A 144,179-nucleotide genomic window follows, 5' to 3' on the forward strand; every position below is an offset into this window, starting at 1 on the left:
TAATAAAAATTGAATATTTCATTTCTAAATTGAAGTTTTACATAAATAGTTCTTTAGTCCTTTTTTCCATATGAAAGGGAAACTTTGGAATGGAAATTTTTTTTATTAGTTCTATCACATTATATTTACATAGTCAAGATCTTCTCTCCAGAGGTTATGCTTCTATCCCTCGTGATGTGTAGTGTATCCTTCATACTAAGATTTCCATAAGAAAAGGGAAATGTAAATCTGATAAAGCTCTGAAACAAATGACTTATAACTTATTTTTCAAGAGATCCACTTGTATATCAAAATTAGAGTAGCATCATTTTACTTGGTGATTATGCATCTAGAGTGAAAACATTTATAGAAATGGTTTTTGGCCAATATATGCATTATGCTAAGGAGACTTGAAGTTTTTATTATTATTATGCCCTTCTTTTTGAGAATATTGTGGATTCATACTGAGTTACAAGACTTAATACAGAGGGATCCTATTTATTCTTTATCCAATTTGGGGTAATTGGCATTTTATTTTTATTTTTTTTTATTTTTATTTTTTTTTTATGAATATTCTTAGAAGTTTCATTTGTAATTGCCAAAGACTAGAAACAAGCCAAATTTCCATAAGCAGGTGACTGGATAACCAAAATGTGGTACATACAATGAAATATTATTCAACAATAAAAAGGAATGAACCATTGATAAACTCTACAATATGAACAAATCTCAAAATAATTACACTGAGTGAAAATATCCAGGACCTCCACCCAAAAAACCCACAATGCCTACTGTACGATTCCATTTATATAAAATTCTAGAAAATACAAACTAATCCATAGTAACAGAAAGCAGATCATTGACATCCTAGAGCAGGAGAGCAAAAAGGTATGATTGGGAAAGTTTACAAAGCAGCCCAGGGAAATTTTAATGGAGGTGGCTGTGCTCATTATTTTGACTGCAGTGATGGTTTATTGATATAATCATACATCAAAACATCATACTGCACACTTTTAAAGCAGTTTGCTGTATGTCAATAATACCTAAATAAAACTTTTTTATAATTAATTAATTAAAGAAACTTCCCATGATGTCACCCTCCAATTCCCAAATGCTGCACTTAAAATCTATTATTTTGAATAAACATATTTGGTATAAATGTAGCTCAGAAACATTAGGATTTTTTGGGGTAATTGGCATTTTAAAATCAAGATAGGTTCATGTTATTTTTGTTTGTGTCTCTTCATTCATTCATTGATCTGCAAAACTATTTCCTGGTGCTTTGTGATGTTCTTTGATGGTTGAAACAGTTATACAATTAAATACTCCTATGGACTACCTCTTGCATTTTTCAGGAATACTGAAACTAATTCTAGATGATTAAAAAAACAAAACAAAAAACTGATTTAAACATTTTAATTCATTGACACACATGAAAGTAAGAATAGAACCAGCATCTGTCTTGGCTGATTTTGACAATACTTCTATCTTTTCCCATCACTCAGTCAATTTTGGGTTAATTATTAGGCAGACTCATATTTCTACATTCATTCTTTACATAGTGAAATATTAATAGATCCTTTTCTTATGATAGGGCTCTGAACTACAAAGTAGAAACTCATTTGAGTTATTTTCTCTTTTGTTTGAGTATTTTCAGGGATATAAGTCCACACTACCATACATATGTGTTAGATAACATTTGCAAATCAAATTTAATAACTAGCATTTAGTTATAGTTAAAAATGTATCCAGCACAACCTTAAGCATTTTTAACTTTCTTAATCATTACAACGACCCAACCATCCTTGTATAAAAGATTAAGATTATAGAGTTTGTAAGGAGTAAATATGGTATTGTTTACATAGAATGAGTGATAAATTTTTTATCTGTTAGAGTTTTTATTGTACCATTCCTGGAATTGTCTGTTCAAAAAATTCATGATACCAAGATAAGCCAAAATAACATTTAATGTTACATTCAATGCATGTAATTAATCTCTTGTTCTACAAAATGCAATCTATGCTTAGAGAAAAAATGCTCAAATTCTCTCTTTCCTCACTAAGTAAATATTGAGTATATTTATGTTTTTCTTTCATCCTAAATTTAAAGGAACACCATGTTATTGGTCTGCTACAAGTGCCAATTTCTTGGATCAGTAATATGACTGTATACAGACAGGCAACTCCCGATTGGATTATTGACCTTTCCCAGAGTTCTCAGTTTCTCTGCCCTCACCTTCTGTTGAAAACCATTATTTTTAAGGAGTGCAATTTTTACTATGAAATGGCCTTTCTATTTTCTCTTATTCTTTCATATTTAACTTATGCTTATCAGTTTTATTTTTATCTCTGCCCTTGTCCTTCACATATGAGGTCCAGTGTGTTTCTTATCAGAACTCCTTGCTTCTGTGTACTATCTACTCTGTTGTTCTGTTAATGCTTTAAAACCTAAACTGTTTTCATCAGCAATGCTGATAAAAATGTGAAATAAATTTATATCTTGCCATGTAAACCTCTGATCATGTCAGTTCTGGGATTTCACAGATGAGATGATCAACTCTGAATCTTTAAATGTAATGTTCTTAAGTAAACATAAATTTTGAAGTTAAAAAAAGAGGTCAACTACAGTTAAATGAGAGATTCAAATTATCATGAGTAATATCAAAAATATGGTTGAAACTGGTCCATCATCAGTTATCCTTCTTGGATCGAGGATAAACATAAGAAGACTCAACAAGTAATGAAAATAATTGTGTCTGAAGTCTCTTTTTTGGACCTGCTGTTTAGTATAAATTCTTGATTTTGGAGAATTTAACCTCAGAACCAATGACCACTGATAGAGTTGAGGAATCCACTGTGTTCCTGCCTGTGATTCTGGAGGAATCTGGAATGCCAGACTACCTGCCAGTTTGAAAATGGATCTATAACATTTTCAGCAACAACCATCCTCAGGACACTGGATTAAGAGCTAGTTCTGAAATGTAGAGGCTAAAGATTCAGAAAGAGGTAATCAGATATAAAAAAGAAAAAATATATATATGATGAGAAAAGGAAATGTAAACTCCCATCCATACTCTTTCACTTCTCCACATATATGAACTTGTGAAATATTATGCATTTATAGTATTATGTTTATGTATTATATTTTTTATAATTTATTTATTTTTAAAATTTTTTTAATAATTTAGACATTAGCTTACTATTATAAACATTAAGGTATTATAATGAAAAGCTGAAGTTTGCTGATGTTGTTTGGGAATATCATGGAGACATAATATGAGAGAAATTAAATAGATTTATGCAAAATACCTTTATCTGAACATGACTTTAGGGTCTATTTTTCATTTATTTTCTTGACGTAGAATTTGTTTATAAATAAGTTATTAAAAGCTTTGTGGATCTTGTCCTTGCCTTATTGAACCAGTATTAGCTGGAGTTTTTAATTTTCTTATTATAGTTATAGAAAATGTTTATTATATCACACATGAACATATCTTAATTCTAGACTTATTTCAATCTTTATAAAATAATGATTGAGTAAATATTCACATCAAACATAAATATTTGCACATATTTACATACATAATACTTTTTTGTGACTGACTTAATTATTTTTTATTGAAAGGTAGCTGATGTACAATATTATATTAGTTTCAAGTGTACAACATAGCGATTTGACATTTATATACATTGTGAAGTGATCATCACTTTAAATCTGGCTGCCATCTGTCATCATACAAAGTTGCTACATATATTGTTTTCATTCAATTTCACATTATAAAGTTATGAGTAATATACTGTAGACTTCTCAAATATTGGATAGAACTCAAAAATTTATTGATGATATTAGTCCAGATATATATTTGTTCAGATTTTTATTGACTTCACTTTTATGTACTTATTTTGATAACTTCCAATTGTATTTGCTCTTGTGTCTGATGAAAATAAAAATATATTGCTATCATTAGTGTGCTCTTTGAAGTAAGCTAATTTAGCACAATATGCCAAAATGTATCTTTCTATATGATTTGTCTAGAATTGTAAATGTACTGCTTTTGAAATGTATTGCAGTTAAGATAAAATAATTTTATACTGAACAATTACTTTCCCAATCCATCTATAATAACAAAAAAAAACTTTCCTTGTGTTTTAACTTGCTATTTGTTACTCTATTGTAAATTAATGCCATTCTTCATGAGATGAATTATTATTGGCACATTTCGTTTAAATAATAGTAAGATTTAATAGAAATTGCACTATTAGAATTATGCATATATAGGCACATTCACTAACACAAAGATAATTATTAAAACCAATAGCCTTCCAAGTCAGTTGGTTTCTAGGAGAATGTAGTTGACAATGCAGGGAGCTTTAAAATGCAACCCATCATTCTTGAAAAGCTATGAATAACTGACACAAAAATTTTTGCAGATTTGGCATCCAATTGTCTTATTGGCACTTCAGTCTTAATCAAAGACATCCTTAATGAACTGAAAATAATAAACATTTTCAGAGACTGCTTTACATGTGTTCCATCAAATAGCCATCATTAGTCTTGGTCTGTATAGAAACTATGAATTTTCTTATCTACCTTTCCATTTTTTTCTCTATGTGTAGTAACATCGAAGATGCTCAATGCCTCAAGAATTGAGGCTCAAGAATTTCCCATAATGTGATGCTGCCAGAACTTCTGCCCACGCCTGTATCACTGATGACTGAACTACCAGTATAACATTGGTGCTGAGGGTGCTTTCTCTTGAAGTCCTAAAAACATGGAATGTCTGATTCTACCAATGTCAGCACAAGGATGTTTCTGTGTACCTATACAATGTACCCTAAAGTCCCACTGAAATTTTCATTAAACCATTTAATAAAGTTTTTTATTGCTCATTAAGTGCAATCACATAATCCTAGGACTCAGGCACAAATTCACTTAGAGCAAAAACTTAAGGCAAAAAGAATAATAGACACCATATTTAAAAATAATCTTTCTCTAAAATGCAGCTATATTAACCTTGATCAAAATGGTAGTGCCAATCCTGTTTTCCCTAGAAATGAATTACTTCCAGGATGATCCTTTTCCTTTGTATAAACAAGGCCCAAATGAGCAAACACAATCTGTATTCTAGACTTGCCTACACATGGCTAGACCTCAGAGTAGCAAGGTTTAGGTCAAATTTGCCTTTAACTATATACAACTATATGTAATTATAATGGAGTTTATTTTGGGAGACCTCTAGAAAAATATTTTCTTCTTATTGATTTCTGAATGTGTAAATATATTTTTGACTTTTTGTTTATTTGTTTTATGCTGGGAGAGAGAATTATGATTTCCTTTATGAGTAGGTTATCAGGCAGCTGCACACATTTTTCCTCAGCTGCAGGCAGAAAGGATTTCTGACATGACAAGCATCACAAGTGAGTATTTAGTAAAGAAAAAAGATGCAAAAAAAAGGCATCTTCAAAGCTCCTACTAATTCAATAGGAATCTAAATCTGAAGAAGAAACAATTCCTTTTAATTATTCAAAGAAATTATCCTTTTTATACATCCAACTTGGCTGAAGCAAGCCAAAAACCACTCTCTTAAACAGACAAAACAAATTTGCATTCCATCAAAAATACTTTGGGAATCAAATCCACTTAAATGGGAAATATCTGTCACTGGCAGTGTTTAAAGGACATCTACAAGACCTGCAGTTCTCTGGACAACATGACCAAGCATTAAAGTTTGCAGTCTCCCACGTAAAGCATTTTCAGAGCTGCTTCATCCAAGTCAGCCCTATGTTCTTTTAGAAAAATTTAAAGAACATTTAAAAGCAACTGGCACTCTAGGTAATGTGATTATATATCAATTTTTGCACATGGAGGTATGTGCTCAAGTCCAGTTCTGGAAGGTTAACTTTGCCCTACATCAATATGATTACCAGATTATTAAATATATATTAATCTTAGAAACCTAGACAGAGTGGGACATATGACAGGATCAATAATATATATATATAAGAGAAATATATATATATATATATATATATATATATATATATATATATATTTCTCACTTATGCAGGCATGCCCCAAATATACTGTGGGCTCAGTTCCAGACCAAAAAAAAAAATGAAGACAGTCCAATTAATGTTTTGGTTTCCTAATGCATATAAATGTTTTATTTACATTACATAGTAGTCTATTAAGTGTGCAATAGTGTCATGCCCCCCAAATAAGCATACATCAGTTTAACAGTACTTCATTGCCCAAAAATTCTAACCATCACCTGAGTATTCAATGAGTCATAATATTTTTGCTAGTGGAGGCTCCTCTCTTGATGACAATGGTCACTGATTGATGAAGGGGTGCTGGCTGAAGATTGGGGTGGTTGTGGTAATTTCTTAAAATAGGAGATCAAAAAGTTGACTGCTTCAATAAACTATTCCTTTCATGAACAGTTTCTCTGTAGCATGTGATGTTGTTTGATAATATTTCACTTCCAGTAGAACTTGCAAATTGGAGTCAACCTCTCAATCCTTGCCATTGCTTTATCAACTATCTTTAGTATTCTAAATCCTTTGTTGTCTTATCAATAATCAGAGCATCTTCACCAGTAGATTCCATCTCAGAAAACCACTTTCTTTGCTCTTCCATAAGAACTAACTCTTCATCCATTCAGGTTTAATGATGAGATTGCAGCAAACCAGTCACATCTCCAGGCTCCATTTGGCTCCATTTCTAATCCTAGTTCCCTTGTTATTTCCACCATATCTATAGTTACTTCCACCACGAGTCTTAACCTTTCAAAAAGTCACCATGAGGATTAGAATCAACATCTTCTAAACTATGTTAATGATATTTAGACCCTTCAATGAACCAAAGTGTCCTTATTGGCATCTAGAATGATGAATTATTACCTTTTGGAAATAATTAGAAATAACCTGCAAAAGGTTTTCAACTTACTTTTCCCAGATCCACCAAAGGGATCACTATCTATGGTGACTATAGCCTTATGGAATTCATTTTCTAAATAATAAGACTTGAAAGTCAGAATAACTCCTTGTTCCATGGGCTGCAGAATGGATGATGTGTTAGCAGGCATAAAAACAATATTAATCTTGCTAATCTCTATCAGAGCTCTTGGCTGACCACATGCATTGTCAGTGAGCAGGAATACTTTGACAGGAATCTTTTATTCTAAGCACTAGGTCTCAACAGTGGACTTACAATATTCAATAAACCATGTAAACAGATGTGTTGTCATCCAGGCTTTGTTATTGCATGTCTAGAATATAAGTAGAGTACATTTAGCATAGTTCTTCAGGGCCTGGGGATTTTTAGAATGCTAAATGAGTGATGGCTTCAACTTAAAGTTATCAGGACCATTAGCCCCTAATAAGAGAGTCACCCCTTCTTTTGAATCTTTGAAGCCAGACATTGACTTCTGCTTAGCTATAAAAATCCTAGATCTTCTTCCATAGAATGCTGTTTCCTCTATAACAAAAATCTGTTGTTCAGTGTAGCTGTCTTCACTAATTCCCTTAGCTAGATGTTCTGAATAACTTGCTGCAGCTTCTACATCAGCACATGCCACTCACCTGGCACTTTCACTATGGAAATGGCTTCTTTCCTCAAAGCTTATACATCAAACTTTTCTAGCTTCCAAATTTCCTTCTGCAGCCTCCTCACCTTTCTCAGAGGTATGGCCTAGCTCTGGATTAGGTTTTGGCTTAAAGGAATGTTGTGGTTGGTTCAATCTTCCATTCGGACTACTAAACCTTTCTCCACATCAGCAGATCAACGTGTTAATTAGAGCTTTTGATTTCCTTCAAGAACTTTTCCTTTGCATTCACAACTCAGCTGTTTTGATTAAAAGTGAGAAACCTGTGACTCTTTTTTCACTGTAAGATTACTAATTGGCCTAATTTCAATGTCGCTTCATCTCAGGGAATGGGAAGCCCCAAGAAGAGGGAGACAGATGGGGGAACGTTCATTTACTTATTAGAGTTGCTTGATGATAAACATATGCAACAACTTAGTCTTTTTTTTTTTTAGTCTTATAAAATTTGTCTCTCTACTACTTCTTAGATACTTTCTTTTTAAAATATTTTATTCATTTATTTATAAGAGAAAGAGAGAGAGAAGCAGAGACACACGCAGAGGAAGAAGCAAGCTCCATGCAGGGATCCCAACATGGCACTCAATCCCAGGACTCCAGGATCACGCCCTAGGCTGGAGGCAGGCGCTAAACTGCTGAGCTACCCAGGGATCCCCTACTTCTTAAGAACTTAATAACATTAATAACATTAACCTTCTACAACACATGTATGCTTTATGTGCAATTTAATTACATTGGATAGATAGCTGATATTGTATAAGCAGAGCTGTCATAGAAGTGCCTGTTCATACAGTTCAGCCAATATTTTCAGTTAAAATTTTCTGCAACTCTACATATAGGATTGCTTTTGTCTTGCAAGGTGATTTTGGACTGTGAAGCATGGACACTAATATAGCTGCTTTTCCAACTGCTAATTTGTACCAATAAATTAATCAATCTCATGGGATACTTAGAAACTAGTTAGACTAGTTAGACTGTCCATCTTAATTCTTCCTCAAGTTACTGATGTGAATTTTTGACCCTGTTCTAGTTTTTAAAATTTCTTTATGACTAAAATTGCAGATATTACAATAAATAAATATGTAATAATGTTATTTTACTATCCAGTCTCTTAGAATTTTGTGATGTTATTAGGTTTCCTAAAGTCAGAAAATCTTCATAACTCAGAATAAGATATTCACTTAAATTTGCATAGAGTTTTGACTGTTTACATTTTAAAAATTACACTTCAGTTCTACAAACAAAATTAAATAATTAATTTTATTGTGTATGTAAAGATATAAATCGTTATATTTGTCTTGCATGGGCCAGCAGATGATTCCCGGTAGCAGTTGGTTCAACACCTCTGCACACAAGAGCTCACACTCCCATTGCTTTAGCACCAAAAAGAAAAGCAGTATGTAACCCTTAAATCTTAAATAATTATTCATATTTATGTGATTATATCACTTAACCTGCGGTTCATGGCATAGATCAGGCACATCACTGTTCTGTTTTGTAGAGGAAAAAGGGGGAAAGTGATAATTATCATTTAGTCTTTTTTACTACTTGATCTTTGATTGCTTGGTATAACATGAAATAGACAGAGATTTGAGTCACAAACTTTACTTTGAGGATAAAAAATCTGGATTTCTCCTGTATCTAATAAGATTCTTAAGACTGGCTAGATAAACCAAAAGAGGGATTTCATATTTCAAGATTAGAAAAGAATTTTAAACTTCATGTTTAAAAGCAGAACCTAGATTAAGCCTGATTGAAATTATTTAAATTTGGAAATCTTAAATATTTGGTGTATTCCCACCATTCACTCCTTGAATCAGAACATAGGATAAAGAAATCACATCATTAAAACAGAGGTAATTTACCTTTAACCTTAATCAAACTAAGCATCTTTATTTAATCACCCATTAATTTAACTATGTATTTCCTGCCTTTCTCATGATCAAATAGAATGTGAGATGTGATAGTTTAGGCAGTGCTTAAAATAAAAGTCAAAAATTTGTCCAATATAGACATATATCCATAGAGAAGGGGCTTTCTTTCTATGGAAAAACATTTCAAAAGCATGGATAGTTTTAAATTAGGCTCTATATTTGATGTTTATATATTCACCAAAATGTCAACATATGACTAGGAATAAAGGAAAATTTATTGAAACTTTAATAAATATTGCTCAGTCTCAGGATAAAAAGAACAATTGATAAGAAATAAACAGAGTTTTGATGACCAGAGGGAAATACTGAGGTAAACAAGGGGAATTATTTTTTCTATGAATTTATAATCAAAGAATTTCTGGCTCTAAATCCCATGCAATAGTGAAACAGGCACATATGCAAGATAAATCAGTGAGAAAAACTCTACTGCCCTTCCTCATGATATAATAAAAAGGTATTGCCCTCCCAATCCCCAGACAGAGCTGAAAAGAGTAAGAGGTGGAACTCTGTCATCTGAGTCACTCACAGAAAGGATGGAGAGCTTCAGAGACTGTATAAACTAAATTGATATTTAAAAAGCTTCCTAATTAGATTGGCTCCTGAAATGAAAGAAATTTTAAATAGAACCAAAATCTTAAAATGTAACACTCAAAATATCTAGGATGTAGTCCAAAATTTCTTTCATATAAGAAATAAGATAATCTCAATTTAAATGATTTATCAACAGAGATCTGACACATATATTGGCATTACTGAACAAGTGTTTTAAAGCAACTATCAAAACAATGCTCCAAGAAACACTTACAAATATCCCTGAAACAGGTGAAAAAAAAAAAAAAAGGAAAATCTCAATGGAAAGATCAAAGATATAAAAAATAATCAAATGATAACTTGAGAATTAAATGTTTCAATAAACTAATGGAACACGTACTGAATGGGCTCAGAGGAGTCACTGAACTTGAAAATAGAGCAAAAAAAAACAATGTAAACAACAGAGAAAATAAAAACAAAACTAAAATTGAGCTTGTGAGACTTGTGAGACAATAATAAAAGATCTAACATCTGCATCATTAGTGTTCTGAAAAGAAAGGAAGAGTGGCTGAAAATATGCTTGAAGATACAAGCAAAAATCATAGACTCGTGTATGCAAGAACCTAAGCAAATCTCAAAGAAGATAAACATAAAGAAAACTATGTACAAACAAATCATAGTCAGACTTCTGAAAACTAAAGAAAAACATTTCCTGAGAGCAGCTACAGAGAAATGAAATTTTACCTACAGAAGAATAATAATTTGAATAATTACAGATTTCTCCTTAGAAACCAAGCATGGAGTCAAGAAGGAACCTGTACATCGTTTTTCAGTGCTGAAAGTTGATTGTCAAAGGTGAGTTTTATATCCAGGAACAATATCCTTCAAAAATTAGAGTGAAATAAGGGTGGCTTGAGTGGTTCAGTTGGTTAAGCTTCTGACTTTGACTTTGTCATGATCTCAGGGTCTGAGGATTGAGCCCCAGGCATGGAGACCCTGTGCAGTTTCATGAACAATGAAGAGTCTGTTTCTCCCTCTCTCACTGCCCCTCCCCTTCCCCTGCTTGTCCTCTCTCTTGCTCAAATAAATAAATAAAATATTTAAAAAAAATTAAAGTGAAATACAAACATTCTGCCATGGAGGAGAACTTAAGAGAATTTGTTACAAACAGTTATGCTGCACTATGGTGAAAGTAATCTCTTCAGACAGAAAGGAATAATAAGGAAAGGAAATTTGGATCATAAGAATTAAAAAAAGAGGGACACCTGAGTGGCTCAGAGGTTGAATGCCTGCCTTTGGCTCAGAGCATGATCCTGTTTTCCGGGTTCGAATCCCACATCGGGCTCCTTGCATGGAGCCTGCTTCTTCCTCTGCCTATGTCTCTGTCTGTCTCTCTGTGTCTCTCATGAATAAATAAATAAAATCTTAAAAAAAAAGAATTAAAAAAAGAGCAACATTCTAAAAGGCTAAATATAGAAGTAAAGACAATACTATACTATTCTCTACTTCAGTTTCTAAAAGTGTGTTTCACTATCAAATGTAAACTTAAACATTATCTAGTGTGGTTGCCAATGTGTATAGAATTAATTTTTTATAAGATTTTTAATATTATTTTTAAAAATATTATCTCAAATATAATCATGTGGTTTCTGGAGCAAAAATCGGAAAGACTGTTACTTAAAATAGTAATCACAATAGTTCACCAGGCTCAATTCTTCCCTCTTTTGGGGCAATATAATGGGAACTACTAGATGGTTAAAACTCATGTACCAAGTGGATATCTGATACCATAGAGGAAGAGCTCTGAAATTATATATCTGTGAATTTACAGAGAAGTGACAGAGGTGACACTCTCCCAGGAAAGAATCCATTGATCTAGTCTTTTACAATTATTTCTAATGTATACAACTGACTTTGTGTCTCTAAGTTTTATTACATGATGAAATAAGAGCAAATTCTATGAAGAGGATAAACTCGGAGGCCCCTTTGCAGAAGGGCAAGTATTTGACTCCAGGGTAAATAAATTTATCACCTTTGAGTGAGAGAAGATGGCTAAAATTATAATAGCCTTGGAATTTAGGGGTGAATGAACCTAAAGAAAAGGTAACATTCCCTGGTAAGCAAATTTCCTTTGCTCAAGAAGCCACATTTTTCAGAACTGTAAAAATAATAGAAGCATTATTTTCCTGACATTATTTAAGAAATTATCTCACAATTGGAGTTGACGATTGAAAGGACCTAACTGGTAATATGTGTATTCCACTAGATTAAATGTTGAAAATAGTAGACTTTGATATACTCTAAGTATATCACATATGTTGTATTCCTTGAAACAACTAGTCAAAAAATATATATATTTTTGTATTCCTTGAAACAGCTAGTCAAAAAATATACTGAGATAACTCAAACACTATAGAACTATAAATTAAAAAAAGAATATCACAAACTTTATATAATACACAGGAAGAGGGATCCCTGGGTGGCGCAGTGGTTTAGCGCCTGCCTAAAGCCCAGGGCGCGATCCTGGAGACCCAGGATCGAATCCCACGTCAGGCTCCTGGTGCATGGAGCCTGCTTCTCCCTCTGCCTGTGTCTCTGCCTCTCTCTCTCTCTCTGTGACTATCATAAAAAAAAAAAAAAAAAAATACACAGGAAGATAGAAAAGGGGAAGCAATTAAGAGAGGAAACAGATAAAATAATACAATACCATCAGTTTTTTAAAAAATCAATAATTCCACTCAAGTGGTCCAAACTCATGAAACAAAAGAAATACGTTAGCATAGTGAATGGCAAAATGACTCAACTGTAACAATTTCTACCAGAAATTTATGTCAAATATGATTGTATATGTTAGTTAAGGATAAAACAATAAAAATAAATATGTCATTAAAATAAAAAAAGGTGTGGGTATTCCTAATATCAGGCAAAGTAGATTGAAGATTGGAAAAAAGTTGTATTCATGGTAAAGACAGATGTTACTTAATATAATAAGTAATGACAAAGGCATCAACTCATCAAGAAGATGTAGCAAAATTAAACATGTTTGGACCAACCAACAGCTGCAAAGTACGTGAAGAAAAAAATTGAACTGAAAGGAGAAATAGACAAATCCATAATTATAGTTGGAGACTTCAAAACCTCTCAGCAATTGACAAAACACTAATGGAATTTAGCAGATTATAGAAGAACTGACAATACCAACAAAGTGATCTCATTGACATTTATAGTCACTCCACTTGTCAGCAAGAACAAATACTCCCATAGGTGCATGAGATATTCAACAATACAGACTCTATCTTATGTCATAAAAAACCTTAACAGATATAAAATATTAGAAACTACTATAAAATATGCCTTCTGACCATAGTCAAAGTGTAACTAGAAATCAATAATCAAAATATATCTGGAAAATCTTTGAGCACTTAGAAGTCAATTAATACATGTCTACATAAATAATATATATATCAGAGAGGAAATCTCATGGGATCCAAATATTAATGCACTAACTAGAAATGAAAATATAATTACCAAAATTTATAGAATGCAATAAAAGCAATGCTTAGAGAGATCTTTATAGCATTGAATCAATAGTAGGAAAAAGTCCTCTAAAATCAATAAACTATGCTTCCACCATAAGAGAGGAGAAAGAACAATTTAACCTAAAATAAGTAGAGAAAGAGCAATTAATACAAAATAGGAAAGAAATCATATCATATCGAAGACAGGATAATTTAGAAAATCAACTAAACCAAAAGCTGGTTAATTAAAAATATCTATGAAATTGACACTCTAGCAAAGCTAATCAAAAAATAAGAGAAGACATAAATTACCAATATCTAAAGTAAAGAAGGGGCCATCCCTGCTTATCCCATGGATATTAAAATTAATAATTAGAAATTATTATCTAATTAGAATAATAGAATAATAATTAGAACAATTGTCTAATTATAATTAATAACTAGAAATTACTATTAATTTTATGCCTACAAACTTGATAAATTAGATGAAGTGGACAAATTTTTTGGAAAGTAAAAAAAAAAAGGAAGAAATAGATAACCTAAGGAGCCATTTGTTATTAAAAGAATCAAATAACTAATAATCATACACAAAGGAAAAAATCCCACTCTCAGGATGTCTAACTGATAGAGTCTACCAAACATCTCAGGAAAATAACTTCAATTCCCCACATTCTCTTCCAGAAATAAAAAGCATAAGAAGTGCTTTCTAACTCATTCTATGAGCCGAGCACTACTCTGATACCAAAATTAGAGGTAGGCATTACAAGAAAACGAAACTGTAGATTATATTTTTTTCACATACAAGTCTCCTGTAAACATAAACATAAACATTCTCAACAAAGGATATTACCAAGATTCCAGGCTAGGAAGTTGCTAGCCCAGATTCTCCCATGGAACATTTAAAAAATAACTAGAGATTGGCTAAAATAACTGTATGAGAAGTTATTCTGGAAGAAGTACCAAGGTCTATGGGAATCAAGCAAATAAGCAAGCCAATATAAGCCACACTCCAAATCTTAGGAAATTATGTTGTGTTTTTTTCTTACCCTTGCTCTATTCCCTCCCTACTCTGTATGGTCTTGAGGAGGTGGCAACCAATTCCTAATTCCCTGCCTTAAACTGGAGGATGCAGGGCAGATCTTATATAAAGTGTTCTAACCTGTCTGGGTGCCTGGAAAACCGATCTCTTTTTTCATCTAACTTGTGGAGCTCAGGTGGGGAGAAGCAGGATAACTGAAATCTCAGGCTGTGAAAAGCAGCTATAAGGCATCTGTCACAGGTCATCAATTCTGAACTAAGTAGGAAGTGTTTTGGACAATCTTTCAGACACTACTGTACAATAGTCATTTTAATGGGAAAGACCTATCCTACGGAAATAATCTGATATGAAATATCTATTACAGATATATTGTTATCAAAGCAATAATAAAAGAAATAATGTTTGTAGTACATTTTAGTAAGTAAAAGAGCCAATAACCATAACATAAATATAATTGATTCTGTTTAATATTTTCCTCCTGGCATCTTAAAAATTACTTATAAACTTGATCCTTGAAGTTCACCATATTTAAAAGATAATTTTATTGTTTTCCCTTGTGCATGCAAACACAAAAATTCACGTTCATTTTAGTAGTGTATGACTACAATTCTGGAAAACTTTATTTTACATTGGAATATCCAAATTGTTTACTATAGCTAGGGTGCTTGTGTTGTTTAGACAGAAAAATGTGCTCCACCAAATCAAGCATTATGGCTTCAGACAATAGGGAATAAAATATTGCAAATCTTAGTCTTGAATACCAATTCAAATGGAAAGCAAATATCATGCAAAAGTGTTTCATCTCAGTTTTATTTTCTTTGTTTTACAGATCATCTAGCCATATGGTGTTGGCATAAAAAAATGGGGCCATAATTCTCTGACTTTTAATTATTAGCATATAGTTTTAGTCAGTTCTTGAATGCAGTAAAAGAATAGCTTATTTAAGTTCCTTGAGATATTAACTACTCATTTAGAATGATTCACAGTATCAGCAATAAGCATAATTCTCCACACTCTAATCCTTCATATAATCTAAATATGCTTAGGGGCATGTATGTTTTAATAATTATCAAAGTAAAATAAATTGAGACAACTTAAATCATCATAAAATACCATTTATAAAGTATTAAAAGGTAAAAAGATAGATTTCTTGAAATATTTTGCAAAGCATTAGAAAAACATGTTTTCTGGCAGCCCAGGTGGCTCAGCGGTTTAGCACTGCCTTCTGTCCAGGGCGTGATCCTGGAGTCCCTGGATGGAGTCCCACGTGGTCGGGCTCCCTGTGTGGAGCCTGCTTCTCCCTCTGCCTGTCTCTCTTTCTGTGTCTCTCATGAATAAATAAAATCTTAAAAAAAAAAAAAAAAGAAAAGAAAAAACATATTTTCCTTTTCTATCAGAGGAACCGATATTTAGGATTTATAGTTTAGCTATCCTTTGGTGCCAGTTGCTATGATGTTAGCAGCTCTGTGAGTTATTACAGGTATAACTAGATGGATAATTGTTTATAATTTTGAATTAATTTATCCCTTACATTTCAAATAAAAAGGGCTGCATTTCTGGTTCTTAACAATTTATCTTACAATAGATAATAAAAATTGAGTTCTTGCTTTTTAAAAATATTTATTTATTTATTTATTTATTTATTTATTTATTTATTTGAGATAGAGAGAGAGATAGGGAGAGAGTTAGCATGTGCAGGGGGCAGAGGGAGAAGAGACTCCCCGCTGTGCAAGGAGCTGGTTGTGGGGCTGGATCCCAGGATCCCAGGATCCCAGGACCCTGGGATCATAACCTGAGCTGAAGGCATATGTCCAACCAACTGAGCTTTCCAGGCGCCCCAAAAGTGCAGTTCTTTCTAAAACTTTATCAATCCACAGCCAGTCCATCTCAATTAGTCTAATTTGTATAGTGGAATTTAGCCAAACTTCATGACGTATCTTGGGGTTTAACCACTGATTTTGGGAACAGGAAGATTAGTCAAGTTGAAAGGCATCTTCCCACCTCCCCAAAAGCATCTGTTTCCTTTTAGAGATTTCATTAGAATTTGTTAGGAAAAGTAAACAGATACTTTGAAATCTATGAAATTTTATTGAACTCTAATTTTGTTCTGCTACTTTAGTTCATATTTGAAATACAAAAATATAAATAGGTGTTCAAATATGATATTTTCTCATTAGATTATTGTGAAATTATTTAGCGACTTATCAAAATGACCAAGATATATATATATATATATAAATAAGAGTTCTCGAACATATAAATAAACTTTTCCTCAGTGGCTACATGATGTATTTCATGAAAGAAAGTTATCAAAGATGGATCAAAGATAAATGAACAGGCTACTGCTTGTGATGTTTCACTAAGTGTTTTCATGCTTAATATATCTTCCATGACTCATCTCTTTCAACGATAATCTGTGGTCATCATCAATATCCTTTCAATATTGATAGAGATAGATAAAGTGAAGTTAATTTTCTAGATATTTTAAGGCCCATGTGATGAAAATACTTGTGTGATATTCCCTCAGTCATAATGCAATAAATTCAATTGACCCTAAGAACCACTTGATAAATGTCTTTTATTATATAAGGTCTAACAACACTTTATATCTGCATGCAATCACCCACAAATCTGTTTGTATCAGCGTATTTTAATTTTTTTAATAACCATAGAATTGGTGATGAGGACCAGGTGATTCAGAAAAACAAACAAACAAACAAACAAACAAAAAAACCCTTTCCCCTGAGGACAACAAACATGCCAAATAAAATATAAAGGTCATCTTTTCTTACAGGTATCAAAGTTATTATATAATAAAGAGGAATTATCCAACATAAACTGGAAAAAACAATCATCTGGAGATTTAGTCCAGTCTCAAAATAGGTTTTTCCCTGAGCTCCTTTTGATCCTTAAGAGAGAGTTGCAAGTATGAGCTGCCTTTTGTGTGATCTCACAAACATAGAGAGCCTGTAAATTCAATCTCGGCACACAATAAAATAGTGAACTATGTTAAACCACCTCTCATGTAAGCTGACACTTCAAAGGGTTTCACCTTAAAAATAAGGTAAATATTACTTGAGTTTTCTTTATTTATTTATTCATGAGACACACACACACACACACACACACACAGAGTCAGAGACACAGGCAGAGGGAGAAGCAGGCTGCATTTGGGGAGCCCGAGGTGGGACTCAATCCCGGGTCTCCAGGATCATGCCCTGGGCCAAAGGCAGGTGCTAAACAGCTGAGCCACCCAGGCTGCCCCAATATTACTTCAGTTGTAATATTCAAGGGTACAGACATATAGACCTATGTTGGTTTGCACTTATGAGTTAAAATTCTACAGTATTTATTAAGGTGTTGTCATAGAATATTCAAATGGGGCTTTGCAGTGCAGGACCAATGTAACATCCAGATCTTAGTTTCTAAACATCTTTCTCCAATAAAAGGAACTAACACTTCTTTAAAAAAAAGAGTTTATTCTAGGGACGAGGTAGGGAAAATACAAGATGAACTTTGAGCATCTTGTGATTTCAGAAATCAAGAAAGTGCTCAAAAAATAGGGGGACCTCAAAGGAGCAAAGAGCCAACCTGAAAAACCTCCCAGGGGTCAAAATTGATAACATTTGAGCAGGACATGCAATAGAAATGTATTTGGTTTTAACCTATAAAGTGAAATAAACATTCACGAGCCCCAACTTACATAAGTATATATAGGAATTGTACTGTAGCCCTAAAAAGCCAGAGAGATTCCCCACTGAGAATCTGGTGTAGATGTGCACTTCATGGATACCCAGTAAGGGAACACAAGAGACTCCTGAGGACAGATAAGTGAATGCAAGTAAGTCCAGATTGGCTTGGTTAAAAGCAGAGTCAGTGGGTTTTGGTCTTTATAATAGCTATGGGTTAGATGGGGTAAAAGGTCCTACAAAGGGCAGCCCCGATGGCGCAGCAGTTTAGCTCCACCTGCAGCCCAGGGTGTGATCCTGGAGACACGGGATCCAGTCCCACGTCGGGCTTCCTGCACAGAGCCTGCTTCTCCCTCTGCCTGTGTCTCTGCCTCTCTCTCTCTCTCTCTGAATAAATGAAAAATATATATATTAAAAAATAGCTGTGTTGAGGCTTTTTTTTAACAAAAAGGTCCTACAAACAAGATTCAAATTTCCCACGAGTGCAAACTCCTTGACCTTCTTGTGCTCCTATCTATATGTGGAGCCAAAAGGGAAGAGACAATGTGGTCTAAAAAGAAGTCAGCAGTCAAACATCAAACCAGTAGTCCTGCATTTTATTTAGGAATAAAGCAATAAAATGGGGAAGAATAGGAAGCTCTTTCTTACAGAAGAGAATGGAGAAAGGGAATAAGGGGAATATAGAGTCACCATTAGACCAGGTCAATCTTCAGAAAGAATCAGACTGAAATTTTATATTCTGCAAAGGTTAATAAGCAGTGCAGACAGTAATTGTCAAGGTTTCACAAAGAAGTCTTTGCAGATAGCAGTATTTGGAGATTTCTCTGTCTCTACCTCTGTTTCTCTCTTTACACACACACACACACACACACACACACACACACACACACACAGGAGATTGACCTGGTCTTTAAAGGATGTTAGAGAGCACCTATGACTTGGGACAAAAATTCAAAGTAAACAATATTTTCTTGAGTTCTCTGAGTTTGGAAAAGGTAGGCATGTCCTCTGCTAATGAAAGTTAGAGCACATTGATATCTTCAACTGCTAGCAAAGAAAAGTACATAGCACAAAGGAGAGATATACATGAGCACTGGTACATTTGACTTGAAAAAAATAGAGCTTAAAGTAATTCCTTCTTTAAAGTACTGTAATAACATTATATAAATTTTAATATTCCTAATTTCTTTTCTTAACTTGGAGGTATAAATGATGCTGGGGTCTGTTCACTAGAAAGTTAGGAATTTGGAGTTTATGTTTTAAGTAAATTTGTAAATCAAGGATTGTGAAATATCTAGATCCTTATATCTATTAGTGGACTTTTGTAAGATAATACATTTGCATTTTAAAGGTAGAAATATTAAAAATAATAGTTAAGATCTCAGAATCGTTATACTCATCCAGAAAAACAGAAATGTTGCTACTTTATTAGAGGTCCACTCTGATCATGGCAAAATTTCTATCACTTCTTAACATGATTTGTACATAAAGACATACAGGAAAGATGTAAAAAAAATGGGTGACCTTGGAAAATATATAATTTTATTTGCAAAAAATAGCTAGATATGTCATGAGGTAATAAGTTTACAACAGACATTTGGCCACCCTTTCTATTCAATGAAGAAGACATATGAAATGAATAAATTTTTCTTAGAATTCATGTGTTTTCTTATGCTGACAGCTGTGTATTTAATGAATAGTTTCTAGTCTTGTTATTCATTTTCTTATAATAGTAATAATACAAATTAAATTTTAACTCACAGAGATGAAAACTCATGTGTTGAGAATTTTGATTAATATTTCACTTGTTCCTTATTGACAATTAAGAAGTTATTTTAATTTTTTGTAAGGCTTAATCCACAAGTAGAAAGTGCCACAGAAAAATAGCCTTTAAAAAAAAGATTTTATTTATTTGAGAGAGAGCATGTACACATTTGAGCGATGGCAGGAGTAGGGGTGAGGGGGTAGAGGGAGAGGGAGAAGCAGACTCCTTACCAAGCAGGAGCCCCATGCAGGACTTGATCCCAGTCCCAGGACTTGGGGATTGTGACCTGACCCAAAGGCAGATGCTTAACCAACTGAGCCACCCTGGTGCCCCAGAAAAAGTGATTTGATTATATATAATTTTAACAAAGCTTTGAAGTGTATTTTTGAGGTCTGGGTTATTTTGCAACTAACCCTCCAGTTACGTGTATTGGTTTTCACAGGCTCTAAGATATTCATTCACTTATGTCTGACCTTGCATGAATACTTATATTAATCCCCCCATGAACTCTGATCTCTTAACCTTTAATCTTGTTTATTTCTGACCTCTTATTTGTTTAGATTTCTTGCCAAAAGGAATGAGTAAACAAAAGGAATATGACTATGGCTCTTACCCTCTAGCAAAGATTTAAAGCTTCTGCTTAACCATAATCACTATCACGAACATGAAATGACAATTTAAGAATGTAAACATATGGGATCATTAATAAAGCTGACCCTTCCTCTTGGCAAGGGCAATAACATTCTCTTGTACAAACAGTTAGATTTGGCAACGTGATTAGAAAACAAGCCTAGTAAAACCATGCCTAGATAATTTTGCTGAAGTGCAGAATGTCCACAGGGATTTGCTAATTGAATTGTTACAGGCATGGTTGAGCAAGTTAACTACTGTGGCTTCACGTGTTCAGGGATTCACTGTGTCTCATTATGTCAGCCAAGACCGATTGCCAGAAGAGCGGTGTGTGTCACTGTTTAAAACAGTTTGTCTCCCTGGAGGTGGGCTTAATGTTGGTGTAGTGATAATTGAAGTTTACAGGTAAGGCCAGTATGTTCTTGTCTTAATGGACAAATTTAATAAGAAAGCAGGAATACTGCTATTTATTTCTCTTATTGTCTAAATAATCTTCCAAAGTAACACAAGTAATTTATTATGAATAATATGTAATGTTTTGGGTCCATATTTTTAAAGCAAATTCTGAATAATTTTCTTGGTCAAATATAGGCAATATTTAGTTACACCTGAACATATAGGAAGAATTAGAGACATTAGTTAGGCATTACTCGGATACTTGAATATAGATGAGCTCCTACACAGTCACAGCAAATATTTCTGGGAAAGAAAATATAAATTATCCAAAACACAATTTTGCAGACAATCAAACTGTTTTCATGATACTAAGATGGGGTTCTTGTCTATAATGCTCATTCTTCTGATAATAGTCAACTTTTTCCCCAGCGTTATATTATATTGGAATTAAATTTCTACAAGTTTAACAGTGTTTGGGGATGAATGCATATTTGTGTATATGTGTGAATATAATAGTTGAGAGTTATTTGCAATTTAGTTAGAATTTTTTTGTTTCTTTGTATTTTATTTTATTTTTTTTTTCTTTGTATTTTATTTTATTTTTTTTTTCTTTGTATTTTAAAAGTCATTTTTCTTGCTATTCATCCAATAGCGCTCTTAGCTTTTCCTCCAAAATGAGTTGTGAAACAAGAGTGATTAAGTAACATTTCAAATACACTTTGCATGTTATATTTTATATGATTGATTAATGGAGGAGAAATCCTATTCATGTAGAAAGTTTATTTGTTTTTAAAATCAGATCATCCTTTCCCATTATATCACCAGGTATATGCCCATGGAGGTCAGCGGATGGAGAGAATTTGTAGAAGGAGGGAAAAGAAGGGTAACATTCTCCGTAGCAGATACTACTGGGGTCCTACTTGGATTGATTTGTTCCTCACTACTTCACTGCACACTGAAAACATGAACAATATAAGCTAACTCATATGTTGGAAAGATTAAACAAGATCCAATGTGTAGAGTATTTCTTTTTCTCTAAAATATATGCTACTTGTCTAACTATAAAAATCATTTTATTTTTCTTAGAGTTACTATGTAGCTAGTTAGAGTCACTGCTCTTTGTTATATTGAAAATAAGAATGATAGACACTCCATTTGGTCCCTTCCACATATTCATTCAAAAGAACTTGCATATATAATGAGTGATTTGTCACTTAATCTTTTAAATAGTAAGTTTTGGTTTACTGAGAAGCTCTAGGACCTTTTGCAACTTCTGAGAATTCTAAAACAAAATTACTGAGCCTTTCATATGGCTTTCTGCCAAAAATAATCTTTTAGTTAAAATCCTCAATTATTTTTTTTAAGATTTTATTTATTTATTTATGAAAGACACAGACAGAGAGACGCAGAGACATAGGCAGAGGGAGAAGCAGGCTCCTGGTGAAGAGCCTGATGAGAGACTCAGTCCCAGACCCTGGGATCAGGACCTGAGCGGAAGGCAGAGGCTCAACTGCTGAGCCATCCAGGCATCCCATCCTCAGCCTATTCTAACTATATTCCTTATACAACCCAGAAAACCCTGAATTTAACAATGAAATATGTCAAAATGCAGGGAGAGTATCAGAGATCAATGAAAAGAACGAATAATGAATTTCGAAGAATGACTTTGTATTTTCCTCCACATATTTTGGACTTGATCATAGCTGAGAAAATCCCAGTAAACAGTATTTCTGTGAAATTACCTTCAGGGATGATCACACTGCGTTTTAGAACTAGTTCTTCCATTCTCCATCCACAATCACTTTGCACATACAAGGAGCAGCACAGTGTTAGAAATCAGTGTTAGAAATCTTCCAACATGGATCAACACAGAAATCACAGGTACCTGACAAATGCTAAGAACTGACTTCATAAGAAATTTTTCAGATATTTCTTCAATTTCCAAGGGTTACAAATTTCCTATTTTACTCAGAGAACAAACTTACTATCTAAACCCTCCTTCAGAGTGCACAGGTTTACTGCACATTTTAAAGGAATATAAAAATGGAATTTGAGAGCTCGAAGTATATTGAGGTGCTCTGTGGTTTCTCTAGAGATAACCTCTACCCCTCTATTTTGTCCAAAGCTCCTAGGTAAGAAAAAATAGGCACTCTAATATCTGAAGAGTGATCAGGACAAAGATATTTTCTGGTGCTTTGCACTTAGTCTAATAGCTTCTACTAAGGTGAGAAATAGATTATGAAGGTGATGGGTCAAGACTTTTGAATTCCATTGATAAAATTATTTTTACCATTTGAATGAACAAACACAGTTCCAAATCACTTTAATTAACTCTGTGTCTTTCTCCCTGTTTTCTGTTACTGTGTCTCTCCATCCATCTTTATATTTCTCAATTATTTTGTCAGTACTTAATTAAATTGCTTCCTATCTAAATCAGAAATTGAAAAATACACGTTTCACTGGAACAAAGTACAGAAGATATAAACTGATATTCATACAAAAATATTTTATATGAAGTCTAATGCCTTAACCAGCATTATTGATTTCTTGGTTTTAAAGTTTCATGTTTTATTATTACTAAAAATGATGCAGTAAATCTTTTCTAAAAGGATGAAATCATGACTTTTTCTAGAGCTTATTCTGTGATGATGTTTCTAAACAAATCATTTACTACAAAAAACAAAGTTTGTACTAATTTCTTTCAAATGTAAAGCTTTATAAAGACTCTGCTTATTTTAGTAAACAATATATGTTTTCTGAATGACATTTATAAAACTTAGAATGCAAAGAACTCTGATATTTGCTCATGAATATACATTGAGTCATTTTTGGCATAGCGTTGCTGTATAATCAAACCATAGCACAGAAAATGAACATTAGATCTGATTAGGCTAGATATGAGAAAACAAAATAATCATTATGGTTTACTGTTTTTGTTTTCACAAAGTTTCTTATTTTACTTTCTACCTTTACTTGAATAGATCTGTTATTGTCTGTATTGTTCAGTTATTATCTGATAAGGGAAAACATACTGTTTGAAAAATGATTTGTTGATACGAAAATAACATCATATGTATGCCTATTTTTTGGAAACATTTCTATTTTACTTTTTTTTAAAGATTTTCTTTATTTATTCATGATAGACACAGAAGAGAGAGGCAGAGTCAGGCAGAGAGAGAAGCAGGCTCCATGCAGGGAGCCCAATGTGGCTCGATGCAGGACTCAATGTGGGACTCGATCCCCGGACTCCAGGATCACGCCCTGAGTGGAAAGCAGATGCTCAACCGCTGAGCCACCCAGGCAGCCCATATCTATTCTACTTTGAAGGTAGGATGGTTATATGTCTTTATTAGAATTACAACTAGATTTTTTTCACCATTGGCTTTATCTTTCCTGGGAATCTTCCACTCAATGACTAACACTGCCTTACATCCTAAGAACAATTTAAACACACACACACACACACACACACACACACACACACAGAGAGAGAGAGAAAAATAGCAAATGAAAGAAACAAACAAAAATCCTCTTAACTGGTTAGTTTGCTGCCTTATTTTTATCTGGGTTAGCTGAAACTTTGTTCCTTCTGTTTGAACTTCCTATACGTTACAAACCTGGAGACCATAGCATACTTATTTTCCTCCCTTTCCTTCCTTCCTCCCTTATTCTCTCCCTCCTTTCCTCCCTCCCCTCTTTCCTCTCTCTCTCCTTTACTCCATCTTTTTTCTCTTTTGCTTTATTGCTTTCTTGCCTTTTCTATTTATTTATTTATTTAGGCTATTAATCCAATGGTAGAAAAGTAAGTTGATCTCCAAGTAAGCTTCAAGATTCCCTCTGTCATGCTCCAGAGTTCTAGCATATCTCAGAGGGAAGCTCTTACCTGCATATGGTGCCCCAGTTTTTTATGTGGGGTGCCCTGACCTTGCAGCTGCTATTCGAGGGATAACTTTTGATCAGTGGCCTGGGGGAGGGGGCTTGTATTCCTGGGTTCCACTGGCTCTGTAATAATCAGAGAGACAGGTCCCCGCAGAGCACTGCACAGACAAGACAGTAGAGTGAAACACACCTCTAGCCTTCCTGTGAAAGAATCCTACTTTTTTAACCAGGAACTTCAGTCTTAAAGGCAGCCTTCATGAAGCTGTATCTAGAAGCTGTGAAGGTACTCTCACCTCCTTCTCCTCTCAGAAAGGAGGTTATGCATTCATCTGGAGCCTTAGTTTTTCCCACTACAACCCAGGAGACATCTCCAGGTCACCTGGGTCTGTGGCCAGTGGGGTTTATGCTTGTGATTCCATAGGACTATATATATTTACTATCTCTAAAAGCTGCCACCTCCTCAGGCAGTTTCCAGTTTCCAATCAGCCTGATTTAAGTGTTAGACTCCCATTTGGGACACTAATTGGTCTTGGCATGTACCCTCAACTACTGGGAGATACTAAAAATGACATAAGCTGCTTGGACAATTTCAAAGGTTTGAGAGACAACCAAGCATGAGGTCAGGGTTGAAGGATAAGTTTTATTTCCTATACAAGGCAAATGATCTATACTCTGAAAAAATATAAGACACTTATGAAATAAATTGAAGAGGACATTAAGAAATGGAAAAGCACTCCATGCTCATGAATTGGAATAGCAAACACTGTTAAAATGTCTATACTACCTAAAGCAACCTACGTATTTAATGCAATCCCTCTCAAAATACAACCAGTATTTTTCACATAACTGGAACAATCATAAAGTTTGTATGGACCCACAAAAACCCTGAATAGCCAAAGCAATCCTGAAAAAGAAAACCCAAACTGGTGGCATCACAATTCCAGACTTCAAGCTCCCTTATAAAGCTGTAATCATCAAGAGAGTATGGTACTGGCACAAAAATAGATTAATGGAACATAATAAAGAACCCAGAAATGGACCTAAAACTTAATGGTCAATTAATCTTTGACAAAGCTGGAAAGAAAATTCAATGGAAAGAAACAGTCTCATCAACAATGGTGTTGGGAAAACTGAACAGTAAGATGCAGAAGAATGAACCTGGACCACTTTCACACACCACAGACAAAAATAATTCCAAAACGAATGAAAGACCTAAAAGTGAAACAGGAAACTATCAAAATCGTAGAGGAAAACACAGGCAGCAACCTCTTTGACCTTGACTGTAGCAACTTCTTACCTGACACCTCACCACAGGCAAGGGGGAAAAAAGCACAAATGAACTACTAGGACTTCATTAAGATAAAAGTTTCTGCCTAGCAAGGGAAACAATCAACAGAACTAAAAGCCTACAGAATGAGAGAAGATATTTACAAGTGACATGTCTAATAAAGGGTTGGTATCCAAAATCTATAAAGAACTTATCGAAATGCCTAGGTGGCTCAGTTGCTAAAGCATCTGATCCTGATTTCAGCTCAGGTCATAAGCTCAGGGTTTCAAGATTGAGCACCAAGCTGGACTCTATGCTGGGTCTCAAGCCTCCTTAAAATTCCTTGTCTCCCTCTCCCTCCACCCTTCCTCACTGCTTGCATGTGTTCTCTCTCTCTCTCTCTCTCTCTCTCTTTTCAAAGATTTTATTTATTTATTCATGAGAGACACACACACAGAGAGAGAGAGGCAGAGACACAGGCAGAGGGAGAAGCAGGCTCCATGCAGGGATCCCAACATGCGACTCGATACTGGGTCCCCAGGATCACACCCCAGGCTGAAGGCAGCGCTAAACTGCTAAGCCATCCAGGCTGCCCAATGTTTTCACTCTCTTGATCTCTCTAAAAAAACAAACAAATAAATAAAATGAACATAGCAAGTTCAACACCCAAAAAGCAAATAATCCAGTTAAGAAATGCTCAGAAGACATGAATAGACACTTTCCTAAAGAAGACATCCAGAAACACCTGAGTGGCGCAGCGGTTGAGCGCCTGCCTTTGGCTCAGGATGTGATCCTGGGATCTGGGACGGAGTCCTATATTGGGCTCCTTGCGGGAAGCCTGCTTCTCCTTCTGCCTGTGTCTTTGTCTCTTTCTCTCTCTCTCTGTCTCTCATGAATAAATAAATAAAATATTTTAAAAAAAGAGAAGACATCCAGATGGCTAACAGACACATAAAAAGATGCTCAACATCACTCATCATCAGAGTTAGATTTTTAAAAAGCTGAATTACAAAAAGATTAACCAAATAGTTCCCATAATACTATGATAAGGTATCTATAAGTTGAGACAAAGCCAAGTCTTATCGATTTTTGCCATTAATAAGTATCCATTGAACAGTTATCCTGTAATTGTCACAACTTTGGATACTGACAACAAGACAAATGATAATACAGTTCATTTCACAAATAGGCATTATGTGGCTAGCTATAAGGAGCAGATTTTGTAGGCATAAAGCCAATGAAATTCTCCTACTCTAAGAAAGGTATGCAGACATATTCAAAAATGGCTGTGGACCCAGAGGGAGATTGTAGATTTGAGCCGATTGTGAGCCGATTCAAACCAGATACATAAAGGCCTTGTATAATAGTAGCAGAGGCACAGGCTCTCAGCAACCATGTGGGACAGGTCCCATCTGAAGCAGGTGCAGAATAGAACCAAGATAAGAAGCATTTCGTGAAAAAGAAAGAACATCATACTTAATGATGAAAGACTGAAATCATTGCTCATAAATTTAAGAACAATACAATGTTGTTCCTTCTTGCCACTTCTATTCATCATTTTACTGAAGATTTTTTCAGGGCACTTAAGTAAGAAACAAATCTGAAAAAGAAAAACAAAGAAGCCACATTTCCCATTTCAGTACCTACTATAACGCTACAGTGATCAAGACAAGATGCTTTCTGAATAATGACTATATATAAGACAAAAAATAGAATTTAGAATCCAGAAATAAATCTTTATACTGATTTCCACAAGGTGTCAAGGAAATTCAATGGGGAAAAATAAATGATTATTAAATAAATAATAAATGATGCTAGGAAGACTGCATATTCACATCCAAAGAAATTAAGCTGGACCATTTGTCTACCCCACATACAAAAATTAACTAAGCAAGGATCAAAGACCTAAACATAAGGGCTAAAACTTTGATAAAAGCACAGATATGGTACATCTGGGTGGCTTAGTGGTTGAGCATCTGCTGTGGACTCAGGATGTAATCCCAGGATCCTGAGATGAATTCCCATTTCAGGCTCCTCGTAGGGAGACTGCTTTTCCCACTGCCTACATCTTTGCCTCTCTCTTTGTATCTCTCATGAATAAGTAAATAAAATCTTAAAAAATAGATAGGCATATTTACAAAAAAAAAAAAAAACTTAAATAGCAACTGAAAAAAAATATAGAAGAAAAACACCCTCAACTATCAGGCACATATTTTTTCTCACTTTTCCTTTCAAATGTTCTAGGAAAAGACTGAGCTATATAAAATCTTTCAAAATATAGCAAAGGTAATATTAATGCAATTGATCTCATAGGATAAATATTCCATCACCATTTTTTATGCAAATGCCATTCTTAATGTAGTGTGTTATACCTAATTAAAAAACCTATGGGTCAGTCTAGTTCTCAAATGTATATGAGTAAAACAAATTAAACTCACATTATCTTTATTCTCATCCTCATCATTATATGTAGGAATTCCAGTTCCCAGCAAGACACTCCCACTCCAAAATTTTGCAAAACTTGTAAAGTGTGTCTTACAGGCTCACTGTGGTGTCTGCTCTTGGGGATGGCATTTACTTTGCCACTTCTCTCAGGCTGACGAATTACAGCCATGTTCTGAGGCTGCTCCAGTGCCAAGCAATGCATACTCCTGGAAATAACTGGTGGTATCAGTGTTTTGACAAAAAGCAGGACAACTGTTGCCATGACTCAGAGGTGGAGCTATAATGGCTTATTTGTTATTGCTACAATGTGATCTGCTGACCCAGCCCATCACAGGGCTAAATCAATGTAATAGTCTGTGGCAAAGGGAAGGAAAATTGGGGTTTCCCCTTTGGTTAACATGGATAGAAATATTAAAAAAACCCACAAAACCTAGTGATGCTTTCATATCATTTTGTAATGTAAAATAATAATTAATTTGGTTTCTTGAATGTATAATCCTTCTTCCCCCGAAACCCAGATACAGGGTGAGAACATGGTGTTCTCCTACCTAGTGGCTACACGGGATTTTTTGTTTATTGTTTCTGTAAAAGCTCATCCTACCCGATCCCCTTAAGTTTTATTCTCCCCACATCTTCTAAAGCTCTGTATGCAAACAGATTTCAGCAAAGCCATCTTAGAATCCATCTGTTTCTGAAGACAAAAGTTCAAGCCACATTTCCTTCTATGGGCCTAATTAAAAATTAATTTGAATGGTGAAGAAGAGCATCGCTTGATCAAATAAATATAATTCTAGAATATGCAATTTTTCATATCATACAGTCTTACAAAGAAAAAACTGTATTCTATATTTCATTATTTGACATACAGTAAATTTTATTATTTATTTTCTATCATCCCCAACTAAAATCAAAGATCCATGATGAAAGAACTTTTCACTTTTCTTTTGCTTGTCACGTAATAAACTGACAGGCAAACATTAAATATGCATTTGAACAAATGAATGCTAACATACACTCTAAAAATGAGTAAGCTAGTTAAGCGTTAGGATTACTTGTAGATAAGTAAGGACTTGCTACTAGAATGGAGAAAGAAGGGATAGCGAATACATAGTAGTTAAAATTATGCTTAAATATGAGTGACACAAAGCGTGAAATGACATTGGGAAAATAGCATTTTTTACATGATATATTTATAAAAATCAGAAAGTGGTGGCATGTTGCTGAAAAAATACAAAAACTATAGATTTCTTCTACATTCTTGCTTGGTGCTTTGTTTCTGTTCCTAAGGCCAAATCATTATTCAAGATGTCTCCTCCACGTTCAGCAATCACAAGCTATTCCAGACAGCACAATGGAGGTAGCTGAAGAAGGGATTAGCCCTTTGTTGAAGGAGATAGTAATATCAGAAGAAATATTGTAGGAAAGATGATGATTAGCTTCACTTAGTGCATATTGAGTTCAGGGCACTGACATTACATAAGTGAAACCCTCATGAGTGAAGTAGTAAATGGACATTAATGAGCCAGTTTTATTTTGAAAAAATATTTTAGGGTTGACCATATTTAACACTAAGAAAAGATAAAATGACCAAAGAGATTCCACTAGTTTTAAAGCTTTTAGTTGAAGAAGCCAGCGTTTTATTCAACTTTATGTTACTTATGGTACACAGTGCTTTGTATTTGGTATATCCTAAAATACAAACACACACACACACACACACACATATAATGAATGGATATAGATTATTGTTCTAAGCAAAGAAATATCGATTAGTACCAAGTAACAGAGTGCATTTCACACTCATTACATGTTAAATAAACTATAGAGCATATAAAGTAACCCAAGGCCTGGATCACTTCCCAATAATCCAAAAAATTTAGGGGTGGGATATAGCCTAGTTAAAAAAAATCTATTCCCACTAATTAATAAAATAAAATAAAATAAAATAAAGCCTTTGGTGAATACTTAAAAATAGCGGAATCTGTTTTGACATTGAGAACCTTTGAGAGACACATTGTTTGACATGACACCAAAATTTACCTGATAGGAAAATGGCTGAATCATCATACTTACCAAATATGATTTCATTATTGTTTTAATGTGATTGGACTACAGAGTTTGCATTAAAATTGAAAAAAAAATTATTTACAAAATATATTAAAATGTTGAACCTTTGCAGAGATTAGTTTTCTTACAATCTTACAATTGGTTTTCTTACAAGAGAGGTAAAACTTGCTATTTTCACATGACTTTCCAAAATTTAACTTTAAAATGACCACCCAATAACATGCATCACAGCATAAATTAATTAAATTAATATTTAGCTTTAAAATTAAAATGTAAGAAATTAACTATTTGAAATTATTTTTGTAGTAAACATATCAAGGACTATTTTTTCTTTTATATCTCTTACTTTCACTGAAGTACAATATATATTCCCCTCTTTGTTAATATGATTGAGGGACTCATTATATTTTATGCATAATTTGGGTTTGGGTTTGTTTATAATTATGCTTTGAGATAGAAGAAAAATGCAATCTTTCAAATGCTAAAATATGGAACTTGAATTTATTCTTATAAATAAATAACTTAGCTTTCTAAAATTACATTATTTGGGAGACAGGAATCATCTCTATGGTTTAACATAAGTTGTCACAAACTGTTATGACACATTTTATGAGGTTCTTTTGCATTTTTTTCTCTTACTCACTTGAGGATTGGATACATCTGGCAGCTCATTTATGTCAATGACGTTTATTAATCACTTCCCATTATTTCAGTTATGATGTATGAAGGCTTTCACACTTGTGAGATTTCAAAAGTATCTAAAACTGATGATTCCCATTTCCTCATTTAAAACCTATTATGAAGTGCTCTCCTGAGAAAACAGCCACCTGTGTCCAGTTAGAGCTATGGTCATTTAGAATTCCTGGTTGTAGAGCTGAAATTTGTTTACTTCCCATCCCTACTTTTCCATGATGATGCCCTTCAACCAAATTGGACTCATTTGTTATTAATATAGCTTTTAAAGTAATTAATCACTTATCACATTAAAAATCAACTCTCTTTACATGCTATTTCTGTTAATTTTTGAATTGGCTGAAGTCAAGGAACCAAATAATATATGATATTCTACAAACAGAATATAGATATTCAAGCTTTCATAAATCAATATATCTTCAGATTTGTGTATTTATTACAGAACTAGCTTGCATAACATAAAGGTATAGCAAGAGGGAAGAGGTTAGGTCAAATAAATATCAGATCACAGAAAAACACTTTTTCAGATAGGTTATATAATTCATTTAACAAAATAAAGAAGTAAAATATAAATGGATAAAAAGATCACTTGAACATCATATATTCTCCATCTGCCCTCCAGCAATTGATAAATACATTTGAAATACTTTTCTTTCTCTCCATATTCAAGTGTATATATAATTAGAAAAGATTGATGATGGATAAAGAGAAGATAATGTTACAAAATGAGATGTATCTATGTAATTAATCTTCAAAATTTTCAACACATAATAATCAAATCCCTAGTTAATGAGAACTAGCAGCAGCACATTATAAGTTTCATGTGCATGAAGTAGGTATTTAGTGATTTTGTAGACATTATGATTTTAAATATTTATAATAATGTGAGGATAATTATTTGAAAAGTAAAGTAGAAATTAAAACATTTTTAAAAGGTCTGCACAAAAAGAAGTGCAGAGAGTGACTTAGAAGTCACTTAGAAGTGACTAAGAAGTTTTACATAAGTCCATATCACATCAAAATTAAGAATGATCAAAGCACCAATATTTCAGGATACTTATTATTAACTATTACATTTCATGTTTATCAAGCTGTGTTTGGTCAAGTAGTATAAATTTCATCTTTCACCTACACTGACATGAATTATTTACATTTATTATCTTAAGCTTATACCTTACTACTCAGATTATTCCCAGTAAAGAGTATAAACAAAAATGAGTATGCTTAAGCCTTAGAAAGATCAGAAAATCCTTATACCTAAAACAGAACTTAGAGTTCAAGATAATTTTTTTTTCAGCTCAAGATAATTTAATGTGCTTAGCCATTTGAGCTAGAAATAGTTTACAAATGAGATGGGAGTGGTTCATATATATATGTTGACAGGAATCATGATATATCTTCAGAAAGGCATCAGTAGTTATAATGAAAAGATACAAAATAGGCTGGGACCTATTCATTTGTAACAGCATGAAGTAAAGGCATTTTTGATGACAGGTGAAAACAAAAATTGAAAAGTCAAATCTTCAGCAGTAATTTTGCCATTTGTTGAAAAGTACATAAATTTTGATTTTTGAAGTGAGATTAACAAACCATTTCCCTTCCACCACTTCATTAAACAATCTCTTAAAACATCTAATCTGCGTTGTCCTGATCCTAAGCATTCTAAGTAATTTTACAGTGAATAATTTTACTTTTAAATCTATAGATTTACAACATTGGAGCTGCCTAAAGTAATTCCAGATATCAGTGATATTTCTGGGGATATTGAGTTGTAATTAGCAAATTTGAATTATGATTAATGTTGTCCCTAGAAATCTTTCCTTAAAGCTTTATACGTTTAGTAAAATAATGGTCTCATACTAGGACCCATAAATCTGATAGTCTCACTTTGTTCATATGAAACTTGTAAGTTGCTGTCAGGCAAAAATTATTTTTAAATGCCAGAGTTGAGGGAGAATTGCAACATTCAAATAATGCAAGAGTTATGAGATTTAAGAACCAGACTTCAAATAGAATGTGGCTTGAGAATTAAAAAATACAAACGACTCTAACTACACTAACTACATCATATTTGAAAAAGAAAATGTTTACTGATTCTGAAAAAAGGTTCAAAAATGAATATGTGTTTACCATGAGATCAAGTTGGGAGGACGTTCCTGGACAATGACATTCCTTTGAAGGCCTGTATTAAATCTCTTTTTTGTTGCTAGTTAGTGGTATGACATTAATCTTGGGCAAGATATGAAGTTCAGTGAACTTCAGTTTACTCAACTGTAAAACTGAAATAATCATAGTATCTCCCATATGGGTACTAACCATTATATACTATATTTAATCTGGAATACATAGTAAACACTCAATAAGTAACAGCAGTTTACTAAAATGTACAAAATTCTGTTACATGGATCTTCCAATTCCACATTATTTCTTTTTGTAATGCAACTTTAAGATACATTCAGTGAGTGATAATGGAAACCCCTGAACCTCCTTCATAGCTTTCTTCAGTTTTGTTTTAATGTGTTTTGACTATTCTGATTCTTTGATCTGTCATGGAATTTAGAATTATTAAGTTCCAAAAAATTCAATTGGCATTTTGATTGATATTGTATTAATTTGATGAGATTTGCTTTCCTTGTAACATACCTTATTGAGGACATAGTGATTTTCTCTTTACCCAAATCAAGTAATACACATACATATTTAAATTGATATTTTCAATAATATTTAATATACATTCTAAGTAATATTTTTAGTTTTTTTGTTTTGGGAAATGGAAAAACTAAGTCATACTTTTGAATTTAAATTTAAACATATATGTTTGTTTAAAATCCCAAGTATTAAAATTCCAAGTATAAAAGAGTGTAAAAAACAGAAAAGTAATTTTAATTCATTATTCTATTACTTCTTTTTCTATATTCTTTAGTCTTTCTCAATATTTCCATAAAGTCATTCATTTTTCAGGCTTTTTGTGTAACCTTTCAAAATATATTTTCTCAATTCTTCCCTTTAAGCTAATTGTTTTGTTAATATAGTTATCAAATGAATCATCTTGAATATTAGAAAACTTTATTTCATTAGAGATATCTTATATATTAGACAAGACCTCATTTTTCCTCAATTTGAGCTGTTATTCCTCTTACTACCTGTTTGTTATCTATATTATCACCATAAATGGGTGCATTTCTTAGGAAACAGAACATGATAAAAGAATACCACAGCTGCATCATCTACACTATTGAGTATAGAGAGCAAATTGTTTCTCTACCAACTGTACACTCGACGTTGTTAAAAAGACCAAATTTATTTGACCCTACAGCTGAGACTGTGATATAAAAATACTTCCAGTTTTCAAGTATTTTGGTGGGGATACAAATTGTCTCAATACATTAACATTCTATGGGGCACCTGGGTGGCTCAGGTCATATCTTATGGGTCTTGGGGGAGTTTGCTTGAAGATTCTCTCCTTTTGCCTCCCCATTCTCCATGCTGGTGTGCATACTCTAAAATAAATATATAAACATCTTTAAAAAATACATTAACATTGTAAATGTATATTATAAAATATTTCCAAAGACTGTAATATAAAATTAATATTTATAAATTGCTCTTTAGCCACAGAGGTATGCAGTTATCTCTTACATTGCTCTATTGTAAACCCAGATATAAACAAGCAGTAGCAGTATTCCCTAATCAGAGTGATAAGAAGCATATATTTTACTTATGTGTTTTTTCTTTTATAAGTAACAATCCTATAATTTGTTTTGTGTACTTTTTTCAGTTTTATTCTGGGAATGCATCTCTTCTAATAGATACTTTTCCTACCCTATGAATGTTTATAGGAACAATATTAATGATTGCAAGTTCATTAAATGGTTGAAAATCATACTGCATTTGTATGATGTACATGAATTTCAAAAATATATAAATGTTTTAAAAGTATAATCATAGTTATTTCCTTATTTGTGTTAGTTTTGCCTATCTTTTTTAGCTGTGTGTATGTGTTACACATTCTTTTATTTCCTTTGCTCTAATTCTATTGAGTCTCAAGAATATTTTCAAAGACTATACAGAAAATTCAAACTGAACAGAAAATTGATTTAAAGTTATATGTTCCCCTCCTTTAACCCATATTAATAGCATGTTCTGTGATTTTTGTTTTATTTTTTGAGGCAAATTCTCATCGTCTTTTTTTCTAGTATCTTTAATTGGCACTGTCTGTCAAAGCAGCCTACTGGGTAAAGTGCTCAAACCTGAAGAGGCTTCTTTAAAGCATTTTGCAAGAAGTTCAGTTATTATAAGCAATCTACAAAATTCAACAGGACTGTATGAGAGAATGTAATATACTTAGCTTGCTGACAAGTAGGATGTGTATGAAGGGAACACCTATATTTATTTTACTGGTTTTTCCTCTCTCGTTTTTCCTGCCTAATAATCAGTTACTTGTTTCTTTTATAATTTTCATCTGGAACACACATGACACTTAGGAAACAAGAGTGAAAACAAATCACAGATAAGAATGTGGCCAAATAATAAAAATTGTGCTCATTTTGCATTTCATTTGTGTATGTTGTCTTTAATCATGTTTATTTACTACTGACTTCTTAAATTAACTAGAGGATGTTCTTCAGTGCAACCTGTGGCTGTGAATATAAGCAGTAACTCATGCAGGGGCACCTGGGTGGCCAGTTGGTTAAGCAGCTGCCTTCTGATCAGGTATGATACAGGGGCCCTGGGATCTAGCTCCACATCAGGCTTCTTGCTCAGCAGGGAGCTGTGATCTCTTTCCTTTGTGATCTCTCCCTTTCCTTTGTGATCTCTCTCACTCTTATTCTCAAATAAATAAATAAAATATTTTAAAAAAATAGTAACCAATGTAAATAAGCTGTCTTTTCTAATCATTTTGACATGCTCAACTAACAATGTTATGATAGAAAATGGATCTAATGCAATAAACACAAGGGAAAGAAGGAAAGAAAAGAGGGGAAAAGAGAGGAAGGAAGGAAGAAGAAAGAACAGAAATAAACTTCAAAAGTAATCAGACATGTTAATAAAGTGCTTCCTGGCAATTTTACTATCAGTCACCAAAATATCTTGGGAGTGATGAAAACTTGTGGCTTCACTATGAAAATGAAGAGCTCAAAATTGCTCTTCATTCTGCTCTTTCTTATATGCCTGATTTAAAAGAAAATGAGAATACAACCTAATATCATTTGTATTGCTAGTATTGGAAGAAAATTAAAAATATTTGTGCATTATAATGTCCCTTTTGCAACATTATTTAAATGCCAAATAAAAGTAAACTAGAAGGATGTATAATATAAAAATGTAAACATAATGAAAATCCATGTATTTATCAATTTTTGTTTCTACATGTCATGGTAAATATAGTTTTATTATTTTTTAAAGTTAGATTATTTGTTTATTTATTTATTTATTTATTTATTTATTTATTTATTTATTTATAAGAGATTGAGAGAGAGAGAGGCAGGGACACAAGAGGAGAGAGAAGCAGACTCCATGAGGGGACCCCGACGTGGGACTTGATTCTGGGACTCCAGGATCGCGCCCTGGGCCAAAGGCAGGTGCTAAATCGCTGAGCCACCCAGGGATCCCCGGTAATTATAGTTTTAAATGTTAGTTGGAAATGCCATGGTATCATTACTGTTATCAAAACATCAATCATTATATTCATAACATCATAATTGTCAGATATTTCATTGATAATTTGAGGAGAGTCATTTTTATTAATATGGATACTAAAAATATATACATTTCTTCATAATGTATATATATATATATACATACATATATATATATATACATTTCTTCATAATATTCAATGTCTCTTCATTTCCTGCATGTTGCAATGGATAATATTTTAAGATGTTTGGATAACCCATATAATAATTGTTTCAAACTTCTGAAAAGTTTACTAGATTTTACATGATTTAACAATTTATATGGGGAAAGAGGTTGTTTTCTCTTATTTAAATATCACTTCATATAATATTCACAATACTACACGTAGAATATTTAAAGCTCTGTATGAAAACCTGATTCAGGAGGGATAGAAAGTTGTGGACCTTCCTACCTTCTTCCCTTGGTTTTTAGCTTTTGCTCAATTTTTGATGCTCTAATACAAATAACTCTGCTCATCATTAGAGAGTATGAGTCCCAGCAGAGGTGCTATTACATGTTCTCCCAGTTGTTCTCTCACGTTTTAAATCCTCCTTACTATAATATTGGGGATAGAAAAACTGGTTTTGCTGTATGTTAAGTTTTTTTATTCCCTAAAGTCTGTGAACTTAATGAAAATATGAGGATAAAGGTGAATGACAGCATCTACAAAAGCTTCAGGAAATATATTTCAATGCATTTGAAATCATAGTCAATATAATAAATACTTCAAATATTTCATATAAAATCATGCAGTAACTGACTGCTTTCACACTACCTCTCAAGTACTTAGTTTGGTGGTCAATGTATGATTACATTCTACACTTTATGGGAAAAGATCCTTTTGCAATCTTGAGAGTTTTAAAAATTATTCCTTTGTGTTTCTCTTTGAGAGCAGACTTGTGGTCACTGAAGCCAGAGGGTGGAAGAGGGGAAATTGGAGAAGGTGGTCAAAAGGTACAACTTCCAGTTGTAAGAAAAAGAAGTCATAGGGATGTGTAAGGTACAACATGATGACCAGAGCTACCAACACTGTCTAACATATAGGAAAGAAGGTAAGAGAGTAAATCCTAATACTCTAATCACAAATTGAAAATCATTTTATTTTTTTTTTGTCACATCTATATGAGAAAATGGATTTTAGCCAAACCCATTGTGGCAATCATTTTACAATACATGTACATTAAGCCGTCAAGGTATATGCAGTGATATATGTCAGTTATTTCTCACTAAGATTAGGAAAATATTTTTTTAATGTTTTAATTTTGGGGGCAAAGTAACAATGGATATCTGTTAAGAAATCTTATAAGGAATCTGGAGATCATTGATAATCAGTGCAAGTTCACCTGCAATCTACATGTAAAGGTAAAATTCCAGGACTGTTAAATGAACAAACAAAAATATTCAATTATAGATAAAAAATGTAGAGAATTCTTTTTGGAAGTTTGGATGAAAAGAGAAGGGGAGGAGTTTGGTAGCTAAAAGCAGATGAGAGTTTGAAGGAGATCTCTTTTATCTCTTCTGGAACTTGTTACCAGTATGACCTTCCTTTTACTACCTAATTTTTTCTCTGATTAGAGGCCTTTGAGGGAAAATAAACACTTCTACAGTTCCTCTCTGAACTCTATTATGTGCTATCCTGCAAAATACTTGTTTCATCCGCTCGCAAACTGTATTGTCAGTAGAACATATCAAAATGCTATTCAAGGTTTCCTATGGCATTGCACTGGTTTCTTATTGCTGCTGTAAAAAATACATGTGTGTGTGTGGTTTGAAGCTACTAAGTCTGATATATATATAAATCACATAGCACTGCCTGATAGAACTTTCTGCTGTGATAGAAATGACCCTTGACAACCATGTATTTAAAGTGTGACTAGGGGCACCTGGGTGGCTCAGTCAACTAAGCGTCTACCTTTGGCTCGGGTCATGATTCTGAGGTCCTGCTTGTCTCCCCCTCTCTGCCCCTTCCCCTTCTCATGTGCTCTCTCTATTTCAAATAAATAAAATCTATCTATCTATATATATATATGTATGCATGTAAATATATATTTATATATGTGTGTGTGTATATACATATATGTATATATAAGTAGCTTCAAAGTACATAAGGTTATTATCTATAGTAGTTCCTGGACATCAGAAGTTCAACGCGGGTCTCACATATTAGACTCACATAGTGAATCCTAAAGTCAAGATATTAGTAGGTTCAAGCTGCCACCAGAGTCTCAGGGTCGGATCTGTTTCCAGCTTTTAGAGGCTGCCCACAGACTTTGGCTGGGGGCCCCCTTTCTACCAGCAATCACATCCCTCTGACCTCTGCTTCTGTCTTCACATCTCCTTTTCTTTCTTTCGTTCTTTTTTGTTTTGTTTTGTTAAAGATTTTATTTATTTATTCATGAGAGAGAGAGAGAGAGAGAGAGAGGCAGAGACATAGGCAGAGGGAGAAGCAGGCTCCCAGCAGGAAGACCAATGTGGGACTCCAGGATCACGCCCTGAACCAAAAGCCGATGCTCAACCGCTGAGCCATCCAGGCGTCCTTTTCTGAATTTCCTGTTTCTCTCCTTTTCTGAATTTCCTGTTTCTCTCTTTTCCATATAAAGATCTTTAATGATTACATTGGGCTCAGTGGGATAGTCTAGACTATTCTCCTCATCTCAAGATCCTTAATCATTTTTGCAAATTATATTTGACAGACATAGGTCATAAACATCTTGGGGCATGAGGAGGGGGGCACAAGTCTCTCTACCACATGATCTACCACATGATGCTTAACTTCAGTCACTTAATGCGTGACCTCAATGTTTTTCAGTTGTTCTACTCAACAGACCCACCTGACTTTACTTACTCTCTCAGGTTAAAAATTTGAATTTCATGAACTCCGTAGACTTCCTACTAAATTCGCACTTTTCAGCTGAGGAGATGAGTTGTGTAGAATTACCTCTCAATTCAGCCATTTTTCAGGGATTAGTGAAAAAAGTGATGTTACTGATTATTAATGAAGACTTTTTGTTTTCTAACCTCAAGAAGCTAGCAATGTTTACTCACTGAGGTTACTTTATAATGATCCTTCGGTTCTGTCTTCTCTCTTTCCTAAAAATTGATGTTTACCAAAACTTGTAGATACAGAAACAATGCATATAATTAGAGTCAGTGTTGTCATAAATCTTCATAATTATATAATTCACAAAAACTCTCAATTGTGAATAAAATAAATGTTTTCAGAAAGTAATGAAATTAACCCAAATAGAGAAATCAAAGATTCAAAATACTCTGTCCCTCCTAATTGTCTGAGAATGGGAGTCACTTCTCAGCCGACTCTCTCTTCCATTCTCTTGACCTTCCAGTGTTTCTCTCCCCCACCAGCCCCTCTTCCATCATCTCAGCAACAAATCTGGGGAGAATCACAAGTAATTCTGCATCCAGTGGAGTAGATCTCATTTTAGGCAAGTTGCATTTATGTAATTCCAATTTTTTATGGTAATTCTCTGAAACTAAAAGAGTCACCTCAATGTTTCCTATCCTTTAAAGTAAGTCAGTTCAGGTCAAATCTTTTTTTTTTTTTTTTTCTTTTTTTTTAAGAGAGAAAGAATGTTTGCATGTGTGAGCTGGGGGATGGCAGTGGGAGGGGAAGGGCAGAGGGAGAGGGAGAGAGATAATTTTAAGCAGGTTCCACACCATGTATGAAGCCTGATGAGGGGCTTGACCCCACAACCCTGAGATCATGACCTGACCTGAAATCCAGAGTCAGACATTTAACCCACTGAGCCACCTGGGCACCCCTCAAGTTGTATCTCCTTGATGAAACCAACCACAAATCTAAACTACATCAATCACTTTCTTAGTTTTCTTTTGGAAACACAAGTTACTTTTACCCACTTTGTTCTATACCCTCTAATATTGTTTAGGGTTTTAGGTGTGACTCTCCCTCTGAGGTCTCTGAGGCCAAAAGTATTAACTAATGTTTCTTATCAATCATATTACTCAAAAAGTTAAGAGCATCTCATTATGCAAACCAATGATATAGAGCTCAGTAATTTGTGACATATTTAATGTTCTTTCCTCCCCAGATATTTTTGCATTGCCTTAGGTAAAACAATATAAAAAACAACTTTTGCAGAAATAATTGAGTAACCTCTAGCTGAGTAATATTTATTGAAATATATTTATTCCCATAATCTGAGCATAAAGTGTTATGAAACAATCATAATCCTATCAATATTTTTAAAAAGAAAAAATCCTTTAAATTCTACTAAAATTGCCACTTTAAAAGTCGGTATGATCATTTTACTAAATATTCTTCTATTTACATGTAAAACCAACATTTCCTTAGGTGAATGTGATGAGAAACATTATCTATGCATTAACATTCAAAAATGCTGACATTCTTTCTAAGGAAATTTAAAGTAAAAGCAATTATTTCACATGTGGTGTTGTGAGACTTGGCTGCAATTGAAGTAAAATCTTCCTACACATTTACTTTATCATTTTGTTCAGAATGTGAAATTAGATACATGTAGATCCAATGTTAATGTTAAATTATTATTCATTTAAGAAATTCCAAATTTTGTAGATTTTATCTATTTGTTGTTGTTGTCATTGTAGATTTTATTTTAAGCAGTCTTTACCTACTGCATTAACATTTATTACAGATATACAGATATATATCTATAAAATAGCACTCAGCTTAGAAAGTTCAAATTAATACTTCATCGCTCATTCCGCAATAGCTCTTCATGCTTTTCAAAAGATGATCATAATGCAGAAAACATGCCAGCCTAATCATTGAAACAATTTTGTTAAATATCCAAAGAAGGTTTAATCAGGCTTGAATTTTTCCAACAATGCAGTCGGGGCACTGAATCAACCAGAAACATTTCTGTAACCTCTGTTCTGTTGAATCAATCTCTCAGATAGAAAACACTTTTACTTGACACCTTTCCTCATGTTCTGGCAAGATTGTGGCCACAGTTTTTCAGATGCAAATCCAATAGAATATATTAAACTTTTGGATGCTTATATTTTTGTGTCAGTCATTTTCTGTGGTTTGGGAATGTTTACCTGTATCAAAATAAATTAAAAAATCATTAAATGAAAAGTATAGTATAATACATGAAAATTTAATAATAATGTACTTAAATGCTTTTCAAGCTTAAGTTCAATAGTGATTGTATTCTGGTCCTATTCCAGAAAACCACATTGTTTTATTTTATCTTATTTATTTTATTTTATTATTTTATTTAATTTTATTTAATTTTATTATTTTACTTTACTTTATTATTTATTTATTTATTTATTTATTTATTTATTTATTTATTTATATCAGTGCTTATACGGTTTCTCACCACCTACACAGCTGTTGCCCTGGTCCAGGTCACTATGACATTTCACTTAGATTGCTGCAACAGCTCTTTTATTTATTTATTTATTTATTTATTTATTTATTTTATGTGTTAGCTAACTTTATTATGGTAATCATTTCACAATATATACATGCCTCAAAGCATTACATTGTATATACCTAAAGCATGCACAAAGTTATATGTCAATTTAATCTCAATAAAAGTGGAGAAACAAAAGAATTTTTAATAATAGAGAACTGAAAGACTTAATCATCTGCACATCCCATCTTGCCTGAAATGCTGAAGGAAATTTTTCAAGAAGGAAAACAAAATCAGACAAAAAGCCCAGTCTATACAAAGGACTGAAGAGTACCAGAAATAGTAACTATGTAGGAACATACAAAAACATTTTGCATATTATTTAAATCACTTTCAAAAATGATCAACTGTCTAAGGCAGAAATAATACTATATGGAAGAGCATGAAACATATGTAGAAGTCAAATGCATGACAATAATAGCACTAAGTCCAAGGAAGGAGAAATAAAACCTTGTATAGTGTTGCAAGGTTCTTTTACTACACAAATAGTGGTATAATTACCTGACAGTAGAGTGTGTTGCATTAAGGATATCTATAATATAAATGCTGAACCGTCCACTATTACAATACAACAAAGACATAGCTAATGTGTCAACAGGGGAGATGAAATAATTTTTAAATAATCAAAAAGATGTCAGAAAGAGGAAATAGGGGAACAAAGTAAAGACAAGATCTTTAGAAAATGGATAACATGATGGTAGATTATCCCATTAAATATAAATATTCTAAACACTTGCATTAAAAATGGAAATAAACAGATTAGATATAAAAACAAGATCCAGCTATTTGCTGCCTAAAAGAAACTCACTTTATTTTTGTTTTCAATTTGAAAATAGTTATTTATTAACTTACCAGATTACAAAAGTAATCCTAGTCGATACCTTAGTTCATCCTTCTAATAAGCCTATTGACCTAGTCTTCCCTGTTGTTAACATCTCCACCTCCTACAAAATGAGTGGTCTTTTTCTTCATGCCTCCTTATGGAAAAGACCATTTGAAGGGCCCTAAAAAGTTGTTTGCTTCTTTGAAACATTTTCCAACAGTACAGACCTTATGAGTCAGATCCTCCATGCTGATGATGCCATGTTTACGAAGAGTTTGAGCAATCAATGTGCTGTCCTCTGTCAGGGCAATTTGCTTCTTGTTGATTTGGCCATAACCATGCTTGTAGATCAAGTCATTCACCAACTTCAGGTTTGGGCACCCCCATGCTATACATGGTTCCACAATCCTTAGCATGTTATCTGAAGCTTGTCGAGCTTAACAAAGGTGCCAGTGAAGATCTGGCAAAGGCAAAGAAGCTGCAACACCTTTTGAGCCTCTAGGCTCACTCCATTGATATCCTGTTAACAAATGCCAATTTGGATTCTGCAAGTACCTAGAAGTTGCCAGGTTTTCTTGTCATCCTAGCCATCTGAATCTCAGTTCTGTGCATCCCCCCTTTATTCCTTGTGGTAATGCCTAGCTTTTTCATAGATAAGCCTCCTCCTTGCTTTTCAAAGCACCTTTTGGGCAAACTTCTTTCTCAGATCCTTGATCTTCAACACACTGCAAAATTTCTTTGCTTTTTTCTTAAGGATTTCTAGCACAGCAGGAACCTTCTTTTTCTTCTTTTCTGCACCCTCTAACTTTATTTAAATCTAATTGATATATTAGATCATTAAATGATGGATTTATTGCTAGAAGATCTCCTGTATCTTGAAGTTCTGAGGCACTCAATCTTTGGGATTGGTAAGCTCCACTTGTTTGGTCCTTGTATTCTGTAGTGATTTCTAAATCTTCAAGTATAAAATCTGAGAGTTCATATCCTGATCTATCGCTGCTGCAAGTTCTGGATTGAAAGTATCATCTGTGAACCTCAAGAGCAGGCCTTTATTCTCAATGGTGGTCCCAGGTTAAACTCAGGACCTCTTGGACTACAGTGAATTGCTCCAGTAGTCAGAAGACCAAAGGGTTCTTCCACAAGCTGACTCCCAAAAACACGGGTGGTGGAGCACCCAAGTAGGCCGGGAATGTGACCTAGGGCATCGTGAAACTTCCTGCGTGGAATACTACGTATTCAGAGAAAGCCTGGACTTGCCCATGCCACTCTTGCCGATGATGAGGATCTTCAGGGTAGTCAGCACGTCCTTGTCCATCCTGACCCTGCTCCGCTCTGAGCCCAGCTGGCCACCCGGGTCCGGTTCTCAACCCTTCCCCTGCAACAGCTCTTAAAACTACTCTCTGACTCCATTCTCACCTCTCTGCAATCTATTATCAAAAAAGCAAGCAGAGTGATTCATATAAAACAAAATTTGCATCATGTCACCTCACTATTCATAAGTTCCAGTGTTCTTCTATTTTATCAAGATAGAAATCAAGAGTTCTTCAAATACCATGAAGGTACTATGCGATGTCCACCCCAAATGGCATTCCCTTAACACACACTGTATACCGGCTGCACATTCCGCTTTACTACTCTCTCCTTTTCTCTGTCTACTCTGAACTACATTAATCTGTCCTGCTGTTTCTTAACCATAATATACTTGTTCTAACTTTATTGCCATTTCACATGCAGTTTCCTTTGCTTGATGCTCCCTTCAGTAAGATAAGTGTTACCATACTCTTCCTTGATGTCTCTACAGTATATCACTTATTAGTGTGGTCCACTACTTCTACTACACTGTTACCATATGAAATGTTCCCCCTCAACATACCCTGGCATTATCTCTCTAGTGTTTGCTTCAATTGTCTTCATAATGCTTATTGCCACCTGACTTGATATATGCTCGCTCGTTCATCTGCTTATTGCTAGGCTACTACCAAGATAATATGCAATGGATACATAATAAATATTTATTGAATGACTTAATAAATAAATACAAGAAAAGAGGGAGCTTTTCTTCTCTACCAAAGACTATGTGAAATCCAGCCAGCCACCTGTTTTTTGCAAATAAAGTTTTACTAGAACATAGCCACAAATTTGTTCTTGCATTTAGGGCAACTTCTGTATGACAGCCCCAGAGCTGAGTATGTGTGACAGAGGATGTTAAGTTAGCAAAGACAAAATAGTAACTGTCTGGGTCTTCACAGATAAACTTTGCTAACCATAATTCATATAAATGGTTTTTCTTTCTCTACATATTTTTTTCAAATTAGCAGGAGTAACTATTATTATAGCATTCGATATTTTCAGCACCAGATTAAAATTAGATTTTGCTAATCTGTGGGAACGAAGATTTATACTGGGTCAGGGGATGTGGTTTCAGAATCACAAATTTCACATAAAAATTGGTGACTATGCAAAAGGAGCCTTCTCTAGGAAGGTTCCCTAAGAATCTTACAAGATTTGAAACAAAACACCACAGGCTAGTCAGAGGAATTTAATCAAAGGAATTAGACATCATTGAAAAATAAAAGGAAAGCAATTTGGATGTAGGAGATGGCATTTCACTGAGAGATTCTGTTTCATCTTTCATCTTTCAGAACTTATGTGGAGAAGAACATGTGATATTTAGTTCTATTAAGCAATTAAATATTTAATGAGAAAGACTGCTAATTGGTAGGAAATACTCTCATTGATTGTTTCTTAACCAGTTAGTAATTGCATATAAAAGTCATATATTAGGGACTTAATGAGCAATAAAAATTACTTTGCCAAAAATGGCATATCATTATCACAGAATTTATGTTGTAGCCACCCTCATTTTCCCCTCTGGTTTTGAAACCTTAGTAGAGGAAAGAATGCTAAAGTTAAGTTGATGATTTGCATTGTTATTTCTAAGTCTGTTCAAGTGTTTGATTGGTAAAATCATCTATTCCCTAAAAATTCTGTTCTCAGATATAGAATATGATCAATTGTTTTTTTCCCCTAGTTCCCTGAAAAGGAAGTAACATGATAAAACAAGGAAAGAGAGGTTTCAAAAATGGAAATGGATGAGTCAATAATTCTATATTTATTCTTAGGAAATCAGTGCCATGATTAAATGAGTTTATTTAACAAACGGAAAATGCAACAAAACCACTTTTATTTCAAACTTGACTGAAGTTTTGTGATAATTCAGTCAAATGAATTCTCTCTTTTCGGTTAGTGAATTATTATGTGTTGAACAGATGTGCACTGGTTGCATAGGTTAAGAAATATAACTTTTTTGGCCATTCCATAAGCCTTTCCTTGTTCCCCAAACCAATCACAGCTCCTTTTTTCCTTCTGGTAGTTAATTATTATCCTGATATTCATAGAAATTGGTTCTTGAAATTTTTCTAATTTATTGAGCGTGTGTTGTATCATTAGCACCAGAATTAATTTTTACCCCTTTTTAGCTTGTTGTGTCTTTTACTCTACAGTTTAGATCTCTATCCTTTTCTCTTCTACTCTTTACAATTTATCTATTTTAGACGCTGTGAAGTTTGACCTGGAAGATTTCCCTGAATCCAAATTGGGGTGATTGCAAACTCAGAAAGCAGTTTAAAATGTTTCAGACAGACTTGACAGTCTTTATCCATGACAATGGATTCTTTTAATAGGAAGCACAGAATATATGTCTTTAGCTTTGCTCTTTCTGTGTCAGCCATTTATACATAAATTCTCATTCCATTTTCCATTGGAGGTTGAAAATGATAGTAATTTAATTCTATCACTTTATTTTAATTCTTCAGGCAAAATAATTTGGTAAAGGAATGTTACCTTTCATTCACTGTTTGGCCACCCGATAGCACAGTTCATATCAGAAAGGTGGTTGGATCTTTTCTATCATTTACTCAGCTTTCAAAAAATGAATTGGTTCGCTGTTTTTCTCAGGAATTGGGCAATTATTATTTTTCACATTAATATGAACCCATGGATTTATGATGGGTTTTAATCCATCACACCTTTTATCTGTACTAAATCTCAAAGTGTCCTGTGTATGACAAATAAGTACCTCAGAATGTTGGTTCTTAAATCCTTAAGGCATGACCCTTCATAGTTTTGTTATCTGGTATGTCAAGATGGTCCATGCTCATCTCCTACATTTTCTTTCCTATACAGGAAATTATATATTTATCCAAGGAACCCATTTTTATTTTAATTGGGCTGTACCACAATTTAGGCTGATCATTTTTCTTTGGCCTTTTCAGAGAATATAGGATCAATAGTTATAGGTACAGAAATTATACAGATAAAATGCCTAGTGAGGTCATCTTAATATTCCCATTTCTGTTCCAATCCAAAATTGTGGAATTTTTATATGACCTAATTGATATTACCTTGGTGTCGCATTTCATACACATTGATAATCCTGGTTCACAAGGAGATGACAGCAAGAAATTCATTTGCTTTATTTCACATTGAATTATAGATGTCTCAGAATAACAATACTAATGCAGCCATCTCCAGTTATGGTTGCTGACAAGAGTTTTGTTGTTGTAGATTGTGGTAGTTGGTTTTGCATTTTCTTAATCTCCAGTTTTTATCATTTCTGTCTTGGTAATGTGTATCTTCTTGTTTCAGATCAGTATGACTAAAAGCTTATCATTTGTATTGATCTTTTCAACACGGTGTTTGAATTTATTTGTTTGTTTATGGGATGAGCATGGCTTTCTTTCAAGCTCTTCTGTCAACCTTGTGGACTTTCCTTTCCTGTTTTTCCCTTGGCTTTCTTATTTTCATCCTTAAGGTATCAAATTAAATATAATTTAATCTGGCAACCTACATATGTGAAAAATTAGGTCAGAAGAGATTAATGTAGGTTAAGGTGAGTATTTTATGAGTGCACAGGCTATTACACATCCCTACCCATTTTGTATCTATATCTCCTGCTTGTATCAGAATTGGCAAACTATACCTAAACATCTAAATCTACCCTGCTGCCTGCTTTCATAAATATGGTTTTATTGAAATATAGCCATGCTTTTTTGTTCACACATTGTCTAAGGTTGCTTAGGCATTACAGAATTATAGTGGCACAGCTGAGTAGTTGTGACGGAGACCTGTATGGCTTTCAAGATTAAAATACTTAAGTATGGCCTTTTACATAAAAAAGTTCCTCCATCTCTCATATATCACTTATTTAATTACCTATTTCTAACCATCTATATAATCTGTTTACATGCATGTATGCATACATACATAGATGCATATACATGTGTATATATGCATGTGTCTGAACATATACATTCTTCCAATAAATATTTTGAATATATTTATTCTTCCAGAAAATGTTTTTAATGGTCCAGAAGTAGAGAGAATAATCTCCTTTTTCTCCCAGAAATTATAGTTACTACTATTAAATAATATTAAAAAATACTTTTCTGGCTGAGTATAGTAATATGTCAAAAAGGTTTTGGTAATATACTAATTCTTAAGGGGAAAAACTAGAAAAATAGTTTACCTCTCTGCTTGAAAATTTCAGCAACTATTTCACTATTGTTTAAAATTCTATTTGGAAGGTGCCTGGTTAGCTCAGTTGACTAAGCCTCTGACTCTTGATTTAGGCTAAGGTCATGATCTCAGGGTCTTGGACCAATGCACAGGGTCTCCATACTGAGTGTGGAACCTGCTGAAGATTCTCTTTCCCCTTCCCTCTGCTCCCTCTCCCCCCACATCCTTTCTCTCTCGCAAAATAATAATAAAAATAAATAAAATAAATACAATTCTATTTGGCTAACGTGGCAGGGCAACTGCGTTCAGTATTCAACTATGATGCTGCAGGGACCTGAATGTCAGTTTTCAGAAGTGAGAAAGGGACTTCGAATGACATTTATATATTGAATAAAAAATATTTCGTCTTATAATTTCCATCAGGCTTTCATGATACCTACTACCCTTTGCTTTTTTTGGAGGGAGGGTTACTTTTCCATTTTACTCTCCTTTTTAGGGGGTTTTATATGGTCAATTCTTTTCTTGTTTGCTAACGGTCACATTCACATCTTCTATAAACACAACAAAAACAAAAGAAAACAAATAATTTGAACACATCAGATAATTATAATCTCAAGTTGACCAAGACTTTGATTTCAAACATAACCATTATTTTTTCAAAATTTTACTGAATAATGTGTCTGGGTATCAAGTGGGATAACAAATAGAAAAATATATTTTATATTATTCCATATAGAAAAGTTTGCAAGTTTTATAAATATATTATTCATTTTGACCATTAAGAAATGCATTTGTGGCACTAGTTTATTTTACTGGGGATAAAAATAATAATAATAAAGCCTATTAGATTGAAAGAAGTATGTCTCCATTTTTGTTTTTCTTTAATCAATCTTTAAGGAAACAGTAGTTAAAAGTAATGACAACAAATTAAATAATCATTGACATCACTTAATTGAGCTCTGATTCTGTACCGGACCCTAATCTAAACTCTTTACATGCATTGTTCCTGGGAAGTATTTGCTATCAATATGCCTATTTTACCAATAAAGAAACCAGGTACTTGAGAAGTTAATCGACTTGTTCAAGGCCACATCATTAAAGGCTGAGCCACACTTCTGACCTAGGTAGTCAGGTTCCGGAGAAGTTATATTGCTTCTCCCCAAAGGAAAGATCTTTTTGAAAATTAAACATTCATGTGATTGCATAATATATGAATCACACTGAAAGTCACTGGGAGTAGAGGGTAGGTTTTCATTCCTTGATTTGCCTTAATTTAAAAAAAATACTTTGCAACAGTCACCAGTTGGACATTAAAAGTATTTTTAAAGTAATCATGTCAACTAGGGAGAAAGCATGGGCTAATTTTGTCCTCTGACAAAATTATCTACTCTGTTCAGCAGATATTTACAAGTAAGATATACAAGAGCTATTGCTTATAGAATGTTTACCGTGTGTCAAGTACTTTTAAATGTCTCATCTGCATTAATTCACCAGATTCATCTGAATTATAATAGATATTCAAATTTTGGATTTGTTATATCACAATTTTTCAAATCAGTCAAATATTAAAGACAAATGACTATTATATATTTAAAATATAGTTTGATCCTCCTTTCTTAGCACACCCTGCCCTATCCAACATGTCTTAAAATGTTTAGAAATGGCCATTCAGGAGAATCTTATTCTGACAGTGACTAGCCTGGTTTCCCTGAGACAGATTTTGAGCTTATTCTGTTGATTGAAAACATAAGACTCCTCTGTTTCAGTATGCGAAAAGTGCAACAGTCTTGATTTTGTCATTGTTTTATCAAGTAGATGTAATCTTTCATAGGAGATTAAGAGCAACACATTCTGATGTATGTTTAAGCTATGAGAAAATCTTTTTGAAATATTCAAAGGGGAAAGTTTTTTTGTTATGACTGTTTGCATATTTAAAGTTGTATTCAATGCTAGCAAAAGATAATTTATGGCTTGTATGTCGCATATAATATTGTCTATGCTTTTTCCTGCCAAAATTCAGGTCATTCATAATAGCAAGTTATGCATTTTATGGGACATTAATCAGGCAATCATCTGTTGCGGGATATTAAAAATGGCCCTGCTAAAGGAAAAGAGTGAATGGAAGATTTCTTAGGAAAACTCAATTATAGATGCAACAGTTCATTTATTTCAGGTGGCTGGATATCATCAACTCTATGAACAATAGCATGTGAGAATGGCAGAACTCAAAATGGCTGGAGCCTGGATCCCTGACACCATCAAGTCACCAGCTCAGCCATATTGTTACGTGAGAGATAAACGTCACTAGTTTCACTACTATGTTTTAGAGTCTTTTTTATAGCAGCTTAATTTATGCTCAATTATTCATTACACCACATTAGCAAATGCCAAACCATCAGTAAGTGAATCTTGAAGCCTTCCATATTAAGGGGTGCATTTTATAAATTATAGTTTTTTGTGATTTCTGTTAATCATTTATATACTCCAGTTTATTATCTTCTTTCTTTCTTTCTTCTTTCTTTCTTTCTTTCTTTCTTTCTTTCTTTCTTTCTTTCTATCTTTCTCTTTCATTATCTCTCTACCTATCATGACTAAATATACATGAATACATGGATAGTGGTTTCTCATTTATCCAGTTTGTGTTTTTATATGAATTAAAGTTTTGGATGATTTGCTGATTTGCTAATTTGTAAATGATTGTACATAGAGGGAACTTTATGATTGCCATATAAATTCCATTTTTTTTATAATTTTTTTAAATTTTTATTTATTTATGATAGTCACACAGAGAGCGAGAGAGAGGCAGAGACACAGGCAGAGGGAGAAGCAGGCTCCATGCACCGGGAGCCCGATGTGGGATTCGATCCTGGGTCTCCAGGATCGCGCCCTGGGCCAAAGGCAGGCGCCAAACCGCTGCGCCACCCAGGGATCCCATAAATTCCATTTTTTTTAAGATTTTATTTAGTATTAGAGAGAGAGTGTGTGTGTGTCAGAGACACAGGCAGAGAGAGAAGCAAGCTCATTGCAGGGAGCCCAATGTAGGGCTCGATCCTGGAACTCCAGGATCACACTCTCGGCCGAAGGGAGGTACTCAACCTCTGAGCCACCCAGGCATCCCAAACTCCATTTTTAAAACTATTTCAAACCCAACTATTTAAAGAAAACTAGGATTTTCATTCAGAAGTATTTTTTTTTGCAAAGCAAATCCAAAACAACTTATACAAAAGAGGATAATATCTCTCCTCTTAAAAATCAAAGTTCTGGCATGAGGCACATAGGAATCTGTGCTTAAAATAATGAAATCCACATTGTCTACTTTTCTTGTAGCTTTGGCTTCCAATAAGCTCAGAGCTAGGTTTTGGCTTTCTGTTCTATGTCAGTAGCTTTGTAGTGGTGGGAGATAAAGTCAGAAGAGAACAAGGGGCTTGATTTTATTCTGAACAGGCTATTTCAAAAGATCCAACTTTGGTTGCTGTGCTTTGCCAGAGATAGGAGGAAACAGCAAGACCATTTAGGAGGTTCTTGCAGTAAGAGACTCCATGTGATGGAGCTGACTCCAGAATCATAGTTGTGAAGCAGTGAGAGGTGGTCACACTCTGGGTGTGACAAGTGTAATGCATAAAGGTCTTGCTGAGCTGTCATAATTCCTAGATTTGAAGGATCATACTACCTTCAAGACCTTCTCCTAAACCACTCCCTCAAGATATAATCCTCTAAGAAGTTCAAATATTCAAAGAAATGAATAAGATTTTTTTCAGGTGTATACTTTTTGGATCTTGCACCCTAAACCCTAAACCTTGGCTGACACAGGAAATATAAATATCATGCCTATTGGTTTTTTTTCTCTCTCTCTAGTTTTTTTTAAGTTCCAGTTAGTAAGCATACAATGTAATACTAGTTTCAGATTTAGAATTTAGTGATTCAGTGCTTACATACAACACTGGGTGCTCATCACAACTGGCTCCTTAATCCTCACCACCAATCTAAGTCATCTCCACCTTACTTTCCCTCTGGTAACTGTAAGTTTGTTCCCTATAGTTAAGAACCTATTTTTTGGTTTGCCTCTTTCTCCCTCTTTTTTAAGCAACATTGGAAACAATGAGTGTTGGCAAGGATGCAGACACGGGGGAACACTCATACACTATTAGTGGGAATGCAAACCAATGCAGCCACTCTGGAAAATAATAGGGAGGTTTCTTAAAAAGTTAAAAATAGAGCTACCTTATGATCTAGCAATTGCACTACTTGGTATTATAGAAATATATTATATAAAATGTTATAATATATATATATTTATATATAAATATGAATGCATATTTATATACTTATAAACATATATATTTGTATAAAGTTCTGGAGATGCATTTATTGCTTTCTGTGTTAGCTGGTGCAAAATGAGAATGGATATAGGCTGGCTTACCTTCAATTGGCAGTAGTCTGCAGAATGGGTTGTATGTATCCCAAGGAAAGTCTTTATAGTATACTCCATTGGTGTACAAGAATAATAAAATACATCTTTTATTAATGTGCATATCTATAAGCATATATATGCAAAACTGTATATATTTACATATAGAACATTTTTATATGTTGATGTTTAAAAAACATATTGAAATTAAGATTATAATCCTTAAAATATGAAATATTTATTGTGTCTTTACACATATTTTATAGATATTATGTACCAGGTTTTGTAAGTCAGATATTCTGGAGAAAATTTCTCCATATGAGTAGGAACAAAGCCAAGATAATTAATTACTCTCATGATTCCTAATCCATATCATATGCAGGCTCTAGCCAGTGTACTAAGAAAACAAAAGAAAAAAAATAAAATACTTTGAATAAAATAAAGTTGTCAGTCCTACAGAGAATATTAATATCTACTTAGAAAATCACAAAGAATCTATACACACACACACTCATAAGCAAGGTCACAGATTAAAAAATAGTTCCACTTTAATATACAAATAAATACTGAATGTTGGCAAAATTTAAATTAAAATTAAAAAAATTTTAAAAAGTATGTAATTGTACTCCAAAAAATACATGAAATAATTTTAGATGTAAATCCTCCAAAATATATGTGATGTCTATGTGCTATAAATTAAAGAATACTGATGAAATAAATCAAAGAAGATGTAAGTAAATGATGGAGATATCATGTTCTTCGGTTAGAAGATACTATATTGTTAAGATGTCATTTCTCCTCTATGATCTGGAAAATCACTGTAATTTCACATCAGAATTTTATTAGTATTGCACTAACTGATTTAAAATCCATGTAGAAACACAAATTAATTAGAATAGCCAAAATGTAAAAAAAACAACCCAAAAAACAAAAACAAAAACAAAAAACAAAAACAAAACAACAAAGGTGAATGGCTCACATTACCTGATTTCAAGATTTAATATTAGCTATACCAATTTTACTAAATGTAAAACCTAAAAACATAGAATTCTTAAACTTACAATGCTATAGAATGAAGCATACAAAAAATCTTAGTGACTTTGACAGATTAAATAATTTCTTAGGACAACAGAAGTGCATTCCTTAACAAAAATGGTAACTTGGACTTCATCAGAATTAGGAGTTACTATTCTTTGAAATGCAGTTAGGAAGAAGGGACACAGTCTGGGAGAAAATGCCTTCAAATTAGATATTTGATAAAGGATCTGCATCCAGAATACATACAGAAAACTCCATCATAGAAATAAGAAGACAAATAATCCAATTAAAAATGCATACAAGATCTGAACAGACACTTCACCAAATAGATGTACAAATGGCACACAGACATATGGAAAGATGTTCTACATCATTTGTCATTTGGGAATTGCAGATTAAAAGTCAATCTGAGGTATCAGAGGTTTACTAGAATATCTAAACAGGCAGGCACAAACTGACAGTATCAAGTGCTGATGAGAACACCAGAGTAAAGGAACTACCATGCGCAGCTGGTGGATATGCACAATGTGATACATATGGTGGAAACATGGTTTGGTAATTTTTTCACTTTGTTAAACACACACTTGCATATGACTCAGTAATCTCATTCCTATATATCTCCCCAAGTGAAATAAAAACCTGGAAAACTCTGGATCCAGGGGTGCCAGGGTGACTCAGTCATTTGAAGGTCTGACTCTTGGTTTCAGCTCGAGTCATGATCTCAGGGTCCCAGGAACTAGCCCCACATTGGGCTCTGTGTTCAGCAGGGAGTGTGCTTGGGATTTTCTCTGTTTCCCTCTGCCCTTCCCCCCATTGTTCTCATAAATAAATAATAAATAAATAAATAAATAAATAAATAAATAAATAAAATCTAAAGAAGAGAAAACTTTGTATCCATATACACACAATGGAATACTACAGAACAGCATAAATGACAAAATATGGATACAGTGAAAGGCATAAATGAATTTCCAATGTGCTTTGCTAAGTGCCACACTCATAATACTGTTTACCATATAATTTTACTTGTATAGCATTCTGGACTAGGCAAAACTATTGGTGTCTGAAATAAATTAGTGCTGGATCACTGAAAAAGGCAGAGCTACACGGACATTTAAGGGAAATGTCTCAGTTGATACAACTGTTGTGTTGATTACTGTGGTGATTAAATGACTATATTCTCATGTGCCCAAACACGGAATTACACCCTAAAAATGGTGAATTTTATTGCATGTAAATTACACCTTAATAATGATGATGGTGAAAAAATCCCACATGATGTGGTTAAAATTGCAATGTAAACGATCATCTGCTAAGTTTCCTTTTGTAATCACTTTCTTCCTCCTTCAGTAACATGCTTCAATCTGGGATCATTTTCCTTCTTCACTACTTCCTGTGGAGCATCTTTGCCAACATCATATCATCTAAGCTAATTTACTTTCTTTTTTTAAAAGATTTTTATTTATTTATTCATGAGAGACACAGAGAGAGAAGCAGAGACATAGGCAGAGGGAGAGGCAGGCTCCCTGCAGGGCGTCCAATGTGGGACTCCATCCCAGGATCGCAGGATCACGACCTCAGCCCAAGGCAGACGCTCAACCACTGAGCCACCAGGTGCTCCCACTTTCTTATTTGAAAAACATGTCTGGGGGTATAGATTTCTACATTGTATTTTTGTTACCATTCTTTTTTGTTTTTTGTTTTTTTTATAACAATTTAGGACTTCATTTCCTTATCTTCTGGCATCCATGGCTTTATTAGGAATGGGTCTAAGTATTTCATTATTTGTCTGGAAAGCAGCTTAGCTTTAAAAACAGTCACTTAACTTCTCTTAGAATAAAGCAAGAAGCAAAATAAAACCCAGGGCAATACTGCAAGTTATATAATATAGAACTGCTACAAGAACATCTTGACAGATTTTGGAGTAATTTCCTTTTTCTTCCCTTTCTTCAAGCATCTTTTGCATAAAACCAAGGGATTTGCAGTATGGTTATATTGTATATGTACCCACACACATATATATGTTCAGATAATTTGATTTCTAAGCTGAACACCATTTATATGCAGGATCCATGGTTTGTTTGGTGTTCCCATTTTCTACATCTAGTATAATCCTTCACTCACTCCTTGCACAGAACTCCTTAGAAAGGGTATATATTTTAATAAACTGAAATTATCACCTAAAAGATAATGAATATAGTAAATTTAATACGTAATAAATATATGCTACACATAATACAGAATTTAAAGTGTAACTCCAGCTATTAATATTATGTTATTTGCAAGTATATAAAGTGATCTTAAATAAAAGCAGAGTAACATTATTTTAGAACATAAAAGTTGTAATTGTATACCAGGCTTGTATTTAAAGCAATAGATGGCACTATTGGTCCACTATTATGGATGTTGTAATCAATTTAATCTTATTTACCCCTCACTCATCTAACCCTCATTATTTCCCTACAGTTTTATAGGTCACTGTATGAAGATACTTGCAAAGTTAATTTGAAGAGTTTTTTGTTTGTTTGTTTGTTTGTTTAACTAGGCAACTTTGATTTGCATTTCCTCTCTGTATAGAATGTATTAACTGAAGAATTACAAGAACAGGAAACAAAAAGCTTTAGTTCTATTATGTGTGGCTCAGGAAAGATTACTCACAAAAGTGGTTGGAAATTGTCACAGGGTGCTCTTCTGGGACCATCTATCCACTGCATCTATAGATTATCAAGGGCATTTGTTCCTAGTAAGCTTTTAGTAGTACTTTTCATAATGCCTATTTGATTTGGCCTTTGGATTAAAACATATCCTTTAATTCTGAAGCTAAATCAAATGTAATGAGAAATACTTTTTCCCCAAACCTTGTTTTCCATTGTTCTGTAATAAAAAATGTTAAATTTAAATGAACACTTGGATCTTATATGGACAACAGAGAAAATGTTTAATTTTGGACAGTGTCGGGGATATGACTAAGGGAAATGCATAAACAAATTGTGGCAATTTTAATGAAGGGAATCCTACATTGTGAAATAAAGAAACAAAAAAGACAATATTTCATGGGTCATCCAGTTAATGCTCTTTTATAAGCAATGTCTAATACTATGGGGGCAATTGCACTGATTTAAAAGCTTCTTCTGGTGGCCCCTACTGTAAGACAATTATTGGCGGTTGTTTAATTACTAAGTAGTATAGCTCATCTGCTGAGTCCATTTACTACTGTTGGCTTTTCTTTCAATAAGCGTGTTAGATTTCAAAACAAAGTAAGATTTAAAAGTTTTGCTTCCTGGTTGTTGTTTTTTATAGAGATCAAATATCAATTGAAGTTAATAGCTAGAGTAAGAAGGTATCAATTTAACATCATCAAATTTTCCTGAAGGCTTTCAACTGTAAAAATGCAATATTATGGAACCACAGTAAATTGGTATGTTATCAATGTTTTTTTCTCCACCTGTGAAATAATATGTCAGATTTTTTTGTACTACACCATAAATAGCTCTGACATGGGAGCAAGCTGAGCTGCTCTGTACAGTTTGTCACATAATCAAGGCACTGTGGTACTTCTTCTCTCTGAATTGCCCATATTTGAGCAGATAACTAAAAGTTATCAGGGTTAATAGTTTCTTTTGTGTTTGACACCCAGTTTTTACTTTACGCTATTTCAATAACCAAGCCCACCCAAATGACAATAAAAATTTCAAATTATTTAATGTATGCAGATTTTAAAGCTTTCATAACTTTTCTTTTTTATCCTGAGAAAACTCTACAAGATAATTAGGTCAGATATTTGTAATGTTCAAATGCCATTTGCCATTGAAGAAAAATGATACTCATTGTGAACAAGTAAATAGTCTGAGGTCAAATAGCAAGTAACTGACAAAGGTTTCAAATGAAGAATTCTGATCTTCTGCTCCTAAATTATTCTGATACCTTGTGCAGCTTCCAATTTGAAAATTAGGTTTAACTCTCAAATAATTCTTTTAAAGAACTAATGTTTTCTGAAAAGATGTTAAAGTAATTTTGAAAGCTATGGGATGATCTTATAGAGAGATTATTTTGTATGAATGCTATTGTACTGCGCAGTAGCCATAATATTTAACGAGTATGAATATTTACTTAATAGTGTATTTGTATCTATAAAGTTTTCTATGCATTGTGGTAAAAAATGTACCTCATGTTTATTATATATAAAAGTAGCCAAATTTTTAACCGTAAAATTATGAAACCTAATGTAAAAGTATACATCAAATTATATTACAATCTTAATTATGTCAGTAAATAAAGGAGATAATTTCTTAAAAGAGCTGTTTCAAAATTACAGCTCAGACACCAAAAGCATGAGCAACAAAGGGAAAAAAAAAAGGATAAATTAGACTTTACCAAATTAAAAGCCTTTGTGAATCTAAGGACATTACCAGACAGTAAAAAGACAACCTACTGAATTACAGATAATATTTACAAATTTTATATCTGATAAGGGTCATATCCAGCATATATAAAGAATGCTTAAAACTCAACAACACAAACAGCTCAATTCTTAAAAATGGGCAAAGAACTTGAATAGGGATTTCCCTAAGGAAGTCATACAAATGACCAAAATGCTCATGAAAAATGATTGACATTATCAGTCATTATGAAGTACAAGAATGATGTAACTCTTCACACCAATCATGATATCTTTATATGTAAAAAAAAAAAACAATAAATGGAAAAATGGCAGACACTAGCAAGGGTTGAGGAGAATATAGATAAATCATCATGCTTATGCATTACTGGTGGAAAAATAAAATGTGCAAAGCTATGGAAAACCATTTGATAGTTCCCAAAAAAAATTAAACATAGAATCAACAAATGACCAAGCAATTCTTCTTAGATATATAGTCCCCAAAATTGAAAACAGAACATATGCATGCATGCATATGTTCATAACACACTATCTACAATAACCAAAAGGTGGAATCAGCGCAAATGTCCATCCATCCATAAATAGATATTTGTTATATATCTACATACAGTTGAATTTTATTCAATCACAAAAAGCAATGACATATTAATACATGCCATGATGTGGATGAACATATCAAAAACATGCTAAGTAAAAGAAGCCAGAAACAGAAGGTCCCATATTCTATCATTCCATGTATGTGAAATATCCAGAATTCGCTAAGTCCATACCTACAGAATGCAGAATTGGAGGTTTCTAGGCAATGAGCAGGGGCTGGGAAGTAGGTATTGGGAATAAACTGTTTACTGAATATAGGATTTCTTTTAGGGTGATGAAGAGGTTTTGGAATTAGAAGTGGTGGCTGCACAGTATTGTTAATGTACTAACTGGTATTGAATTATTCATTTTAAAGTAGTTAATTTTAATATTATATTAGTTTCACTTCAACAAAAAACATGCAAAATAAAATTAGATCTTAGCATTATCTTAGTGAGGTTTTGCCTTTAGCTAAATAGTCCTATGGATATGGCCAAGCTGGATCAGAGCATTGTGTTAAAATTTAAAAATTGGCGAAAAGGATGATAAAGGCATGATTCATGTTGCAACCATTTTGGTCTAGTTTCACCAGCCAAAACACCAGTACAAAGAAGGATGTAAAGCAGAAAATAATACTTTTATGCTTAAATGGCTTTATCAGGTTCTGTATTACAACTCTCATTTCTTGTAGACAACTGCCCACACTTGAATATTGTCAGTTCAGGCAGTGAAGGGTGCTCCATCTGACATGCCTCACAGTTGCATTAGACTGCCAGAAAATCATGTTAGCACCCGACTATCCTCATACCAGGCCACCTATTACTAGCAGGTAAGGAGATTCTTGCTACATCACAGTTGCATTCTTCACATTATTTTTGAGTGGGCCTTTGATCCGAAAGTAGTCCTAATTAAGAACCATAAAACTAATAACCTAAGTTATACATTGTGTCAACAATGTTTGGTTAGCCATGCTAGGTTTTTGAAGGCATACAAAGTGTATATACAGCATTTGTGCATAAAATCATTAAATGACAACGAACAGTCAGTTTAAAATAGATTTAAAATAGTTTAAAAATAGAACATTACCAAGTTTTCGGCCATATTGTTCTTGTGTTTTCATACTCAGGTATTATTTCCTAATTTAGAAGAGAATAAGAATTAGGAGACAATTTAGGAGAATTATTTTGCTTTTTCTTATATTTCAATGCAATTATATGAATCCTAAACCAAACATTATTTAGTTTTACATGTCTTTTAATGTCAATATAATTTAATACGTTATTTAATATATAACATATTCAATATTAATTTAATCTTGATATTTAATAATTTAATAAATAAAATATATTCATATAAGAAATGCTAAATTTATATGATAAATAAAATTTAAAATATTAAATTTAATACTAAACATTACTTATTAAAATAACATTTAATATAAATAATATAATCATTTAAAACATGTTTTTATTTATAAATAATTATAGATACAAAGACATTTGAAAATATAGTATATAATTCCTTGTACCTTTCTCTGCTTCCTTCAGTAGTTTCATCTTACATAATTATATTACAATATCAAAACCAGGAAATTGGCGGGACACCTGGGTGGCTCAGCGGTTGAGCGTCTGCCTTTGGCACAAGGGTTGATCCTGGAGACCTGTGATCGAGTCCCACTTGGACTCCCTGCCTGGAGCCTGCTTCCCCCTCTGCCTGTGTCTCTGCCTCTCTCTTTATCTTTCATAAATGAATATGTAAAATCTTTAAAAAAACATAAAAAGCAAAACAAAACGGGAAATTGACACTGGTACAATGTGTACATAGTTCTGCTTCATATGATTTGCATAAACAGCTGAATCAAGCTACATAACTCTCCATCATCAAAAACATCTACATCATGCTAACCTTTCACAGTCAACCCCACCACCTTTCCACAATCTTAATCCTCGACAATTATTAATGTTTCCATTATGATAATTTTGTAATTTTGATATTGTTACAAAATGGTTCCATATGGTCTATGAGCTTCTTAGATTGTCATTTTTCACTGAACAAAATGCCCTTGGGTTGCATAAAAACTATTGACTTGTAGGGTGCCTGGGTGGCTCAGTGGGTTGAGCCTCTAACTCTTGATTTCGACTCAGATCATGATTTAGGGTTTTGGGACCCAGCTTCAGTCAGGATCCGTGTTCAGCAAGGGAGAATCTGCCTGAGATTCAATTTCACCCTCTCCCCAACCCCTCCCTCTAAAATAAATAAATAAATAAATCTTTAAGAAAAGAAGGCTGTTATTTGCATCAATGGATTATGTCTATTTATTGCTCACTTATTTCCTTTGCAAGCTGGTTGAAACATTCACCCATTGGGGAATATTATGGGTATTTCCAGTTTTAGGCTGTTATAAATAAAGCTGCTATAAACATGTGGGTAGAGATTTTTGCATAGGATTGCATTGTTAGTTATTGGGTTAAATGTCCTGCAGTGAAAAGTTGGATTATAGATCTAAGTGTCTGTTTTGTTTTTAAAAAACCTCTAAACAACTATAAAGTGTTCTATTTTACATTTCCACCAGCAGTGCATGAGATATCCAATTTCTCTGTCTCCTCATCAACATTTGGTATTGTCTCTGATATACATATACATATATAAATTATATATGCATATATATATGTATAGAAATTATATATGTATATATGTATATATAATTTTAGCTGTTTATAGTCTTCATATAGTCTTATTTGGCATTTCCCTAGTGTTTAGCAATGCTAGACATCTTTTTATCTTGTGTGCCATACAAATATTTTTGGTGAAATCCCTGTCTTTATGTCATTTTATAATTGGATTTTTACTATTGCATATTGAGAGTTCTTTACATACCTTTGCATATCTTAGATACCAGTGCTTTGCCAGTTACATGGTTTCTCTCTATCTGTAACTTGCCTTTTCACTGTCTTTGAATTTTTTCACAAAAAAAAAGGAAGTAAATTTATCATTTTTTAAAAATGTAGTGTCATGTCTAGGTGTCATGTCTAAGGAAGCTGTAGACCTTGAATATTTTTTTCTGTGTTATTTTCTAAAAGTTCTGTACTTATATTTTATGTCTAGTATTCAAACATATGATTGATTTTAGGTTAATATTTATTTAATGAGGTTTAAACAAGTTTTTTTAGCTGTTTTTTTTTTTAATTTTGCCTGTGGATATCCAATTGTTGTACTATCTGTTAAAAATACTATGCTTACTCCAGTGAATTGCTTCTTTGACTTTGTAAAAAATCCATTGGCCATACTTGTTTGAGGACCATTTCTTGTTTCTCTCTTTCTGTTCCATTTATCTTGCTGTCAGTACCATATTGTCATGATTACTGTAGCTATTTAGAAAGTCTTCATATTGGGTAGAATGATTCTGCCTATTTTATTCTACTTCAAGTGTGTTTTCATTGTTCTTATACTCTAGAGTTTTCAAATAAAAGTTTTTGAATAATCATGTCTATATCTAGAAAAATCTTATTGGGATTTTGATAGGAATTGCATTGAATATGTCTGTAAATTTGGGAAGAACTGACATCAACAGCCTTCCAATCTATAAACTTGATATGCTATCCATTTATTTAGATATTCTTTAATTTTATAGTATAAGCATGCAAATCCTATGTATATATTATTAGATTTACACCTAAGTATTTAATTTTTCAGTGATTAGAAATGGATTATTTCTAAATTTGCTTTTCACTTGCCAACTGCTAGTATATAAAACTAAAATGGATTGTTTTCTGTACATTTTGTATCCTATGCCTTGCTGCACTCTCAGTTCTAAGAGTTTTCAGGTTTTGATTTGTTTGTTTGTTTTTGTATATGAGGGAGGGGGGATTTTTTTGTGGACCATCATATCATTCTCAAATAGGGAGAATATAATTTCTTATTTTCTGATCTATGTTGACCTTTCTTTTCCCATTGTGCTGGCTAGAATTTCCAGTACTATGGTGAACAGCAGTGATGAGAATGTACATCAGTAACTTGCTCTTTATTACCAAGGAAAGAACTCAGTTTTTACCCATGAAGTGTGATGTTAGCTGTGGGTATTTTATACATTTATTTACCTAGCTGCGAAAGATCCTCTTTATTTCTAATTTGTTGAGTCTTTTTTTGGTTTGTTTTGTTTTGCTTTAATCATGGACAGATACTGAGTTTTGTCAAATGCTTTTCTGTTTTCAATGAATATGACAATGTGATTCTTTTTTCTCTTTTGCCCTCTTATTCTGGTGGATTACACTGATTGATTTTCATATTTGCACCAGCCTTGCACCTCTGAATAAACCCCATTGGTCATAATGTATAATTCTTTATATTTTGCTGAATTCCATTTCTTAATGTGTTGTTAAGAATTTTGTTGTTGGGATCCCTGGGTGGCGCAGCGGTTTGGCGCCTGCCTTTGGCCCAGGGCGCGATCCTGGAGACCCGGGATCGAATCCCACGTCGGGCTCCCGGTGCATGGAGCCTGCTTCTCCCTCTGCCTGTGTCTCTGCTTCTCTCTCTCTCACTGTGTGCCTATCATAAAAAAATAAAAAATTTAAAAAAAAAAAAAAAAAAGAATTTTGTTGTTAAAAAATAATTTTGTTTATAGTTTTGCATCTATACTGAGTGGCAATGGTTTGTAGGTTGTTTTTTATATGTATTATTTTTTGGCTTTTTTGGCTATTATTGTAATATTAACTTCAAAGATAAATAAGAAAATAGTTCTTCCTCTTCTATCTTCTGAAAAATATCTTATAGCATTGATATTAATTCTTTGTCAGAGTTTTGATATACTTCCCAAATGAATCCACCTGGACTTGGAACTTTATCAGGGGTTTTTAAATTACAGTTAAGTTTCTTTGACAGTTATATGGCAAATCGAATTGTCTATTTCATTTTGAGTGAGTTGTATAATATATACTTGTAATATATATTTTCTTTTCATAAATTTTCAAATTTATATGTGTAACGTTGTTCATAGTCTCCCTGTAATGGCCTTTGAAAGTCTTAAAGGTCAATAGCAGTACTTACTGTTTCATTGCTGATTTTAGTAATTTGTCTATTTTCTCTTTTTTATTTTTCCTAAAGTTTTTTTTTTCTTTTTGATTGATGTTTTCAATGAATTAGATTTTTTTCTTATTTATTTACTCTCTTGTCTTCCTCTTTTCAACTTCATTGATTTGTATTTTTACCTTATTATTTCTTCATTCTAGTCAATTCGAGTTTACTTCGTCTTCTTTTCCTACATCTATATCATTGAGGCATTGAGGTAGGAACTTAGGTTACTTATTTGGTTGTTTCTCTTTTCTCATATAGGAATTTAGTGCTATATATTTCCCTGTTATCAATGATTTAGCTGTATCCCATAGTTTTGATGTTACATTTTCATATTCATTCACTTTCTTTTTCTTTTTAATTTCTCTTAAGACTACTACTTTGACTAATGACATTTAGAAATAGGTTTAGTTTCCTAAAATATTTCAACTTTTTTCCGCTTTGTTATTGTTAGTTTGATTTCACTGTGATTAAAAAAATTTCTCTCTGTTTTTTAATTATTTAACATTTCTTGAAGTTTGTATTGTGGTCCTCGATATTATATGTATTGACACATGTTCCATGGACCAGGGCCCTGGAAGGATTGTAAGGAATGTATATTCTTTTGTTCCATACAGAGTTCCATGAATGTCAGTTAGTTCCTGGTGGCTGATGTTATGGTTATTGTCATATATCCTTGATGACTTTTTGTCTAGTCATTCATCAGTTGTTGGGAGAGAAGTAGAAGAGTCTACAACTTTAAATGTGGATTTCATGATTTCAACTTTCAGTTCTAAAAGTCTTTGCTTTACCTATTTTGCAGGTCTGTTGTTTGGTGCAATGTCTTCCTTCTGGAATGATTTTTTTTCCCCCTGTATTATGTAATATTCTTTCGTTTCTGGTAACTTTCATTTCTCTAAAGGGTAATTTACTCAAAATTAATATATTTACTTCTGCTTTGTCTGATTAATATTTATCTTTTTCCAATCTCACTCTTTCACATTCTGTTATCATTGTATTTACAGTAAGTTTCTTATGGGCAGCATGCAGTTGGACCATCTTTAAACCATTCTACCAGTCTCTGACTTTAATTAGTATATTTAGATTATTTATACTGAATATAAATATTGATATATTAGGAATCAAGTCTGCAAATTTTGTTTTCTAATTTTTCTCTATTTTTTGTTTTGTTTTGTTTTCTTACTGGTGTTTGGTTCTTTACATTTTTTGTATCAAACTTTTTTTTAGAATTTTATTTTTATTAACCAATAGTCTGTTTATTTAGATTTTAGTAAATCTATTTGTATAGATTTTTTAGTGGTTGCTATAGGTACTATAAAAATATAGCTTAATGCTGTTGATATTTTAACTGTTGAGTAAAGTGTAGAGAGCTTACTTCATTTTACCCCTTTATTATTTCCTTTAATATTTCCTCTACATACACTGAAAACCACACTAGACATGGTTATAACTTTTGTTCTCATCAGTGAAAAAAAATTAAGAAAATCGAAGACAAAAACTTTGGGCTGTTGTATTTACTATACTTTTGTTCCTTTTATTTACTTATTCTTTCCTGTTGGTCCAAGTTACTTTCTTTTAGCATTTCGTTTTTGTTTAGAGGAGTGTTTTTGTTGTTACTTAAGAGTATGTCATTTGGTGACAAATTCTCTTAGTTTTCACACATCTGAGAATGCTTTTTGCTCTTTCATTAGTGGAGAATATTTTAACTGGATTTAGAATACTCAGTTTGACAATCCCTTTTTTCTCGTCCTGGAAATTGTTTTATCACTTACTTGTCCTCTTTTACGTGAAACCCACTGTCATGAAAATTGTTCACCACCTATAAATTATGTGTCATTTTTCTGTGTCTGCTTTCAAGGTACTTTTGTCTTTATTTTTTCAATCTATCTTCATTTGTTTCAAGCATAATTATAATTGCTTGTTGAAACATTTAATAATAGCTGCCTTCAAATCATAGGCTGAGGCTGATAATTTTAATATCTGTGTCATCTTGGTGTTGACCTCTTCTGATTGTATCTTATTTAATCTGGGATCTTCCAGATTCTTGCTATGATAAATGATAACTGAAATTTGAACATTAACACTCAAACTTACTTAAGACTTGTATTTAGCAGTCCTCTTATAGTGCCCCCAAAGCAGAAAGGTGGCACCACCTTCCTACTGACTGGTTGGGTATTTTTATGGCAATGTTAGGAACCTGATACACACTCTACTTTGTAGATCATCTAGGAATATTTTAAATGTCTGGACCTTCTTGTATCTATCACAGGTCTATTTTGTAGGATAATGCAATAACACAATGTTTTAATTTTAGATTTTATAATAGATTGATAATTGGAAAGGCAGGTCATTTTAATTACTCTTCCCTAGGAGTTTTTGACTGAATTTGTCCCTTTTTGTTCTAACATTCAAGATCACCTTGTCTACTTCCATTAAAAGTAAACTCCTTGTGTGAATGTTTGTTATATTCAGTTGATCAATTTACAGTAAATTCATATTTTTTGCAGTAATAAGTCTTTCCAACCATGAGCATTTTACTCATCCTTTTATAATTAAATATGTTCTAATAACCTTTATTAGGAATTTAAAGTTTCCATGCATATTATTGAATCATTATATTGCACACTTGAAATGAATATAACCCTGTATGTTAACTATACTGGAATTAAAATAAAATAAATTTCCATGAATGAATTCCACATTATTGCTATATCCATATCTCAATGCCCTTACTTTTGCTAATATGGTTTATTTTAAATGTATTTTTAATTATATATTCTAATTTTAGTTATGGATAGAAATATATAATTGAAGTTTTTAACATTGGATTTATAATAAGCAAAATGTGTTAACTTCCTCTGTCTTGTTACTTTATAAAATAACTTTGGTGTTCTATACAGGAAATATGATCAGCTGTGCAAAATAAAATTTTATTTCTTCCAACAAAATCCCAATTTTTATCATCTTATGTCCCTGAACTTAAAAGGATCTTATATTTTCTTGTCATAATGCAATAGTTTGGAATTCTAAAACAATAAGTATCAGAAGTGAGGTAGCACCCATCTTCATTTCATCAGTGATCTCAAAGAATAAACATCCAATATTTTATTGAATTTATTTATCAAATGTATGGTATTTGATGTTTTTGTTTGTTTTTGCAACTGGCCCTTATCAATATAGATGGTTCCCTCTTTTGTTTGATAACATTTATATTTATGGGTGGATGATGAATTTTTATCTAGTACATTTTTATATATATCAAGATCTCATCATATGATTCTTTTTTCTCACTTTGTTCTGATCATGTTGTTGATTACATTGGGTAATAGTTAATCGAATATGGAAGTCCTGAATAAATCTTCTTAATATAGTATTTTGTTTGGATAATTTGTTGGTTTTATTTGATGTGAGATTTGATTTTCTAATATATTTGTTTAGAAGTTTTTCCTTTAGGTTCATTAGAAAGTGTGGAGTGCAACTTTACTTTTTTTAGTGGTTATGGTTAGGTTTTGATATTTAGGTAACTTAAAATGAGAGAGGGGTAATGTATTTTCTTTTTTCTATCTCCCTAATGGAGTTTGTGTAATATTTGCAACTGCTCTGAATGTTTGGTAGAATTCACAAGTAAAAGCATGAGATATCACACATACCTTCGTGGAAAAGTTTTATTTTTTAAGATTTTATTTATTTATTCATGACAGACACAGAAAGAGAGAGGCAGAGACACAGGCAGAGAGAGAAGCAGGCTCCATGCAGAGAGCCTGATGTGGGACCCCATCCTGGGACTGGATCCCAGAACTCCGGGATCACGACCTGAGCCATAGGCAGAGGCTCAACTGCTGAGCCACCCAGGCACCCCTCATGGAAAAGTTTTAAGTTACAAAATAAATTATTTTATGATAAAGGATAAAATATGCATCCTTTATTTGGGAAGTGTATAATGACATATCAGTGGTTCAGTCTCTGAGGAGCAGACCACAGTTGTAAATTCTTTGGGGAGACTTTTTTCCAACATCTTGCCCACAGACAAGGTCAGATAAATTTATTTTCTTGCTATCATATTTTAAGAAGTTTATTTTCTAGCTCTTTATTTCATTACTATGCAATTCTTTTTTTGATCAGAGTATATGTGGAGGTTTTAGCTTTTACACCTTACTAGGTGTTTATCCTAAACTGTATTTTCTTCTCAAGCCTGCCTTAAGAAGTAACAGCTTTTAGCTTCACAGGGTGTTTCTTAGTTAGCTTCAGAGATACTTAGCTTAGTTGATTTTGCCTGTTTAAGTTTTTGACTTTGAATATCCCTTTTTTATTTCCAGCAGAGATAGACATTTAAAATGATGTTAATTACTATTTAACAGCAAATCTTTAATGTTTCCTTGCAGGAAGACTTTTCAGAACATCTGGCCAACCACGTTACAGGAACTAAATCTCTACTCTTTCCGATAATCATCTTGCTTTTGACTAACTTCTTTATATATTTAGGGGATAAACTAAACATGTTTGAAGTATAAATAGATTATGAGAAAGTGACCCAAAATGAAATCACTGAGGTCCAGTTTACTAAGGCCACTTCTTTGCAAATCTATACAGAATTATTGCTGAATGATTTACAAAAGCTGCCCAGAGACAGTACTGCTGAAGTAGTTTCTAAACATCAGCTTAAATAATGCAGTGGGCTTGTTGTATGTATCTGAGATACCCATGGTTTTATAAATTATACTGCAAGTTTATCTCCTCCACGTTATTTTCTCATTATTTTCATTATCAGCCAGAATCCTTCACAGCCCAACCCCAAATATCCACACAATCCCATTGCAAGTGACAGGATAGTGCCTACCTGTCTGTAAGATTTATACAAACAGTTCCATCATCATACTCACTAGAAAACTTTCTATTGGAAAATTAATTTTAATTTAACTAATTTTTGTTTGAGGAGACCTATCATCAAATTCAAGAATGTGTTCTGCTTGACAGCTACAAGAAAAAAAAAATCAAGAAGTACTTGAGAGTATAAGCAGGTTTTGATTATTTCTTTATTAATAAATCCACATGTAGGATATCAAAATTCTAGATGTGATCAAGTTGAATATATTGCGCTTGCTTTTTAAATATTCTTATTTATTTATTCATGATAAACACACAGAGAGAGGCAGAGAGACAGGCAGAGGGAGAAGCAGACTCCATGCAGGGAGCCCAATGAAGTACTCGATCTTGGGACTTGATCCCGGGACTCCGGGACCATGCCCTGGGTCAAAGGCAGGCGCTAAACTGCTGAGCCACCCAGGGATCCCTTTGAGCTTGCTTTTATTTCCTATTTATCAATACTATTTTCTTGTGTATGTTTTTTGATATTTTTGAGAATATATATAAAATAAAAGGTGTTTTGGGGGGATTTTTTTTTGTTTTTATTTGGTTATGTTTATTTCAATTGGAATTTAACTTCAATTAATTTTGTTTAACTCTTACAATTTTGAAAATAGAAGTTCAAAAATTTCCTTCAGTTAGAAAAAGAAACAATAAAAATGTTCATTATAAGAAAAAAAAGTGGCTGTCATTTAAATTATTCATGGTATAATTTCTCTTATTGTTTCAGTTTACATATGATGTAATCAGATAAAACAGTGGAAGCATATATTATCTATTCGAAGAATCAGATGAAATATTCTAATCTGAGGTCCCTGAGAGTACATGTATCAAGGTATATACCTGATCTAGAAAAAGTGAAGATTGTGGCCATAATATAAATTCAAAATTGAGGTAGGAGAAATTTATCATTAACTTCCAGTTTCTAGAAAATTTTAATGTCATTTCAGTTTCCTGGTACTTGATTTGAAAATCACTCCAATTTGTCAGCCCGTCATAAGTCTACAGTGATTTAATAATTAAATACGTGCGAATGAATAAATAAGGATTCTACATTATTATTGCTATTGATGGCTCTTATTGTTTTTTTTTTTTTTTTACAAGTGCATAAGCAGGTACATGAAAAGAGCCAGATACTGGTATGAATAAAGATAAGCTAAGTATTCTTGTAGCTTTCCATATCATTCCTGATACATCTATAATATGATGTCACTTTTGTGGCTTGATCATCTGCATTTAAAGGCATATTTTTGTTTTAGATTAATCCAATTTTCTTGTCTGGAACCAATACACCCAATTCATTTCTATGAATCTCCTATATAAATGATGCTATATAACTCCTCTCCACCCTCAACCCCCCATTTGTAGGAAATATTACAATACGGACTCCATCTTTGGCCCTCCATCTCATTCATCCCCATGAAATATCCTCCCTCAGGGCTATGAATTTTAGGCCTCTTGGAGGTTAATGTATGTCCTGGCCAGAATGTGGGAAGGTTTGTTTTGATCTTCCCTAGTATGGTGCACAGAAGGCTCCACTTTAGATAACCAGTAAGATGATTGGTACACAGAAGACAGCACTTGAGATAATTAGTAGAAATTCTTTGGTAGATGACAGGTAACTTTAGGTAACTAACCTTTGACCTCACCATAATGATTCCTCTTACTCTAAGAAAGCTGTGGGTTAAGGTCTAGTTGATGGGCAGAGAATGGCTACATAGTATCAGATTGTTTGCCTGTCAGATTCCCCCATCAGTAAGTTACCTTAAATAAAAATCTGGGAAAAGGGTTAAGGCTTCCTTTGTTTCTTGGTCTTCAAGTACCTTCTCAGTCTGGAGGATAGTTTACTGTCCCTCCTCCATCTTCTAATGACATAACAGTAAGGAAATGAAGCAATAGATGATCTACTTCATCAATAAAACCCCTCAAAGTATTAGTTCTGAGATTGTACATATCCAGTATTGCATTTGGCTAGGGATGATAACATATGATACTGATGGAATGGATAGATTTAGAGTATTCTGTGATACTTGCAGGTGCTAATTGAAAAAGCAAATGTGGTTCTTCAGTGTGACCTCTAACAAACTCTATAGCCTATATTTCTATTAAGCCAGCAAACTGGATTCTTGAACAGATAATTCTATGTATATATTTTTATTCTCAGAGACACCAGGAGAGTGCTCAGATATTAGAATTTAGAATTGCTAACAGAAAAACAAACACTAATATATCAATTTCTGGCAGGTCTGTAGAAATCTTTGTAGTTGAAGTCTTTGTATTGTTAATTGGAAAGAGGGCTAATCTTGAAAATGATCACAGTATGAACAAAAATAAACAAAATTTTCCTTAACCATAAATCACAAATTGAATTCATTTTACATGGACTTCATAAATTTAGACTTTGAGAAAAAATGCCCCCCCCTGTTTTATTCAAACCTAATTTCTTCATATTACAATAAAGTACTTTATATTCTCAACTGTGCATCTTCAAGCATTTTTGAAGCTGATAAATCCTTTCTTTATACAATTGTTTAGCATATGTCCAATGTGTCAAATAGATAAAGGATAGATATTCTAATGAGAGTGTAGGCAGAAGGCCCAGAATATTTCATGGTTACAGCCTGTTCCTTTTCCCATAAACCACTGAGGACATTGCCTGATGGAATTACTTGGGAGTCAGGAAAGACCCAAGAATAATTACTTAAAAGTCAGTTATCACAATGACTAAGAAAGACACTGAAAAATAAAAATGGTGAAAGGACTCACCCTAATATATTTCTTTTTTCTAGTTTTTCTGAAGCATATTTAGCACACAAAAAAACTGCACATAATTAATGTATACAATTTGGTGCATTTGGACTTATGTATATACTCATGTTAACACCATCACAATCAAGGTAATAAACATTCATCATTTCCAAAAACTTCTCATGTCTTCTCTCTCTCTTTTTTTTCTTTTCTTTTCTTTTTTTTCTTTTCTTTTCTTTTTTTTTTTCTTTGTTGTTGGTGGTGTTGGCAAGAACACTTAGCATGAGATCTCTTAATAAAATTCTAATTTCTCATTGTTCCCTCTAGGCACTATATTGTAGATCAGATCTCTTACTCATTTGTATGACTGTAACTTTATAACCACTGAATACTCCTCCTCTCTTATACTTCCATCCCCTGGTAATCACCATTCTACTGTCACCTTCTGTACCTATGTTTATATTAGATGCTCCATTTATAAAAGAAGTCATTCAGTGTTTCTCTTTCTGTGACTATTCTATTTCATTAGCATAATGTCTCCCAAGTCCATTTATATTGTCACAAATCGTAGGATTTCCAACTGTTTTGTTTGAATAATACTACATTGTATGTGTATACCACATTTTCTCTATCCATTTTCTGTTGATGGACATTTGAATTATTTCCATATCTTGGTTATTGTGAATAAGGCCATATTAAATGTAGTACTGTAGATATCTCTTCAAGATCCTGATTCCAATTCTTCTAGGTATATACTCAGAGGTGGACCTCATGGATAATATGGTGTTTATATTTTTAAAATTTTTTAGGAACCGCCATGCCATTTTCCATAGTTGTGGTACGACTTTACATTTCCACCAATGATCCACAAGGGTTCTAACGCACAATTTGTCAACACTATATTTTGGGTTTGCTTTTGTTTTGTTTTGTTTTGTTTTGATAATGGAAATCTAACATGCATGAGGTAGTATCTCACTGTGTTTCTGATTTGCATTTCCCTGACAATTGGTGAAACTAAGCATCTTCTTATATACCATGGCCATTTGTATATTGGCCATGTATGTGGCCAATATATGTTGGCCATTTATATATCTTTATTGGAGAAATGTCTACTCAGTTTCTTAGGCCATTTTTAATGGGATTATTTGATTTTTGTTTTTAGGCTGCTGAAGTCCCTTATATATTTTGGAAATAATCCTCTTCACATACATATGGTGTGCAAATATTTTCTCCTACTCTGAAGGCTGCTTCTGTGCTGTTATTGTGTCCTTTGATGTGCAAAGATTTTTTTTAAGATTTTTTTTATTTATTCATGATAGAGAGAGAGAGAGAGAGAGAGGCAGAGGGAGAAGCAGACTCCATGCCAGGAGCCCGATGCGGGACTTGATCCCAGGACTCCAAGATCATGCTCTGGGCCAAAGGCAGGCGCTGAACTGTTGAGCCACCCAGGGATCCCTGTGCAAAAGATTTTTTGTTTAATGTAGTACCAGTTTGTCTACTTGTCTTTGGATACCTAGACTTTTGATGTCATATCTGAGAAATCATTAATGAGACCAATGTCAAGAATCTTTTCCATTAAGTTTTCTTCCAAGATTTCTATGGTTTCAGACTTAACATCTAAGTCTTTAATCCATTTTAATGTTTATGTGTAGTGTGTGTCCAATTTCAGTTTTTTAAACTTTTTTTTTATTTGCACATAGTTGACACACAATGTTACATTAGTTTCAAATGTGCAACTTATTGATTCAACATCTTTATATATTATGCTGTGCTCACCACAAGTATAGCTGCCATCATACAATACCTATATAATATCATTGAGTATATTCCCTATGCTGTACTTTTTCTCTCATGACTTATTCATTTCATAACTGGAAGCCTGTATTTCTCACTCCCCTTCATCCATTTTATCTTTTTAAATGTGTATTTCCAGTTTTCCCAATGCTACTTATTGAAGAGACTATCCTTTCATAAGTGTTCTTGGCATGCTGAGGAAGATCAGATAATCATAAGTGTGGATTTATTTCTGGGCTCTTTATTTTGTTCCGTTGGTCTATTGCTATGCTTATTGTTATACCAGTCTATTCCACTATGATGTTATACTGTTTGTTGTTATGCTGGTACCATACTGTTTTGATTATTGTAGCTTTTTAATATATTTTGAAATCAGGAAGTATGTTTCCTAAAACAAGGCATTCTATAGTCTTATACCCACTGGTATAAAGTACTGATAAAAATTAAAAATTAATAATGTATATTTGATGAATTTGTCTATTTTAATACATATTATACTACTTAAAGTAATATTTCTTTATAAAAACAGCTAGTTATTTGCTGGAAATTCATTGTTCTTGATAGCAGAAGTGTTTAGCAAATTTCTTTATATGTGAAATTTTTAATGTCTTGACATTAATAGTTTTTTGTATTATTGACTTTTCAAAATAGTTGAATGGGGAAGTCAAATAATTAATTTATATGTTTAAGAGAAATGAGATTATTTATATATAACCTATAAATATTTATAGACAAGGTCAAATTTATGCTTTTTTGTTTTGTTTTGTTTTTGTTTTGTTTTGTTTTTGCCACTTGGTGCTTTTGGTATCTTATCAAGTAAAAATTGCCTGGTCCAAGGTCATGTAGATATACCGCTATATTTCTTTTTAAAAATTCAGTATTTTCACTGTTCTTTTTTTTTTTAATTAATTTTTATTGGTGTTCAATTTACCAACATACAGAAAAACACCCAGTGCTCATCCCGTCAAGTGTCCACCTCAGTGCCCGTCACCCCTTCCCCTCCAACACCCACCCTCCTCCCCTTCCACCACCCCTAGTTCGTTTCCCAGAGTTAGGAGTCTTTATGTTCTGTCTCCCTTCCTGATATTTCCCAACATTTCTTTTGCTTCCTTTATATTCCCTTTCACTATTATTTATATTCCCCAAATGAATGAGAACATACACTGTTTGTCCTTCTCTGATTGACTTATTTCACTCAGCATAATACCCTCCAGTTCCACCCACGTTGAAGCAAATGGTGGGTATTTGTCGTTTCTAATTGCTGAGTAATATTCCATTGTATACATAGACCACATCTTCTTTATCCATTCATCTTTCGATGGACACCGAGGCTCCTTCCACAGTTTGGCTATTGTGGCCATTGCTGATAGAAACATCGGGGTGCAGGTGTCTCGGCGTTTCATTGCATCTGAATCTTTGGGGTAAATCCCCAACAGTGCAATTGCTGGGTCATAGGGCAGGTCTATTTTTAACTCTTTGAGGAACCTCCACACAGTTTTCACTGTTCGATTTAATTCTATGACACTTTCTGAGCTAGATCTTACATATGATTTGAGATAGGGATACAATTTTATTCTTTTTCAAGTGATATTTGAGTATAATTCACTCAAAAAATGATTGTTTCCTATTGAATTGTTTTGGCAACATTGTTGAAAAAGAACTAATATTGTAATAAAATAAAAGATATAAGAGTATGTGAACAAAACCAATAATTTGATAAGATTAATCCATATCAATGGAGTTAATAAACTAATTATGCATAGACGCTGGTCTCTTTTCTTTAATTCACATAATTAGTGGTGACATCTTGATTTCCACATAATTCTATGCTATGTCAGTCACATATAGGGTGGAAGTAACAGTAGTTCAACATCAAAACTTTATAGGCCTTACTTTTCAACAGAAGTAATTTAACATATTTCCTCAGTCTAAAACTAAGGAGCAAAGAGATATATATGATAATTATTATTACTAACCACTATTGAGAAAATAAATATTTAAGATCCAGAAATTATTCACAAATAATTTTCAAATATTGTTTTTATTTTAAAAGGCTGTACTTTTAAATCCTAAGTAAAGGACTGATAATAAATGCTGTCTGAAGCATTACATTTTGGATAAGATTTGGTCTTACACATCACATGGAGTCTGAAGGAATTCATTCATCCACTTGAATGCCTATTGTTATTAAAAGAATGAAGAATTTATGTCAGGATATTTTTTGGATTTACTAGTTCCCAGAGAAGAACAAACCATTATCTGTAGGCTACAAATGAAAACTATTTATCTTGTTCCTTGTATCCAAACTATATTTCACAGTTCATGAGACTCAGATGGGAAGCAGTTTTCATTAGAAGTGGTGCTAGGAATTCCTCATCGTTAAAAAAATATAGGTTTACAGTATATATGAGTACTATAGGAGAGAGGGGCTATAAAATCATCCATCATTTAAGTAGAGACATAAAATTAATGATTTTGAATTTTGTAACAGGCAACTATGTTAAAAACGCTGGCACTGCATCCTGAAAAAATAATAGAAAATAGAGTATCTTATCAAATGCCAGTTATTCATAATACAGTAAAAATAAATTTTGGAGCAATAGTCAGACAATCAGATTTTTAATGGAAATTACTTTTTAATAATTTCCCATTTCTTAAGTATGAAAATGTATGTTTAAAATCAAATAAACGTGTATTGCCAAGTCCATATACATAGTTATATACTGAATTATGTCACCTCAAAATTATATGTTGAAGCCCTAGCTCCTTCTCCCTCACCATTACATTTGGAACTAAGGCTTTTAAAGAGGTAGCAACTTTTAAATGAGATTATATGGGTGGGATCCTAATCCAGTATTATTGTGTCCTATAAGAAGAGGAAAGACATAAGAAATGAGTTTCAGCCCTACATTAGCTGAAGAGATTACTTAAAATAAAGATAGAAATAAACAAAAAATTCTCTAACAAGGAGTTTACTACTAATAAAATGACAAATTTGAGACGCCTGGGTGGCTCAGTGATTTAGCTCCTGCCTTGGGCCTGGAGCGTGATCCTGGGATCCTGGGATGGAGTCACGCATCAGGCTCTCTGCATGGAGCCTGCTTCTCCCTTTCTGTGTGTGTGTGTGTGTGTGTGTGTGTGTGTATGTGTCTCATGAATAAATAAATAAAATATTTTAAAAAATGACAAAGCAGGTGCATGCAATTTTATTTTATTTTTATTTTTTGCCAATCTTTTTGAGTCTTAGAACACCAGATGAGATAATGTTTCTAAACTGGATGGTTAAGCACTCAATATCATTTTTGTTTTGTATTCTTGTTTGTTTGTATCATGAAAAATTATGAAATATCTATAAAATGAATAAAACATAGGTGAACTTCATTACCTCTTTTGGCAATTAACAACATATTGCACTTTTACTTGATCTATATTATTTCAATGTTCACTGTCCATTCAATATTTTGAATCAAATTCCAAATATTGCAAGAGTCCAATCATAAATATTTCCTCAAAATCTTAAAAGTTAGACTGCCTAGGTGGCTCAGCAGTTGAGTGTCTGCCTTCAGCTCAGGACGTGATCCCAATCCAGGGATCGAGTCCTGCATTGGGGTCCTGCAAGGAGAGTGCATCACCCTCTATGTCTCTGCCTCTCTCTGTCTCTCTCATGAATAAATAAATAAAATCTTAAAAAAAACAAAATAAAATAAAATCTTGAAAATTCTCATCACACATTAAAAAATTTGTAATTATGTATGGTGATAATTGTTATTTAAACTATTGTGGCAATCATTTGTCAATATGTATAAATATTGAATAACAAACTAGACCACTCTCTTTCACCATACACAAAGATAAACTCAAAATGGATGAGAGATCTAAATGTGAGACAAGAGTCCATCAAAATCATAGAAGAGAACACAGGCAACACCCTTTTTGAACTCGGCCACAGTAACTTCTTGCAAGATACACCCACAAAGGCAAAAGAAACAAAAGCAAAAATGAACTATTGGGACTTCATCAAGATAAGAAGCTTTTGCACAGCAAAGGATACAGTCAACAAAACTAAAAGACAACCTACAGAATGGGAGAAGATATTTGCAAATGACGTATCAGATAAAGGGCTAGTTTCCAAGATCTATAAAGAACTTATTAAACTCAACACCAAAGAAACAAACAATCCAATCATGAAATGGGCAAAAGACAGGAAGAGAAATCTCACAGAGGAAGACATGGACATGGCCAACAAGCACATGAGAAAATGCTCTGCATCACTTGCCATCAGGGAAATACAAATCAAAACCACAATGAGATACCACCTCACACCAGTGAGAATGGGGAAAATTAACAAGGCAGGAAACAACAAATGTTGGAGAGGATGCGGAGAAAAGGGAACCCTCTTACACTGTTGGTGGGAATGTGAACTGGTGCAGCCACTCTGGAAAACTGTGTGGAGGTTCCTCAAAGAATTAAAAATGGAACTGCCCTAGACCCAGCAATTGCACTGTTGGGGATTTACCCCAAAGATTCAGATGCAATGAAACGTCGGGACACCTGCACCCCGATGTTTCTATCAGCAATGGCCACAATAGCCAAACTGTGGAAGGAGCCTCGGTGTCCATCGAAAGATGATGGATAAAGAAGATGTGGTTTATGTATACAATGGAATATTACTCAGCAATTAGAAACGACAAATACCCACCATTTGCTTCAACGTGGATGGAACTGGAGGGTATTATGCTGAGTGAAATAAGTCAATCGGAGAAGGACAAACAGTGTATGTTCTCATTTTCTCACTCATTTGGGGAATATAAATAATAGTGAAAGGGAATATAAAGGAAGCAAAAGAAATGTTGGGAAATATCAGGAAGGGAGACAGAACATAAAGACTCCTAACTCGGGGAAACGAACTAGGGGTGGTGGAAGGGGAGGAGGGCGGGTGTTGGAGGGGAAGGGGTGACGGGCACTGAGGGGGACACTTGACGGGATGAGCACTGGGTGTTTTTCTGTATGTTGGTAAATTGAACACCAATAAAAATTAATTAAAAAAAACCTCACAGTATCATGATCCCACTGATCACATTTAGGATAAAAAATTCAATTTTTAAAAAAAGAGTTTATTTATTTATTTGAGAGAGAGAGAGCATGAGAGGGTGAGCACTAGCAGGGGGCTAGGGCAGAGGGAGAGACAGAAGCATATTCCCCTCTGAGTAGAGAGCCCAATTCTGGGCTCTATCCCAGGACCCTGGGATCATGACCTGACCTGAAGGCAGATGCTTAACCAACTGCACCACCAGACCCTCCCCTTCCAAATTCTATTTAAATGTATGGGATATTAAAGTAGTTATATGATTTATTTGAAATAAAACTATGAAAATGAGTTCCTAATAATTTTAAGAAATTGTTAAAGGTATCTCCTATAAATAAAATGAAAATTAGAAGAAATGTAATATCCTGGTAAGAATTTAGGTAAATTGCTTAGCTCTAGAATAAAGTATATCAAACCAGAATTCTGAGGTATCTCTAAGGGTTCTACAAGGTAAGAAGATTGAAAATAAGTAAATTATTTATTTCTGTATTAATGTACAATGACAATGATTGAGAAATCTCATTAGCAATTTCATTAAAGGTTTTCCAGGACTGCTTTTTAGTGCTCAGTGGGATATATTCACTTGACAGTCAGTTCTAGATCAGAGAGTGGTAGCCATTGGTGATTGTGATATTGCAAGGAGATGATATTAGACTTTCCTTCTGGAAGAACCTTCTTCAACCTCTCCTTCTAAGTTACTACTAACTTACTGAACTGGACATGTTCCCTTTTGTAAAATGGCATTAATAGTAAAAACTACTTCATTGGATGTTAATTGGTCTAATTTTCAAAAGTACTTAGTATAGTGTTTGATATATAAGGTATTAAATGAGGGTTTTAAAAAATACAAATTTTATATTAAGAGGTTAGACCCAGAATCCAGACTACTTGTAGCCCATCCTCTTAAACAATGTTGTATGTTACTCTTTAATAAAATTATAATATTTTTACATATAATAAATTTTATATAAACTTTTAAATATTTTTATTTTTCTATATAGTGTTATACATGTATTACTTTTAAATAACTATATAAAGTAATAGCAAGATTAGGATGCTTTATTCCGAACTAACTTATTTACAGACAAAGTGCTATATTAAAGGTTACAGAATCTAAAAGTTCTGAAATGCATTGAAGCTTTCATAAGCCAGTGGTTATAATGACCAACAGACTCCACAAAACCATTTACTCACAAGAGGAAAAATGGCCTGATTGGATTAGAAGTGGAAAGACTAATGCATTTTTGTCCTTAAGGATTAGAAGAAAAATTGTTCTCTCAACTCTGCGAGTGAGCACAACAAGCAATCCAAAAGCATTATTTGTGTGAGGCAGTTTGTAGAATCTGTTCCATTTGTCACTAAAAGTAGTGGTTGAGGTTCAGGAAAATTTGAGTAATGTTTCAGCCTCAGGGTCAGTGGTCACATATTCAGAACAATACCCTAGGTTTAAAGATGATTCACATCCTCAGAAACACTCAGCATTATCATCTACCCCCTAACTATCAATCCTTAACTTACAATACCTTTTTTAAGAGGAATAAGATTAGATTACTTACAAAATTTAATATATATATTAAATTGTGTGTTTATATATACAAATGCATGGAACATTTGGAAAAATGTTCATATAAGAACATATATGTTAATATACATGTATATGTATCTATAAGCATATCTATAAGTATATAGATATATAAGCATTATGTATAATATACATATATACATATATATGAACATTTTTCCATATGACGACTGGTAAACATTTTTAGTGAATGGCTGATAATTATTTCAGATGGTTTTTAAATGTTTGTATACTTATTTGTGAACTTTGACTTGAGAGTTGACTGCATGTAAAAGCTATTCCATTTCCAGGTAAACAGTATCCTGAGAGCTGTTTGACACACCTTAAAAAGGAAAAAAAAAAAGTCTTACCTCTAACCATAGAATTTCAGAGGTCTCTGAAGCCTAACAAAAACTAGAAAAGGAGAATTTATATAGTTAGAAAACAGGCATCAGCAATTTGTACATGATATCTCTCCCATTCCCTGTGGTTACAAGGTTACAGCTTATAGAAACACAACATTTTTCAAGGTACCTACCATAAAATTTCAAAATGTTGAAAAAATAACTAGATGCTTCTTTGGTTACCTTTCAGGCACCAGCATCTAAAATCTAACACAGAGCAAAGACTGCATCAGCCTCAGGGTGGATAGTATCTACCTACATCATATACCATTAAAATGACTTCAAATATTTTAACTATTTTCAAATAAAATTGTTTTGCTTATATAAACAGTAAGCCAAGTGAAGAAAAATCAAGAAGTAATTCTATGCCAGCCTACATATATGTGTCAAGCACTGTTTAAGATTATGTTATATGACTAGCCTATAGCCATCTCTACTGTGCTTAGAACTCTAAGATGATCCTTGATTCCCTCTCCTTATTGTACATGCCCTTGCAAAATTCACTTCCCTTGAGGTGTGGGACCCATCAATATGACATAATAATAATAATAATAATAATAATAATAATAATAATAATTCTTTGATTAGGTTATGTTATATGGCAAAAGTGATAAGATACTGCTTGGTTTTGTCCTACAACTACTGATTCTCCAATTCTCTAATATCAACTGGGTATGCTATAATTAAAACCAATTCTGGCACTAACTACTTGGAATTAGGTCAAGTAAAGGATCCATCCCATAAGATTATCCCAACTTCACAACCAGATGCAAGTGGGGTCTCCAGGTGACCCATACCTCTGTCTAGCTAATTAGATTTGGGGTTCAAACAAACAAATATTAGGTTTGATAATTTGTTAAAGTAACTCACAGAACTCAGAAAACCCTCATTTATTAACACAGTTTTATTATAAACAATGAAATTAACAGTCAGATGAATAGAGACATAGAGTAAGATCAAGAAGGATCCTATACACATGAGAGTCAAGATATGTCATCCTCTCAATAGATATATTCACCAACCCAGAAGCTTCCCCAAATCTTATCATTCTGACTTTTTAAACATAAGTTACATTATGTAGCCATGATTGATTTGATCACTGACTATTGGTGACTGACTCAATCTCTGACCACTCTCCCCTACCCAGACTTTGGGAGTATAACTGAAAGTTCTGACCCTCTAATCATGAAGTTAATTTTTCTGAAGCTATCTAACCCCCTCTCTCCCCACCAAACAATTATATTGTCTCATTAACATACAAAAGACACTTCTTCTATCTCTCAGGAAATCTCAAGGGTTTTAGGAGCTCTGTACCAGAAACCAGGTACAAACCAAGTATATATATTTTTTGTTATACTACGGATAGTGTCTCCAATGATTATGTTACTTATATAAGATCTTCTTAGGAAAATGAAAGAAGAGATTCTCCAGCTGGCCTTGAAATGCTGTGTGAGTTCTAGGAGCTGAGAATGGCCCCAGCAGACAGCCAGTAAGAAGGCAGGGACCTTAGTCCTGGAACTACAAGAAAGTGAATTAAGCTAACACCTAATGGACTTAGAAGAGTATGCTAGGCCTTTCTGAGACCATAGTCCCGGTTTCACATGCTTGTTTTTAGCCTAATTGGGACCCTGACCATAAAACCTAGGTAACATCTGATCAGAAACCTGACCTCAGGAAACTGAGAAATAAATTTGTGTTCTCTTTTAGCCATTCTATGCGATCATTTCTTGCATAGCACTAGACAACTAATTCACTTCTCCTCATGGAATTCATATTTTATTGGGAGAGACAGATAATAAATACCTGAGAAAAAGCCAATAATGCAACATCAGACAAAAAGTGCTTTGAAGTAAGAGGAAGGGTAAGCGTCTCAATGATGACAGAAGATTCCAGAATATCACTGCAAGAAGGTTCTGGAATGGGAGGAAGCTCATCAAACTGTAGGAAAAGTCATAGAGGGGCATAGAACAAAATGAAGCAGAAGGGAATTGGTGGGGGCAGGGTTTGGACATCTAGGAAGGGATTAGATCATAAAACTCATAACAATCATTTATTTTTAGTTTTTAGAACTCTTTCAACAGTTTATTCTCTTTCTATAGACTTTTTAAATTACTGATCATTTGGGGAAATTTTAATAGCTTGGTTAATATTTTCAAACTCTGCTGGTATGTTTGTTTTTCTAACTATCTGTCAATGTTGATGATGTTTTACTCTCACACAGTGGTCTATTTAATTGTTGTACCCAATTAATAGTGGTTCTGTGTTTCTAACTTCTTATGCATTAGATCATTACAGATTTATTCTATGTTTTTGTTGCTTATTATTTATTTAGCAATTTTATGCACATAATACCTATAATTCTGTAGTGGAGGTGCAGGGGCGCAAGAGTGCCTGGCTCCAGGGATCCCAAACAGACCAGTTTGCCCACTAACCCCTGACAAAATCCAAAGACAGAGATGAAGTTGTGGTGAAATAAGAAAGCAATTTATTTTAGTAAGGCCAACACTAAGAAGGAAGTAGACTGGTAGACCAGAGTCTTGAAGACTGTCTCCAAAGTGATGAAAAAACTTGTAGGTTTAGATAAGGGAAATATGGAAAAAAGTCAGTGGGTACATGCAGGTTGGCAGTAAAGGCCAGGCTGATCTTTGTCTAGGGCTGAATCACATGAGGACTTGCTGGCTCAGGATAGTCCCTATTGTTTGAGGAAGTAGTTTCTGTTCCCTTTAGGGAAGGCTTTTTCCTCAGGATTTTTTTTGCCTGAACTAAGGGACAAGCTGAAAAGGAGAATCCAGCTAGAAAATCTGAGGCCAAAATGGAAGCAGAACCCAAGTGCTCTTTCCATTTCATTAATGGTTACTTGATCATAATGAAATAGTCATTAGTGACTGTGGTGTGTTAGAGCTGGCTTGCACTAGTTCATGTAAGTCCATTGTGAGCATTTCTTCCCAACTCCATTATCAGTTGTGTCATGTCGGTTGGTAGCTTCAGATTGTCTCTGGGATAAATATTATATCACAAAATCAGTAAATATATTATTTCTTTCCTCAGAAAGCCAGTTGTTAAGCTTCACCAGCATACCAATGATAGGATATAATCATTGGCAAGTTGATAAATATAAATTGCAACAAGATATATTTCTGTAAATTATCAGCTTACTTTGACCTTCTATACTCATAAATATAATTTTTGAGAAAAATAACTTTGTTCCAGTTACAACTAATGCATGTAAATTTATCTATCTATCATCTATATATATATATCTTTGCTAGTCATATTTCATGTAATAAAATATAATTTGCATGTATAAGAAGTTAATTAAACAATAGTTTATTCTGGATGCTGAAATTAATATAGATTTATCACGTTCAATTATATTTACTAATCAGAAAATCTCTTCACACCAACATCTTCCTATTCCCTGACTCAATTATCACTCAGGGACATAGTATAGCTTTCTGCTAGTAGGTAATTGTTGATGGAAAATAAAAAAGTCTACAATGTCATAAAATTTTCCTATCATATTCACTGGAAAGGAAAATATGCCTAATTCCACCTCTAAACACAAGAGAAACATAGAGAATAACAATTATGTCATTCCCTGCAATATTTAATTTTCAAAAGAAAACTGAGAAGTAAATTATATATATACATATATATATATTAAATTACTTGCTAACAGAAAAAGAAAACTTGTATTTGTATTTCAGTGAAATATTATAATAAAATAAAAGACTAATATGATAGTTATTTAGTTATCTTAAATAAGCTTTATGTATAGAGTATCAGAATAAGAAATTAAAAAAAAACTATGATATATATAATGTGGGTATATCTAAATTCTATCTTCTTTCTGGTAGTTTATTTTCTTCCTCAAGTAACTATGGGTTACGCCCATTTATACGTTTTCACTTCAAAAATTTTATACTCAATTCTTTCTAGAAATTTAGCTTGGGGTGCTTGAACCAATTTCTACCTAGGAAAACAATGAAAAGAATCAGATTGTAACTTTTATTTTGCAGCAAACTATCATCAGGGGCCCCGTTTTCTTCCCTAGCTATGCCAACTTCTATTACTTCTGATATAAAAGAAAACTATTCAGTGAGTTTGGAGTGAGCAGTGCAAAACAGCTGGCTGGTATTTAATGTACATAACCAATTCATAAGTCATCTTATACTCACTCCATTCTTTTTTTTTAATATATTTTTAAAATACACTTGGTTATTTCCTATCCAGAAGATAAAACATTTTGTCACCCTTTTTTTGATAATCATGAATGTTCCTATAGTAATATCACTGTTTCTGGCATGTGCTCCAAATAAGTGTTACTTATTAGTTACAAATATATGGATATTCTTCAGTCTTTTATGAATCAAATTAAATATTCTGTGCAATGAGCATTATTTTTTTGTTTTTATTTTTTTCATCTTAGAAATATTTAATCATTTCACTTTTCACCTGGAGAATATTCTTAGAAATACACTATTATATTTTTGTACCTATTTTGTGCCTAAAAAAAAAAAACAAAGCAAAATGAATTATTTCTGAGGACTAATCTAAACACCATTATTCATATTTTGTTTTTAGAGGAAAAATAGAGTAACGAGAGGAGAGAAACCATAAGTTCATGGTTATATAACTAGAAGGTTCATGCACATCTTTACTTAGTATTTGTTGAAACATATGCCAACAGTGAAAGTATAAACAAAAAATAAAACACCTAGGAAAGCAAGACACATAGATGGCTTTAAAAGCAATATATTTTTCCAAGTACATTTGTAGTCTTCGATATTAATTGCTAATAACTGAGTAATTTCAGGACTAAACATTAAGGCGAGCAATATTTATAATTTATCATTAGTCATAGAGGAAAACTGAAAAAGAAAGAGTGCTAAAATAAAAAAAAATAAGTATACGTTTGCCTAATTATTTAATGGAATTCGGTTTTCATTTTTGGGTTCTTAGCTCATTTGGAGTTTTTTTTTGTCAAGTTTTTCTCATACTTTCTTCCATTATTATTTGCATATGATTTAGATAAGTTGAGAATTACTTTTGATGATGCTGTACTACATAGGATTACATATATTTTAGGCACAGTGACTAATTGCTACCAAAACATATACTACAATGTGCATCCTGTATGCAAAATTGTGAAGCGCTTCTTTAAATTTCATATACACGGGGTGCTTCTGTGGCTCAGACACTTGGGCTCCTGCCTTTAGTTCAGGTTATGATACCAGGGATCCTGGGATCAACCCCTGCATCTGGCTCCCTGCCCAGTGGAAAGCATACTTCTCCCTCTCCTCTCTACTCTCACTTTCACCATCTCTGTTTCTCTCTCTCAAATAAATAAATAATAATAAAAACTTTGTATTCACAGATAATAAGCTCCAAAGCAAACTTGAAAAACAAAAACAAAACTGGAAGTATCATAATTTGAGACCTCAAGTTATATTATAAATTTGTAATGATCTAAACATTACAGTGCTGGCATGAAGATAGACACAAACACCAACAGAACAGAACAGAAAATCCAGAAATGAACCCACAGCTATATTTTTAATTAATTCTTGACAAAGCAGGAAAGAACACCCAAAAGATAGTCTTTTCAACAAATGGTGTTAGGAAAATTGGACAGGTGCATACAGAAGAATAAAACTGCACATTTTTCTTACACCATACACAAAAATAAATTCAAAATGGATTAAAGACCTAAATGTGAGACTTGAAATGATAAAAATCTAGAGAACAAAGATAGATATGTTTCCTAAGGGAAAAATAAACTATTGGGGACCTTATAAAAATAAAAATAAAAACATTAAAATTAAAAAAAATAGAAAGCAAAAATAAACTATTGGGACCTTATAAAAATAAAAAGCTTCTGCACAACAAAGGAAATAATCAGCAAAACTAAAAGGCAACGTTTGGAATGGGAGAAGATAGTTGCAAATGGCATATCTGATAAAGGATTAGTATCCAATATAAATTATGAACTTCTCAAACTCAACACCCAAAAAAAACCAAAAAAAAATCCAGTTAAGAAATGGCCAGAAGACGTCAGCCATTTCTCCAAAGAAGACACACAAATGGCTGACATGCACATGATAAAGAGTTCAATCTCATTCATCATCAGGAAAATAAACAAGTCACAACCACAATATCATCTCACACCTGTCAAAATGGCCAGAACCAACAACACAAGAAACAATAGGTGTTGGAGAATGTGGAGAAAAATGAACCCTCTTCACTGTTGGTAGGAACACAAACTGGTGCAACCACTCTCAAATCAAAAACAGTATGGAGGTTGGTCAAACAGCTAAAACATAGAACTACCCTATGATCCAATAATTGCACTATTAGTATTTACCCAAAGAATATAAAAGTACTAATTCGAAGGGATACATGCACTTAGATGTTTATAGTAGAATTCTCTACAATAGCCAAACTATAGAAACAGCCCAAGTGCCCATCAACAGATGAATGGATAAAGAAGAAGTGGAATATTACTCAGCCACAAAAAGAATGAAATCTTGCCATTTTCAGTGACATGGATGGATCTAGAAAGTTTTATGCTAAACCAAATTGTCAAAGAAAGACAAATAGCATATCATTACACGCATATGTGGAATTTCAGAAACAAAACAAATTAGCAAAGGGAAAAAAAAAGAGAGAGAAGGAAAACAGTCCTTAACTATGGTTACCAGAGGGGATGTGGCCTGGGGGAAATGTAAAAATAGGTAATGGGGAAAACAGATGATGGGCATTAAAGAGGGCACTTGTGATGAACACTGGATGTTATATGGAAGTGCTGAATTACTGTTTTGCACAGCTGAAACTATTACACTCTATGTTAACTACCTGGAATTTAAATAACAACTTAAAAAAAAAAAAAAAAGAGGCCTCATCAAATGGAGGCAGGAATGGAGATGCCTAAGCCAACAATGGAAATATGTAGACAGCAAGGCTGACCAGGAGGGCAGAGGGCTTGACCGAACACCCTTCAGGGACTATAGTACTAGCTGTACATCAAGTCTGGTGTGGGAGAGAGCTTTGCCCTGGGATACCTGCCAGCGAAAGCCTTTGTAATAATCTATGGTCAGGCCTGAAAAAAGTCACATATAAAAGTTTTTCCTGGAACCAAATTCCACCATGAGGATATCATTAAAAATGTTATTTGTTAGCTTTTAAATTCAATCACTGTGTGCATATACATTATATGGTATACAATTATTATATATAAAAGAGAGAAACAGATGACCATATTAGTTTTATCTTTTTTTTAAGATTGTATTTATTTATTCAAGAGACACACACACACACAGCGAGAGAGAGAAAGAGAAAGAGAGAGAGGCAGAGATATAGGCAGAGGGAGTAGCAGGCTCCATGCAGGGAGCCCAATGTGAGGCTCGATCCCGGGACTCCAGGATCACGCCCTAGGCCCAAGGCAGGCACTAAATCGCTGAGCCACCCAGGCATCCCAGAACATATTAGTTTTAGACTAAGTTATTTTTGTTGAATACAAGGCTAGACTATTGAATGATATAAGAACCACACACACAAACATATGTGAATGATAACTTTCATATGTGTAGTTGTATGTGGTTGTTATCATTAATAATGATGTAACTCCAAATATTTTGGAGGACAAGCTGTAGTAATTGCCTTCTGCTTTTGTGTCTTATCTTCAGGGAAAATATCCTTCCTCAGCGATAGCCAACTTATCATTTTTTAATATTCAGAAAACTTTTATTAAACTATAATCTGGGTTACTGAACAGTTTTCAAATTTTATCCTTACTCAGAATCATTTCTTCAAAAATGTGAAAAAATGAGTGAATCTTTTAAATACTGCTTGTTTTCTCTAGCATGCTTAAAAATGCAAAATTCCTTTAAAATAAAGTGCTATTCTAATTTTTAAAATCACATATCTATTTAGCCAAACTGCATTACATTAAATGTGTTTACAAGACAAATCATAGCACATTGCATAGGAGGATAGATATTGGTAACTTAAAAGTGTACTTTTTAATTTTTATTTTTTAAATATTTTATTTATTTATTTGAGAGAGAATGAGTGAAAGAACAGAGGGAGAGGGAGAAGCAGACTCTCTGCTGAGCAGGGAGCCTGATGCCAGGCTCGATCCCAGGACTCCTGGATCATGACCCCAGCTGAAGGCAGACAATAGACTGAGTCACCCAGGTGCTTCTAAAAGTGTATTTCTCAATCAACTTCAGAATCTAGTTAGATTTTGGATAAAACTGGCTATATGGATTAAAGTTGTATACCTGTGTTCTTTTTGCCATTTGCCTGTGATTAAGAACAGCCAAATATAATTCAGATAATTAAAATTAGGGGTATAGTTTATGACCATGGGGCTGTGTAATTAAGTAGAATAAGGTGACTCTTCTATGTTATTTTTTTAAATTGAGATGAAATGCATATACCTATAATACCTAAAATGCACATATGCACAAACACATACATATTACTTGATTCCAAACATAAACATGTGTGTACATATCTTTTACTGGATGATTTAGATTATGTTTAATAGTTAAGAGTTAAAAAGAATAAACCAGATTATGTTTCTTATTACCTATATGTGTGATAGTATTCTCATTTCTTTTTAAAATTTTTATTGTGGCAAAATTCACATAACATAAAATTATCCCTGAACCATTTTAAAGTGTTCTATGTCATGGCATTTAGTACATTCATGATGTACAACCATTACCTGTCTCTAGTTCTAAGACATTTTTATCATCCCAAAAGGAAACCCTACACTACTACTAAGTGGTCATTATTCCTTTCTCATCCCCTAGGCTCATGGAAACCATTAGTCTCCCTTCTGTTTCTGTGGATTTACCTCTTCGGGAAGTTCCATATACATAAAATCCTACTTGTGACATTGTGTGGTTTCTTTCATTGGGCACATTTTCAAGGCTCATCGTCATTGTGGCCTAGCAGCACTTTATTTCTTTTGATGGCCGAATAATATTTAATGAAGTTGGTTTACCAATATCCTTTATCAATTCATCAGTTGATGGACATATTTGATTTGATACCCCCTCTTTGCTATCATAATTACTGCTGCTATGAATTACTGCTATTGTGATTACTGTTGAATACCTGTTTTCAATTATTTTAGGTATATATCTATTAGAATTTGTGGGTGATATAGTAATTCTATGTTTGACTTTTAGAGGAACTACTAAACTACTTTCCACATGACTGCACAATTTTACATTGCAATGAGCAAAGTTGTGGGTTCTAATTTTTCACGTCTATGCCAACACTGTTGATGATGATGATGATGATGATGATTTCCATTCCAGTGTAAAGCAGTATCTTTTTGTGATTTTGATTTGCACTTTTTAAATGACTAATGATGTTGAACATCTCTTCTTGTGCTTGTTGGTTATTTGTAAATCTTTGGAAAAGTCTATTCTAGGCATTTGTTAAATTGGGTCATTCACTTTTTTGTTTTTGAGTTGTAAGAAAACTTTATATATTTTAGATATTAGAGTCTTATCAGATGTATGATTTACAAATATCTTTTCGCATTTTGTAGATTTTTTTTCATTTTCTTGATGGTGTCCTTTAACATAGAAGTTTAAATTTTGATGAAATCCAGTTAATCTAATTTTCCCTTTTTCTGCCTATGTACTTTGTACTATTTCTAAGACTAAAAATGAGTAAATATATATGAACTCTCATGTTCTCCATTCCCATTGCCACCTCTAGAGTTGTGTTCATACAATGTTACTGATTGGTCCACTTATGTACGCCTTACTCAATCTGGGTTAATAAGTGCCTTCTATAGGACTCTTGATTTGAGTTTGCATATGTCAGATATTCTCAGTGACAGTGCCAGAGGTATACAATATAAAATTATCATCTTGTTGGTACCCATATTTCTTTTTTCTTAATTTTTATTTATTTATTTATGATAGTCACAGAGAGAGAGAGAGAGAGAGAGAGAGAGAGAGGCAGAGACACAGGCAGAGGGAGAAGCAGGCTCCATGAACCCGGAGCCTGACGTGGGATTCGATCCCGTGTCTCCAGGATCGCGCCCCGGGCCAAATGCAGGCGCCAAACCCCTGCGCCACCCAGGGATCCCCGGTACCCATATTTCTTGCCTCATGGAGAAGAGCTGCAATTGGAGAGAATCACTCCAGAGAATCAGAGATAAGTGCCTGGAATACAGTTTTGATTATCAAAGCCTTGGGTTATAGTGGTCCCTGAGCTCATCTTTGTCCCTTAGCCTTCTATCAATAAAATTGTTTGACACTAAGGAAAATTCCTAAAGAAATCTTAATCCTTTAATTTTTAAGCTAAGCCAATTTCAGGTTTCTTCCTATGCATGCAAATGAGTCTAACGAATATGTGGCTAATTTGAGCTACATAGAGCATTAAAATGGAAAGTGATGCTTAATCAACTTAATTACCGTAGCATTGATTTTATTTATCCTGTAAGTTAAATAATTAGAATCACTTCCTTGTCTCCTCAACAAGTGCCACTCCCTCATCCCTCTGAATTTTGCTTGTTCCATATTATCTTTTTTTTCTTAAATTTAACCACTACTTCTAAACTTTCTCCAAAGTTTTATCTTCATCCTCAAAAATCACTCATCGCAAATATTCATAGGTTATTTCCTCTTTTTCTTAACTTCCTAAACTAACCTTTATTATACATAAATATGTACAGTTTCTTAGTTAATGTTAGCTTTCAATAAATAATAACTTATTAAAATTAGCTTAAGAAAGCAAGGATTTACATGCCAAAAAACTGGAAATCATTATTAGCATTGAAGGTCAAGAAATATAGTCAAATAACATAGCAGAATCAGAGGCAGAGATTACCCAATCTTTTCACTTTCATCATTCTGTTCCATTTCCCTTCTCTATGCACCATCACTATCATGTTTTTCTTTGCTTTGTAGTGAGACTTGCTCCCTTGAAAATTCTGATGGTCAAACTGTGTCTCAGTTATCTATAACAAGCAGCATAATAGTACCTTAAAACTTGGAGGCTGGAACTACATACTTTTATTATCTCATAGTTTCTATGAGTCACAAATACAGACATGGCTTAACTGAGTTTTTTGTTTCAGGTGTCTCGCCAGGGGGCAATCAAAATGTGGGTTGAGGTGGGGATTGCATCTGAAAGCTCAACTGGGGAGTAAACAACTCATAAACTCAGTCATATGTTTGTTGGCAAGATTTATTTACTCAAGAGGTATTAGACTGAGGGCAACAGTCACTTCCTGGCTGCCAGACAAAGGCCACCTCCAGTTTCTGTTCATATGAGCATCTTGTTTCAACAGGCAACTTGCTTCAACTGAATGAGCAAAAGCAGTCTGTTAACACAATCTTCTATTTATCTAAACATGGAAGTAACACCTCATCAACTTTGTCATATTAGTTAAAAGCAAGTCACTAATTTCATCCCACATTGAAGGGGAGAGGTAAAGATACAGGAAATGAATACCAGGAGGTGGGAATCCCTGGGACTATCTCAGGAGACTATCTCCACAGTATTGTTACTGTTGTTTGCACAGTTTAGTTAATGTTTATTCATTAAATCAACTGATATTTACTGAGTCCCTACTCTGTATCAAATAATGTGTAAGAGTTTAGGGAATTGAGAGTAAATTATATATATATAATTGAGAGTAAATTATATATTCATATATATTTTATATATTATAATTTATATATTTATATATATACATATATACATATATACATATATACATATATATATATATATATATATATATATATATATTCTTTAGCCCTCATTTAAAAATTCTTCTGAAGGGGCACCTGGGTGGCTCAGTGGTTGAGCATCTGCCTTTGGCTCAGGTTGTGATTCTGGGGTCCTGGGATCAAGTCCCACATCAGGCTCCCTAAGGGGAGCAGGCTTCTCCCTTTGCCTATGTCTTGCCTCTTTCTCTGTGTCTCTCATTAATAAATAAATAAAAATATTTTTACAAATTTATTTTAAAAATCCTTTGAGGGATCCCTGGGTGGCGCAGCGGTTTAGCGCCTGCCTTTGGCCCAGGGCGCGATCCTGGAGACCCGGGATCGAATCCCACATCGGGCTCCCGGTGCATGGAGCCTGCTTCTCCCTCTGCCTGTGTCTCTGCCTCTCTCTCTCTCTCTCTCTCTGTGTGTGACTATCATAAATAAATAAAAATTAAAAAAAATAGCCTTTAAAAAATCCTTTGAAATCTAAAAACAAACCCTTCATTTCTCATATTATTCCTGCAGATAAATAAGATTATTCTGGGAAATCTGGATCACTGCCCCTCATGATTTCATTCCTAGAGATATTTCCTATTCGAATTACCTTAAAACTGATACCCCAATGTGCCAAAGTGATGGTGGTGGATTATCTTACAAACCATAAGCCCTGTTGGCAGAACTGAGGAAGAGGGAAATGGCATTGTGAAGTGTTAAAGAAACTACCGCCACTGCAGTTCCCCATGAATTCTACTTCCCTGTGCTCACTCAATGAGCTCTAAGTTTATCTCTCCTTCAGGAATGTTCCTTTTGGCAAATACACACTGTAGTCTTGAAATCTAATTTATATGTGAAACTGTACTTTTTATTTAAAAAAAGAAAATTATTTTCTATAAGAAATTTATGTAAAGTTTTTGCCTTCATGGTGTTCAGATCCTTTTTTTTTTTTTTTTAAGATTTTATTGATTTTTTCATGAGAGACAGAGAGAGAGAGAAGCAGAGACATAGGTAGAGGGAGAAGCAGGCTCCATGCAGGAAGCCTGAAGTGGGACTCAACCGTGGGACTCCAGGATCATGCCCTGAGTCAAAGGCAGATGCCCAACCCCTGAGCCAACCAGGCATCCCCATGGAGTTCACATTCTTGTCTGGAATTAAAAATTCCAAATATAGAAATGATAAAATTCAAATACGGTTTATATGTAAATACTAAAGAAACTCACTTAGAAATATATGGGAGCAAGGGGAGCTTCTCTAGGAAAATCGAACATAACTAGAAAACTGAAGATCCTTTAAAGAATCATGAGAGAACATTCTAAAGGAAGGAAATGTAAAAGTGTCCTTTATAAGTTGAATAGTGTGTTCAAAACCCTGGAAACAAGACATAGAATAGCATGAAAGATCTGTGTGGCTGAAGCATAGGGGCAAAATAGGAACTCAGTGTGGAGAGATTGACCAGCAAGGGTTTTATGGGCCCTGTATGCCCTACAGGGAGGGTAAAACTTTTTCCAGGTAATTTTGAATGGTATTAAACAGAAAAGACACATGTATCATGTTTTCTTGATTTTAAGAAGATTAATCTTTTATAGCATAGCTTTTACAGCCATAGCATGATTTATGTCATGCCTTCTCAAAACTATAGATCATTTCGCTTGAACTCGATCTGTACACTGCTTAACCCATTATCATGTGGAGAGAATTTCTAAAGCTATTTTCAAACACTTTCACTCTTTAAACCAGATCCAGGACCACCGCACTGCATTCTATTATCTACAATATATATTATAAGGGCAATCAAAAGTAGGAAAGAAAACATTACTGTAATTAACATGTACGTATGTTCATTTGGTTTACATGGAATTCAACTTCTGAAGCAAATGTGTGATTTGGCTTATTGATTTTCTCTTTCACTACTGAAGCACTTCAAAAATCTCCTCTTAAAATATGACTTCCTCATTTTATGGACTAAATGGAATGATTTGATCTCAGTATCCCCGTTTTAAGTGCTCTCATCACAAGCAAGCAATGTGATTCAGGTAATTGACTCCCTAGAGATGAGCGCCTTACAATGAGTTATTTAGTCTATTGTCAAACCCCTGCAAAACTTAGATAGTGTCTTATTAGCAGAGTGAAGTGTTCACTGCAATACAGTTGCTATATCTAATCCTCAGTTGTAGGAGGTAGTCTATCTTTAGCTGAAATAAAGAATGTTTTGTTGTTTTTAAAAACTGAACCTTGAATACTACAATCATTCAGATTTCTACACTTATGGCTCTGAATAAAGCAAAACTCAGGAAAATAAAATATACCTTTGATTAGCTTTTTATATTACTTTCTGACAAGTAGCTACCATTAACTCTTAGAATATGTGACTTATACTAGTATAAGTAAGCTTTGCTTTGAGCTCATTTAACTACCACTATCCTAAAAATAGTCCTTTTTTTTAAGTTCATTTATTCATGAAATACACACACAGAGAGAGAGATAGAGAGAGAGAGAGAGAGGCAGAGACACAGGAGAGGGTGAAGCAGGCTCCATACAGGGAGCCCGACGTGGGACTCGATCCCGTAACTCCAGGATCACACCTTGGGCCAAAGGCAGGCGCTAAACCGCTGAGCCACCCAGGGATCCCTAAAAATAGTCCTTAAAGGATAGGTGAATCTCTTCCTCTTATTAACTTGTTTTTTTTATTATAGTAGGTACACAATGTGACATTAATTTCAGGGATGCAAGATAGTGATTGGACAAGTCTATACATTTTTAAAAGATCTTATCCATTTATTTGAGAGAGAGAGCACAAATGGGGTGGGGGTGGGTGGGCAGAGGAAGAGGGAAAAGCAAACTCCATGCTGAGCATGGGGCTCAATCCCAGGACCCTGGGATCACAACCTGAGCTGAAGCCAATGCTTAACTGCCTTAACCAACTGAGTCACCCAGGCACCCTTGGACAAGTCTATACATTATCCTATGCTCACCACAAGTATAGTTATCATCTGTCCTGTATATTGCTATTACTATAACATTGAATATATTACCTATGCTGTACCTTTTATTCTCATAATTCATTCATTCCATGACTGGAACCCTGTATCTCCCACTCTTCTTCACCCATTTTGCCCATCCTCTCCCTTGTTAGCTTTTTAATATAATTATTTTTTAAAGATTTATTTATTTACTTGAGAGCAAAAGAGAGAGCAGGGGGAGGGGCATGGATGGAGGGAGAGAGAGAAAGATGGAGAATCTCAAGCAGACTCCCCACTGAGCACAGAGTCTGATTCAGGGCTCCATTTAAGGACCCAAAATCATGACCTAAGCCAAAACCAAGAGTCCATTGCTTAACAGATGAGCCATCCAGGTGTCCCTTTAATATAATTATTCTTAACAGTTTCCTCCTCAACAGTTTTTACTCCTTAGAATATGCATGATTTATTAAGTAAATATAGGCCATGAGGACTGAGTTTAAGGGACACTGGCTGAGTTCCAGTTTTCATAGCCATTAATTATTTTGATAAGGTGTTTAATAATACATTACTTCATCTGAAAAAATCTTTATAGAAGTCATAATTCAACTAGTTTGTGATTAAAATTAGTCATATCACTTGGATTGCCTACAATTAGGATCAACAGCAGGGGCCTGGGGGGAACAAATAACTTGCATCAGTTATTATTTTACAAGTTTCTTTCTCTTTTCTATGTCTTCTCACAAGGCCAGAAATGCTTTCTTATATCACATATGTAAAGGTAGTATTTAGGGAAAGTGACAAAGGAGAATAGGCTGATGATATCAACAGTTACAGTTAAGTCTATCATATTAATAGTAATGATACAAGTAGACATTAAAAACCTCGCAGATTTTAAGTACATAACACATCAACAATCCATTTCCATTTCATGCAGCAAATATGTCACTCAGTTTTGATTAAAAGTGATAGTAAGAAGAAATTGTAAAATGTCCCATTTTATTATGTTTTTCCTTAAAGAAATTACATTTTTCTAGGGTCCGGGGATAGTTTTTACTATTCAAGTTTAGGTATTATTGTGCTGAAGGAAAGAGAAATATGCTAAGCCCCCACGTTTATGTAATTTAAGCAGAAGTTCCTCTTAAGTGCAACAGATTTATTTGATCTTCTCATAACCACACATAAACAGAACATTCGTGGTGTAGCTCATTATAACTGCATTGCTGGAAGCAAAGCACAAGAGCATTTATGGCTCATGGTTACTGGATAAGACATACAAACAAACCAAAAATTAAGCTCAGCACAGATACCTGTCAAAATTTAAAGAAGAAAAATTCCTTTAGCTAGGCCTCAGTGCTTCTACACTTTTAAAGAAAAGAAGATGATTTTTTGGTCATCTTTCAAATCAATTTCCATTAAACTGTAGAATGAGCAGCCCTTTGGTTTCCATTTATCCTGCCTAAAAAAGATTCTATCCATATGTTGTTTTTAAACAGTGTTTGAGGGATTCCTGGGTGGCTCATCAATTGAGTGTCTGCCTGTGATCCTGGGGTCTTGGAATTGAGCCCCACATCCGTCTCCCTGTGAGGAAACTGTTTCTCCATCTGCCTGTGTCTCTGTCTCTCTCTGTGTGTCTCTCATGAGTAAATAAATTAAATCTTAAAATAAATAAATAATGAAACAATGTTTGAATTACAAAGATGTATATGAAGATAAATTAATAATCTCTTTTAAATTTTTTAAAGAGGTCAAATTCACAAATTATGCTAATTTTCTGTTATTACAGATTTCTCTGAGATTCTTATCCTTTTCTTAATTTAATTCTTGGATATTGTTTTTTTTACATATTTGAAATTGTATTTGACTTGAGCGCTGATTGTATTTACCTTATTATTCTTTGTTATTTTTTATTGTAGCATATTTAAGATAAAAAAGGATGAGTAATAAAGTATGACATGTGACTTGAAGGCTTTCACCAAACCATCTTAAATTACATTACCTTTCATTATCCTCATGAAGCAATCCTAATCATGTTCTGAGGTTATATTATTCCTATACATATCTTTGTTATTTTTTACTCACACATTATTGTTCAATGTTACATAATATCATTGTATACGTTTTAAACTATAGATTTATAAGGCTTTACAGATATCATTTGGGAATTTATTTTTTTCATTTACATTGTTTTATGCTTCTCCAGTCCTGTGTTAATATATATTTAAGTTGTTTTCCATCATTATTATGTAAAATGTTGAAATTATTATTAAATATAATACACAAATAAAATCTTTTAAAAACTTCATTTATAGGGCAACCCAGGTAGCTCAGTGGTTTAGCACCACCTCTGGCCCAGGGTATGATCCTGGAGACCCAGGATCAAGTCCCATGTCAGGTTCCCTGCATGGAGCCTGCTTCTCCCTCTGCCTGTGTCTCTGTCTCTCTACTTCTGTGTCTCTCATGAATAAATAAATAAAATATTTTAAAAAATAAAAATAAAAACTTCATTTATACATTCAAAATTATGTATGATTTTATCTGTAGTTTGAAATGTGTTTTCATTGGAATATTCTTTAGGGTTATCCAGTAGTTTAGATATCAAAGTCTATTTCCATTAATGGTTTATGGCATAAAGTCATAGATTTGTCTCTGATCACAGATTGTTTATTCCAGTGGTTTCATCAGAAGTTTAAGTAATATTCTCAATTTTGGTTTTTTTCTGAATCATGGATAATTATTTTTATTTTATTTAATACATTTTTATTATAGTTTTGTTTTAATTTATGTCATTGTTATGACTTTTATTTTTGTTTCTGGAAAGATAGGTATTGTTACACTCAACCAAATGTTTTATTTTTTCTTAAGATTTATTTATTTATTTATTTATTTATTTATTTATTTATTTATTTATAAGAGACACAGAGAGAGAGAGGCAGAGACCTATTAGGCAGAGGGAGAAGCAGGCTTTCCCTGGGAAGCCTGATGTGGTACTCGATTCCATGACCCCAGGATTATGACCTGAGCCAAAGGCGATTTTCAACCACTGAGACATCCAGGTGTCCCTCAATCAAATGTTTTCTTAAAAAATTTGTTCTTGGGATCCCTGGGTGGTGCAGCGGTTCTGCGCCTGCCTTTGGCCCAGGGCGCGATCCTGGAGATCCGGGATCGAATCCCACATCGGGCTCCTGGTGCATGGAGCCTGCTTCTCCCTCTGCCTGTGTCTCTGCCTCTCTCTGTGACTATCATAAATAAGTAATAATAAAAAAAATTATTCTATGGTATTATGCTAACTGAAATAGGTTAAATGGAGAAAGACAACTACTGTATGATTTCACTCATATGTGGAATCTAAGAAAACAAAACAAATGAGCAAAATAAACTCAATACAAAACAAACTCACTGATACAGAGAACACATTGATGTTACCAGAGCGGAAATGGAAAATGGACAAAATTGGTGAAAGGGTTAATTATATTCTGATGTAATGGTGACCAGACTTTGGGGGTGATCACACTCTCTCATTTGGATGTCATATTTAAATGTTTTACATTTCAAGTTTATGCAGTGTTATATACAAATTTACCTCAATTAAAAAATAATGTTTCTGTTTTTTAAGTAGATCTGTTAGAGAGCTATTTTTCTAGGCTTCTAGACCATTATTCTGGTATAATTTTACACATTCTCTATTTAAAACAAGTAAAATCATGGGGCAATCAGTTAAGGATCCAATCTTTGATTTGGTTCAGGTCATGATCTCAGGATTGTGAGTTCAAGCCTCCCTTGGGCTCTGCTATCAGCACAGAGTGTGCTTAGATCCTCTCTCCCTCTCCCTCTGCTCCTTCCTCTCTCTCCTTTCCCTCTGTCTCTCTAAAATAAATAAATAAACCTTAAAAAATAAAATAAGTGCACTTGCAATTATTAAAACTGTATTATATATGTATAACCCTGGCTTTCCTTTGCAACTTTTCTCCTTAACTACTGGTCACTCATCATTCCCCAATATTTTTTTTATTAACTTACTATGTTAGTCATGTAAGATTCTCAATAGTTATAACAGCAAGTTAATTCACATAAGAACATTTGGAACAATGACAGATTATAAAATCTATGATTCTCCATATATTATTCCAGAGCATTGTATGAGCTACTCTCTGTATTTCATTTACCCAGCAACATCAAAAAGAAGTATCTCTGTCATTGAGGATAATTTTATTTTTTCTGACGGGCAATATCCCTAAGTATTTTGGAAGTATGGCTTATAATGGAGAAAATATGTATTATTTTCCTTATTCTCCAACATTTCTCAGTTTCATGAGTGAAGAATGTCCATGTCAACAACCTTCTTCAATATGTTAGTTGTACTTTAGTAAATGATAGATTTTCAATAATTGAGCAACACATTTCATGGTAATGTTAGTTTTCTTGTCAACAATGTCACTATCTTCTATATCATAATGAATATTTGATTATAGTTTGAGGAAAGCTGTACTTGAATCTAAGGGTTAAATGTCATTTTATAATCATTTTCCACCATTAGAATACATTTACTCTCAAAAGAGATAATATTTATGAGTACATATTAGACAACAATATATTTATAAATCAATAAAAGTCCCAATTTCAATGAAAGGGATAGATTTAAACTTGCAGTTTCATTTAGGTGTTTGTGGAATGAAAAAAAACATTATTACAACAACATAGAGATAAGAGCTGAATACAAAATTTTGACCTTGAGAAACTTCATAGAATAAATATTATTAGCTGAGAATAAATATTAGCTGGGAATCTGCATAAAAGTAATATCATCTGGTATAGATGGCATATCTTCAAGGGTGCTACATGGAAACTTTCTGATTAGTAATTCTTGAGAAGATTTTGCAATAACTACTATATAAGGCTTCCAAAACAGTTACCTAGCTTCACTGATATTAACTTTGTTTTAGGAGAATTTCCATATTTTGAAGGAAATGATCCTATTCTATATGTGTATATTTATTTTCCTCTCCTCCCTTCTGCTTTCCTCATGACCTTATTTCTTTTTGCTTAGTTTGGATTCTACAAATAACTTAATTTATGAGAACAAACTCCAGATAATCATCGACATAACTTAAATTAGACTTTATGCCTTGTGAAGAAAATTGCCTTTAGCTGAGGGATCATTACATATAATGGTCTACCATGCAGGTTTTTCCAGAAGAATGTGAATAGTTGACAGGTGAAAAATTTTTTATTGTTGGTCCTTCTCTCTAGGTAGAATTAGAAAGATTCAACTCTCTTGAATATAAAAACACCCTAAACCGAATTGTTCTCTGAAATTAATTTATTTACCCATTATAACTTTCTGGCTTGAGAAAATAATACAGTTCTTTTACTTGCTTCCTGAAGATGAAGGACAATACATTGTATATTGAATTTTGTAAAGGGAAATTGTTAATAAAATATAAAATCTAGAATTTATATAAATTAATAAAAATTATGTTTTTAACCAAAATAATCTTATTTCCATAGGAGCAATAATGCATTTAAATTATCATTAACTTCATAGGGAATATTTATAAGCAGTGGAACTTCTTAAAATGCTTTTATAAATATCTGTCTCAAAGATATCAGAAAATTGAAATGCTTATCAGCTTCTTTGGGGATTTTTTGAACCATATGTTAAAATTCTAATTGGCTATGCTGACTTCATTGTTTACAGTTAACTTTTTTAAAAGATTTATTTATTTGTTTTAGAGAGAGAGAATGCATGCGTGCATGACTAAGTGAGCAGGAGAGGGGCAGAGGATAACGGAGAGGAAGAGGGAGTAAGAGAATCTCTAGCAGACTCTCCACTGAGTATGGAGTTCCATGCTGGGCTCCATCTAAGGACCCTGATGAGATCACGACCTGAGTTGAAACCAAGTCTGATGCTTAACCAGTTGAGCCACCCAAATGCCCCTCAATGCTTAGTTATTCTAAAATAAAAGTTCAAGCAAATTTTATTGACCTCTTGGGCATGTGTTCCTATTAGAGCCAAGTGTTTTAAAAAAATCAGTTTTGTCTACCGGGGAATGTCATTCTGTGTCCTGAAAGACAGAGAAATATAGAATGCTTGGAAAGATCTCCTAGAGAGCTGAGAGATTTGGGACCATAGTAGTAAGTTTATTTGGGAATAGAGAGGTTTCTATTTCAACTGCATATGAGTTCTAAGAGAATAAGTAAGCAATATATTTTGTTAAGAAATAGAACAGTCCTATTTATTTTAAATATAATTGTTTCTCTCGTTTTAAGAGATTTTCAAATTTCCTCTGTGTGGGAGTTTGGCATCGGAATTGTCCAAAAACTGCTGAGAATGGGTCAGTATCCTATTGACTGAGCAAAAGCAATGTCTTAGATTTTATGTTTTGTTTCTCTGAACTTCAATTGTGATGCTTTAATACAAAAAGTCTTTTGTTCTTTTTTCGCTCATATGAAGTCCAAGAAGCTGTGGATGACTGTCTAGGCAACTATCTCATACAGAGCAATTTAGAAATCAAATTTAGAAAGACTGCATCATGCTATAGATATATAGATGCAGGCTTTCACAGACAGCATGCATGCATAAACACATACCCACACGCACACATCCTAGAGAATCTCCTGCCAGCAATTTAGTTCTCCCAACTGGAAGTGATGCATGTTGCTTGCACTCACATTTGCGCGTCTAATGCAAACTACTCCAGCCCTGTGTACACAGGAACATCAGCATTTAAAACCTCCTCGTACTTGAGACAAGAGAAGACCTGACTATAGATGAGTTTAGTGTGTCTGCTACTCTGGGCATCCTGGGCATAATCATACACATGGTTATAATAAAGGCGTGATATCCATTTGTAGTTAAGATAATACTCAGTTAAGAGTGCAAGTTGAAGATTCTAGAACATTATGGCCTTTAATGTTCATATCAGAGTATAACTGTAAGAAGTTCAAGTTAGCAAAATACTAAAGAACTGATGTTATCCCCTTTCCATAAATAAGAAATATTAACTTCAAAGTGATTATGTAAATGTATCATGTTCATACGCTAATAATTTATCTTATTGGGATTTGTACACACTTCAGTTTGACTCCAAAGTCAATGGTTTTCCCATGATGCTTTAGTTTTCCTGGAGGAACAAAGAGCTGACACATTAGTGTGTCCTTCATGTCACTAACGAGGAAATTAAAGACAAATGTCATTAAATAAGATGTCCTGGGACTCACAATAAGGTAGTACAAGAGTCAGAAAGAGAATACAAGTTTTGTGAAACACTGGCCTGAGGATAAAAAGAAAACAAGGAAAACAATGTGCTTATTGGCACAGAACTTTTGAGGAAATCAATATTCCAAACATAGGATGTGATAATTAGGAGTCACAAATGATCCTTAAGGACACAAATGCAGACATTTGCAGGAGCTAAAAGGAAAAAAAAATGAGAGTTTGACCTGTAACTTCATGAGAAACTGTGAGCAAGGCTGTGAGAGGTGTCTTGTTTTCAGACAGATCAATTCTGAGTGCGCGGTCTCCAATGTAAAAGAACAGTTGAGAAAATTATCAAATAGCTGAGAAAATTATGTGAGTGAGGAAAAAGAGATAATGAGTCTTGTGCCCAAGATTGTGAATCCGAGAAACCCATGCAAGTGCACGAGGGTTTATTAGCAAGCTCCAGCTTGGGTCCAGGTATACCAGACACGGCAGAGCAGGGACTTGGACCCCGAAGTGGGTTACAGCTGGGTTTTTTTATAGGCTGGTCTAGGGGATTTTCAGAAGGGGTGGAGGAATTTCTCAAGTTCTGTTTACATTCTGATATGCAGCTTTCAAGGGCATTGAGCTCTGTTCTCATTCTAATATGGGACTTTCTACCACATTCGTGGGCTCTGTTGTCTTTCTGATATGGGATTCATTCTGTGTTTTTTCCTATAAAGTTCAGCTCTTATTCACAGGGGCCTAAGATGGCTGTACTTGTGCTAATGCTAAACTTGGGGTGGAATGGCCTTGATTTTTCTCAGCCTCCACAATGAGGTCCCAGAGAAGGCAGGAGAGAGTAAGAATAAGAATATCCTTGGAGATTTTAATAGTCACCATTTTTTTAAAATGTTAGAGATAGCAATTAGCATTGCTAATTTGATTAATTTATTTTTTATAATTAATACATTTGACATCTTCAAAAAGTAATTAGTAATAATTTAGGTTATATTCAGGGGTGATAGTTTGCTCATACTTTTACTACTTGTTTTCAGTGATTCATAACAAGGAGGCGAGGAACTTTATAACAATAGTTGATGTCTCTCTATATAAAAATTCATAGATTATTCTCCATATGTAATCCTTCTGCTGAATAGTATTTAAATTTTACCATCAAATGCTTAAACAGCTTTTTCAAGTCTAAGGCCAATGTATTTATCTAGTTGACACAAGTATATAATTTGTTTTTGTTGTGCCCAAGATTGGAATAGGAGAAACCACCAAGGAGCCGACACCGATGCAAACGCATGAGGGTTTATTTGCAAGCTCAAGCTTGGGTCCAAGTATACCCAACACAGTGAAGCAGGGACTTGGACCCCGAGGTGGGTTTCAGATGAGTTTTATGGGCTGGTCTAGGGGAGTTCCAGAAGGGGTGGAGGAATTTCTCAAGTTCTGTTTACATTATGATATGGGCTTTCAAGGGCATTGAGCTCTGTTCTCATTCAAATATGGAGCTTTCTAGGGCGTTAAGCTGTAAGCTGTTTTCTTCCTGTAACTGAAGTAATGTAAATTCCAGCTGTTATTCACAGGGGTCTGGGATGGCTGTACTTGTGCTAACACTGAACTTAGAGTGGAATGGCCTTAATTTTCTAGGCCTCCACAGTTTTGTTTTACTGGTTTTATTGGTTTGTTTGCTTTCAGGATGAATAGGATTGCCAGAATTTAAAAGGTAAAGTAAATAATAAGAACGATTTTGGACTCAAGGCTTATCAACTAAAAATGTAACCTAATGAAATGTTTATTAATTCTTGTGTTTGCATTTATTCTAGTTAAGCGAATTTACTTAAAAAATACAATTTCCATATGAATTTAATCATATAATTGAACTAGATCACTAACATTTGACCAAATTTTCTGAATTTCAACCTATGAGACATGTATCTGGGAATCTGTAGAACAACTCATGCTGATACCGACAAAAAAAAAAAAAAAAAAAAAAAGAAAGAAAAAGAAAAAGAAAAAGCAACAGTATCTATACCCTAGAATGTATCTTGTGTTGTTAGAGAAACAGAACAAATATAGCTAGTATTTTACCATGAGCAGTGTGTAGCTAATTTTTTTAAGTATTCTCCTTATTTGCATTATTGAACAATAAAAATAAAGTTTAAAGGCAACATTTAGTGACTGCACATTTAAATGCAAACTATGGTTATGTTTTATCTCATTTGGCTGTCATAAAAATACACCAAATGAAGCTGGGATTTATTTCTCAATCTCAGAAATAAGTTCACTGAATCATGCAATGGAAGAGCAAAAACTATAATAAAAATTTATTGATATCCAGCTGTATCAAATCTTACAGTGTATCAGATCTTACTTTACTAAAAATTATCTCATTCTCTACAATGATAATTTCCACATAAGAATTACAAAGGATACTTAATAAGATATAGCTGTTTGTAGTAACAAATCATAATATAAATATTATTTATATACACAGCATATTACTATTCCCAAAATATTTTCATATGTTTTTTCTTGAAATATCTATAGTATGTAGAGACATAAGTCATTTGTAATCTATCTCACTGTTAATGTGGTTTTGCTGTGGTTATTGTGGTTTTGCTAATCCTCTCTCTACTTGTCTACATTCTTTGCAATCATGAATTCTCATTTTCTCACAAGTTTCTTTCTTTTGGTATTCTCACCACTCTGCATTTGTACCTTTGCTTTAGCTTAATCCTTTTCAGAATTTAAGCTTCTTTTTCCTTGTTTTATTTTTATTATTATTTTTATTCCATCTTTAAAAACTGAGCTGGGTGGGCACCTGGTTGGTTCAGTCAGTTGAGCATCCAACTGTTGATTTAGGCTCAGGTCATTTATCTCAGAGATTAAGCCCTGTTTGGCGTTTGCAACGATGGGGATTCTGCTTGGGGATTCTCTCCACCTCTTCCTCTTCCCCTCCCCTGCTCATGCAAATGCTCTCTCTCTAAAAACAAAGGAACAAGCAAACAACAAAGAACAAAACAACAACAAAAAAACCTGAGCTTCCTACCCTTATGATAAGCATAACATCATGTACAGAGTAGTTAAATCACTATGTTGTATACCTGAAACTAATAATGTAACATTGTGTGTCAACTATATTTCAGTTTATTAAAAATGAGCTTCCTTAGAATCTGTTTTCTCTATAGGCATCAAACTTCAGAATGTAGCATCTATATTGCAGTCCTCAATCCCTCATCTCCCTTCTCTTCTACACTGTGATAATCTGGTATTTTTCCACTGCTTCTCTTAAATTACTATTAACCTCTTAACTAGGACTATTCTTAAACCCTCCTGTTCAATCTAAAGAACACGTCTTGTTCCTGATTATCATGTCGAATTCTGTTTCCGCAAAATTCAAATGGTGAAGTCCTATCCTCTCGTAGCTCAGAATGTGACCGTATTTGTAAATAGGGTAACTGTAGATTTGAACTAGTTAAAACGAGGTCATAGAAGTACAGCTTGGATTCCTAATCCAATATGATAGATGTTCTTATAAAAAAGGACAATTTGGACACAAACATATAACAGGAAGAAAATATGAAGACACAAAGGAAAAGATGGCCATCTATCAGCCAAGGAGAAAGGCTTGGAATAAATCCTTTTGTCATAGCCTTTGAAAGAAACCAACTCTGCAAACAGGGCAGGACATCTTGGTCTTAGAAATGAGCTTCCAGAACTGTGAGGTAATTAATTTCTGATGTATAAGTCACTCAAGTTTGTGGCATTTTTTTTTCAATAGTTCTAGCAAAGCAGTATACTTACTTGACTTTTGCTGTATTTATGTGAAAATCTGAGTGCTTCTTTATTTTCCCCTTTCATTTCATTCTAAGACAGTTTTCCTTCCATTTCTTCTTTTGGCAAATGCTAGAATATTTTAGTTTATCAGTGGATTTCACTCATTGCTATGATTCTAAAATCATATTTCCAGTGATAAACTCTGAGCTATAAACTATATTTCCACAATATCTGTCCCTTGAATTATAAATCCATGTAGATCGGTATCTATTGGCTTTTCTTACATAATAGTACTGTAGGCATTTCACATCTCATACCCATGAATACTTCCTCTCTCTGGGTTTCTTGTCTTAGGTTCCTTACTGCACTGATTGACATCACCATCAAAAGAGCTGACTGTATCAAATGCCTTGGTACCTTCTTTTACTCCCTTCCCCCTTGGCTATTGACAGTAAATCACCATGTTCTTGATTCTGCTTCTTTCCATTACTGCTCCCAGTGTTTAATGGAAGCATATCATCATCACTCACTTGAAGTCTATAACCTAGAGACTCTGTAATCAGCAGTATCTCTACTAATTCATTGTCCTTGATGCATGCACAGTGCCATATACCCTTTTCTCAAAATTGTTAACATTTTGCCAGATTTGTTTTAGCATTCTCTCCCTTCTCCCTCTTCCCCTCACCACCTACATTATTCATAGTATTTGTTATAAAATATTTTAGAGTATATTACATGTATTGTGCATCATTACCCCTGACTGCTTCACTGCATATCTATTAAGAATAAAGATATTTTCTATGCAACTATAATCTTAAAATTCAAAGGCATTCTATTTTACTTAATTTTAGCATTTCATTATCTACAGTCACATTTCTAATATATCACTTTCCCCAATAATATCCTTCAGTGTAATTATTTTTTTCCTGTATGTATTTATGTTTAGAATTTTTTATTGCATCTAGTCCTCATTCACGTTAGTCTCTTTTAATCTGAAATTTTTTCACAACTTTTCTTTGTGTCTCATACATTTGACATTTTTGAAAAATACAAACCATTTTTTATTTCATCATTTACTTCTTAATTATTGATTTTCTAGTGCTTTTTTATGATTAAGGGGAAGGTTTTAATTTTTTGGCTGAAAAATCATGTAAATGATGCCGTGTTTTTCTCAAGGTAGCACATCTAGAGGCACATGATTTAATTAATATTATTTGTCAAGTTAATTTTGATCACATAAAGTGTTGAGCAGTTACTATGTAGTCACTACTTTTTTATTTTTATTTTTTGATTTTAATAATCTTAGAGGTTTTTGAGACAGTGTTAATATTCTATTACTCATTAAACTTTGACTTTTCTAGATTGAACATTCATTGATCATCCTTGCCTGAGTCATAGTTTACTCACATATTATTTTTATCATAAAGTGAAGCACTTTAAATGGTATATAAGACCTTTTATGATTTATCTCCTGCTTAACTTCGCTTGTTCATTCTCCTGCCATCCCTCCTTCTATATACATGTTCATGTTTATTTGAAGACATGGGCTATATTTTGCTTACTGTTGTTAAGATATTTACTACTTTTTTTTTCTATATGTGTTTCTGTGCTTTTTGTGAAATATATCACACCACACTTGATATTCCTTCATCAAAAAACATAAAGGGAATTTATAAGACTGACAAAACTTTCTTGGTTTGTGGAATCTCAGTACACTCAATGAGAAGAAACATATTAATCTAAAAATACTATTGTTTCATTTATTCATGTGCTAGCTCTTTGTATTCTGGATTAAAATAATAAAATCTTAATGGCAGAGTATTTTCCACCTTCCATTAAAGAGTCTTTCACATTCAGCTTTTCTTCCTCAATGCCTGGTTATGTGCTCAAGGAATGCATATTTAATTTAACAAGATAGTATTAAAATATAATTAAAACTATAAATATGCAGGAACAAAATAGGATAATATATAACCAGACCAATAAAAATGAGCCATTGAATGACATGCAATATTATCTGAGCCACTACCTTGTCCTACTAACAAAGATAATTGCCAATTTGACTTCACAATATTTAGTGGTACTTATTATTTCTTCTTTATCGTCAATATGTTGCTGTGATCTCTATTTGTATTTTGGGCTGCAGCTGAATCTCTATTTTAGTTAAAATTTTAATACTTTATAAACATAGGAGGAGTATTTTTTTAATGAAGTATTTTAATATACATATAAATATTTAAGGAAAGTAGAGCATTTATTTAGTTAGTTGAACTTTCTGACTTTGTTTACACACACTAAAAGGGGAAATATTTCTGGGCATAAAACATTGGCAGCTGTTTTCTCTGACAAAAAAATAGTACACAAAAATCAGAACAGACCAGCTCAGTGCTTCCATTTCTTATCAGATGTTCAGATAGTTTGAGGCGCTGAGGGCACATAGAGAAAAAGCCAATATAGAGTTTGAAAAGCAATTTGAACTTGTTCTAAAGCCATAGCTTGCAATCTGAAGTGTTTTAGTTGATAACCATTTTATATTCTGTCTTGCTCATATCTTTCACTGTCAATATTGCTGACAGTTTAGAGTTTTTTAGGCAAAAAGTAGTCCCTATCAAGATGTACTTTCTCTATATTTAACAGACAGCATTTTACATTCAGCATTTAATCAGAATTTACTACTCACTATGGAATATCTACTTAAGGAATATATATATATATATATACTTATGTAGGTAGATGTAGATAAATAGATTGATAGATAAAAAGATAACTTTCTTCTTGTTGGGGACGCTAAATTTATAATGCATACTTTGTTACTGAACTGGAACTCTACTAAATGTCTCTACATCTAAAATCTCTCGAAGAGTTGGATTTGTGGTTATATGATTCTGACCTATAGGTTTATAAAAGAGAAAACCAATATAAGTATTTGTATCTTATGGGGCCAGTGGCACAATGGATAACACATCTGACTATGGATCAGAAGTATTTGTATCTTGATGAAACAATTACTCAATATATTTATCATGTTCCTATGTATATAGAACATTGAAGAGTTATAAAAAATATTTTCTATAAAGTTTTTCAGATAAAATTTAGATATACCTTTATATTTTTCACGTAAACATCAGAAAGCATTTCTGGCATTCATTTAAAAATTGTTTGAAGTTGCATACTAAACATGAGGAATATTTTCATTTTGTGAGAATTTGCTGTTTTTTTTTTTTTTTTTAACAAATGGAGTTAATTAACGACCACTTTCTCTCACTTTCCACCATGGTGGTGGTGTGTGTGTGTGTGTGTATGTGTGTGTGTATTATGAAAAACATGAATAGACATATTTTACACTCCTTGCTGAAGCATATTCAGAACCTAGTCTACAGGTCCAGGCTCTGGTAGGCAATGTTATAAAAGAAGCAGAGTGATCAACGATGGATCTCCCAGGAAGTCTTACTGTCTGTTTCTGCTTCTACTCAAGGCCTGTAGTCACAAACAGCTGCTACAAGCCACCCACCAGCAAACAACCTTCAGCATACAAGAAATCTCACAAATAGGAAGCACAATTCCAGGCCAGAACAAATAGTTTCTCTAGAGTGAGTGAACATAACCTGACTTTCCATTGCTGTTTATGCTTACCTGGACAACACAGAACTTTGTATGTCTATCCATAAAACTAGGAACTAGATCATGTCTAAGCCCTGTTCTTTGAAGTTTTGGGAATACACTGTCCACACTTAAATTTGTGTCCTATTGATTTGTTTTTTCTACATCTCTCCCTTAATACTCTCAGGCTTCTAGCCAGGATTTGTACACTGCATTGTTTTGGTTCTTGGCCTATAATGTGTACTTCAACTTGCCTTAATTGCTCTAATTAGACTGTGATTAACATGGTCTCATGTCATTTGTTTGTCTACTTGAGACAGGGTGCTGTGTCTTCTGAGCTGACACTTCCTCTCTTGATGTTTTACTTCTTTATAAATTCATAATATTTCTTTGCCAATCTTTATCCTATGGTCACAAAAGTGTGATGTATAGAAGCTGACACCACGTATTTCTGACCAATGCTAGATTTTAGAATAAGATAAATAATATATAGATACCATTGCAGAATCACTCCAAATAAAAAAATTGCAGTATAATATAAATCATTTCATATTTAGTTAAATTTGCTTTACATGTCTTGTGAGTAAGCATAATCCTTACAAGAAGGTATAGATACCAAGCATGAAAATTGTCAGGCCAAGGATTGACACTGCCTGATTTCACACCATGTGGAATAGTATGAGTTTATTGTTTATCTGTGACAAAGTGATACTAACTTGACAATAATTAAGGTATATGGTGAAGGCCTTTTTCTGGGATATAGACTGTGAAATTCTTCAGTCAATGGAAGAAACAAACTACCTGTCTGGGGCCTTTTTTTTTTTTTTATAAGAACACTGATCCCATTCATGAGGAGGGCTCCACACTCATGACCTAAGCAACTCCAGAAGGCCCCACCTCATAATATCATACTTTGGGCATGAGGTTTTCAGTATATAAACTTTGGGGATACAGAAACATTCAGACTATAACATTTACAACCCATATATGAAACTCCTACTTATATTTTTACAATGTTTCCCATTAGCTTATAAGCCTTTCTTATAAATTCCTTGTTCTAATTCTTTCATATCAAATTATAAATTATTTATCTTTTATCTATGGTGTAAATAGTTTTCCCTAGAGTGACTTGGGTTTTGGGATGTGCTTCTGCAGAGGATCAGATCTGAAATATTTGCAGAACTGAACTTTAAGACATTTAAGTCTTAGAGATGTCTCAGTTTACTAAAAACAAGCTCAAATAATACATTCTCTGTAAAGCATGTTAGAAAATGTTAAACTGGGAAACATTCCATTAGTGTATCTTCTCCTGATTTCCTATGTCCACATAAAAACTTTGCTTTCATGGCAATTAGCTTATATTCTGTTTGTCCATGGCACACATCTTCCTTGATATAAGAAATACACAGCCAGAATACTTGAGTCACCACAGGGAAGGACATTGGCCATTGGCCCTAGAGAGATATCTTCTTCCCACTAGAACTTCCGAGTTAATATTCTGCTGGTATTGTATGTAGGCACTGACATTTGGAGTTAGACTCTTATTACAATATCATCTAGACTTTTCTGGTTACCAAACTTCTATTTTTCAGCTACTGAAATTTTTCCCACATAAATTGTTAATTTAGGAGAAAAGATACCCCTGGGGTCTCTAAGGATAAAAATCTCAATTGCTAATAAATTACATTATTTGATTATCTTAGGTGTATTAGGTATATGAAGTCTTAATAAACTGCTGCCTTGTCATTTTTCTTTTCCTTTATTTTAATGTTCTCCTTGTATAGATTTATCATCAAGGTTCTGTGAGCTTTATATTAAAAGCTAGACAGGTTTTCATTTTTAATCTCTACTGCTGGTTTTCTATGGCTGTGTAGCAAATTCTGACAAATTTAGTGGCTTAACACAATACACATTTACTAGCTCAGTTTCTGTGGGCCGGGAGTCTGCACACAGGATAGCTAAGTCCTCTGCTCAGCATCTCATAAGGCTGAAATCAAGATGTCAGCAAATCAGCAATATCATCAGAGGCACTGTGTCCATTTTCAAGTTAAATGATTGTCAGTATATATAAGTTCTTTGCAGGTATAGAACTGAGGTACTCAGTGGCTGGAGGCCACTTGCAGTTTCCTGCCACATGGCTGCCTCCACCATACCATAGTTCACTTCTTCAGGATCAACAGAAAAAAGCCTGCTACTGCTTTCAATCTCTCTGGCTTCTTCTGTATTCTAAATAATCATCTGATTATGTCTGGCTGAGATAAAATAATCTTTCTCTAATGAACTGAAAGTCAACTATTTAGAGACCTTAATTACACTTGCAAAATTCCTTCCCTTTGCCATGTAATACAGTCATATTCTGCTACATTCACTCTTGAGGGGAGGGATTACAGAGGAGAGAAAATAGTTTTCCTTTTTTTTTTTCCTCTAGAAGTCATTTATTCAGATTTATTTATTTATTTGTGAATTAATTCACAAATTTCAATACACTAAACACATTTCCTTATTAATTCTCCATTATTATACATGTGTAAATATCTTCTCTAATTGTTTAACAATTACTTACATGGTTTATTCCTGCCCCCTTTTTCTTTATTTGTACACTTGCCTTTGTACTGATCATATTACCCTTAAGTATCTAGGATATAACAACAATTCACTGAGTCAAACTCTGTCAGCTACTTTGTCTGATGGATGTGCCGAATCTTCTCTGGCTAACTGCAGTTGTGCTTGCTTTTTTCCCCCTCGTGCTTCCTTTTTAATGAGACATTGAATTTGACCTGATTTCACCTTGAAGAAAATTCCAGCATGTCAACAGCCTTTTAGAGTCTCACACTTAGCAAGTGTAGTTGAGGCTTCAGTCAAGAACGGTTAACGTATTCTGATGAAGAATCAACGAAAAATCTAGAATCATCTCCTTACCACTTATGTAGCTTCTTCTTACATGTCTTGCTCTGCCACTTCCATCAGCTTTAGCAGCCTCCTAAGCTCCCTGAGGTTGGGTGTTCCATTTGGGACTTATCTTCCTATTTCCAGATTCAAGCCCTAACAGGGAGAATGCCGAGTTTATTGAGGAATGACCTTGGAGTTCATCTCATGCAATTAACTTTTGCCAAATAATACAGTCCAGCAAAGCTGTTGTTCAATTATAAAAATAGTTGGCTCATATGCTTTGTCTATTTTGAGGTTGGTTTCTTTTTTTTTTTTTTTCTAGACAGTAAATCTGGTGCCAATTTTCTGTCATGGCAGCAAGAGGAAATCCCTGCAATAATATAGAGTCAGAAAAGATAGTTCAGGGGAAATACTTGATGAAGGGTTTGAAGTTACATAAATTAATATCATAATTGATATAAAATATATGATCATTGAAAATTGATCTGCCATGGCCCTGAGGATTCCTCAAACTTTGACCAGAGAGTGAGAAAATTAATGTTTTTACACAATCTTCCACATAGGTGGAGGACATCAATCAGAATGATAATTCCCTAAAGTAGGGGTGCCTGGTGGCTCAGTTGGGCATCTGACTCTTGAGCTCAGCTCACGTCCTGATCTCAGGGTTGTGAGTTCAGGCTCCATACTAGGCCTGGAATCTACTTCACATAATAATAATAATTAATAATAATAATAATAATAATAATATTAAATTCCCCAAAGTAGATATGACTTTGTGCTTCAATTGATTTGAAAATAATAAGTGGAAAAAAAGAAAATAATAAATGGATATATTTGAATGAGAATAAAGTCATGAGAAGTGGATTATGCTTTCCAAAGTGTCAAGACATTTTGAAACAGTAGGCCATTCATTCTTTTTGTATTGCAGAACATAGAAAAGTGAAGATAGAGCCCTATGACATTCTGTTATCATAAAAATGAATTATGAGATTGATTTAGATGAGTGGTCAATGGTTATAATACAGTAACTGAATTATTTCCTGAAATCATTCCCACTGTATGAAGTGGCCTATTATAGAAAACATTTTTTTTAAGATTTTTTATTTTTTTTTTTATTCCTAGACACACACACACACACACACAGAGAGAGAGAGAGAGAGAGAGAGAGAGAGGCAGAGACACAGCAAGAGGGAGAAGCAGGCTCCATGGAGAGAGCCTGACATGGGACTAGATTCAGGGTCTCCTGGATCACGCCCTGGGCTGCAGGCGGCGCTAAACCGCTGTGCCACCGGGGCTGCCCTCGAAAAAAGATTTTAATTAATCTTCATATGATCTAGAACTTGACATTTTAAGTATGAGTTGTCCCAGGTTCACTTTATGCAGGGTGAAAATGATCTCAAGGGAATCTGGAACTTTCAGCACTATCACTATTAATGAACATCAGTTTTTTTAATAAGAAACAGTGGATATGACTGGAGTTTAATAATATTTCAGGGTAACTAGAGAACCATCTTTTAATACAAATTAATAAACAACTTCTAGAACAGTAGAGATGGCTGTATTGCTCATTTTCATTTTGAAATTTAAAGACCTCTAAAAATCTGGAACTACCTATATGTTTATACATATTATCTCTACATATCTGTGTATCTATCATCTATCTATCTATCTATCTATCCATCTATCAGCTAACTAGTTAGCAAGCTAAACTATATGTAGATACACACATACCAGGGTTTTTTAGCTAAGTATATTTTTTCAGTGTCAGTAATATCAATATAGTGATAATGGGTTTATTTAACTAGCTAGAAAGCTAACTCTAAGTGAATGGAATACACAAAATTTAAGAGGAAAATAAAGTATTGAACTTTCAGACACTGTCAAAAAGAGGCAGGCAGGTAGATGGAATTGGATGCACTAAGGCAGGTAATTATGTATCCAGGAAAATTGTGAACCATGTCTCTCTCAAGGAAGGGGGTCATAGGAGGTTTAAGGGCACCTCAAAAAATATTAGGTGTCTGTCCTATCTAATGTCTCCTTGGATTCAACCTGGTATTTATTTTTAATTCACTTTCAAAAGAATGTGCCTTTCTACCTTGTTACAAATAGTTTATTTTCCATTTTATGTGTTTTTGTTTTGTTTTGACTTACATAAGGGTCCCATATTCCCAGCTTCACTCATTTGTTCAAGCTTATATAAATATGTAGTGAGCACCACTTAAGCCACACACTCTTTTAGGTACTGCTGGCAGAGCAAAGACCAAAACCTATAAAGCTCCCTGCATATATGGATTTATACTCTGGAAAGTTCTTAGTGTCAATGTTTAATTATGACTGCTGAATGGGACACTTCTCCTAGGTGGAAGAAAGCATATACATCTCCTTTTATCTTTTATGCTTAGTTCCTACTGCTCTCCATTAAATTTTGATGGACCATGTGAAACCATCGCCTACTTTGAATCATATTTATTTTTGTTGTTTGAGACATGCAAACTGTTTCCATATGCATTGAAAACCCATCTGTAGCATACTTCACACTTGTAACTTCTGGCCATACAAACTTTTTTTAAAGTTAACATTGTTGGAGATCCCTGGGTGGCTCAGCGTTTGAGCACCTGCCTTGGGCCCAGGGAGTGATCCTGGAGACCCAGGATCGAGTCCCACATCGGGCTCCCTGCATGGAGCCTGCTTCTCCCTCTGCCTGTGTCTCGGCTTTCTCTCTGCATCTCTCATAAATAAATAAAATCTTTAAAAAAATAAAATAAAATAAAAAATAAAGTTAACATTGTTTCATTTTTTTTGACATCCTGACTTCTTCTATTTTTGAATATGCCACCATACATTGAATTGAGTGATGATTTATTTAAACAGAAATATATGACTTTTTTGTGACAGATGCAAAGAGGTTTCTAATAAACATGGAGCTTCCTAGTATACTTGCATTAACATGACTTAAGAGGCTTATAATATTCCAAAAATCCCACCCAAACATCCTTCCAGTAAAAGCTTTTTGCTTAAACCCAAATTTAAGGTGAATTAAATCAAAACATGTCTTATTTTAGCTAGGTCCTATTTGAATCCCTGAAATACTTGTAGAAATGTGGAGATTCTCTCCAGTATTTCAGCCATTAACTGTGCCACAGCTGCAGCTTGTATAAATATCCTGGAGTCACCCAGATTTGTGGTGAGCAGGAAACTTTTGGCAGCAAGAAATAGCTGTTTGCCAGCAATGAGTCCCTCTGAGTATGGGCTGCCTCCTGATTTTTTGCCATATAGCCAGTTTCCAATTACTGTGTAATCACCAAGCACAATACAAGATCAAAACAAATATGTCTTTAGGTTGATATTTTTCAATTTTTCCACCCAGCAGGTAAACAAACATTTGTCAATTTTCTCAGAGTGAGCTCACTTCCAATTTTGAGGAACTGATTATAGAGATTTCTTTGAACCCACTAGAAAGGGAAGATGTAGGTCCAGGTTACACAGTGGTTACTACTTTGTTGAAGCCCCTTTGAGATTTCTCCCAGAAGGAAAACTGCAGATGAACCCCACTGTGCCAGTCTGTCACTGGTGGTAGGTACACACATTACTGTTCTATGGAGTTCCAGCAGTGCCTTTGCCCCTAAGCTTGATCTTAGGACCTCAAATAGAACATCACCCATGTGTTCAAATGATTGCTCAATGAGTTTATTCATTTCTCTAAAATAATACTCCAATATAAAGCATATGAGTAATAGGATAAAGTTATTTCACCATATCCACACATCCATGAGCAGAGGCAAGATTTTATCCTTTTTCATGTATACTGCATGCAAGCAGTTCCAAAAATATTTATTTTCCTATAGGTTCTCAGATGTGCTTATCACTATATTCAGGGTATGGATATTGTTAGTTACATATGTGTCTTCCCTGATTGTATATCTTTTAAAGGCAGAAACTGTATCTTAGACATTGATCCAAAAAATCACCAATAATATTTACTACACCTTGTAAATATTCAGCAAAAATTTGTTTGTGTCTTTAACAATTAGGAAGAGTTGGAAATCAGATATACTTGGTCTATAAGAAAATCTGCATACATTCTTATTTATTCATTTGTATAACAATCTTTATATATTATCATTACTATGTTTTCTCACATCTATTTATTTTATTATGGTTTTATATTTTAAAACTCATGGTAGCTTCTGCTATTTTCTCTCTTGCTAATATTTTTAAGTCCCAAAACAGTTCTAAGAAAAATACCTTAGATTCGAGTGCTTAGGATGAGTAGGGGGCTTGGTTAACTCAGGGTATTCTCCTCACAAAAAAACAAGTGAACACAGTAATAATGTGAGGTACACCTGGGAATGGATGTGTTCATTTGTATTTCAGAGATCTGCTCTAATATCTACTGGGTGACCTAATCATTTTGATGTATCCATTATCATGTCGTATCTACTCCTTTGTTCACTTGGAAAAGAGAAATGGATTTTTCAAAAATTTGCAGATGACAGTTAAATATATTCTCACAAAATGATTTAAAACAAATTTGAATTTCCTTCAATCAGTCCATCCTTCCATAATCCCTAAAAAAACCACTGTAGCCGTGGGCCTAGAGCTTGTTTCTTGGGTCTTTTACTATTCACACATACTTTGTCATCTTATCTACGCTTTTGCTTTAAAAATAACAGCAATATGTGAATTATATGCAAAATTATGTTTTCAGTTGTGAACCCTTGCCATAACTACATAATTCTAAAAGTAACCTATTCACTGTCACTAATTGTATCTCTAAATTATATCTTAACCTGGGTTGTCCAAAAACAAACCACTACACTTTGCTTAAAACTTACTACTTCTCACATTTTTCCCTATCATATCAATGGCAATTTCATTTTACTTTGCTCATTCCAAAACATTACCATTTTCCTTGAATATTCACTTTCTCTTACTGTATATACACTCAATCTTTCAGCAAATTCCACCGTTTCTACTTTCAGATATATCCATTATTGACCGATAACTACAAATTTGGATGCTATTGTCCAAAGTATAACCACCATTTTTCATTTGATTCCTGCAGTAGGTTCTTAATTGAACTTAATGCTTCTACCCTTCACTCCCTACAGTATAATTTCAAAACAGGAGACAGATTATTTTAAGAAAGATGATGTCAGTCATCCTATCAAAATTCTACAATTACTTCATACTTCATGTAAGGTAAAATTAAAGTTCTTACATTTGCTCTTGAGCTTCTTCAAGGTCTATTCCTGCAGAATCTATATCCAGATATATATCGGAATAGACCTATCATATATATATATCATATATATACACATATATATGCACACACACCTATATATATGAAATAAATATTCACATATAAAAACTTCATATATGTATTTCATACATGTTCATACACATTCTCACACACATATATACATTATATATATTAGTATGTGTATATTCCATATGTCTTAAATATACCAGGCACATGCTTTTCATTAGTTTAGTCTTAAAAGGTAATCTTGTATGACATTCTCTAGATATTGCACACTCAGTGATTTTCCAAACACAAAATGTAGTTTTAACCTGAGGTTTTATTACTCAATTAAAACACACTTCATTTAAAAGCTTTCCTCTGTAGGCTACAACTATTGAAGATATTATTACAGAGCTGGAATCTCTGAGAGAAAAGAAGCATTAAATCCTGAATTAATAGAGGTCACCTATTGATATTTAAGTATGAATCAAAAGGCAGACACCTTATTATACTGGGAAGGTACCACAATGGCAAACAGGAGGGTGGGTAGAATGACAGAGAGCAATGGAGGTGGTTATAAAAACAATATTCTGAGAGGCAAGGCAAACTGGTAACCACCAGCATATTGCTCAATCTATGCAAACAAATGAAATTAAGAATGAATAATCAGGAGTCTGTGGAAACCGTTCTAATAAAATGTCATGACCCCTTGTCCAGGTGCTGAGGTTGAATCGATTTTCAGATTCTAAATGAGAGACCAAATTCCCATGAGAAATGATTCTGCAATACAAAGGCAAATGTATCCTGTAATGATTTTGGCAGTTTTCCTTCAAAGGAGTCTAAGCCATTTAATCCACTTGAAAACACAAGGTTTCAATGACTGTTAGGAATAGTCATTGATACTGAAGTACTTGCAGGGTTTTCAAAGCATCATTTAGAGTTGAGGCATACATGTGTCAGGTTTTAAATGAATCCAGTATTCATGACACACACGCACACACACAACTCAAACATACATATACATACATAAAATGTATGAGTGCAATGAACAGACTTGAAAATTGACAGATCCACATATAATTTTGAGGTTTATAGAGTAGAGATAGTGAAGAGAAACCAGTGAAAATGCCTCTCCCCCTACTTGGCCAAGAGACCAAATTGAAAGCAATTATCATGAGCCAGAGAAATGCCAGAGATTAAATGCAATTAATGTAAATATGCAAGAATTATTGTCCCCACAATATTGCCATTTAACTTACCATGTGGCAAGTGTGAGCCCTTGTTGTAGCTGTAGAGTCAGATATATCATCTTTGCTAGTCCAAATTAATAGCCTCAGAACACGGCACATGGTCCTCAACCTGTCAAAAGCATCATTTCCTATTTCTATCAAAGAGGAGGCATTCACTGGCCACATTCACATGTGATAGACAAAAAATACATGTTAATAGTTTTAGCCAAAGGCTGTGATAACTTTCCTGCCTGTTTTCATTGTATAGACCAAAGGAATCTGAACCATCTAGACATTCAACAGCACATCATATTGGCACATTCTATTTTTGACATTATTATAATTGGGCCAGAAAAGCAAGATGCAGCAAACACATCAGAGGCCTTTGTAACATGCATGTTCCCCTAAAGTTGGAGATAACCTTATAAATATTCCTATGCCCAATATATCACTTAAATTTTTAAGAATTCAATTATTAGTGGCATTCTGGTTTACTTCTTGAAAAGGAAAAAAAAAGAAAATTCTTGCATTATGTAACTTCTCCCCTAAGAAAAAAGCACAACACATGACGGGTCTTATCAGGTTCTGGATCTAGCATACTTCATATCTCAGAGTGCTGTTCAGATATATTTACTGAACAAGGCTTGAAGAAAGCTATCAGATTTATTGAGGCCCAGAGCAAGAAAATCTCTACAGAAGGTCTGTGGCATGGTGCACACAGGTCTGCATTTTGGATCATATAGTCTAAGAAATCCTATAATATTAGAGTTAGTTATCTGTGCTGAGAAAATGTCCTGTGAAAGGTTTTAACAAACCTCAAGTTCAGCTTTATAATGAAGATCCCTAGTTAAGAAACAAGGTCATGTCCTCTGCAGCAGAGATTTATGTAAATAGTTTCAGTAGTGCTACAGAGTCCGGGTATAAATGGAATATCTGATAATGGAATGTAAGTGATCATGCAGCAGGAATTTCCCATATATTGAGTATGGTCAATCCCATCAAGTCATATAATGGGCTAGCCTACTGATAATCCCTATTAAGATGGTATTATAGCCAAGGCATCAGTTTGCTGAATCTTACAATTAAACTGATCAAGCAGATTTGGAAAATCATGCCATCTGTTTTGCTGCTCACTGTCTCTCCATTACCTCAAGCCTAAAGCTGCACTGGTAATACTGATGGGGTCTAGAAAGGTTTATTGGGTTTTGTGACTAAGAGAGAAGGATAAAAGTCAGAGTTGGTTCATGGACATGTTGTTTCAGTATGTGGATGCAAGCTCAGGTGGCCTTAGAAGACACCACTGGGGACAAACACTGTCATTCATTTGGTTTGAGATTTAAAAAAAAAAAAAAAGTGATCCAATCTTAACATATACACAAACTTGGGCAATTTTGAATGTTGCTCTTGGATTATCAGAGTTATGGAAACACAAAAATGGAAAAACTACGAGGACAAGGATGTCTGCATAAGAAGCATGTGGATGAACCTATGTATATGCAAACAAAGTGTAAATTCCTCTTATTGCCTTTTATTTTTTTTATTTTTTATTTTTTTTTCTTTTATTGCCTTTTAACAAAAACTAATTTCTTCAATGGAAGAGTCACTAAACAGTAAAATAGACAAAGTGCTGTCAGCTGGTCATTGACTAGTACACTGTAGGCACACAGGACTCATCTTTGGAGAACATAGATGTTAAGAATGCAGATTCTGCATGACTGCAACAGCCTGGGCACTACTCAACAAGTCTGATCCAGCTATCGCCACCAATGAATGTCAATTGGCCAGTGATAGTTACTGGCTCAGCCAGTGATAGTGGCTGAGCCTCTTACAAAACATCATTACCCCAAAACAATTAACCAGCTGCTTTGGATCACTGAATTAGTCAAGTAGAATAGCATTCTTCAAGAAATGGCAGTGATTCATCTTGCTTGAAATTGACATATATCCAGGAATCAGTTTTTCCTGACCTGAGGGCTTAAGCCAGCACCACTCTTCATTGGTTTACAGTGCTATGTGTGTAGGTTTATGTGTGTTTCATCAACACAAAGTCCTGCATAATATTGCAATGGATAAGAGACAAAACTTACAGAAAAAGGAATGTAGAAACATGCACATGCCACTGGGATCCATTCATTGGTGTATGAAGCTGACCCAGGCTCTCTCGTTAGAGAGTCAATCTTTAAAAGTTCAGGAAAATTGCAAGCTAGCGGATGTTACTTTGGTAGCTTGAAATTGGCCACAGTGGGAGTACTTATGATGTGGAAATTGGCAAATGCTACATATCAGGACTTTCCCCTGCACAAAGTATTGATGGTTATACATTTGCCAGAACAGAACTGGGTCTCCCAATCTTATCACATACCATGCTACTCAGAGGCTGCTTGTCAAATAGAGAGATGAAAATCCCTTTTAAGAATGTATTTGAAGAACCATCATAAAAATAATATATTTTAATCATAATAATGATGAGGTGCCTTCCTTCAGAAAGAATCTCACAGCTTAAATCCCTAAATATTGCATAGTGCCCTGTACCCAATAGGCTGAGTAAAATGGGTCAGAAAAACAAGGAGTAGAAGTATGAATGGCTCAATTTATCAAAACCCCTGGTGATGCATTTAGATAATGTATATATGCCAAATATAAAATTTTAGGTTTTCTTACTTTAGGAACCTTGGTTCCCAATAGTTAAATACTTCAGCATTCCCATTTATCTATGATGTACATTTACTGACAGATAACTTATGCCAAGGTGGAAAGTAATTAAGAAAAGGAATCACAGCATCCAGGAAGGGGCAATTTACCTTATCCCTAAGAAGAAGTTCGCATTTTTATTACATAATGGAGGCACAAAATAATATGTTTAGTACCAAGATGATCTGATGATGCATCTCCTTAATTCACCTCCTGATTTATGATAACCAATGGAGTGGTACAGCAGCAGATAGTCTGAGAAGCACATGGTGCTCAGGTATTAAGCTTTTATTACCAATAGTGATACCAGCAGAGGAGGAAGCTAATTTCAGAGAGGAAGTAGCAATCATGAACTTAAGATCCAGCAACAGAGGTGTTATTCCATTCATCTTCCTCATGTGAGATTCTCTATAAATGATCTTTTTAAATTTTTTTTTCTATAAATGATCTTAACCAGAATGTTGGAATGGACAATTCCATAAATGTTGACTTCAACACATGCAACAAGAATTTCTGAGCAGCACATGTGGTGGTCTACAATAGTGTGCTGCCTAGATACCTCTGTACAATGGAGGCACTCATTCTACTTGTTGAGAGTGTTGGCTGCTGATGAGAAGCCTCCAGTAATTTCTATCAGTCTCACAAAGCTTCCTCATACAAGATTATTCTACAGTGATTGGATATCTAATGATTACCTTCTTCCAAAGATTGGACAAAGCATGGGGATCCAAAGTCCCAATCTCTGCATCAGTTGGAATAGTTCTGAATGTCCTTCACACCTCCAGGTCTTCCCATAGACTTAATTTATAATTCATATTCTTTCTCTGCCTGATGTTTGCAGTGATTATTCCTGAGATAACACCCCCTCCCCGATACATTTTCTCCTCTCAAATTTTGGAGGAGCAGAATATGTTTTCTGGGGAATTTGACCTATGCCAGTTCTTAATATACCTTCAATGTTTGTATTTATTTGAGAACTAATGATGAAATATGTTGCATATGGAATTGATCCAGTTGTATTTTTCAAATTCTGTTAATTCTGCAAATTAATATTTAAAAAATATAAAATTGTCCATGTTTAAAAATATAGAATTCAGTGGGCCTTTAATTCAATCTGTATTGAACTTATGACATTGACAAATTCAGGGAAGGAAGTACTCAAAGTTAGCTTTTAATGAAAATAATAATATGGGACGAAATAACTAGATATCTCATTTTAAGTCTTCTATTCCTATATATTTGCCAAACATGGACACACAATGTATCTGGCCAAATTGCTAATACAGAACATCATTTTAAATCATAAATCAAAGAGAATATTTTTTTGGGGAATTTAGCATATTTTTGGGATAAAAATCAGGCAGATCATTTCATTATAGGTGTTTCCTAAATCCTAAATGAATGAATAAATGAAAACATTCATAAAAATAATTATCCCTGAATTTTATCTTTATTAAATAAAATGAAATATATCTTATCTTTTTAAAGATTTTATTTATTTAGAAACAAAAAGAAAGTGTGAGCAGAGGGAGGAACAAAGGGAAAGGGAGATAGAGAGAATCTGAATTGAGCATGGAGCTGTACATAGGACCCAGTCAGGGCCTTAATCTCAGGACCCTGAGATCATGACCTGAGCTGAAGTCAAGAGTCAGATGCTGAAATGACTGAGCCAACAGGTGCCCCAAAAAGGAAATATATTTTACTATATTTTAATCTGAAAGATTATGTTATTATAGCTTAACTTTTCTATGGTAAAACTACTAGTTAAAAACAAATTTTCTTTTTTTCCCCAGAAACTTCAAGGTTTGTTTCACATGATTTGCTATTGCTATTTGCCACTGATAAGACTGGTAGACTTATTTAAAAAAAAAAAAAAAAAAAAAAAAAAGGGATCCCTGGGTGGCGCAGAGGTTTGGCACCTGCCTTTGGCCCAGGGCGCGATCCTGGAGACCCGGGATCAAATCCCATATCAGGCTCCCGGTGCATGGAGCCTGCTTCTCCCTCCGCCTGTGTCTCTGCCTCTCTCTCTCTCTGTGACTATCATAAATAAATAAAAATTTAAAAAAAAAAAAAAGACTGGTAGACTTAGGATTTAAGTAGTGTTCCTAAAATCTGTATGTATGTAGTTTATGTAGATTCTTATTGTCCAAAGATAGTTCATATTTTTTAGAACACAAATAACTTAAATTTCAAATATGTTTACAAAACAAATGTATTTTCATATTTTGTTAAAATGTTAATCCTTTATCAAGTAATCAATATGATCATAGTCTTCCCTTGAGATAGATTATGGGATGGAACTTAGGCAATTGCTAAGGAAATCATTTCAGAACAACAGTAATTCTAATAAGCTGTATCATTTCCTTGTGTTTGCTTTGAGCCAAAGACATCCACGAGAAATTCAGGCATGTCTTGGTTTTAGATGAAATTCCAGGCTGTCTTCCAGAGATATCATTAAGTTGGTCAACATTTAGAAAATATACTTTTCAATGAGCCCTAAATAACTTAAAAGAGTCTGCTGCTAGAGTTTGAAGCCTGTTCATTCTTTACCTAATGCACAACCATTAACAAATTATTTAACCTCCGTATACTTTGATTTCTTCACCTGTAAATTTGGATAATGGAAATAATATTTATTTAACAAAATTATTGTGAGACTTAAGTGAGATTGTATACAGAAAACACTAAATTGCCTAGCACTCTACCAATGCTAAGGAAATGTTTGCAGTGATATTTACAATATAATTTTTTTGGAGGTAGATAAATTCAAACTTCCTTTTTAGCATCTATTATTTCTTTCCCCCAAACCAGGTTCCTCTCCTAGTTCTTTTCTCTTTTCTTTTCTTTTCTTTTCTTTTCTTTTCTTTTCTTTTCTTTTCTTTTCTTTTCTTTCTTTTCTTCTTCATCTTCTCTATCCCAGTGAAAACTGGAGAGCATCTTTTGTTTTCTTACTACTCAACAAAATGGTTTTGGATTATTAGCAGACAAGTAAGATGACAGCTGGTCAGCATTTAAGACATGGTTTCTCTTGGTATTGTTCATTTGAAGAGAAGTGATGGACTGTTCTAGAAGGATTTATATGAATCAACTACCTAGCAATTATATAATCCAGAATTCCATCCCCTGTCAAGTATTCTCACAAAAGTCACAAGTAAGTGATTTGGTGGAGAACTGCTTTGTTACCTTTGTAAAGATGGGTCACTCAAGCTCTCTTGCATTTCCTGTGGGTGCCAATTGTATCAGGCAGTTATATTTTTCATGCACATTTCTTCATAGAAGAGAAATAATCTATTTTGCTTTCTATTTGCTCTTTCATGTCCAATGTATCTTTTGTTTATCTTCTTTATATCTGACTTATGATATTTTATTATTTTTTCACATCTCTTTGCTTTGACTATTATTTCCTAGAAAACCATATAATAACTTCATCACCTGTTTTCTCTATCACCATGATTGGCCAATAAAAGGGATTTTGCAAAAGTTTAAATAACTGAATTTAATTCAGAATATCTTATCCTTATAGAACATTTTTCTGACATAATCTACACTTACATAGAAACACTAATATTTCCTTTATTTTTACTTTTTACTTTGTTGTGTAGATTTTTTTCTACAGTATTTGTTAAGGCTGATGACATGAAGGATTATTATCTTTTCTATTAGTATAAACAGTTTATCAGAAATTAGCATTTAATTGGCTGTTCACCATGACACATTTCACAGCACATCAGAGTTACATGATCTTTAGTTTATGCTTCAACTGCTCCAGCAAACTTATTTGTATAATTTCTTCTCATTGTTATGTCTTTACATAAAAATGCATGTAAAACATCACATGACATTAAAGTGTAATTTTAAAAAATATTTTATTTATTAATTTACTTTAGACACAGAGAGAGAGTGAGAGAGAGAAAGAGAGCATGAGCAGGGTGAAGGGCAGCAGGAGATGCAGACTCCCCGCTGAGCAGGGAGTCTAACCCGGGGCTCCATCTCAGAACCACAAGATCATGACCTGAGCCTAAGTCATACCTTAACAGACTGAGCACCCAGGTGTAATTTCTTAATATTATCTATTTCTCCAATATACTGCTATTAGCACGTGTTAAAGTGATATTGAGACAAAGAGGTATATGGCACGGTGAAACTCCTTAAAATGACTCCAGTGAGTCAAACCCTTCAGTATAAGTGAAACCCGGGACTTGCTTCTAATCTATTAAAAAACTAATATAGATGTTGGTACATGAGAGTGGGATGCTGCTGAAGAGACGTCTTAAATGTGGGAGCATATTTAGAAAGAAAGTGCACTGAGGCTATAATCATTTTAATGAACATTAAAGAGTCCAAAGCATATGAATGACTGTTGAAATTCAGTGCTGCTGGTAAGAGCTGAGAAAGAGGTAAGGAGTATGTTATTGCAAACTGGATGAACAGATATCCTTGTTATTAACAGTCATGGCAAAACATTTAACAAAATTCTCACCTGATCTGAGGTGGAAAGCAGGGCTTGGAAGTGAGGAATTTGGTCACATAATAAGATTTTCAAACAAAGCATTGAAGGTTGGGGTGCTTGATTTCTTCCTGCAGCTTACAGTGAACTTCAAGAAGTGAGAATAGATGGGGGGGAGGATTGCTAAACAAAAAGTAATAACCAAGACTAGAGGATTTTGAGAATTATCAGCCTCTCTAGAGCAGGCATCATAAGACATTAGAATTAAGACTCACTCTCTGGAAAGCGTGCTCTAGAGTCAGGGCTGAGAGTAAGGTTTAGGACTACTTGACTTTTTACTAAAACTTAAAAAGGATAAAAAAAAATAGAATTCCATCACACAAAGATCTTTTCAAGAGATTAAGGGTGTGATTTACAGATCTCAATCAAATCAGAGGTCTCTAGAAAGCTTGAGGGTATTGTTCTCAGCCATCTCTACAAGAGGCCAGGATACAGAAAGATCATATCTCTGAAAGATCTGTGATATGGGTTTTGTTGTTGGTGTTGTTCTTCTTGTTGTCTAATGTAGGGAATACCAGTGAAATCTATGGAAGGCTCATAGATTTCTTTAAAAATCATTTCAGCGGAAACACCACCAGGGTGGACCAAAAGGGACAGAAGACACACAAGTATAAAAAAAGTTGTGGGCAGCCCTGGTGGCTCAGCAGTTTAGCCCTGCCTTCAGCCCAGGGCCTGATCCTGGAGACACCGAGTGGAGTCCTATGTCAGGCTCCCTGCATGGAGCCTGCTTCTCCCCCTCTCTCTCCCTCTCTCTCTCTCTCTCATGAATAAATAAATAATAAAATGTATTTAAAAAATTAAAAAAGAAGTTGCAAGATCTTCAACATTCTAATAGTAGAAAACTGGCTAATAAAACCAACATAACAATATGTGTAAACTTTTGTATCAGGAAAATGTACTCAACAGATGGAACTAAACCCACAGAGAGGATAGCAGAAAGCCATGATGATTTGTCGGGTATTGAAACCTAATCAAGGAATTCCAACTAGAGTTAGTTCAGCTATGTTTCAAAAGAGCCAGGACCAGGGACTCTATCATCTTTTCCTTTGTTTTGGACTGGAATATTTATAGCCAGAGTCCTATTCTTGTACTGCCATTGTATTCTGGGTGTTTTTGTGGTAGATAATTTGTCTATTTAGTTTTACATGTCCAGTGATAGAGTCCGAGGTTGTACCTCGAAGCTGTATTTAAGAGATTATAACCAGCATTAGATGATGGAATTTTGAACTTTATAATACCAAATAGGATGAGACTCTGGAAAATTTGAGTTGAGGTGAATGTATTTAATTATGAAATATTGGGAGCAGTCACCTTAGTAGAAACCCTATCCTTGAGTGCAGCCAGAACCTGTGGCTGGCTTCTGGCCAAGAGAAAATTAATATAGTGACTTTCTTCCTACTTTCATAATTCACTGAAATTATTCTACTGTGCAGAATCCACTGTCTGGCTCCACAGGTCTATTGTGAATGAAGGGGAAATGTTCCAAGTAAAAAAAAATGACATGTAGATTAAGTTTAGAAAAATGTATAATCTATTCAGGAAACTAAGTTAAGTCTGGTTGGACTATAAATTGTGTGAAATGAAGAGAGGAGTGGATATGAGGTGAATATATAACCAAAGGCCATCACTGATGATTTCAACATGATTTTTAGTCATGTTGAATAATTTGACTTCACAAGTTATTAGCATGCAAATAATCACATTTTTGCTCTAGAATTGTGCTATCCAATAAGTTAGCCACTAGTCACATGTGGCTGTTTACTTTTTAATTAATTAAAATTAAAAACTGTGTCCTCAGTTTTACTAGCAATGCATTGTAAGTGCTCCACAGCATTATGTGGCTGGTGGCTACAACACTGAGCAGTGCAGATGTAAAACATTTATATCATCACAGAAATTCTGTTGGAAATCACTTTTTTGAAAAGGTAACTCTATTTATAGAGAGAAATTGGAGACAGAAAAAAGCAAGTGAGATAAATGCAGAAAATCACCAAAATAGTAAGTTGGGAGATGGAGGTGACAAAAATATGAATGGAAAGTTGAAATATTAGCAAGGCTATAAGGGATTGAATGTCTCTACCACCCTACAATTTATATGTGAAATCCTAACCCAAAATGTGATGGTGTTATGAGATAGAACATTTTGGGGATGATTAGATCATAAGGACATAGCCTTCCTAAGTGGAATTAGGGACCTTATTAAAGAGACCCCAGGGAGCATTCTTCCCCCTCTGCCCTGTGAGGACACAGCAAGAAGACAACCGTCTCTGTGCCAAGGAGTGGGCTCTCAGAGGACACTGAATCTTGATCTTGGACTTCTCAGCCTCTGTAACCGTGAAAAATAAATTACTTTTATATTTAAGCCACTCACCCTATGGAATTTTGTAATAGTCAAACAGACTAAGACAAATGCCTAAATGATTTAGTGAATATTTTGATGTTGAACATTGGAAAAGAGTAACTAAAAAGGTATTCAACTTCTAATCAATAAATCTACTATAAAATAATATGTCTGTGCTTTGTGTGTTATTTTTTGTGCTTTGTTTTACATATATATATGTATATATATATTTAAATGATGATATAAAAAGCAAAAGTTATGTCTCTGTTGGTACACTGCTACCACTGCACCAGAATACTTTACTGGGCTCATTATTTTACTTTCTAGACAGTGAGACTTCAGGGACTGATGTTTCTTTGACTTTTCTAGGCCAATTAATTCCTACCTCATGAACGGATTTCCCATAAATATTTGTTAAATGAATGGATATGTCAGTAAGAGAAGAATGGAATTTTAGTAAGTTAGGATTATATGCAATAATAGATTCATATATATCCTATGCTATACTATGTGTTGTTAGATTTTTTTCACCGTCTTTAAGTAGATAAATTAAACAGTAGTCACACATACACAAAAAGAAAGAAACCTTTTTGAATTTGCTTTGATGTGCTATGTATCAAATATAGCCTGTTACAGCCTATTTATAGCAGGGAAGAGAATTGGAAAGCAAGATCCTCCAGGCAGCATGATTACTGGTTTTATTATACGAATGAGGAAGGATATCTTTTTAGCATGATTTGTTGAGAAACATCACTATCCGAAGAATGTAAAGAGGTCAGTGCTTCTCACAGAATTGTTATCTAATGCCTGAAGAAATATGTGAGTCTGAAGTTTGAATATTTTATTCAAATGAAAGGATGGTGAGAAAAATGGAACATTTTCACTATCATTATTATTATTTTTTGAGCTTACTTGTGCCCAAGGTTTTTTTTCTCTCCATATTTTTTATGTGAAGTGTCTCTCTGCAAACACATTTACTTGTGTGAGAATTTTTTTGTTGTTGGCTGTTGCTATCTTTTTTTCTTTTTCTGGGTGAAATTCTGTCCTCCAAAATATGTTTACCACAAAAACATTATCCCTTGCTTGCAAAACTTTTCCAACATAGAGAATTCAAAGAGGATTTTTAAATTAGTTTCTGAAGCAATTCTTATCACTGATACCTTCAATAAACTACTTTAAAAATACAGTTTAATTAAAGGCAATTTGTCATGTGATCATTAAACATTAATGATAATATTGATTCCATGAGTATATTTAGGAGGCACTGAAACCCTAGTATCACTTAAAATTAAGAGATTTTAGTGGGCTTCATATTATCTATGAATAACTTAAAAAAAAACTGTATCCAAAAAATGCATTGGTTTTCTCTGACAGGTATAATTTGATTTTCCTTCATAGATTTCTCCCATATTTGGTGACTAGTATATTACGTCTTAATTACTCATAGCAAACAAAGTTTTCCTATGAATATGGATATGTTTAGCCTACATTAATCTTTGTTTCACTGAAACTTTTAACTATTTTTAAAACAGATTATTTTCAAATGTTTCACCTATGCTTTTCTTTTTTTATTTTTCTCCAAAATACACCTAAATATGGGGTCCTATTAAAACCTGCAGCCTGTTAAGGAACTGGTAAACTACATCAAGACATATACTATAAACAAGGTATCTTAAAAAGGGTTTATTTTAATTGTAATCGAATTATTTTCATTAGAGAAGGACTAATGATGATTAGAATTATTACCAGAGATTAAATAGAAAACATGACATAGATCTGCCAACTGTTAAAATGGAATACCTCTTCATAATTTCTCCTATTCCTAACTCCTGGGTTCACACAGTATGTAAGGATAGCAGAGACACACAGAGTTCTCTTCTATTCAAGAAGCAGAGTCAATATTTCTTGGCTCTCCTTTTTTCTTCTTTTTCATTCAACCTTTACTTTTTCCATCCTTTACTACTTATGTTTTTCTCTATGTAACTTGATAAAAAATTCCGTCTCATCATATTATGCAATTGAATAAAACTATTGACTTGTATTTAAGAGATTTACCTTATATGGCCAACTCTTTAGAAATGGGATCCAATATTTTATGTTTTTTCTCAAAATAATATAAATTACAAATTGAATCTGAGGAACTAGAAAGTAAATTCTGAAGTAGAAATGCAGTTTCTGAACTGTGCTCAGCTACATGCTGGCTATATAGTCCCACAAAACTCCTTTAATTTGATATTTTGTAAATTTATTTACAATTTAAGAATAACAATATTTCATTCATAACTCAAAAGATTACTGTGGCCATTAAATGCATGGATATTCAAATGTTTTACAAAATGCAAAAGCTGCAGTTATATTAGTAATCTATTTCTCTTCTGAAGGTTGGTGTTCATTCAGTGAAAGAGGTTTCCCTATTTCTGCTTTAAATTTATATTATTCATTTGAAAAAGAGTTTTCTTAAAAATTAAATTCATGGGATTTCACTAAAAACTGAGAAAGGAGTGAATGCGTCTTCCAGGATTAGATATCTGAAGTATTTCTGTCTATATGTGAAATTCAGAGAGTATGTGAAAGAGTTGCTATATTTCCTTCTTTATTATTATTATTATTTTTTTTTGCCATCACTGATGCCCTCAGGCTTCTCTGTTTTCATGACCTCTCCTCATGAGGGATGCTCTGTACCAAATGCTCTCTCTTCTAATGTAAAACATTTTCATTCCTTTTCCCTCCCTCTGTTACACCCCTCACACCACACTGCCCAACTTGCCCCCATACTCCTGTATGGTCTATTCAATTATTGAAACAAATATGATATGTAGATTTTATATATACATTAGAAATGACTCAAAATGCCAATGAAGATTTTAAAAAAATGATACAGGAAAATCACTGATAAAACTTATAGCATATTCGGTATGAATATGCCCAAAGGAATTCGTATTCCTATTAAATCTTACTCATTTCAAACACCAAATTTAAAAATGGCATGAGACTGCAGAAAAGAAGGGTAGCAATAGCAATATAAATTTAATTCTGAAATTTACTAATTTTCATTAAAAAAGCAATCTTTAAGTTACATTCATTGCTTAATTATGGAAACAGTGTAACTACAGAGTACACAAACACTATGGCACTTGAATATCACATGAGCAGAATTCATAGGCATCATATAACAAATAAAATTGTTCATAATTTGAAGATTTTTGCCTTCAATAAATGTTATTATTTGCTAGCTAGCATATGCTTATTAGTGCTATCTTAAGCACTGAGAATGCAGCAATCAGAATAATAAACATTGTATCTTTCATGCAAAAAAAAAGGTTTATAATAAGATCCACACATTATTTAGAAAATTACAATACATAAAACTGTGATAGTTGTACCAGCTGCTCTAGGCACACATAGTCTTTTTAGAGAAACTGACAGATTATCTAACACAAATAAAAATAAAGAATAAATGCCATTTTAAAATAAAAATCTTTTGTGCAAAAGGTGTGATGGAATTCAAAATTTTTAAAAATTCAAAGTATAATATGGTCCATATATCATATTTCCCCTAGGCTTATTTGCAATATTATTGATTTTGTTGCTGCTATCCACAGCCACTAGGATCCTCCAACTAGCCCTTACTATTATTGTAATCTTTTCTTTCAATGATGCACCAATAAGCCATCTCTTTCAATCAAGCTTCCTTAATATCAATCTAACGTCTGCAGGCCATTTTTACTGGTGGTGTAAAACCATTATTCAAGGTCATTGTTTGTCTTCTCTATTTCACGATATTCTTTCTTTTCTTATTAGTTATGCCAAAGCCTAAGCTATGATATAAAGGAAAACTCATAAAACAAGTACCTTTTATGAAATTATCACCCGTATAATCTCTCTCTTATTTAGACTACCTTCAGCACTTAACTATGCATTTTTAGCTTTGATATATATATATATGTGTGTATATATATATTTGATATATTTTACAATTTATATATTTGTTATATATATATATATATATATATATATATTACGATCCCAATCATGTCACAGGAAAGTTTTTGTCAAAATTGACAGGGTAAAACTATAATTTATATGAAAATATGAAGAGCCAATACCCAGGACAACCTGTGAGAATAGTCTACAGGGCTTAAACTACCTGGTGTTGAGACCTATCCTAAAGCTATAATGATTAATACAATGAGTGTTGGCACAATATCAGATAAAGAGACCCTGGGAAATAGTTAAGAAATAGTCTTACATTAATCACTTTCTTATATTTGACATTTGTGACATCGACATGCAATGAGTAAAGAATAGTCTTTCCAATAAATTTTTAGGTCAATAGCATATTCACATGGAAAAATAAATAAATTTTATTCTTAATTTACAACATGCACAAAAATCAATTTCAGATAGATTGTGATTTAAATATGAAAAACCAATAAAGTCTTTAGATTAAAATATGGGAAATATGTTTATGATATTTATATAAACAGTTATTTTTAAATATACTAAGAAAGTGCTAAGCATAAGCAGAAGTTGATAAATAAGACTACATTTCTCTTTTTCTTTTTAAAGATTTATTTATTTATTTGAGAGCAGAGAGAGAAAGAGAGAGAGAGATTGAGAGCATGAGTAGGGTTAAGAGCAGAGAGAGAGAGAGAAAATCCTTAAGCAGACTCCCTGCTGAACCCAGAGCCCAAAACAAGGGCTGGATCAGAGAACCCTGAGATCCTGACTTAAGGTGAAATCAAGAGTCAGATGCTTAACCAACTGAGCCACCCATGTGGCCCAGACTACATTTAAATTACAAATATCTGTTAAAAAAATTTGTGAAGTATTTAAAAAATAATAATATATGTTCATACTGTCAAAAGGCAACTTACAGAACTGGAAAATATTTATAATTCATATATCTGAAAAGAAACTAATTTTTAAAATACATAAATCAACAAGAATGCCCAATAGCAATGGACAAATTTCTGTGAGAGGTAGTTCATTAGACTATCTAAATTGTTCATAAACATGAAAATGTGCTCAATTATGTTAGTCATAAAAGAAACTCAAATTAAACATTTATAATAAATATCCACTAGAAGAGTTAAACTTTTAAAAATGATATTATTTAAAATTATGGGCAATAACCAGGGTTGGCAAGAATATTGACCATCTGGAACACATACTCTATTTATGGAATGGAAACTGGTAAAATGGTATAATTATTCTGTGAATCGTTTGACTCTGTCTACTAAAGCTGCACATATCTATGTATTTCTGATAAAAGAATTTGGCTCTTGATTTAACACAAAGGAGATACATACATATATCATCAAAGTATACACAAGAGGATTTACAACATTACTATACTCATAATAACACAAAACTGAAAACAACATACAAATGGATCAATATGTACTGTGATGTATTTTAACCAAGGATTCCATAACCAGTAAAGATAATGAATGAACTTTTGTTACATTCATAAATCCAGAAGAACATCCCAAAATAAGAATGAGAAAAATAAACTAGAATTAAAATGTAATCGAGACAGAATCGTAGATTTTTTTCAAAGAGAAAAGTGATTGATTTTACATTTTATTTGCCTTCAGAGTGATGAGACACTATTCTGCCTCAGATATGCCTTTCTAATATGGAGAGGTAGCAGTGAATGATGTTATGCTGGATCGGGTTACATATTCATTGTAACATCCAGTTACAAAATTCATGTAGCAACTGAATTAAATATTTGTCATTTTTTTTCATTTAATGCATTAAAATATCATCTGTTCTTATTTTTGTTCACTAACACCAAACGCTATTTGGTATCATGGATTTGCTTTAAAAATCTCCTCCAAAATGTTTTTTTTATAACACAACTGTTATGGCATAAGTATCTATCTAAAAGATACCATTTAAAAAAAAAATTAACAACCTGAGACATTTCTTTGACAGGAGAAAATAACAGACTTCTAGTCTGTCTTTGTAACAATAACCTTGAAGTGATCAAAAGTTTTATGTTTCTGCTTTTGTTTACACTAACTGTCAAAATTTCTTAGTGAATGAATATCAAGATAGGAAATTGCTTTCATGACTTAATACTGAAATTTAATTTTTCCACTTTTGCAGGAAAGAAGGAAAGGGGGTGGACATTATTGTGAAAAATTTCAAATTCCATGGGGTAATCTAAAATTTCCAACACTTGTATGGACTTCACTTTTCATCAATCACATTGCTTATAATATTTTCATATATTAGGCATAAACAGATTTATGAAAGGGCTTTTAATTTTTGGCAAAATAATATATTTTATAATGCATATTTAAATTTTTGTTTATACTTTTATCCTGTGCCAATTAAGTGTCTGATAAACATTTTTTAGTAATGATTTTATTTAGAACATGATTTTTAAATTTATTTTAAAAATATTTTATTTATTTATTCATGACAAACACACAGAGAGAGAGAGGCAGAGACACAGGCAGAGGGAGGAGCAGGTTCCATGCAGGGAGCCTGATGTGGGACTCGATTCCGGGTCTTCAGGATTACACCCTAGGCTGAAGGTGTCGCTAAACCACTGGGCCACTGGGGCTGCCCTAGAACATTATTTTTGCTTATGAGTTTGAAAAGTACTTCCATATAATTACTGTACATCATATTATTGTGATGTTTCCTCCTGACAATTACTTGTTAAGCATGAATATCTGTTAAAAAGGCTTGAAAAGTTTGAAAATATTGGATATAATTTCTTACAATGATAGAATAAGTGCATAATGAATTAGAATGATTTGTATCAGATATATATAAAGCTAAAAAGATTCATCACTGGGGAGGAGATTCACTTCGGGAATGATAGTGGAAGAGATGCTCTACAGACATCTTACCTAATGAAATAAGCATAGCTGGTAAAAAAAAAAAAAATTTGAAAACTATCTGATGTATCTGGGGAAATATTTTTTTCAGTAATATTTACATCATTTCATGAAGATCAAGAAAAGTCTGTAGAATTGGAGACATAATCTACTCACTTCCCCACCAATTCTGGCTCAGTGAGAAAAGATCCCATTCCAGGTATTTAAGGCCAAAAACATAGGGATCCCATTCTGCCCAGCCCAGATTAAGGGCACTGATCTGTCACAGGACAGGCAAACACCCAGCATATCTCATCATCCCCAACTACACACTGCAGAGACTACACTTCAAGCAAGAGTGGTTGAGAATTTCCTTTTAATTCCTTCCCTTTAATTAACCTCCTATATTGTATGATGGAGGTTGTCCACTGTACTGTCACAATCAGGAAATATTGGGCACACAGTGAGCTATTTCTCTATCATGAACCTTTTCTACCAACTTGTCTTTCTGCTTTCTAAATTCTCACTGGACTTTATTTTCTATGTTTTGATTACTCTTGCTTAACTGTTTGATAAAATGTACCAGTTTGAGGGACTCTAAATTCCAGCTTTGGAATATATTAGTTAATTTATCTCATTTGCATTTCCTTTCCCATGATATTCATTCTAATTTGCCTGAGATATAACTTCCTGAGGAGAGGGTAGGGCTAGAGGAATTAAAATAGTTATCACAAAACAAAGTAATAGACTATAAAAGACAAAAAATGGATTTCTATAATGATAAAAGGATAATCCAATATGATGAGCATATAAGAATGATAAATATCTATGCATCCAACATAGTACCTAAGTATATAAAGCAAACATTTGCAGATATACAGAGAGAAAATGACAGTAATACAATAATAGTAGGGCAGCTTAACACCCCACTTATGTCAATGGATAGGTCATCCAGACAAAAAGGTCAATAAGGAAACAGTGGCTTTAAAAGACATATTAGACCAGTTGGACTTAATAAATATAATTGGTATATACAGAACATTATATGTGAAAACATTAGAATATACATTTTTTTTTTAAATGCGCAAGAAACATTCTCAAAGACTGATCACATGTAAGGCCACAAAACAAGTCTTAATAAATTTAAGAAGCTTGAAATCATATCAAGCATCTTTTCCAACCACAATGGTATGAAAGTAGAAATCAAATACAAGAAGAAAAATAGAAAACACAAACGTGTAAAGGCTAAACAGCATGCTACTAAACAATCAATGGGTAAATGAAAATATCAAAGTGGAAATAAAAAAATAACTTAAAACAAATTAAAATTGAAAAACATAACATTCCAAAATCTAAGGGATGCAGCAAAAGCAGTTTTAAGAAGGAAGTTTAGAGCTCTGCAGGTTAACCTAAAACAACCAAACAAACCAAAACCTAAAAAGTCTCAAGTAAACAATCTAATCTCATAACACAGAAACTAGAAAAAGAAGAACAAATGAAGCCCAATGTTATTGGAATAAAAAATAATAAAGGTTTAAGCAGAAATAAATCAGAGATTTATAAAAAAATAAGTGAAACCAAGAGATGGTTCTTTGAGAAGAGATCAAATTAATAAAGTTTTAGACAGACTCATAAAAGACAGAAACAGATGACAACTAAATAAGTAAAATCCAGAATGAAACAGGAAAAGTTGCAACTGTCACCATAGAAATATAAAGCATTTTTTAAATTATTTATGTATTCAGGAGAGACAGAGAGAGAAAGAGAGAGAGAGAGAGAGAAAGAGAGAGGCAGAGACACAGGCAGAGGGAGAAGCAGGCTCCATGCAGGGAGCCCAGTGTGGGACTTGATCCCAGATCTTCAGGATCATGCCCCAGGCCAAAGACAGTTGCTCAACTCCTGAGCTACCCAGAGGGCCCTGGAAATATAGAGCACTGTAAGAGACTACTACAAATAATTATGTGCCAACAAACTGGACAACCTAAAAGAAATGTGTAAATTCCCAGGAACAGGCAATCTTCCAAGAATGAATCAGGAAGAAATAAAGCATCTGAACATTCCAATTACTAGTAATGAAGTTGAATTATAATAAGAAAAACCTCCAAACAAACAAAAGCCCAGGAACAGATAGCTTCACAGGTAAATTATACCAAAGAAGAGTTAATGTGTATCCTTCTCACACTATTTTATACCAAAGATTTAAAGAAGAGTTAATGTGTATCTTTCTTACACTATTTTAAACATTACAGAGGAAAGAATGCTTCCAAATTAACTTTACAAGGACAATGATACCTTGACACCAAAACCAGATGAAAAAGCTCCAAAAATAAAATACAAAGAAAATTGCAGTCCAATATCCCTGATAAATATAGATGCAAAAATATTCAACAAAATATTAGCAAAGAAAATTCATCGATGTTTTAAAAGGATCATACATCTTGATCAAGTGCAATGTATTCCTAGAATGCAAAGATAGTTTAATATCAGGAAATGAATCAATTCAATAAACCATATCAACAAAATAAGGATAAATTCATGTGATCATCTCATTTGGTGCAGAAAAGACATTTTGAATGATTCAACATCTATTTATGATAAAAATTTTCAACAAAGTAGACATAGAGGAACATGCCACAGCATAACCATATATGACAAACCTACAGCTAACATCATACTCAACTGTGAAAAGCTGAAAGTTTTTCCTCTAATATGAGGAGCAATACAAGAATGCCCAAACTCACAATTTCTTTTCAACGAAGAACTGGGAATCTTAGCCATGGCAATCAGACAAGAAAAAGAAATAAAATGCATCCAATTTAGTAAGGAAGAACTAAAACTGTAATGATATGCATATGATATACTATATATAGAAAACCTAAAGACCCCACCAAAAAACTATTAAAATTAATTAATTAATTTGTTAAAGTTTCAGGATACAAAATTAATATACAGAAATCTGCTGCACTTCTATACATTAATAATTAACTAGCAGGAAGAGAAATTAAGAAAACCATACCATTTACAATTGCATTAAAAGGATAAAATACCTAGGAATAAACTTAACCAAGGAGGTAAATGACCTGCATTCTAAAACTTATGAGACACTGATGGAAAAAATTGAAGATGACACAAAGAAATAAAAACATATAAGATATTCATGGATTGAAAGAATTTATATTGTTAAGATGACCATAATACCTAAGGCAATCTATCACAATACCAATGGAATTTTTCGCAGAGCTAGAACAATCTTAAAAGCTGTATAAAACCACACAAGAACCTGAATAGCCAAATAAATCTTATAAAGAACAAGAAAGCTGAAGTATCATGCTCCTTGATTTCAACTATTCTATAAAGCCACAGAAATCAAAACAGTATAGTACTGGCATGAAAACAGACATAGATAAACTGAACAGAAAGAAAGTCCCAGTTATAAAGCCACACTTATATGGTTACTTAATTTATGACAAAGAAAGCAAGAATATACAATAAAGAAAATATAGTCTCCTTTATAAATAGTGTTAGGAAAACTGGAAAGGTATATATAAAATAATAAAATTGTAAAAGTAAGAAAAACATATACCATGTAAAAAAATTAAAATGAATTAAGGACCTAAATATAAGACTTGAAACCATAAAACTCTTAAAAGAAAAGATAAGCAGTAAATTCTGGAGTATCAGTCTTTCCAATATGTTTGTTGTTGGTTTGTTTTTTGGATCTGTCTCCTCAGGCAAGGCCAATGTAAGCAAAAATAAATAAATGAGACTAGATGAAACTAAAACCCTTTTGCACAATGAAGGAAACCATCCATCAAATGAAAAGGCAGCCTCCTGAATGAGAGAAAATATATGAAAATGACATATCTGTTAAGTGATTAATATATCTAAAATATGTAAAGAACTCATACAATTCAAACATCAAAAGAACAAACAATCTAATTGGAAAATGGACAGAAGATCTGAATAGACATTTTTTTTTCCAGAGATATGCCAATGGGTACATGAAAAGTCTCCCAACATCATTAATCATCAGGGAAATGAAAATTAATACCACATTGAGTTATCATCACCTCACACCTGTCAAAATGACTAGTATCAAAAAGACAAGAAATAAGAGTTGGCAAGAATATAAGGAAAAGTGAATCTTTGTGCACTGCTTGTGGGATGGTAAGTTGGTGCAGCCATTATGAGAAACTGTATGAAATTTCCTCACAAAAATAAAAATAGGTTATACAATCCAGCCATTCAGCTACTGGGTATTCATCTGAAGAAAATAAAAACACTAATTTGAAAAGGTATATGTACTTCTATGTTCATTGCAGCATTAATTCTAATAGTGAAGGCTTGGAAACAAACTAAGTGCCCATCTATTAACAAATGTATAAAGATAATGTGGTAAATATATACAATGGAACATCACTCAGCCATAAATAATGAATTATTGCCATTTGCAAGAACATGGATGGAACTAGAGGGTTTTATGCTAAATGAAATAAATCAGACAGAGAAAGGAAAATTCTGTATGATTTCACTTATGTGTGAGATCTAAAACGAATGAACAAAACAGAAACAGAGTTGTAAATACTGAGAACAGACTGGTGGATGCCAGGGGGCAGGAATTATGGGGGATGGATAGAATAGGTAAAGAGAGTTAAGAGATACTAAATTCCAGTATTAAAATATATAAGCCACAGGGATGTAAAATACAGGATAGGAAATATGGTCAATAATAGTGTAAAAACTTTATGACAGATAGTAATTAAACTTAAATTAGACTACTGATCAGTTCATAATGTATATACATGTCAAATCATTATATTGCACACCTGAAACTAATGTAATATTGTATGTCAACTACAATTTAAATAAGATCATAGTTTCCTAGAAGCAGAAGAACCAATATCACACAGTAAAAATTACCTAATTTTTTAATCAGTTAAGTTTTTGGAGACTGTGGATCAATGGCAATTGTACATAATTTTTTAAAAACCTGGTATGTTCTATTCCCAGTATAATTGGAATTCTTTAAAAGGGATTTGGTTCTTTAAAATGGTAATTGCCTTATCAGTGGTTCATTTCACTGAGAGTCAGTACTCCCCAGGGAGTAAATAGTTTTGTGTTATAAATAGGAAATTGTTTTCAAGCACTACAAATTAAGTAGTAATAGGTCATGGAATAGAGGACTATCCTGACCTAAACTAAACTCAAAGTATACTACAAATAATAAACAGAGCAAATGGAATCACAATTAAACATGCAAGGAGACTCATATGTTTGTATGCTACATTCTCCTCATTAAAAACCATAAAGTCATCAGAGCTGAGGATCTAAAAAAAGACACCATGGCCTTCCTTCCAAAATTGTATCAGCTAGGATTGTAATCAAATTCACAATAGACCCTGACAATTACAGTGGCTTATTAATGTCCTTAATTATTTGATTTACTCATTTGATAATTGTAAATGAATATCCATGTTGAAGACACCAGATATATGTTAAGTTTGAATTCTCAAAACTGGTGAAGTTACCCTATGTTTATATATATCATTGAAAGAAAAAAAAATCCACATAGAATATATTTTTCTAACAAAATAACCAAACAATTTAGACTGTGATGGGTGGGCTTAATAAAATTAATGTTTAACATGTCAACCCATATGTTTTCTAACAAAAAATATTCCATAGATTAAATAAAATTGTAATACCTTATATAGTTTTTACAAACTATATTCCAAGGAAATTTAAAAGGAACTTTATGTTTCTTATTGAATAAAAGAACCAGGAATCCTTTGACTTATACTGAGACTTTTTAATTTTTTTCTTCACTTAAATCACATCTTTTCTTGTCCATCTTGTGTCTTTGTTCTTGGCTCCTGTAATTACTAATATTTAAATGTTCTTCAATGCCCTCTTCCCCTTATTGAAAGTAGTGATTACCTCAGGACTTTGAAAATTCAAAGCTCTTGGTACAGAAGAGTATATATTCCTAAGGTGATTAAATATTATGACTTTTTTCATTTAAAATAAGAATCTAGCAAATATTTTATATTTAAAAGTCCCTGCTCTATATCTACTCTGGATCAAATAATATGGTAGACATTGCACAAAGAAGAATCAAACACAGCCCCTGTATATGGTGTAGAGAATTAAGAAAGACCAATATAAAGTTCTTTTTAAAAATATTTTATTTATTTACTCATGAGACACAGAGAGACAGAGAGAGGCAGAGACCCAGGCAGAGGGAGAAGCAGGCTCCATGCAGGGAGCCTGACATGGGACTCGATCCCAAGATTCCAAGATCACACCTTGGGCCAAAGGCAGGCGCTAAACCGCTGAGCCACCCAGGGATCCCCCCAGTATGAAGTTCTAAATCATTTTTTGTTTCTTGAAATTCTAAATTCTAGTTGAATATGTTAAATGTCCATTTTTTTTTACTGGGATTCTTTGTTTTTTACTGTTGGATTTTAAGAGTTTGTTGTATATTTTGGATACAGTCTTATGCACATATTTTGCAAATATTTTGCAAATATTTTCTTCTAGTCCGTAGTTTACATAGTTACTGGACTTCTATTGAAATCATTAGCTCTAAGAGCTCTAACTTTTGCCAGTTTTGTCATTTCTTTTGCATGCAGAAATGGCATTTGACTATGACTCAAAATATCTATTCATAATGAAGCCTGTCTCCATGAAAACATCAATTGAATTTCATGACTTATAGGATGAAAATAAATTTGGAGACCAACTTCTCCATCTTCATTCACTCAACATTGATCCTAGTCTTTATAGCAGGAATTCCCGAGCATATTTAATGTACAGAATACCTATGCTAAACCTGACCCTGATTATTATGAAAATACCATGTTTGAAAGTACATAATCTAATTATCTGTCAGGAAAATGGACTGAGTTGCATACTCCATGAAATATTGTAAATTAAAGTACCTAATCAATTGTGTTTTCCTGAGAAGGAACTTCAGTTCATATACAAAGTATCTCCCCCTCTAACTTCAAACACATTTCTAGGAGCCCCAAGGGAACATTACACATGCACACAGAAGTATGTGCTTTTCCCTTCTGCTGCAGTAAACAGAGTTATGCTGAGAGTGGCTATGCAGCCCTGTTAGACATGGTTTGTCCTCTCCACTTAACAGCATTGGCCAGGCATGGCTTATAATTCTGAGCACTGAATATTACCAATGAAGAATTTTCTTTCTAGGTTCACATGTCCAGAATTGGCTAGTTCTTCTTTCATGGTAAATTCTAATCTAGAAAAAAACATCTCACCCCACCCTAAAATGTATTTAAACACCAACTTAAATCCTTTAGAATCCAAACAATAAACCAGACTTTTTAACTTCCAAGAATAAGACTTGACATGTGTCTTTTCACCAGCTGCCAGGAATGCCCACACAGATGTTAACTTTTATCACTGGGAAGGGAAAGAACGCTGTTTCAAGCTGTGAGTTACATGAAAATCTTCTTCAGCTACAGAGAACCAGAGAGAAGACAGAGAGTAAAGGATTCTTTTTACCATTACTGGCTTTAAAAGGGAAGGAATGTCAATCATAAACCAAGGAAAAAGGTGGCTTCTAAGAAGTTGAAAAAGATCAAGATGCACATTCTCTCCTAGAGTTTCTAGAAAAGAATGCAACCCTACCAATGCCTCAGCTGTAGCCCAGTGAGTTTTGGGTCATAATTCTAACCAACAAAACTATAAGGCTTTTTTTTTTTTATTGTTTCAAGTCACTGAATTTGTGACAATTTGCTGTAGCAGCAATAGAAAACACATATCATGTCTGAATTACCCCACAACTTGATAGGAAAAAACAGACATTTGAACCAAAGCCAATTACACTTTACAATCCACTCACAAATAATTATTCATCATATATGATATGTTTAGGGATGATTTGGGACCGTCAATGTCAATATAACTAGTTTTATTCCATGTTCCATCATAAGTATATTTTGTGGGTTAAGTTGGGATTTGTGCAACAATTTAATGTACATCTGGGGAAAATCAGAGAAAATGGTTGATAGAGGATAGATAGAAACATGAGCGTAGTATATCATCATTCTACATTTAGTAATCATTTAATCTTGAATGAGTTACTTTATTTACTTAAGTGATACTTTAAGTAATTATGCAATGAGGATAATAATAAATATATAGAATTTTGATAGACATTATAATTATACATTATATGCATGTATTATTAAAAGGCAAAACATACAAGTATAGCATTTTGAAGGAATTTAGTAGGTAAAATGCAAACCATAGGTCCTGACTCTTAAAAGGTACTCAGTAACTAAATTTACATTATTAGATTTACATG

The 144,179-nt window shown here is 33.5% G+C and overlaps 1 long non-coding RNA gene across 1 annotated transcript; it reads right to left on the bottom strand.

Annotated features, from left to right (window-relative positions):
* Window positions 1–33,146: 33,146 nt before the first annotated feature.
* On the bottom strand, window positions 33,147–113,109 carry LOC121479534. The gene is made up of 4 exons (XR_005984746.1): window positions 113,023–113,109; window positions 80,804–80,846; window positions 60,400–60,449; window positions 33,147–34,935 (listed from the first exon to the last, which is right to left on the bottom strand). It is a non-coding gene; the product is annotated as an uncharacterized LOC121479534 (long non-coding RNA).
* Between the last annotated feature and the right edge of the window lie 31,070 nt (window positions 113,110–144,179).

Source organism: Vulpes lagopus, chromosome 20, assembly GCF_018345385.1.
Source record: "Vulpes lagopus strain Blue_001 chromosome 20, ASM1834538v1, whole genome shotgun sequence".
Lineage (NCBI taxonomy): Eukaryota > Metazoa > Chordata > Mammalia > Carnivora > Canidae > Vulpes > Vulpes lagopus.